The following is a 144,179-nucleotide window of genomic DNA, read 5'->3' on the forward strand; positions in this document are numbered from 1 at the left end:
CATCGTATCCCTTACAGCAACCTATGGGGGAGGCGGCTGCCGCTGGGAATGGAGGAATCGCAGCAGGCAACGGAGATATCTGCTGCGATCCCCCTGTCATACATTTGGAGTATACTAAATATACCCTACCCCAGAAAATGGGGAACAAATAATATATATTGATAAATGGGCCCTGATGTGTAAATTGTAATGGCAATAATGGTAAATGATACTGCTAGTACCAGAAGAACAATGGCCCTGATTCAGAGCCGGACGCTCTGACCAGAGCGCTCGCTCTGAATCAGGGCCCTCCTCCATTAAAATGGAGCGTCCTCCTGGACGCTCGTATAGCTGTGGGTCACCACCCACAGCATATACGAGTGTCTAAAAAGATGGTCGCGATGGTCTTGACCATCGGGACCATCGGACTTGCGAGTGAAACCCTGCGGTCGGGTTTCTCAGCCACAAGCCCTGGAGTGATTTTGGCTCTATCAGAGCCAAAATCACTCCCACTGACATCACTAGTGATGTCAGTGGGGCCGGCTTCAGACGGTAGGCGTTCCCATGGGAACGCCTCCGTCTGGCAGGCACGCCCCCGGCACGCCCACCAAAGGGGGCGTGCTGTCAGTCACCATCGACAGCACGCCCCCTTTGGTGCGAGACTCCGAGCGACGGATTCCCCGTCGCTCGCCGGGTCTCGCGCATGCGCACGACAGAGCTCCCTCCGTCGTGCGCATGCGCAGTGGGGAACATTGACCCACTTGCGAGCGTACTTCCGCTTGCGAGTGGGTCTGAATGACCCCCTATCCGCACTGGTATTCATTCTTATGATAAATCAATAATATACTTCGATAATAAGGGACTGAGGGACTGATTCAGCAAGGAAATGCAGTTGCTTATACACACGCAATCTGCCGATTAATTCACACTGCGCATGTGAACACATCGTACTGCGCATGCGCGAACCAGCCAGTGCGATCGGGACTGCGATCACAGAGGCTACGCAAACCCATGGCAGAGTGATGGACAGGAATTGCCGTTTGTGGGTGGTGACGGGGGGGGTGTCAGGGAAATACAGGGGTGCCAGTGCATTCGCACGCCGTTGCATGGGCATGCACAAATTAGCCACTGCGATGCCCTACGCAGCCCGAGGCCTCATAGCGTGCGCAGAAGTCAGCAGTTCCTGAGTGAGGTCTGACCTGGCTTACCTGTGCGTATGGGTCCGATGTTACTCAATGTTACCGATTGTTTTGCTATGTTGCCAAAGTATGTGGATGTGAATAAGGGTAAGTGGGCATCCTTATGGTAAGCTGTGATCACAATGTGAATGCAAACATTTACATATCACCGTGTGTATTAGCAGAATAGCAATCTTTGGTGTATCAGGCCCTGAAGCCGAAGGACTAGAATTGTGGCTAAATGTCCCTCGGTATATTCTGATTGACAGGGGCACGTTCACACTGGGCCTGATTCAGACCCGCTCGCGAGCCTTATTCGCTCGCAAGCGGGTCGATGGTAGCCCAGTGCGCATGCGCACGACGGAGCCGGCTCCGTTGTGCGCATGCGCGAGACCCGGATAGCGACGGGGAAGCCGTCGCTCCGGGTCTCGCTACAAAGGGGTCGTGCTGTCGATGTTGAGTGACAGCATGGCCCCTTTGGTGGGCGGGCCGGGGGCGTGTCTGCCCAGACGGAGGCATTCCCATGGGAACGCCTACCATCTGGGGCCGGCCCCACTGACATCACAAGTGATGTCAGTGGGAGTGCTTTTGGCTCTGTTAGAGCCAAAAGCACCCTTGGGCTTGCGGCAACGAAACCCTACCGCAAGGGTCTCGTCGCAAGCCCGATGGTCGCGATGATCTTGACCATCGCGACCATCATCATGGACGCTCGCATAAGCTGTGGGTGGTAACCCACAGGTATGCGAGCGGCCAAGAGGCCGAACCATTAAAAAAAAAAAACACCCTGATTCAGAGCGGGCGCTCGTTCAGAGCGTCCGGCTGTGAATCAGGCCCACTATTCAAACACACGCACCAGACTCACGATGTATTAGGGAAATAGCCACCATGTAAAGCATGAATAGATAATATTATCCGTGGTTCATACAAATATCAGCTGACACTATTATGGTGCCTTATAGAAAACCAGCGAATATGTTATTCAATATTGAAGTGCCAGTGGCAAACGCAGGATTTCTAGAGGGGAGTTTCCAAATGCTTGAATTTAAAGCAAGTATGGCCAGTCCACGAAGAGGGCATAATCAGCAATTAACCAGATATAATATACATCATACGAAGTATAATGTACTGTATGTAATAATTCTGACATATACAGGACCAACAATCACATTATTTCATTATATGCGTATGTAGGGCCATCCTGCCTGAGCTGAATGCTTTTATTTCAGATGTGGGCTCCTTTCCAGATAATTTCAGCAAGTTCGGGAATCTGGGGGGCAGCAAAAGAACCTTACACTGCCCTGGACATATATGTACAGATTGGTCTCTTCATGTACTGGCTAGTTCATTATTATACAGTATTACTAATTAACCCTATCCATGGTCTATATCAGTGCACCCCTTATGGGAGGTATTCACTTAGCGATATACAAACGACAGCACGATTGCGACATTGCGATCGTGCTGTCGTTTGTATAGCTAGTGATGTACCTACACTGAACGTTCACTCATTCAGTCCCGGCACATCCCTCATCCCCGCACATGCAAAACCTGACGAGATCGTCAGGTTGACCTGCATGTACGGGTGATGTCGGATGTCGGAAGCGACCCGTGGGCACGTGCATCGCGGGTCGCTTCCGTCCAAAGCATCCCCGATGCATTCACGATGCATGCGCGATTTGCAAGCGATTGCACGATAACGACATCGTTGACGTGCAATTGCTTGTTTAAATCGCTTAGTGGATACCCCCCATAACAGTGCATGTTTTCCAGATCTCCTAGTTGGTGCAAAGGTGTATTTATTACTGGCTCAGACATTTTAAAAGATCAACAGGTGGTGCTAATTATTTAATTTGTGCAACTTTAGTATAATATGCTATTTCTATTGTGGTCATCATGGTGTGGGCTTGGAAGGGGGGTTTCCAGTCAACCGGAAACCCCCCCTGCGTTTGCCTATGAAGTGCACTTATTAAAGCAGCTGCTACACCCTGGCAGAGAAAAGTACTAAAATTCTGCGTGTGTGCTACTTACATTATTAGTTTGTTGAATCTTTCTGTGGTTATACATTAAATACAAAACATGTGTGCGCAAGCTCGACGGCACACAGACCAATGTTTATTCAGAGATACCAATTAATATAATCACTGTACCTTAGTAGGAGAAAGTTTGTGCGTAGTCTGTAAGCTATGCTGTGAAAACAATGATGTTGTGAACTGAGGAGCTGATTCAGACCCGCTCGCTAAGATGCGTTCGCTCGTAGCTGGACGATTTTCGCAATCTGCACATGCGTATGCATCGCAGTGCGCATGCGCGAACCAGTGCGAGAGATCAGGAAGCGTTCGCTCGCTGCGCATAGACAGCCCAGCAGAGTGAGTGACAGGAGAAGCCGTTTGTGGGTGGTGACAGGGGCTGGCCACTAGAAATGGGGGAGTGGAGGTGCGAACGTAGGCGTGCCTGAGCGTCTCAACGCCGTTTCAGAGGCGTACATAATTAACAGGCAGCGTCATAGTACACGTCACCTGGTTGTATTGCACACTGAAGTGATCGCAGTGCTTGCGGAAGGGTATAGTCTACCTCAAGCGCTGCAATCGCATCCGATGGTGCTCGATGTACCAATGTTCTCATGCACTTCCAGGAGATGACGTGCGCAAGTGGGCGTCTTATGAATGGCTGGTGGGCGTCTGCATACACATATTGATCGTACACCAAGACATAGTGGGCATGGTAATGCTTTGCAGTTGGATTGCCTGCCTTGCTGGGCGTGCACTGGATTTGCATACGCTGGGTGCGAGCGAACGGGTCTGAGGACCTTATTCAGAGTCGGTCGTGAGCGCCGATGCGCTCGCAACCGACTTGATGGTTGGTTCTGCGCACGCGCAGCGGCCGCACTGCGCGTGCGCAAGCCCCGGAGCGACAGATTTTCTCTACAAAAGGGGCAGCTGTCAATGTTGATCGACAGCTCGTCCCGTTTTGTAGGCGGGCCGGGGGGTTGGTTTCCAAAACGGAAGTGTTCCCATGCGAACGCCTGCCGTTTTGTGGGCGGCCGCACTGACATCATCAATGATGTCAGTGGGGAGCTTCCTGCTCAAACAGAGCAGGAAGGAAGCTCCCTGGGGCTTACGAGTGCCGAGACCCAACCTTTGTGCCTCGTCGTAAGCCCTGACCATCGCGACCATCACCCTGGTCGTTAGCTAAGCTGTGGGTGGTAACCCACAGCTTAGCTTATGACCAGGAGGCCGCACTTGTATAATGAAGCGGCCGCCCTAATTCAGAACGAGCGGCCGCTTCGAGCGACCGCCTCTGAATGAGGGCCTGAATGAGCTCCTGATATACGGATACAATACATATAATTTAATGTGGATAACAAGTCTGTTACAAAGGGGTATACAGGTTTAGATCTGTGATACTATTAAATAATCTGTTGAAATAACTATAGGCATTATTAGCGAATATACAAGATATTACACCAAGACACTAAGGGGTCTATGTAATAATAATCACTGTTGGTCCAACTTGCCGGGGATATTTTCAATTTTAATAAAAATATCCTGGCTATGTACTACCGGGAACTCACTGTCCCTGCGAGTTATATCCCTAGCATTTAGGAGAAGTCTTTCACAGAAGTGAGAGACTTCCCCGGGGGAAGCTGACACTGCGCATGTGCCCAGCGTCAGCTTCCGGCACTGCCCAGGGGCTGTGTGGGAGACATTGAAAGATCTCTCTACTGCCCCTGGAGACCCCATAGACAAACAGTAGTTTACGCCATCTGAAGACACTGTGATACAGTAGCTAACCATGTAATGCTTGTTTAGAAACACCATTATATAAGATACAATATATTAACTCTTTATATAAAAGATACATTGTTTCTAACACACATTGGACCTCATTCAGACCCGCTCGCAAGCGGGTCGATGTTTAGGCCCTGCGCACGCACAGCGGCCGAACTGCGCGTGCACAAGCCCCAGAGCGAGACAGAAATTCTCTCGCTCCGGAGCTCACTACAAAAGGGGCGGCTGTCGATGTTGATCGACAGCTTGCCCCGTTTTGTAGGCGTGGCGGGGGGTGGTTTCACAAACGGAGGCGTTCCTTAAGGAACGCCTGCCGTTTTGAGGGCGGCCGCACTGACATCAGCAGTGATGTCAGTGGGGAGTTTCCTGCTCGATCAGAGCAGAAAGCTCCCTGGGGCTTGAGGGTGCCGAGACCCAACCTTAGGGTCTCGTCGCAAGCCCCGATGGTCGCGATAGTCTTCACTATCGTGACCATCAACCTGGTCGGTCGCTAAAGCTGTGGGTGGTGACCCCCACAGCTTAGCTAGAGACCAGGAGGCCGCACTGCAAAATACAAGCGTCCGCCCTCACTCAGAACGAGCGCTCGCATTTTGCGAGCGCCTCTGAATGGGGGCCACTATTCCTCTGAGAAAGCTTAATATTATTAATGCTACAATTCTATTAACCTCATGGTGGGAAGAAAAAAAACCTTAAATATGATTTAGGGCCTGATTCAGACCCACTCGCGAGCGGCTGTCCGCTCGCAAGTGGGTCGATGTTATGGATTGAGCAAGCGCACGACGGAGGGAGCTCCGTCGTGCGCATGCGCCAGACGCGACGAGCGAAGGAAAGTCCTTCGCTCGTTGTGTCCGATCAAAGGGGGCGTGCTGTCAATGTTGATTGACAGCACGCCCCCTTTGGTGGGCGTGCCGGGGGCGTGCCTCCCTGACTGGGGCATTCCCACGGGAACGCCTCCCATCAGAAGCCGGCCCACTGACATCACTAGTGATGTCAGTGGGAGTGATTTTGGCTCTGATAGAGCCAAAATCACTCCGGAGCTTGCGGTTGAAAACCTCAACCGCAGGCTCCGGCTCGCAAATTCGATGGTCGCGATGGTCGAGACCATCACAATGCACGCTCGTATAGCCTGTGGGTGGTGACCCACAGCTATACGAGCGTCCAGGAGGACGCTCCATGAAAATGGAGCCCGGCCCTCATTCAGAGCGTGCGCTCTGCTCAGAGCGTACGGCTCTGAATGAGGGCCTTAATTTGGAAATGAATACATTTTTTGATGATTCAATTATAGCTCATTCGAGATAGATAAGTGTTTCACCAATAATATATTGTCATTTAGGTCAAGGTAGGAACTCCAGGCAGTCTGTATCTTTTTATTCACTATAATTTCTTCCTTTATACACAATTCTATCTTTTATATTTCACTACTTTTTTTTTTTTTTTTTAGAATAATGACAATAAAGGTTATGTTTCAATTTTAGTGCATCAACTTGTGACAATTCCTTCTTCCTGTTTAATTAAATAATGGTAAATGAGTCTGGCTGGTGGGAGGGGGCATTTTATAGACTTCATAATACCACCTTTCTCTCTCACTGAGAAAGGCCCTCATTCAGAGCCGTACGCTCTGAGCAGAGCGCACGCTCTGAATGAGGGCCGGGCTCCATTTTCATGGAGCGTCCTCCTGGACGCTCGTATAGCTGTGGGTCACCACCCACAGGCTATACGAGCGTGCTTTGTGATGGCCGCAATGGTCGAGACCATCGCGACCATCGAAATTGCGAGCCGGAGCCTGCGGTTGAGGTTTTCAACCGCAAGCTCCGGAGTGATTTTGGCTCTATCAGAGCCAAAATCACTCCCACTGACATCACTAGTGATGTCAGTGGGCCGGCTTCTGACGGGAGGCGTTCCCGTGGGAACGCCCCCTTCAGGGAGGCACGCCCCCAGCACGCCCACCAAAGGGGGCGTGCTGTCAATCAACATTGACAGCACGCCCCCTTTGATCGGACACAACGAGCGAAGGACTTTCCTTCGCTCGTCGCGTCTGGCGCATGCGCACGACGGAGCTCCCTCCGTCGTGCGCATGCTCAGTGCATAACATCGACCCACTTGCGAGCGGACAGCCGCTCGCGAGTGGGTCTGAATCAGGCCCAAAGTCTATAGGAGATTATCAGAGCTGGGGAGAAAGTAAAAAGACGCAGATTTGCACTTTGGCCAAATAATGTCAAACTGCAGATGGGGCAGATGTACCATGTGCACAGAGATTTAGGGGCATATTTATCAATTATCGGACTTTAGACCCCGTACTTCTAATTTATTATCGTTGCTATCGCAGCACTAATGCTGGGCATACATGGCCAGATAAAATGTCTGTCAGACCGACAGACATTTTATCTGGCAGCCTGCCATGCGCAGATGTCGCCGGCATACACTGTGAGATTTCTCTCACAGTGTATCAGCCCGACATCCGCGCTTCGCCCCCGGGGGAGGAGAAATTTCCCTGTTCCTTCCGTAGGAAGGAACACAGGAAATGTCTGTCTGTCGGCCCCAGCTGGGCATGCACTGCCCGATGCGGCCGTCAGTTTACCGGTAAATATCGCATCGGACGGGCATGCTGGACAATCCGGCATGCCCGACCGAGCAATATTTAACCCTCGCTCACCCCCCCACACGCTACAATTATCGGGGCGATCCGCCGGTATCGGGCGGATCGCCCCGATAATTGTAGCGTGTATGGCCAGCTTAAGAAATACATTTTTGCTGGAATGGGACAGGGGCCCATAGGCTACAGCGGCTAAGGCCATCTGAAGAATTTTGGAGCTTGATAAATCTGACAGCCAAGCTAGCTTCTGCTAATGGGAATGGACTGTCCATGGCCCCCTCCATGGTACATATGGGGGATCCTTAATATTTGTGGGTACCCACAAATATTGTTGAATAAATATCCCCTTAGTGTTGGAAAGGACGTGTACCCGCTGAACTCTAAATTGCCGTGTACAAACTAACGGCTCCATTCAGACCTGTACGTTATGCTGATGTTTTAGCAGGTGGGTGATCATCGACAATCTGCGCATTCATCAAAGTCGCACTGCGCACGCCTCAAGGTACACGACCGTAGTCACTCACAAGGACTATTTACTCGCAGTGTGATTGGCAGCCAGGGAGCGTTTGAGGGAGGTAAGAACGCAGACGTGTCTCAGGGGCGCGTCACATCCTGCATCTGCGATCCCGTATGTCTTGGCTTCTCAGTACCCATCCCGTGTAACCATAGGGTTACTCAGAAGACAGATGGTCGAATAACCAGCGACCGATGGTGCGTCTTTGTACGCAAATGCTTGGATTCGTCTCAATGCAGTCCTCGCCGTCTGCGACATTTGCACACTCCCCTGCCCACTTACAGAGCCGCTCACCTGTCCAACTCAATGGTAATATACAGGATATGCATAGGCTAATAATAACAGCTGTAGTATGGATATATATTATGTATTTATCATATGTATTTGATGTACAGATTAATAATAACTATGTATAGGCCTGGAATAATCTTTGGGGAGATCACATGATCCTCCACCCACTCTCTGGCAGTGCTGCCAGTGACCAACATGGCGCTGAGCTGTGCTCTGCGCAATGACGTCAGTACGTACCCCGGAAGTGACGGAAGGCTGTTCTCCAGTCCCTGCCCGGCGTCTAGCCTCCGGAGGCGACATGAACGGGAGCGGTGACACCGAGACTGGCTGAGATGGTACCGAGACCCCCGCCCCATACACATTATATACTCACACCTATAGTACAGCTCTGCCCTCTACGTGCTGATCTTACTGGGAGAAAATAGAGTGTAAGCTCTTGTGCCACACAGTGGAGAGAGGGATCCCTGTGTCCCCATACATTGCTCCATAGGGAATAGAGTGTCAGCTCTTGTGGCCACGTTGGGAGCGACATCCCTGTATTCCATACATGCCTCCACCGAGAATAGAGAGTCAGCTCTTGTGTCACACAGTGGAGAGAGATCCTAGTGCCCCATACATTGCTTCAGAAGGAATAGAGAGTCAGCTCTTGTGTCACACAGTGGAGAGAGATCCTAGTGCCCCATACATTGCTTCAGAGGGAATAGAGAGTCAGCTCTTGTGTCACACAGTGGAGAGAGATCCTAGTGCCCCATACATTGCTTCAGAGGGAATAGAGAGTCAGCTCTTGTGTCACACAGTGGAGAGAGATCCTAGTGCCCCATACATTGCTTCAGAAGGAATAGAGAGTCAGCTCTTGTGTCACACAGTGGAGAGAGATCCTAGTGCCCCATACATTGCTTCAGAAGGAATAGAGAGTCAGCTCTTGTGTCACACAGTGGAGAGAGATCCTAGTGCCCCATACATTGCTTCAGAGGGAATAGAGAGTCAGCTCTTGTGTCACACAGTGGAGAGAGATCCTAGTGCCCCATACATTGCTTCAGAGGGAATAGAGAGTCAGCTCTTGTGTCACACAGTGGAGAGAGATCCTAGTGCCCCATACATTGCTTCAGAGGGAATAGAGAGTCAGCTCTTGTGTCACACAGTGGAGAGAGATCCTAGTGCCCCATACATTGCTTCAGAAGGAATAGAGAGTCAGCTCTTGTGTCACACAGTCCCTTGTCACATAGATTGCGCCGTAGAGAATAGTCAGCTCTGGTGTCAACAGGTGGGAAGGGCATCCCTGTATGCCACACATTGCTCCAGAATATAGAGAGTCAGCTCTTGTATCACATTGTGGAGAGAGATCCCTGTGTCCCATAAATTAATATAGAGAGTCAGCTCTTGTGTCACATAGTAGAGACATCCTGCTAGACTGCAGTGAGAGAGGAGAGACCACTACAACACAGATCCCTGCTGACTCCCCTCCCCCAGAATGCAGGCTGACCCCCCAGCCGTGAGGGTCTGTGACAGTGATGGCAAACTGGATCCTGCCCACAGCCCCCCTAACCATCGTGTTGTCTCCAGGGGAGTGAGCAGCAAGGCCTGGCAGTACAGGTAAGAGCGTCTGACATGCACCCAGTAAGTTGTTACTTTTATGTCTTGGGAATGGGATGAGATACGTCACATAGAATATCCCAGCACATATAATTGACGTTTATAATGCAGAGGCCCATTATTTACATCTCTGTCCAATATAATGACACCATGGGGCAGCCATGTTGTGTAGGGGCCATTTTATGTCCATTTTCCAGCGTTATCCTTTTTTTATATGTTCTATTTTTTAATTGAGATTTTATTTAAGTAAATGGAGGTAACACTCCCGTACGGACAATACCTGGGGGCCAAAGCACCTAGATAATTACTGCTGGTACCTCCAGTCCTTTCCTGACTCCCTTCCTGTCAGTGAGCGCTCGCTCGCCTGCCCTGCCCTCGCCCGCCCTGCCCTCTAGATTTGGCTCCTGAATTCCTCGTGGTTTTTTCACCTCTACAGTTTACACAAAATAACTGAGCTTCAGGTGTAACTACGGTACCACGCTGATCTGTAAACCGACTGGAGCTCATCAAATAAGAAAAATGTTGTATATAAAGCATCGCGCACACACCACAGAAGTGTGTTTTATGTGCCTGAAATTAAATTGTTAGCTCCTCTGTGGCATTGATTCATGTCTTGGAAGACCTCGGACAACCAATATCAAGATGCACATAGACCTACTGTGGCCGATTTTGGATCTCACACCTGTACTGTAGTTCCTGCAGCAGGACATGTTTTCCAGGGGATGTAGTCAGGAAGCAGACTGTCTAAATGCTGACCGCCGGCTTCCCGACCGTCAAATCCCGGCAAGGTACCAATGACAGGTGTCGAAAACCCGACGCCTGTCATTAGACCTACGCCGGGAGCCCGGCATACCGAACGAACGTAAGCCGAGCGCGGAAAGCTGCGGGGGGAGGGTTATGTTTTAGGGCTCCCGGGGGAACTTAGGGTTAGGCACCCCCCGGGAGGGTTAGGTTTAGGCTAGGGGAAGGGGGGATTAGGTTTAGGCACCCCCGGGGGGAGGTTAGGGTTAGGCACCCCCCCGGGAGACTTAGGTTTAGGCTGCAGGGACGGGGGGGTTAGGTTTAGGCACTTAGAGGTTGGTTCAGGTTAGGCACTTGGGGGGGAGGTTAGGGTTAGGCTGCAGGGACGGGGGGGGTTAGGTTTAGGCACTTAGAGGTTGGTTCAGGTTAGGCACTTGGGGGGGAGGTTAGGGTTAGGCACCCGTAAGGGAGGGTTAGGGGGGAAAATAGGGTTAGTTATACTTGCCTTATTAGTGATCGGGATCTTAACCGCTGCCGGGCTTCCGCTGTCGGGATTTGAACTGCCGGCCGGTATTACCTACTACACTCGTTTTCCAGATATCTAATCATGTGAGTGTTGTGTAGTGATCAATTCACAGTACTTGCTATTGAACCTGGATAACATTCCCTGCTGAGGATATGTCCTGTCCCCTCATATTGTGGTGGTGGATTGAGGTCTGGAGCTGGCTGTGTTCTCTGGAAGGAATCTGTGTTTTCTACATTAGACCAGTCATAGTTAATATTTAACGCATTATATAAACGGAGGCTATGACAAGGTTACTGTAGTACTGACAAAGGAAATGTATGGTTTATCATGGGAAGGTAATATCTGAGGATGCTGTAGATATGAAGCTGTCTGTACATTCACCCAGCAATAACAGTTATCTTATTGATAAAGAGTGAGTTATATATATATATAACACTTCACTTAGGGGAATGTTTATTTATACAATGACAACCAACCTATAGGAGGGGCATACGGTAAAGTATAATCCAAGTGGCCATTGGGGATCTGGAGGTCATTTACAGGATAAACGAACCCAGGAATGTTAGTGTTACTGCAGCCTCAGCTCCACGTCCTATAGGCACACTGCCACCACACAGACCCACGTCCTATAGTCACACTGCCACCACACAGACCCACGTCCTATAGTCACACTGCCACCACACAGACCCACGTCCTATAGTCACATTGCCACCACACAGACCCACGTCCTATAGTCACACTGCCACCACACAGACCCACGTCCTATAGTCACACTGCCACCACATAGGCCCACGTCCTATAGTCACACAGGCCCACGTCCTATAGTCACACTGCCACCACGCAGGCCCACGTCCTATAGGCACACTGCCACCACACAGGCCCACGTCCTATAGGCACACTGCCACCACACAGGCCCATGTCCTATAGTCACACTGCCACCACACAGACCCACGTCCTATAGTCACACTGCCACCACACAGACCCACGTCCTATAGTCACACTGCCACCACACAGACCCACGTCCTATAGTCACACTGCCACCACACAGGCCCACGTCCTATAGTCACACTGCCACCACACAGACCCACGTCCTATAGTCACACTGCCACCACATAGGCCCACGTCCTATAGTCACACAGGCCCACGTCCTATAGTCACACTGCCACCACACAGGCCCACGTCCTATAGTCACACAGGCCCACGTCCTATAGTTACACTGCCGCCTCACAGGCCCACGTCCTATAGTTACACTGCTGCCTCACAGGCCCACATCCTATAGGCACACTGCCACCACACAGACCCACGTCCTATAGGCACACTGCCCCCACACAGACCCACGTCCTATAGTCACACTGCCACCACACAGACCCACGTCCTATAGTCACACTGCCACCACACAGACCCACGTCCTATAGTCACACTGCCACCACATAGGCCCACGTCCTATAGTCACACTGCCACCACACAGACCCACGTCCTATAGTCACACTGCCACCACATAGGCCCACGTCCTATAGTCACACAGGCCCACGTCCTATAGTCACACTGCCACCACATAGGCCCACGTCCTATAGTCACACAGGCCCACGTCCTATAGTCACACTGCCGCCTCACAGGCCCACGTCCTATAGTTACACTGCCGCCTCACAGGCCCACATCCTATAGGCACACTGCCACCACACAGACCCACGTCCTATAGGCACACTGCCCCCACACAGACCCACGTCCTATAGTCACACTGCCACCACACAGACCCACGTCCTATAGTCACACTGCCACCACACAGACCCACGTCCTATAGTCACACTGCCACCACACAGACCCACGTCCTATAGTCACACTGCCGCCACACAGACCCACGTCCTATAGGCACACTGCCGCCACACAGACCCACGTCCTATAGGCACACTGCAGCCTCACAGGCCCACGTCCTATAGGCACACTGCCGCCTCACAGGCCCACGTCCTATAGGCACACTGCCGCCTCACAGGCCCACGTCCTATAGGCACACTGCCGCCTCACAGGCCCACGTCCTATAGGCACACTGCCACCACACAGGCCCACGTCCTATAGGCACACTGCCACCACACAGGCCCACGTCCTATAGTCACACTGCCACCACACAGGCCCACGTCCTATAGTCACACTGCCACCACACAGGCCCACGTCCCATAGGCACACTGCCACCACACAGACCCACGTCCCATAGGCACACTGCCGCCTCTCAGGCCCACGTCCCCTAGGCACACTGTCGCCTCACAGGCCCACGTCCCATAGGCACACTGCCGCCTCACAGGCCCACGTCCTATAGGGACACTGCCACCACACAGGCCCACGTCCCATAGTCACACTGCCACCACACAGACCCACGTCCCATAGGCACACTGCCGCCTCACAGGCCCACGTCCCATAGTCACACTGCCACCACACGGGCCCACGTCCTATAGTCACACTGCCGCCTCACGGGCCCACGTCCTATAGGCACACTGCCGCCTCACGGGCCCACGTCCTATAGGCACACTGCCGCCTCACGGGCCCACACCCTATATGCACACTGCCACCACACAGGCCCACGTCCTATAGGCACACATGCCAGACACTGCAGCGTCACAGGCTGATATCTGTGTTTAACAATTATATGCTGAATAGGATTCGTTCCAGTTTCTGCCTCGTTCCTCTTTTGTCACATGATTCCTGAGGGGCATTGGTTTATTTAAGGGCCCGTGTGCTGTGTGCTTCCTGTGACATTGTCATGTGAGGCAGGTTAACCCCATGGATGCTGAGCGTCCTATGTATCAGCTGTTATGATGCAGTATTAGCACTTGGCAGAGGACACAGCAGCGGGTCAGGGTCACTGACCTCCAGACACTGTCTCGCTGACTGTACAGTAATAGGGCCACATCCTCTAAGTTCAGTATCATGTACAGTATGTAAGGTACCTACATATAATCGGCTGCATCTTCCAATAGACCCCAAACATGCCCCCACTTTCCTTGTTGTATGGTATCACCTTTCCATAGATGTTAGATTACTGTGACCCTTGTATCCAGCCCATGTGTGTCACCCCTGTCTGTCTGCCCCCTCCCCTTAGAATGTAAGCTCTCACGAGCAGGGCCCTCTTCTCTCATGTGCTTCTCCTTCACTTAATTATACTGTAATTTACAACAGCACCCCACCCTTGGTTACAGACACCATGCTGCTTATTTAAGTGTTATGCAGCAATGTATAAATCGTGTATCTGTCCTGTATTGTTTCTACTGTTAATAACTGTTTTCTTGTGTGCTCATTTGTTTATGTACTGTGTAAGGCGCTGCGGAACCCTTGTGGCTCCATATAAATAAAGGATAATAATAATAATAATAATAATCAGTTCTTGTTTTTATATAATATAAAGCCCAGTGCAGCCATGGGGAAGTAACCAGGGAAGACACAATGATGAGATTTAGGACCAGTGGCCATTGAATAACTCCAGGCTGTGTACAGCTGAGCTACATAATATAAGTGAAATGCTTGGAGTATTTATATTAATCTTCATAGGTCTCCCATGCTTATTATTTATTATATAGCGCCCTCTTCTTCTGCTTTACAGATAATATTTGGACATTCACATTCGTCCCTGCCCTACCTATTGTTCCTGCTAGACTGCGGGCAAGTCAGGGCGCTGAGGGTGCGGTTAGAGAGTCTCTGCGCATGTCTACGGCGCACGTACTCCCGAAGAGGGGGTGTGGCTAACCAGGAGGGGCGTGTCCTTGCAACACACCCGCAATTCGTCACACTTGGGGGCGTGCTCAGCACTTACGGAGGTGCTGGGCTTCTTCAAAGCTCTCTCTTCGCGGAGATTGGTCACAGTAACTTTATCCACCTGTCGGACACTGCGGCCCCTGGGTGGGGAAGGCACAGGGCAGACTGTTTTAGCGGGCATCTCTGAAAGGGCAGGCCGCATTTTGTCAATTTAAAATAGGGCAGGGCATGCGGCGTCCTGCTAAAACAGCCTAGCGGGAACACGACCAATCACATGTAAATGCACACAGATGTCTTCTAGGGTTAGTTGGTGGGAATCAGACCTGAGTGCTGTGAGGCAGTAATGCTAACCATTACACCAACCGTGCTACCTTTCACTCCTCTGCAGCAGGCAGGAAGGAGGGAGGGACTTCTCTATCTGGGCAGACAGAGTGTGAGTGACAGCTTGGCAGGCTTGCGTGGCAGACTTTGTGATGTCAGTACCTCTGATGACTGCAGTCTCCTGTTTTTGACCTATATGAGATTCCATCGAAAGACAGTGGGGGTGATTCAGCTGCTGACGGATGTGCTAACATGGTAGCAGCTGCATCACGCCTTCTGCGTGCATTATTGATCTAAGCTGTGTCCTTGGTAGCAGCATCGGATTGTCTGCAATCCCCACGGAAAACTGAGTGACCAAGGGGTCGTGCAAGCTGACCGCCGCAGAAAAGGAGGCCAGGAAATTTCCGTCAGCCGATGGACATCCTGGCCTCTCCAATACCCCCCTCCATCGGCTTCCACGCGCCTCCATTTTGAGAAACGAAGATAGTCGCTGCGCCCTCCCAGAAAAGGCAGCAGACCGTCGATCACTGACAGTCTGCTGCCGGACTGCACATGCGCTGTAGGGGTCTGGCGCATGTACAGATCCCCCGATCATCATCCCCGGTGTCCTTTACATGAAGGAGGGGCTTCAGCTGTCCATAATAGACTTAGTAGGTGATACCTTTTAGCAGAGCTGCCGGGAAGTGTCAGGGTAGCACTGAACAGTGTATCGTCGCTTTCTCTTTGCTGCGGTCTCCAGGTCGGAGAGTCTGCGAGTGGATAGATGTCACCGCCTGAGATGACTGCTGTGCGAGGCTCTTGTGGAGACCCCTGCACATATCGAAACCAAATGAACAAGATTATTGGACACTATGGGCCTAATTTACAGAGGAGCAAATAAAACTAAGTTCAAAACTGGGTGAACTGTGCACCTGGGGGAAACCAGGGGGGGGGGGGGGGGGTCAGATTTACCATGTGCAGAGAGATTTGTAGTTGGGGGGAGTTTCATAGCTTAAGTCTAAATGTTAGTGTAAATACAGGGCTGCCCAGTACTTGTGCACTACATGCAAAAGCAGCCGGTATTTACCCTGCATGCAATATAATACATGCATCCCTGTATTGGTTTGATCCCGGAGATTATTGTGCCTTCTGTGTTTTTATTTGCTGCTAACTCTTACTCGCTCTGTATATTCCTTTATAACCCATTGTAAATGTCTATTGTTACACAATGCTTGCATCCACGGTAACCTTCCGGAATATGGGCGATCTATAAACGCGACGCCATGAACGTGGGCCGCGCCTGTTTGCCGTCACTGTCTTGGTCTCCCTGACTAAACTCACCACCTCTCTTCTCTCCAACAGCGACCACATGGAGAGCATCTGTGGCTACCTGTCCAAGTACACTAACCTGGTGACGGGATGGCAGTTCCGGTATGTAGTTGCGCCGTAGGTTGTCGGCCTTTTTTGCGCCCTTTGGAGGTACAGCTGACTGTTATATTCTATTGTGTGTTCTGTAATTTCATCCTCTTAGTGGTCACTTTTAATAGTTCTGTTTGATACTGAGAAGTATAAATCCCTGTAATTAGTAATCAGTCTGGAGTCATCCTATTGTGAATATTTATGTTGGTCAGAATCCAGCGCAGTAGGAGGAGCATCATTGTGGGATCATTACTGTGTATGAGGACCCAGCCGGCTGCTGTTAGATCCCTCCTGATGTCCATATTCACCTTCTAGTTACATGGTTATGTGTGGAAGCTGCCACCAGGGGTGCTATAGTGCCGTCCTGATGACACGAGCCTGGAGACACACTGAGCCCCTGTATCTGTAGTTCCCTGTGTCTCACCTGCAACTTTTACCTCCCTGTTACCAGGTTCTTTGTCTTGAATAATGAAGCCGGGCTGCTGGAGTATTTTGTGAACGAGCAGTTGAAGAACCAGAAGCCGAGGGGCACAGTGCAGCTGGCCGGGGCTGTGATCTCCCCCAGTGATGAAGATTCTCACACGTTTACCGTGAATGCTGCAAGCGGAGAGCTCTACAAGCTGAGAGGTGAGGATTGGGGTAACGGCAGTAAGGTATCGGCAGGGTATTGGGGTAACACAGTACTGTGTCTAAATAGTATCGCCAAGCAGTGTCCCAAAGATTATTCAACGTTGTAAAGTACGGCTTTCTCAGCAATATTAGCCCTGCTTTCCTGTCCTAGAATTACATGACCATTGCTGTATGAGGTAATAGTAAGTAACACGGACAGAACACGCTGCTATACTACCAGCTACCTGTAGTTACATGACCATTGCTGTGTGAGGTAATAGTAAGTAACAGGGACAGAACACGCTGCTATCCTACCAGCTACCTGTAGTTACATGACCATTGCTGTATGAGGTAATAGTAAGTAACAGGGACAGAACACGCTGCTATCCTACCAGCTACCTGTAGTTACATGACCATTGCTGTATGAGGTAATAGTAAGTAACAGGGACAGAACACGCTGCTATCCCACCAGCTACCTGTAGTTACATGACCATTGCTGTATGGGGTAATAGTAAGTAACAGGGACAGAACACGCTGCCATCATACCAGCTACCTGTAGTTACATGACCATTGCTGTATGGGGTAATAGTAAGTAACAGGGACAGAACACGCTGCTATCCTACCAGCTACCTGTAGTTACATGACCATTGCTGTATGAGATAATAGTAAGTAACAGGGACAGAACATGCTGCTATCCTACCAGCTACCTGTAGTTACATGACCATTGCTGTATGGGGTAATAGTAAGTAACAGGGACAGAACACGCTGCTATCCTACCAGCTACCTGTAGTTACATGACCATTGCTGTGTGAGGTAATAGTAAGTAACAGGGACAGAACACGCTGCTATCCTACCAGCTACCTGTAGTTACATGACCATTGCTGTGTGAGGTAATAGTAAGTAACAGGGACAGAACACGCTGCCATCATACCAGCTACCTGTAGTTACATGACCATTGCTGTGTGAGGTAATAGTAAGTAACAGGGACAGAACACGCTGCTATCCTACCAGCTACCTGTAGTTACATGACCATTGCTGTATGAGGTAATAGTAAGTAACAGGGACAGAACATGCTGCTATCCTACCAGCTACCTGTAGTTACATGACCCTTGCTGTATGAGGTAATAGTAAGTAACAGGGACAGAACACGCTGCTATCCTACCAGCTACCTGTAGTTACATGACCATTGCTGTATGGGGTAATAGTAAGTAACAGGGACAGAACACGCTGCCATCATACCAGCTACCTGTAGTTACATGACCATTGCTGTATGAGGTAATAGTAAGTAACAGGGACAGAACACGCTGCTATCCTACCAGCTACCTGTAGTTACATGACCATTGCTGTATGAGGTAATAGTAAGTAACAGGGACAGAACACGCTGCTATCCTGCCAGCTACCTGTAGTTACATAACCATTGCTGTATGGGGTAATAGTAAGTAACAGGGGCGGAACACGCTGCTATCATACCAGCTACCTGTAGTTACATGACCATTGCTGTGTGAGGTAATAGTAAGTAACAGGGACAGAACATGCTGCTATCCTACCAGCTACCTGTAGTTACATAACCATTGCTGTGTGAGGTAATAGTAAGTAACAGGGACAGAACACGTTACTATCCTACCAGCTACCTGTAGTTACATGACCATTGCTGTATGGGGTAATAGTAAGTAACAGGGACAGAACACGTTACTATCCTACCAGCTACCTGTAGTTACATGACCATTGCTGTATGGGGTAATAGTAAGTAACAGGGACAGAACACGTTACTATCCTACCAGCTACCTGTAGTTACATGACCATTGCTGTATGGGGTAATAGTAAGTAACAGGGACAGAACACGTTACTATCCTACCAGCTACCTGTAGTTACATGACCATTGCTGTGTGAGGTAATAGTAAGTAACAGGGACAGAACACGCTGCTATCCTACCAGCTACCTGTAGTTACATGACCATTGCTGTGTGAGGTAATAGTAAGTAACAGGGACAGAACACGTTACTATCCTACCAGCTACCTGTAGTTACATGACCATTGCTGTATGGGGTAATAGTAAGTAACAGGGACAGAACACGTTACTATCCTACCAGCTACCTGCAGTTACATGACCATTGCTGTATGGGGTAATAGTAAGTAACAGGGACAGAACACGTTACTATCCTACCAGCTACCTGTAGTTACATGACCATTGCTGTATGGGGTAATAGTAAGTAACAGGGACAGAACACGTTACTATCCTACCAGCTACCTGTAGTTACATGACCATTGCTGTATGGGGTAATAGTAAGTAACATGGACAGAACACGTTGCTATCCTACCAGCTACCTGTAGTTACATGACCATTGCTGTGTGAGGTAATAGTAAGTAACAGGGACAGAACACGCTGCTATCCTACCAGCTACCTGTAGTTACATGACCATTGCTGTGTGAGGTAATAGTAAGTAACAGGGACAGAACACGTTACTATCCTACCAGCTACCTGTAGTTACATGACCATTGCTGTATGGGGTAATAGTAAGTAACAGGGACAGAACACGTTACTATCCTACCAGCTACCTGTAGTTACATGACCATTGCTGTATGGGGTAATAGTAAGTAACAGGGACAGAACACGTTACTATCCTACCAGCTACCTGTAGTTACATGACCATTGCTGTATGGGGTAATAGTAAGTAACAGGGACAGAACATGCTGCTATCCTACCAGCTACCTGTAGTTACATGACCCTTGCTGTATGAGGTAATAGTAAGTAACAGGGACAGAACACGCTGCTATCCTACCAGCTACCTGTAGTTACATGACCATTGCTGTATGGGGTAATAGTAAGTAACAGGGACAGAACACGCTGCCATCATACCAGCTACCTGTAGTTACATGACCATTGCTGTATGAGGTAATAGTAAGTAACAGGGACAGAACACGCTGCTATCCTACCAGCTACCTGTAGTTACATGACCATTGCTGTATGGGGTAATAGTAAGTAACAGGGACAGAACACGCTGCTATCCTACCAGCTACCTGTAGTTACATCACCATTGCTGTATGAGGTAATAGTAAGTAACAGGGTCAGAACACGCTGCTATCCTACCAGCTACCTGTAGTTACATGACCATTGCTGTATGAGGTAATAGTAAGTAACAGGGACAGAACACGCTGTTATCCTACCAGCTACCTGTAGTTACATGACCATTGCTGTATGGGGTAATAGTAAGTAACAGGGACAGAACACGCTGCTATCCTACCAGCTACCTGTAGTTACATGACCATTGCTGTATGAGGTAATAGTAAGTAACAGGGACAGAACACGCTGCTATCCTACCAGCTACCTGTAGTTACATGACCATTGCTGTATGAGGTAATAGTAAGTAACAGGGACAGAACACGCTGCTATCCTACCAGCTACCTGTAGTTACATGACCATTGCTGTATGGGGTAATAGTAAGTAACAGGGACAGAACACGCTGCTATCCTACCAGCTACCTGTAGTTACATCACCATTGCTGTATGAGGTAATAGTAAGTAACAGGGTCAGAACACGCTGCTATCCTACCAGCTACCTGTAGTTACATGACCATTGCTGTATGAGGTAATAGTAAGTAACAGGGACAGAACACACTGTTATCCTACCAGCTACCTGTAGTTACATGACCATTGCTGTATGAGGTAATAGGAAGTAACAGGGACAGAACACGCTGCTATCCTACCAGCTACCTGTAGTTACATGACCCTTGCTGTATGAGGTAATAGTAAGTAACAGGGACAGAACACGCTGCTATCCTACCAGCTACCTGTAGTTACATGACCATTGCTGTATGAGGTAATAGTAAGTAACAGGGGCGGAACACGCTGCTATCCTACCAGCTACCTGTAGTTACATGACCATTGCTGTATGAGGTAATAGTAAGTAACAGGGACAGAACACGCTGCTATCCTACCAGCTACCAGTAGTTAAATGACCATTGCTGTATGAGGTAATAGTAAGTAACACGGACAGAACACGTTACTATCCTACCAGCTACCTGTAGTTACATGACCATTGCTGTATGAGGTAATAGTAAGTAACAGGGACAGAACACGCTGCTATCCTACCAGCTACCTGTAGTTACATGACCATTGCTGTATGAGGTAATAGTAAGTAACAGGGACAGAACACGCTGCTATCCTACCAGCTACCTGTAGTTACATGACCATTGCTGTATGGGGTAATAGTAAGTAACAGGGACAGAACACGCTGCTATCCTACCAGCTACCTGTAGTTACATGACCATTGCTGTATGAGGTAATAGTAAGTAACAGGGACAGAACACGCTGCTATCCTACCAGCTACCTGTAGTTACATGACCATTGCTGTATGGGGTAATAGTAACAGGGACAGAACACGCTGCTATCCTACCAGCTACCTGTAGTTACATGACCATTGCTGTATGAGGTAATAGTAAGTAACAGGGACAGAACACGCTGCTATCCTACCAGCTACCTGTAGTTACATCACCATTGCTGTATGGGGTAATAGTAAGTAACAGGGACAGAACACGCTGCCATCATACCAGCTACCTGTAGTTACATGACCATTGCTGTATGAGGTAATAGTAAGTAACAGGGACAGAACACGCTGCTATCCTACCAGCTACCTGTAGTTACATGACCATTGCTGTATGAGGTAATAGTAAGTAACAGGGACAGAACACGCTGCTATCCTGCCAGCTACCTGTAGTTACATGACCATTGCTGTATGGGGTAATAGTAAGTAACAGGGGCGGAACACGCTGCTATCATACCAGCTACCTGTAGTTACATGACCATTGCTGTGTGAGGTAATAGTAAGTAACAGGGACAGAACATGCTGCTATCCTACCAGCTACCTGTAGTTACATGACCATTGCTGTGTGAGGTAATAGTAAGTAACAGGGACAGAACACGTTACTATCCTACCAGCTACCTGTAGTTACATGACCATTGCTGTGTGAGGTAATAGTAAGTAACAGGGACAGAACACGCTGCTATCCTACCAGCTACCTGTAGTTACATGACCATTGCTGTGTGAGGTAATAGTAAGTAACAGGGACAGAACACGTTACTATCCTACCAGCTACCTGTAGTTACATGACCATTGCTGTATGGGGTAATAGTAAGTAACAGGGACAGAACACGTTACTATCCTACCAGCTACCTGTAGTTACATGACCATTGCTGTATGGGGTAATAGTAAGTAACAGGGACAGAACACGTTACTATCCTACCAGCTACCTGTAGTTACATGACCATTGCTGTATGGGGTAATAGTAAGTAACAGGGACAGAACACGTTACTATCCTACCAGCTACCTGTAGTTACATGACCATTGCTGTATGGGGTAATAGTAAGTAACAGGGACAGAACACGTTACTATCCTCCCAGCTACCTGTAGTTACATGACCATTGCTGTGTGAGGTAATAGTAAGTAACAGGGACAGAACACGCTGCTATCCTACCAGCTACCTGTAGTTACATGACCATTGCTGTGTGAGGTAATAGTAAGTAACAGGGACAGAACACGTTACTATCCTACCAGCTACCTGTAGTTACATGACCATTGCTGTATGGGGTAATAGTAAGTAACAGGGACAGAACACGTTACTATCCTACCAGCTACCTGTAGTTACATGACCATTGCTGTATGGGGTAATAGAAAGTAACAGGGACAGAACACGTTACTATCCTACCAGCTACCTGTAGTTACATGACCATTGCTGTATGGGGTAATAGTAAGTAACAGGGACAGAACACGTTACTATCCTACCAGCTACCTGTAGTTACATGACCATTGCTGTATGGGGTAATAGTAAGTAACAGGGACAGAACACGTTACTATCCTACCAGCTACCTGTAGTTACATGACCATTGCTGTGTGAGGTAATAGTAAGTAACAGGGACAGAACACGCTGCTATCCTACCAGCTACCTGTAGTTACATGACCATTGCTGTATGAGGTAATAGTAAGTAACAGGGACAGAACACGTTACTATCCTACCAGCTACCTGTAGTTACATGACCATTGCTGTATGAGGTAATAGTAAGTAACAGGGACAGAACACTCTGCTATCCTACCAGCTACCAGTAGTTACATGACCATTGCTGTATGGGGTAATAGTAAGTAACAGGGACAGAACACGTTACTATCCTACCAGCTACCTGTAGTTACATGACCATTGCTGTATGGGGTAATAGTTAGTAACAGGGACAGAACACGTTACTATCCTACCAGCTACCTGTAGTTACATGACCATTGCTGTATGGGGTAATAGTAAGTAACAGGGACAGAACACGTTACTATCCTACCAGCTACCTGTAGTTACATGACCATTGCTGTATGGGGTAATAGTAAGTAACAGGGACAGAACACGTTACTATCCTACCAGCTACCTGTAGTTACATGACCATTGCTGTGTGAGGTAATAGTAAGTAACAGGGACAGAACACGCTGCTATCCTACCAGCTACCTGTAGTTACATGACCATTGCTGTGTGAGGTAATAGTAAGTAACAGGGACAGAACACGCTGCTATCCTACCAGCTACCTGTAGTTACATGACCATTGCTGTATGGGGTAATAGTAAGTAACAGGGACAGAACACGTTACTATCCTACCAGCTACCTGTAGTTACATGACCATTGCTGTGTGAGGTAATAGTAAGTAACAGGGACAGAACATGCTGCTATCCTACCAGCTACCTGTAGTTACATGACCATTGCTGTGTGAGGTAATAGTAAGTAACAGGGACAGAACACGCTGCTATCCTGCCAGCTACCTGTAGTTACATGACCATTGCTGTATGGGGTAATAGTAAGTAACAGGGACAGAACACGCTGCTATCCTACCAGCTACCTGTAGTTACATGACCATTGCTGTGTGAGGTAATAGTAAGTAACAGGGACAGAACACGCTGCTATCCTGCATAGTTTGTTGGTTTCCTTTGTGTCCTGCCAGGTGTAATTATTTTGTCTCTCCCTCAGCAACTGATGCCAAAGAGCGGCAGCACTGGGTAAGCCGGCTGCAGATATGTGCCCAGCACCACACAGAAGCCATTGGGAAGGTGAGACCATTACTGAGAAAGCAGGTTCAGGTAGTCACATTATAGCCTGTCCTATGAGGATCTGACACAGGTGAGAGGTGGAAGCACCTGCTGGGGAGTAGTCAGGTAGGAAGTGCAGGTAGTCACATTATAGTCTGTCCTATGAGGATGTGACACAGGTGAGAGGTGGAAGCACCTGCTGGGGACTAGTCAGGTAGGAAGTGCAGGTAGTCACATTATAGCCTGTCCTATGAGGATCTGACACAAGTGAGAGGTGGAAGCACCTGCTGGGGAGTAGTCAGGTAGGCAGTGCAGGTAGTCACATTATAGTCTGTCCTATGAGGATGTGACACAGGTGAGAGGTGGAAGCACCTGCTGGGGACTAGTCAGGTAGGAAGTGCAGGTAGTCACATTATAGCCTGTCCTATGAGGATCTGACACAAGTGAGAGGTGGAAGCACCTGCTGGGGAGTAGTCAGGTAGGTAGTGCAGGTAGTCACATTATAGGATGTCCTATGAGGATCTGACACAGGTGAGAGGTGGAAGCACCTGCTGGGGGTAGTCAGGTAGGAAGTGCAGGTAGTCACATTATAGCCTGTCCTATAACGAAACTGGATCAGAACCTTTATATACCCCTGCCTATACCTTCTAAAATCCTTCCTATAAACCTCTAAGAATAACGCTAATTTGCGTACGCAGTCTGACCGCAAATAAAGACAGGAGTGGAATCTGTGGTTGCAACGCACAAGTATTATTCAGGTAAAAGTACAGTCAGTTACACGCAATTGATACATACACACTTTAGACGTAAAAGGAAATTATACAGACCCCAAGTACAGTATACATACGCTGCGCCTCCGGACCCAGAGATAGACCTCAGACTAGAGACCCTCAGTACATACAGCATTCAGCATGGACTAACTAACCAGTATTCGGGCACATGTATTTATCCCCCCCAGACTAAAACAGGACAAAGGGGAAATTTCCTGCTAATTTCATTGGTTCCCAGAGGAGAAACATATGTTACCGCACATTTAACAGGCTTGTTCAAATAGACTCCCCCTGCCTCTAACAGCAGGGGAGTCTTTCTAATAACGCCTCCTGTAACATTCCAACAGCTAAACATTTTGTTGCTTGTAAGTTCTGCGATCCGTAACTTGAGTTTGCATGATGCGATCTCTCCACCGATAACACCAGGATGCTGTAAAAAACGTATGCATCAGAACAAGACCAAACACACCTTGCTTATCATGTATAATACCTTAGTTATCAAAAACCTTTATTTCTCAGCATTTAAACTAACTAAACCAACTTGAATCATACATTTGATGCTTATTGAACCTTATGAGTGAATATGAAATGTGTGGGTGTTCAGGGTTTGGTATAAGGACGCTAGTTAACTTGGGACAGATGCGTGCGCATAAAGCTACTTTTTCAGCGGTTTCATATAAAGTCTTATGCATTCGCTAATATGCGACTAGTTAATAGCGCTCTTGTGAGTATTATTGTGTGTATGAGAAATGATGAAAGAAGCGATCGCATTGTGCTAATATCAATGTCGCCACATGTACTATATTGTGAGTTCACCTAAAATTGCGCTAAGGCGGCCATTCGCAAAATGGCGTCTTGCGATCGCATTTCTAAAATGGAGTCTTGCGGCCATTTGCAAGATGGCGTCGCTGCGATTAAATTTTAAACTGAACTTGTCTCAGCCAATTATTCAGCTTCGACAGTCCACCCTTTGATAGCAAACAACATGCTATCACAATTTGCTATTTAAATTTATATTAGGCTTACATTTACATATTATTTAGTGTTATTCTGGGATGGCACAAGGTGGTTCTTAATCCATCAATAATGTGTCTCTGGGCGGGGACATAAAACTACTATTATACGCACACCGCGGATCTTGGGAGATCATGTGACAGGTGTGGGGATGCACCAGTCTTATAACGGCAGTCTTGAAGGGGAATTTGAGACTTTACATTGTCTGAGGTGTTCTATAAATAACATTTCAATAATATCTTCTATGCATGTCTAAATATTATACATTTAAATGATGGTACTTCCTAGTTCAGGGTTGTAATGCAGTTCTGTATCTACCTCGGTATACATATTGTCATTTCTGACCACCATCATAGTTTAATTCTTTCGTTTCACTCTGTTTTTATCTTTTCCACACTTCAACACAATAGGAACACACCGGACGCATATGCCAATTACTATGACAATCAGTATAAGGATCAAGAATTTGCCTATGCTGGCGATCACTTCCTGGACCCATTCCCCTAGACCTGAGAACCATTTCACTGGGTTCAGCCATGACACCCATCCTTCTATCTTTTCCCCTGCTTAAGCCACTGATGCGTTACGGTTCTTACGAAATTCCCACTTTAGCTGCAGAATCTCATCCATCTTCTGGTCTATCACCTCCTTAGGGTCGCTGGTATCATTGGTGACATAAGTGCAACATTTTACTCCAAATTGGGTGGCTAACGTTACGCAATACCCTCCAGTAACAGCAGTTAAATAATTCAACACTAGCCTGTGTTGCACTAGTTCTTTCTTGTACGCTTGCAATTCTCTCCCTGTGTACCTGAATGTGTCATCGTACATCTCGGTGATGTTATCTATTATTTTAGCAAGTTCCTGGATATATCTAAAATTTAATGTACCCCTAGCAATTCTGGTGGGATCCAGGGCGACTAAAACTGGGAAGCCAGTTGTCTCACTGATTAACTGTGCGGCTTTATGCATATCACCAGGTATCATATTTCTCTTGCCTCTGTGTTCATATTGAGTGTGAAGATATGGTGACGGTGTGTTTTTACGTATTCCCAACATTTCAACATGTGTGAGGGTCATAACTTCTGGGACTACTCTTCCCAGATAACACAAACCTTCGGAACTCGGGGAGAGCCATTTATACACTTTTCGTTCACATATAAAATATACATTATCAGGGAGAACATAAGGAATGCTATGCATCATTATCATTAAACACATTTCTCTTGCAAACAATCCTATCTCAGGCTCTTCCATCTGGTATATGCAAGTTTCTGGTTGTATTATTTTAGCACAATAACCATCTGGTACTTTACCAATCGTTTCTTTGGTGGAACTCAATGTATACCGGTACCTAAAATGTTTCCCACTTGATTTAATTGAGCGTAACAGATCATAGTTTATGGACTCATTATCAGCTCTTTGTGAGAAGGTCATCGTCTGATTATTCCCCGTCACTTCCCAACCTCCGAGTTTATTGGGGTTATGTTTAAACACAAAAGTGATCTATCTACTTGGAATTGATAGAGTTTGAAATGAGGTGGTTTGGATGAGAGGAATTTTCCATCCAATGTTTTCCCTTTTTGTAATTCTAAAATTTCCGTGGTATTCAGCGGAAATGGCACCAACCCTACATTCTGCTGTCCCTGTGGCACATGTGAACACACCCAGCAATCAGTTTGATTTAACACTTTGCCTACCATGCTATGATAATCCTCTAGAGGATACCCACCCCAGTACGGATTATATTTAGGTTGGCACCGTTGGATACAGTTCTCATCAACTAGGGACCCACAAAGCTCACAAATACAGGAATCTTCAGACAATAACCCTCCACACCTTCCCCGAGTATCCGGAATGACAGCTCTTTTAACAATAACAGTACTAAGATTGGAAAGACACTCCCCTGATTGGCATTGCACTCCTCCTTTCTCCACTCCATCAGCACTGCCATCAGCTCCCGTTTCCTCAATTGGTCCCCCATCACAGAAACTGATATTCCCGAACCGACCAGGATGGTGAACACTCTAAAAGAGAATATGAGAATGAACACAGCAGGCCCGTCCATTTTAACAACAAGTCCTGCAAAAATTTCTCTCGGTTCAGGTATCTCACTACGACCTTTTCAATCCTCCCGGAACAAGCTCGCGAGCGGCAGGTCCACACTATCAGCCTTGTCTCCGCCTTGTTTCTCCACCGGTTGCTTGACCTTTTTGCAGTGAGTGGAATGGACCCAGGTATCTCTCTCGGCCACCTTCAAAGATGTAGTACTCGTCAGCAGCACCTGGTATGGACCTTCCCACCGATCAGTCAAACAACCTGAACGCAAGAAATTTCTGATCATTACATATTCTCCTGGTTCAACATCATGACAGTTAGTTTCAGGCTTATCATTAGACAACAATTTCAGTTTCTGCTGCTGTTGCTTTAACTGCCTACTCATTGATATAAGATACTTTACAGTTACCTCGTTGTTACCCTTCAAGTCTTCCTGGGGACTTATAATCAAATGAGGTTGTCTGCCGAATAGTATTTCAAATGGGGACAGATTCAGATGAGGTCTAGGAGTTGTCCTTATGCTATGTAGGACCAAAGGTAACGCTTCTGGCCATCCTAGTCCAGTTTCTGCCATAATTTTACTTAATTTATTTTTAATAGTCCCTTTCATTCTCTCCACCTTGGCACTGGCTTGCGGTCGGTAGGGGGTATGAAGTCGGCTATTAATACCCATCAGCTTACACATATTTTGAAAAACATCACCTGTGAAATGGGTACCCCTATCACTCTCGATGATTCTAGGGATACCATACCTGCATACAAATTCCTGAACTATTTTCTTGGCAGTAAACGCAGCAGTATTAGTGGCCGCTGGGTAGGCCTCAACCCAATTGGAAAATACGTCTGTGCACACTAATACATACTTGAGGTTCCTGCAGGGTGGTAATTGGATGAAATCAATTTGTATCACCTGGAAAGGTCCATCAGTCGGTGGAATGTGGGACGGGTCGGTAGGGATCGCTTTCCCTATGTTCTTTCTCAAGCAGGTCAGACAGGACATTGCTATCTTCTCTGCTTGTGAAGAAAACCCTGGTGAGCACCAGTATGCCCTCACCAACTTGCACATACCCTGTTTACCTAGGTGAGTTAGACCGTGTGCTGCCTCAGCCAGGCTGAGGTAATATGCCTTGGGGCTACTGGCTTACCATGTCCGTCCCTCCAGAGCCCAGAGGACTCTTGCCCACACCCCTTGGACTTCCAAATGGATTTTTCCTGAATTGAACACAAATTTTGCATCTCAATTAATTTCAGCATATCAATGGTTTGGAATGTCATAATTGTTTCAATTGGGGAAGACATTTTTAACCCTGCTGCCCATTTTGCAGCTTCATCAGCTCTGTTGTTGCCCAGTGACACCGGGTCATCCTCACATGTGTGGGCTTTGTATTTAATTACTGCCACTGCTTTGGGCAGTTGGATTGCTTCTAAGAGATGTTTTATGTGTCGGGAATGTGCAACTGGTGTGCCTGCTGCCGTCATAAAATTTCTCAGACGCCATAGAGCCCCAAAATCGTGCACCACCCCGAACGCGTACCTCGAGTCAGTGTAAATGTTAGCAGATTTGCCTGCTGCCAGTTCACATGCTCTAGTCAGTGCTACTAACTCTGCCACCTGGGCTGAGTGAGGAGGACAGAGAGGTTTAGCTTCCATGATGTCTGTGTCATTTACAACAGCATAACCTGTACATAATTCCCTTGTGTCTGTTTGTCTATGACAACTCCCATCTGTATAGAAAGTTACATCCACATTCTCTAAAGGTGTGTCATGTATGTCAGGTCTAGCAGTAAAGGTCTGATTCAGATATGACATACAATCGTGAGTATCATCATGTCTGCTGAACTCACCTCCCGCCAGCAACTCTTCTCCTTCCACCCTTTGTACATCATGTTGTACATATGGTAGGTATGTTGCTGGATTCAGCGTACTGCAACGTTTGACAGTAATATTTGCAGGAGCGATTAGAGCTAGTTCCCATTTGGTGAACCTAGCCGAGGAGACGTGTCTGGTTTGAGCTGAGTTCAACAGAGCAGATACAGCATGGGGAGTGTAGACAATCATATCATGGCCCAATACTACGTCCTCACTTTTACTCACCAATAAAGCGGTGGCTGCTACACTTCTCAAACAGGTGGGGAGTGATCTTGCTACCGTGTCCAACTGGGCACTGTAGTATGCTACGGGCCTACTGGCATCACCATGTTTTTGTGTAAGGACACCTGCAGCACAACCATCGGCTTCCGAACAATATAAATCAAAAGGTTTTTCATAATCGGGTATTCCCAATGCAGGAGCTTTTGTCAGACTATCCTTAAGATTAAGAAAAGCCTGTTCTGATTCCTCAGTGTGTATGACGCGATCGGGCTTTGAGGAAGAGACTAGTTCCTGTAAAGGCAAGGCCAAAATAGAAAAACCTGGGATCCACATTCGGCAATATCCCCACATTCCCAAGAAGGTACGAATTTGCTGTTGATTCTGCGGCAGTGTCATGTTTTGTATGGCCTGGATTCTATCAATTGTGAGATGTCGTAACCCCTGGGTTAGGCAGTGTCCCAAATATTTTACTCTGGCCTGGCACGGCTGTAACTTGTCCTTAGCCACTTTGTGTCCTGTATGCGAGAGATGAAGTAACAAAAGTTTAGTATCATTCACACATGACATAAAAGAGTCAGAACATAGCAATAAATCGTCCACATATTGAATTAGAACTGATCCATTGGCAGGTTGAAAAGCTTGTAAACAGTCATGCAATGCCTGGGAGAAAATACTGGGGCTGTCTATGAAACCTTGAGGCAATCGTGTCCATGTATATTGCACACCTCTGTATGTGAATGCGAATAGATACTGACAGTCAGGGTGGAGAGGCACAGAGAAGAAAGCAGAACAGAGGTCAATGACAGTGAAATGGGTTGCATTTGGTGGGATCTGCATCAGGATGACAGCTGGATTTGGCACTATAGGGAATTGCCTCTCAACTACCTTATTAACACCTCTAAGGTCTTGCACCAGCCTATAACCCCTCCCACCACTCTTCTTTACTGGAAAGAGGGGACTGTTGGCTACACTAGCTGTATGAACTAAAATTCCATGTTGCAATAATCGCTCAATTATTGGAAACCCCTCTAGTTCTACTTCCTGTTTTAGTGAGGAATTTTTGGAGCTTGCCTACCGCCTTTTATGTTTACCATTACTGGGCTTACGTTTGCCATTAATCCAGTGTCCTGTCCATCTTTTGTCCAAAGGGAATCTGGAATTTGGAACAACATTTCATCTACTTGTGATGGATTTTCTTTTAAAACGGTAGAGTGATACATTATCCTTTGAGGAGTGTCTAACATATCCCGCACCTCGTATACCATTCTCTCTGGGATATCTAAATATACACCATCAGGGGTGCAATATATGATACATCCCATTTTACATAAGTCTCTGCCCAGCAGGTTAGTAGGAGCCGCAGCAGCCAGGAGAAAAGAATGTCTGGTATGCAACGGCCCAATACTAACCTCTGCGGACTTTGTTAAAGGATAACGTTCCACTCTACCTGTCACACCCATTGTTGGTATTGTCTCGTTTGTCACCTGTAAATTAACGGGAGATTTCATCACTGACTTGGTCGCCCCTGTGTCTACAAGAAAAGGATATTCAGTACCAGCTACATCAACCATCAAGACCGGTTCTCCTTTAGTACTTCCCGTTAATCTGACCATCTGTAGACTACAGGTATGACCTGACCCCTAGCGTTGGCTACCATTCTCCAATAAAGCATTTACGGCTACAATTGGAGCTGGTGCTTGCTGAGCATTTGCTGGTCTCTGTGCATACCCCTTATGGGTATATCCAGGTTTCCCTTGGTGTGGGGTCCATACTCTTTTTACTGTACAGTTTCTACTTAAGTGTCCTGTTTGTTTGCAATTAAAACATGTCCGTGATTGAGGTGAAAGCATGTGTTGTTGTGGAGTTTGAGCAGAGGGTAAAGGTGGTGGATATGGGTAAGGATAGGGAGGGTAAGGGTATTGTGGGGGATAAGAAGTAGGTGGATATCCTGGGACCTGTGGTTGCATTGGGTTAGTGGGATAGAGTTGTGTTTGTTGTTGAGTGGGGTTAGTGAGAGCAACTTGTTCTGACATGAGTGTGTGTGCAAGTGCAAGCGTGTCTGTTGGCTGTGATGTTACCGTCATTCTCTCCAGAGCTTGTATACTGACAGCCATTAATTTTTCGCTCTGGGTCTCCATCTTTTTTGAGATGTTTTTGTCATGTTCTATGGCAGACTCTATGAGGTTATCTATTGTAAGTCCCCGCCAGCCAGGCTGTGAGGTCTGAACCCGAGTTTTTAAATTCTCTTTTAAACCGTCCATCAATATCGTGACTATCATTGCCCTGTGGTAAATGCTATCTTTAATATCTTCTATCCCAGTGTACAGGGTGATAGCCTGCAGAGCCCGGTCGCAATAGTCTTCTGCAGTTTCACTCTCCTTTTGTTTGATTGTGAAGATTTTGTTCCAGTTAACTACTACTGAGAAATATACACCCAATTGAGTCACAATGCGGGAAATGTTACCTTGGTTTACTTGGTCTGTTAAGGGAACGTCGCCATCCAATACACAATCCGTGATAAATTTTTTCACGTCGGTATTGCGTGGTAGACAGGCCCTTAACACCACACGCCAATCTTTATTAGTGGGCTCATGTGAACTACCCAAATTTCTCAAAAATCTTTGACATTTGGCTAGTTCCTTTTTGGGATCGGGGAAATTATTTATGATGGAATTTAGTTCTGCTCTTGTCCATGGACAATGCATTACCACTTCCCTCGTGAGCACTACACCGTTTGCATCCGCATTTCCATTCGGAACAGTTATTGTCCGAATGGGATGCAGACCGGCAGCATTGCTACCTCTGACCTGGTTACCTGGCTGGGGGTTTAATCTGCTGCTGCTACGTATGGTATTAACAACTTCCTCAATGGGTGCAGAGTGTATTAACACTTCCCTTGCTGTTGCCGATGGAGATGGCGGCACCACCCGTGATTGTGGTGATGCAGCATCCATCATCTGCACAGCATGGGAAATGGCAGACATTACAATAGGCTCATCATCTACATCATAAACATTTTCTTTATGGTTACTTAAGAGGGGGTGCAAATTACTTGTTACATTTTTATCGGTGTTTTTGGTAACTGTACTTGCACCTCCATCCACATAAGGTGGGGAAGGTGAGCGTGAACTGCTGGCAATACTCTCCACGATGCTACCTTGCCGCACGTGCGCGCCAATTTGCGGCTTGCCCGTATTGAAACTCAGCGTCGCGGACGTATTTTCTGGCAATGCGCTCGCAACGCTAGTTTGCGTCGTTTGCACATTCTTAAGCCAAGCATCCCCTTCATGCTGCCATAGTTTTAAACATTCAAAATACTTAATCTTTTTCTCTCGGGATCGCACCATACTGATGTGATCCTGGACATTGTCTAACACACTTTTGTCAAAACTACCAATTCTGGGAAACGGTCTAACACTCTTCCTCGTCATATTAAACCATAAATCACAATACCTTATTGCATAAGTACCGTACTTAGTATGCATAATACAACGGGCCGATCCAATCGGAGCCTCCATTAGCAGCACATCATTGCCTAACATCTCTACTGTTTCCGTGGCTCCCATTCTGAGACAACTCCTACGCTTTTCAATAAAAATTTAAACTGGTGAAAGACAATCAAGATACTTTCACTTACCTGTGGACGATTTAAGTCGGCGGCGCCCACACACCTGGATAAGATTTAGTAAGGCAACTTCCACACCTGGATAAGATTTGAAACAGGCCACTTCCACACCCGGATAAGCTTTAGTAAGGTAACTTCCAGACCTATGAGAGTTTATATGTCGGCCACTCTCACGCACCTCTATACAACAAAGACAACATGTACACCTGCTACTGTGTATAGAACGGTAAAGCTGCTTACCGAGCGACTAGGCTAACCCTTGCACCTAGCCCTTAAGGATCATACGATACCCTTAACTTTGTTCAACAAGTATTCACTGTTTTACACTTTTTTTCCTGCGCAGAAAAATACACGTTTAACCCAGATATTAGTAATAGAAAAAAATTTAAACCTCAATGGCTTTGTTCAAACACTTGGCAGCAGAACCGGAAGTGCCTATACGCTATTGTGCAACCAGCCGCATTCACAATGATGCGACTACCACACAACCGTATAATGACTTTTTAACTGCGTACGCAAAAATGCGTTTTAGCCGCGTACGCAATACTGCGGCACCCCTCTAAACGCAAGGTTCTATCAACAGAGGAAAACAAACTTTTTCCTCTCTTGTCCCTGGATTCTAGTCAGCTTCCTTAGTTTACACGGAGACAGATAGCGATCTTTCAGCACAAAGCGGTTGCAGGCAAACCCTGCATATGGCCACTCCACCCTTTGCTGAAATATCGATGACCGTATGTTCCGTGTGAGCAGGTAAGTGACTTCTTTATGAGCCCCCAACTAACGAAACTGGATCAGAACCTTTATATACCCCTGCCTATACCTTCTAAATCCTTCCTATAAACCTCTAAGAATAACGCTAATTTGCGTACGCAGTCTGACCGCAAATAGACAGGAGTGGAATCTGTGGTTCCAACGCACAAGTATTATTCAGGTAAAAGTACAGTCAGTTACACGCAATTGATACATACACAATTTAGGCGTAAAAGACCCCAAGTACAGTATACATACGCTGCGCCTCCGGACCCAGAGATAGACCTCAGACTAGAGACCCTCAGTACATACAGCATTCAGCATGGACTAACTAACCAGTATTCGGGCACATGTATTTATCCCCCCCAGACTAAAACAGGACAAAGGGGAAATTTCCTGCTGATGTCATTGGTTCCCAGAGGAGAAACATATGTTACCGCACATTTAACAGGCTGGTTCAAATAAACTCCCCCTGCCTCTAACAGCAGGGGAGTCTTTCTAATAACGCCTCCTGTAACATTCCAACAGCTAAACATTTTGTTGCTTGTAAGTTCTGCGATCCCTAACTTGAGTTTGCATGATGCGATCTCTCCACCGATAACACCAGGATGCTGTAAAAAGCGTATGCATCAGAACAAGACTAAACACACGCTTATCATGTATAATACCTTAGTTATCAAAAACCTTTATTTCTCAGCATTTAAACTAACTAAACCAACTTGAATCATACATTTGATGCTTATTGAACCTTATGAGTGAATATGAAATGTGTGGGTGTTCAGGGTTTGGTATAAGGACGCTAGTTAACTTGGGACAGATGCGTGCGCATAAAGCTACTTTTTCAGCGGTTTCATATAAAGTCTTATGCATTCGCTAATATGCGACTAGTTAATAGCGCTCTTGTGAGTATTATTGTGTGTATGAGAAATGATGGAAGAAGCGATCGCATTGTGCTAATATAAATATCGCCACATGTACTATATTGTGAGTTCACCTAAAATGGTGCTTAGGCGGACATTCGCAAAATGGCGTCTTGCGATCGCATTTCTAAAATGGAGTCTTGCGGCCATTCGCAAGATGGCGTCGCTGCGATTAAATTTTAAACTGAACTTGTCTCAGCCAATTATTCAGCTTCGACACCTATGAGGATCTGACACAGGTGAGAGGTGGAAGCACTTGCTGGGGAGTAGTCAGGTAGGAAGTGCAGGTAGTCACATTAGAGCCTGTCCTATGAGGATCTGACACAGGTGAGAGGTGGAAGCACCTGCTGGGGAGTACTCAGGTAGGAAGTGCAGGTAGTCACATTATAGCCTGTCCTATGAGGATCTGACACAGGTGAGAGGTGGAAGCACCTGCTGGGGAGTAGTCAGGTAGGTAGTGCAGGTAGTCACATTATAGCCTGTCCTATGAGGATGTGACACAGGTGAGAGATGGAAGCACCTGCTGGGGAGTAGTCAGGTAGGAAGTTCAGGTAGTCACATTATAGCCTGTCCTATGAGGATGTGACACAGGTGAGAGGTGGAAGCACCTGCTGGGGAGTAGTTAGGTAGGTAGTGCAGGTAGTCACAGTATAGCCTGTCCTATGAGGATCTGACACAGGTGAGAGGTGGAAGCACCTGCTGGGGAGTAGTCAGGTAGGAAGTGCAGGTAGTCACATTATAGCCTGTCCTATGAGAATGTGACACAGGTGAGAGGTGGAAGGCACCTGCTGGGGAGTAGTCAGGTAGGTAGTGCAGGTAGTCACATTATATCCTGTCCTATGAGGACGTGACACAGGTGAGAGGTGGAAACACCTGTTGGGGAGTAGTCACATAGTGTTGCAGGTAGTCGCATTATAGGATGTCCTTAGAATATGGTATAGTAGCGCAGGTACTATGTGTTTTCAAGATGTGACACAGATGGGAGGTGGAGGCCATAATGTGACTACCTGCTGAGGGGTGAAGGTAAGTTGCGGGGAATAGACATTGGTCATGGCACCTGATGCCATGCGTGAGTACTGTACTTGAGTAACATTGTAGATTCCGTTATGTTCCTCATTCCTCCGCAGAGTGGTTCCCTCAGTCTCTTATTCTTTCCGTTACAGAACAACCCCCCTCTGAAATCCCGCAGCTTTTCGCTAGCTTCTCAGGGTAGTGGGAACTCTCCCGGCTCTCAGCGCCGGCCCAGCCAAAATGCAGCATCTTTCTACAACATCAGCCATCACCGCGCGATGCCAACCAGCCGGAGATTGCCGGTATTACAGCCGGATCACCTGGGAGAAGTGCGAGAGGTCAGTAAGAGGCTGTTGGCACCCGGTGGCAGTGATGTATATTTTATATCAGCCTATAGCAGCTATAGGGCAATACAAATCTTAAAGGCAAACAAGCTATTAGCAATACACAGAACAGAAACTGCTCAGTCAATTTATTGGCCCATCACAAGGAAGGGTTTACTCTAGACTAGAAAGAAGAGACTAAAATTCCCCCAGCTCTCTGCAATGGGCTACAGAGACCTGCATCCTACATAATAATGATAAAATGCGCCTGTGATGGGCCAATAAATTGACTCAGCAGCTTCCGTTCTGTTTTTATATCTATTGATGAAATAAGTTCTGTTCCTAAATGTTTCCATCAAGCTGTCCTGTCGTTACATTAGCAAATTCCTTAGAGGCAAATATACCAAATATGTAATAAATAAAAGTGAAGCCTGATCTCTGCAGCTCACTTTCCCCTGTAGCTTTGCTTTAAAAACCCCCCAAAAAGTGCATTTTAATACCACATCCCCATGAAAAGCAACTGCAAACGCCCGCGCATGTCTAAAACGTTTTGTAAATATATAGGGCAAAAATCTAAAATAATAAAGCATGCCATGTCAGTTATGCTTGTCATGACATGCAGCAAATGTATCGGTTATACAGGGGCTCGGCAACTGAAATCGCACGGGGCACGTTCTCTCCTTTCTCTTGTGCTGCCATGAAAGTGTTACCCAAAGTGCGGTCACATTATCTCACCGTCAGGATGCCTTACAAAGTGTATGGAAAATGTGAAATGTAGACGCGATGGGACTGATTCCACCAGGAGCGTATTGAGTGATCCTGTAAATAGACACCCACCATACTGACCTAGAAATATGTCGGAGGAAGAGGTAACTGTGGATGAGGGAGCCGGTGCCTCTGTGCAGCTATACCCGGGCCGGAGCAGACAGTGTACCCGTCTCTATCCCTGCAATAGTCCCATGGGCTGCTATGTATCTGTAGTGCAGCCTGCACGCTCACAGGCCTGATACACGGGCAGGAGACTTTCTCATTCTGAGTTTGCAGCGTGACGTCGTTACGATGTAACAAGTTGGTCTGTAAGGCAGAATAAATATATGCAGCCACATTCTGGATTGTGTTCGCTGTTCCTTCCATGGTGACCTCACAAGACCGGGCATTTAGGGTCACCAGGATTAACCCGCTGTATGTGGCGGCTGCCGGGGGTCTGGATGAGATAACCACGGTGTGACAGGAGTTTGTAGGGTGAATGCTGTACCCAGGTACCTCCGGGGCTTCGCTGAGCCCTAGTATTTCATCAACTTAAAAACATAAGATAAATAAACCTTTGGGAGAGATAATGTGGAGGAGATTTATATACAGATGTGTCCTTGTACATCTTTGCTGCGCGCCAGGTTCCGTGAGACTCTGCTAGCACCGGGCGTCTTTTTTTGTTTTTGTTTTTTTTTTGCATAAAATGTGTCTAGGATGCACCAGCAAACTGGTGTGACGCTTGTATATCTGTGCGCAAATGAGTCTCTGAATCTGTAAATGAAGTGCTACAATGTAACGGCCTCAGCTTTTTTCATTCCAATGTATCGCAGGACCTGGCGGCTCACTCGCCGGTATAGTCGCGCTGCGCGGTGTATTGAGGATAGATGTATGAGGACACATTAGTAGCGACCAATCACCTGCTGACTTTCATTTCATATACTGTGCTAGATAAATGACGGTTAGAAGTTTTATATATATTTCTTTAATTAACGTTTGCTATACGAGCGCTCCCATTATAGAGTTCTTTTCCAGACCTCCCCTATTCTTACAAATGACCGTTAGATCCTGATTGGCTGCACATTACCTTTAGCCGGAGTCCTTATTGAGGTCGGATCTATCGGTTTCCAGTCTCTTTCTGAAGCTCAGATTCCAACATTGCTGTACACGTGTTACCTTTATATAGTGCAATAGGAGTAAAGCTTTACACAACAAGTAATAATTATACATCCACCAGCATACACACAGTAACATTAGTCCAGCCTCTGCAAAGCCGCCAGTCATACGGAATAACCCTGATGTTTTCGGGTTAGGTCATGTGACCCACCCCCCAGCGGGGCGCCTCTGACTTCTGCTCCTCCTCCTCTCTCCCCGGCTCTAGATGATGACTCAGGCAGAGTGTCAACAGAGGGAGCTGATCCGCAGCATCGAAGGTCTGCCCCCTACTGGCCACTTCAGCTCTCTAGACCAAGACCTGCTCATGCTGAAGGCCACATCCATGGCGACTCTGACCTGCCTGAATGACTGTTTCTTCATGCTGTACCAGCAGCACAACGCCTTTCAGAAGAACATGCTGCCCGCCGGTGAGTAAGGGCACTGCGCCGCTGACACAGTTTGCACTCAGTCCCTGAGTGAGGCATCGGCGCGCAAGTTGAAGGTACCTAAATATACCGTCTGGCCGGATTATGCTAGACGCAAACAAGCGTCTGTACTGAGTGGTTCCTGGGATTGGTGGGGATCCGGTCTATAGATCTACAGTAAAAAGGTCAACAATGTCTAGATAGACACCAGATGTTAGACAGACAATAGGTCGACAGTGACAAAAGGTGGACACACTAAAAGTCGACATGAAAGAAGGTTGGCAGACAAAATGTCGACCCAGAAAAATTGTCGACACATGATTTTTTCTTAATTTTTTAAAATTTTTTAGGGTTAGGCACTTACCGGAGGGCTTAGGGTTAGGCACCAGGAGGGTTAGGGTTAGGCACCTACCCCGACGGTTAGGGTTAGGCACCAGGAGGGTTAGGGTTAGGCACCAGGAGTTAGGGCTAGGCACTTACCGGAGTGTTAGGCAATAGAAGAGATGATTAGGGTTAGGCACCAGGAGTTAGGGTTAGGCACTTACTGGAGTGTTAGGCACTAGGCACCAGGAGTTAGGGTTAGGCACTTACTGGCGTGTTAGGCAATAGAAGAGATGATTAGGGTTAGGCACCAGGAGGGAGGGTTGGGGTAAAAAAAAAAGAAGTGGCGACCATTTTATTTATTTATTTTGTGTCGACCTTTTTATTTATTTTTTTTGTGTCGACCTTTTGATCCGGTTGACCATTTGTACCCGTCGACATTCTTACATGTCGACCTTTAGTGTGTTTTCCTTTTGTCCCTGTCGATCTATTGACTGTCTAAAATCTGGCACCTCTCTAGACCAGTGGTGTCAAACTCGGGCCCTTCAGTTGCAGTGGAACTACACATCCCAGCATGCACTGCCAGAGTTTTGCTATTAGGGCATGCTAAAACTGTGGCAGGGCATGCTGAGATATGTAGTCCCACAGCAACTGTAGGGCCCGAGTTTGACACCACTGCTCTAGACCTTGTCGTCTTTGTTACTGTAGATCTTTCAATGTGCACCCCCTACTTATTTCACTTCCCAATCATCATGGTACATGCCGCTACAGAAGGACCCCGCCGTTATGTATAGATTCTTTCTTACATGGCAGTTTATAAAAATGTGTGTTTTGGGGTCATTTCATACCCAGGTGACACATGGCAGCTGCTGAGTGAGTTACTGCAATGCTCTAATTGTGGAACCACTGCTCATTATGGGGTGCGTCTGACACCCCAACCTCTCCGTATTAGGGGACCGCAGCCAGACACCACTACTCTGTGCTTTGGATAATGCTTAGATGCTCGGATTGTTTGAGCTGAAATACTCTGTGTTGCTGTAAATTTATGATGCTCTCATTGGCTATGGGATGTTCTAATTTCACCCACTTATTCTCCTGTTTATCTTCATGTCCCATTTTGTGCAGAGTGAACATAATATAATATAATAGGCCTGGTTCTGAGTCGAACGCAAAGCGGCTGCAAGTGCGAGCGGCAGCCAGATGTACTACCCTATGTTACTGCGAGTACCTAGCTGACACTGCGAGTACCCGTCCACCTTCTTGTGTATGGTCGCAACCCCGGCTTTTATTCCGTCCGCAGCCGTCATTATTGGTTTTGGAACCTGCACCCAACACGTGCTGGGGGCAAAAAATGGGTCTGAACCAGGTGTCCTACCACCGTCCGAAACGACCACCCGTGACACTACCGCAAGACTAATATGACCTGTGTGTCCGCACGGTAACCTCCCCGTTGCTGCCCAGGAACCCCCATTTCATGGACGGAGGACAGCGGCCACGGCAGACCGTCCCTTCTCGTACCCTGCGCCAAAGTGCGGCGCCTACGCAGTCTGCAATTGCTTTCTTTGGCGCTTGCGCAGTCTGCCGATAATCGCAGGGTGCGTCCAACTTACCGTCAGTATGGGCTCTGAACCTAGTAACACAGTGTAATGGGTTAAATTGTTGCCTGCGTTCCGCCCTCATACCCCGCACCTCAGAGCTCAGGCTATAGAAAACATGTGAAGAATTTGCTCTATTTTCTCTTCCCGGCTAATCTCACACGCAGGCGAGTCACGTATTCCGCCTGAGGGGAGTCCTGCCTGCCTAGGTCACTACATCCCCATACACTGTAACACCTTCCCTGCCGGGGCGAGTCACGTATTCCGCCTGAGGGGAGTCCTGCCTGCCTAGGTCACTACATCCCCATACACTGTAACACCTTCCCTGCCGGGGCGAGTCACGTATTCTGCCTGAGGGGAGTCCTGCCTGCCTGCCTAGGTCACTACATCCCCATACACTGTAACACCTTCCCTGCCGGGGCGAGTCACGTATTCTGCCTGAGGGGAGTCCTGCCTGCCTGCCTAGGTCACTACATCCCCATACACTGTAACACCTTCCCTGCCGTGCGAGTCACGTATTCTGCCTGAGGGGAGTCCTGCCTGCCTAGGTCACTACTTCCCCATACACTGTAACACCTTCCCTGCCGAGCGAGTCACGTATTCTGCCTGAGGGGAGTCCTGCCTGCCTAGGTCACTACATCCCCATACACTGTAACACCTTCCCTGCCGGGCGAGTCATGTATTCTGCCTGAGGGGAGTCCTGCCTGCCTAGGTCACTACATCCCCATACACTGTAACACCTTCCCTGCCGGGCGAGTCATGTATTCTGCCTGAGGGGAGGCCTGCCTGCCTAGGTCACTACTTCCCCATACACTGTAACGCCTTCCCTGCCAGGCGAGTTACGTATTCTGCCTGAGGGGAGTCCTGCCTGCCTAGGTCACTACTTCCCCATACACTGTAACACCTTCCCTGCCGGGCGAGTCACGTATTCTGCCTGAGGGGAGTCCTGCCTGCCTAGGTCACTACATCCCCATACACTGTAACACCTTCCCTGCCGGGCGAGTCACGTATTCTGCCTGAGGGGAGTCCTGCCTGCCTAGGTCACTACTTCCCCATGCACTGTAACACCTTCCATGTCGGGCCAGTCACGTATTCTGCCTGAGGGGAGTCCTGCCTGCCTGCCTAGGTCACTACATCCCCATACACTGTAACACCTTCCCTGCCGGGGCGAGTCACGTATTCCGCCTGAGGGGAGTCCTGCCTGCCTAGGTCACTACATCCCCATACACTGTAACACCTTCCCTGCCGGGGCGAGTCACGTATTCTGCCTGAGGGGAGTCCTGCCTGCCTGCCTAGGTCACTACATCCCCATACACTGTAACACCTTCCCTGCCGGGGCGAGTCACGTATTCTGCCTGAGGGGAGTCCTGCCTGCCTGCCTAGGTCACTACATCCCCATACACTGTAACACCTTCCCTGCCGTGCGAGTCACGTATTCTGCCTGAGGGGAGTCCTGCCTGCCTAGGTCACTACTTCCCCATACACTGTAACACCTTCCCTGCCGAGCGAGTCACGTATTCTGCCTGAGGGGAGTCCTGCCTGCCTAGGTCACTACATCCCCATACACTGTAACACCTTCCCTGCCGGGCGAGTCATGTATTCTGCCTGAGGGGAGTCCTGCCTGCCTAGGTCACTACATCCCCATACACTGTAACACCTTCCCTGCCGGGCGAGTCATGTATTCTGCCTGAGGGGAGGCCTGCCTGCCTAGGTCACTACTTCCCCATACACTGTAACGCCTTCCCTGCCAGGCGAGTTACGTATTCTGCCTGAGGGGAGTCCTGCCTGCCTAGGTCACTACTTCCCCATACACTGTAACACCTTCCCTGCCGGGCGAGTCACGTATTCTGCCTGAGGGGAGTCCTGCCTGCCTAGGTCACTACATCCCCATACACTGTAACACCTTCCCTGCCGGGCGAGTCACGTATTCTGCCTGAGGGGAGTCCTGCCTGCCTAGGTCACTACTTCCCCATGCACTGTAACACCTTCCATGTCGGGCCAGTCACGTATTCTGCCTGAGGGGAGTCCTGCCTGCCTGCCTAGGTCACTACATCCCCATACACTGTAACACCTTCCATGTCGGGCCAGTCACGTATTCTGCCTGAGGGGAGTCCTGCCTGCCTGCCTAGGTCACTACATCCCCATACACTGTAACACCTTCCCTGCCGGGCGAGTCACGTATTCTGCCTGAGGGGAGTCCTGCCTGCCTGCCTAGGTCACTACTTCCCCATACACTGTAACACCTTCCCTGCTCCCTCTGTATACAGGAACGCTGACGTTCTAGGGGATATGAAGGCTACAATATTATTATTGGGTAAAATACAGATAGCCGGGAGCAAGAACATTGTATGACTGTATAAACGTTGCTATTATTCCTATGCCTGCTTCTCAGAGAGCGATGGCGTCTGCCAGACATGTCACTTTCTCTGTCCTGTACATGCCGCTGTGCGCTGGCTGTTATCTGCGTTTCTATCACATCCTCTTATTAATAATTAGCGGTTTGCACCTGGATTAGCAGCGGCTCCCATGGCTTGGTGTAACAGGAACTGCCACATTTAGGCTCCAGCTCAGCGGCCTGAGCACAAGAATAGAATGTGTGAATAATTTATTGCCGGAGCTTACAGCCGCCTGACTGCTTTAGTTGTGGTGAAACCAGAGTCCTGTGTGAGGACAGGTCATAGCTCCCAGGGAAATGTCCTGGAAGCCTCCTACCTCCTGATACTGTGCCTCCAAATATTGTGGATGTCTGATTATCACCTGTGCCCCTGCACATTGTGTCCTGCATATGTCTGATTATTACCTGTGTCCTGCATATGTCTGATTATTACCTGTGCCCCTGTACATTGTGTCCTGCATATGTCTGATTATTACCTGTGCCCCTGCACATCGTGTCCAGCATATGTCTGATTATTACCTGTGCCCCTGTACATTGTGTCCTGCATATGTCTGATTATTACCTGTGTCCCTGCACATTGTGTCCTGCATATGTCTGATTATTACCTGTGCCCCTGCACATCGTGTCCAGCATATGTCTGATTATTACCTGTGCCCCTGCACATCGTGTCCAGCATATGTCTGATTATTACCTGTGCCCCTGTACATTGTGTCCTGCATATGTCTGATTATTACCTGTGCCCCTGCACATTGTGTCCTGCATATGTCTGATTATTACCTGTGTCCCTGCACATTGTGTCCTGCATATGTCTGATTATTACCTGTGCCCCTGCACATTGTGTCCTGCATATGTCTGATTATTACCTGTGCCCCTGTACATCGTGTCCTGCATATGTCTGATTATTACCTGTGCCCCTGCACATCGTGTCCAGCATATGTCTGATTATTACCTGTGCCCCTGCACATCGTGTCCAGCATATGTCTGAGTGGTACCTGTGCCCCTGCGTATTGTTTCCAACAGAAAGTGTTACCTGTGCATCTTTGTCCTTCAGAGGTGTCAGCGTGTTACCCTGTGCCCAGCAGGTGCCTGGCCTGCCTGTGTGTCTGAGCAATGTATCCGCCTATGTGTTACCTGTGTGTCTGAGCAATGTATCCGCCTATGTGTTACCTGTGTGTCTGAGCAATGTGTCGGCCTATGTGTTGCCTGTGTGTCTGAGCAATGTGTCGGCCTATGTGTTGCCTGTGTGTCTGAGCAATGTGTCGGCCTATGTGTTACCTGTGTGTCTGAGCAATGTATCTGCCTATGTGTTACCTGTGTGTCTGAGCAATGTGTCGGCCTATGTGTTACCTGTGTGTCTGAGCAATGTGTCGGCCTATGTGTTACCTGTGTGTCTGAGCAATGTATCTGCCTATGTGTTACCTGTGTGTCTGAGCAATGTATCCGCCTATGTGTTACCTGTGTGTCTGAGCAATGTATCCGCCTATGTGTTACCTGTGTGTCTGAGCAATGTGTCGGCCTATGTGTTACCTGTGTGTCTGAGCAATGTGTCTGCCTATGTGTTGCCTGTGTGTCTGAGCAATGTGTCGGCCTATGTGTTACCTGTGTGTCTGAGCAATGTATCGGCCTATGTGTTACCTGTGTGTCTGAGCAATGTATCCGCCTATGTGTTACCTGTGTGTCTGAGCAATGTGTCGGCCTATGTGTTACCTGTGTGTCTGAGCAATGTATCGGCCTATGTGTTACCTGTGTGTCTGAGCAATGTATCCGCCTATGTGTTACCTGTGTGTCTGAGCAATGTGTTGCCTATGTGTTACCTGTGTGTCTGAGCAATGTGTCGGCCTATGTGTTGCCTGTGTGTCTGAGCAATGTGTCTGCCTATGTGTTGCCTGTGTGTCTGAGCAATGTGTCTGCCTATGTGTTACCTGTGTGTCTGAGCAATGTGTCGGCCTATGTGTTACCTGTGTGTCTGAGCAATGTGTCTGCCTATGTGTTGCCTGTGTGTCTGAGCAATGTGTCTGCCTATGTGTTGCCTGTGTGTCTGAGCAATGTGTCGGCCTATGTGTTACCTGTGTGTCTGAGCAATGTGTCGGCCTATGTGTTACCTGTGTGTCTGAGCAATGTATCGGCCTATGTGTTACCTGTGTGTCTGAGCAATGTATCCGCCTATGTGTTACCTGTGTGTCTGAGCAATGTGTTGCCTATGTGTTACCTGTGTGTCTGAGCAATGTGTCGGCCTATGTGTTACCTGTGTGTCTGAGCAATGTATCCGCCTATGTGTTACCTGTGTGTCTGAGCAATGTGTCGGCCTATGTGTTGCCTGTGTGTCTGAGCAATGTGTCGGCCTATGTGTTACCTGTGTGTCTGAGCAATGTATCGGCCTATGTGTTACCTGTGTGTCTGAGCAATGTATCCGCCTATGTGTTACCTGTGTGTCTGAGCAATGTGCCCCCCAGCAGGTATATGACAGAACACATTTGAAGTTCCTCTATCCTGTTTGCAGGAGATAATTAGTTTGCACCGGTGTTGTATTACACCTCCCCGTCTCCAGTAATCCTGTAACACCCCAACCAATTACAGGTATCATGCTAATTACTGGGAGGGCTTTGTCCTGAGAAAGGTGCAGCTGGCGAGCTCTGAGCAGCAGCAATTCCCCCTGTGCTCCACCGGATTATAAACTCCAGAGAGCTATCGCCCCTTCCCATGTTGTATCTCAATTATGATTTTATCCCAGAGGGCAGGGCCCCTCTCTGCGCTCCGTCTGGATTATGAGCAATTTTCACAGCAAAATTCCCTTTTCTTCAGGAGTGACGATCAACTGGTTGGAACCAAAAATCCTCCTGCCCGACCACCTGGAGAATGGCGAAGACCCCAACTTGCTGAAAGAGCAGGACTTGCTGAATGAGACTCAGGGGGTGCCTGAGACCGACCAGCTTAGCAGGGTAAGATCCTGTGCGCCCCAAGAATAATTTGCGAGTGGTTTGTTAATTAGACTGGATGTCTGTGGGTCCAGTGTGTCTGTGGTGGGATAAATAGGGTATGTGCCCACTCTGCAAATACCCACCTGTCTGCTGTTACTGACTTTAACCTTAGTGGCGGATGGTTTGGGGCCTCGTATTGGTACAAATCCCTCCCGGCCGATGCTTCAGGGGTGCAGTCGGCTGTATCTGTCAGGCGTCCTGCAGCGGGACCCCCCTTTAATTTTAATACATTGTCTATACAAGACTGGGGCAGGCTGGAAACATTGTATCACAGTAAAATGCATTATTGAGAAGTTCTGTTTTTCATCAGCTCAGAGCACCTGACGAAAAACCGGTGTATTGTACAAATCGCAAGTCTGCACACTGCCTGTATACGGGCGGCTGATGTAACACTGCGCAATTCCTGTATCTCATAGCAACCAATCGCATTGCATCTTGTTGGTTGCTGTGGGTTACAGTGGTTTTGTGAACAAGCCTGTTAGCGCTGTCCGCAGTGTTACATATATACAATGTCTTTCTCCCGTGCCTGTCGTCTTCCCATTCATGCTGCCATGATGGATACAATAACTGCACGTGTTTAGATCTATCTAGTGATTGATAGAACGCATGCTGCTAGATCCAGCTAGCCACCGGAGAGTGTAATCATCCGACGGGACGTCAGGATGCCGGTTTGTAGCTGACTGACGTAACGCGACGAGCGATTTGTATGATGACTCGTGGTCTCTCCAGGTCTAGGCGCGGCTGCCGTCCGCTGGGTCTATCTATTGCTGAGGGCTGTCGCCACACCCGGGATGTGTCTGGGAGGGGTGTCAGAAAATCGGCAGAGCTGTACAAAATCTCTGCCTTTGGTGTTCTCACAAGCCCTGCTGACATACATACGGCCTTTGTGTGCATGAAAGTTGTGAATGTTCTAACTATCAAATACCTGGTGCAGGTTCCCTTAAATGGAGTTTATCAGGTGAACAGATCAGGGAAGTGAGCAGTATATAACCACTGTGCTTTAGTAACCTGCAGGCGAGGGTGTGATTTAATATGACATCACAACACCAAACAGAGAAGGCGGCGATAGGGATAATGAAAGTGCTTTGCCAGTCTGAATATATCCTGAGCTCCTGTATCCTCATGCTATGCCATATGATACATACAGTGGTCTTAGTGGGCTGAATAAGGAGGTATACACTAGAAAACTCTGTGCACTTAGGCTAATGGTAATTCCTATAACCGCCAGTCCTAGCTTCATAGAGTGAGGAGTCTGCTGAATTGTCAGTAAGTGATTGCGCTGTGGGAGTTTACAATCTTTTAGTCGCTCTTTGTATAACTGGGGTACAAGTATTGTGGGGCTGTTGATTTTGACTGACCGGTGATTGGGGTGTGCAGGGTAACGTAGAGCGGACATGTCTGACTGGTGATTGGGGTGTGCAGGGTAACACATAGCGGACATGTCTGACCGGTGATTGGGGTGTGCAGGGTAACGTAGAGAGGACAACTCTGACCGGTGATTGGGGTGTGCAGTGTAACGTAGAGCGGACATGTCTGACCGGTGATTGGGGTGTGCAGGGGAACTCATAGCAGTCATGTCTGACCGGTGATTGGGGTGTGCAGGGTAACACATAGCGGACATGTCTGACCGGTGATTGGGGTGTGCAGGGTAACACATAGCGGACATGTCTGACCGGTGCTTGGGGTGTGCAGGGTAACACATAGCGGATATGTCTGACCGGTGCTTGGGGTGTGCAGGGTAACCCATAGCGGACATGTCTGACCGGTGATTGGGGTGTGCAGGGTAACACATAGCGGACATGTCTGACCGGTGATTGGGGTGTGCAGGGTAACACATAGCGGACATGTCTGACCAGTGATTGGGGTGTGCAGGGTAACACATAGCGGACATGTCTGACCGGTGATTGGGGTGTGCAGGGTAACACATAGCGGACATGTCTGACCGGTGATTGGGGTGTGCAGGGTAACACATAGTGGACATGTCTGACCGGTGATTGGGGTGTGCAGGGTAACACATAGCGGACATGTCTGACCGGTGCTTGGGGTGTGCAGGGTAACACATAGTGGACAAGTCTGACCGGTGATTGGGGTGTGCAGGGTAACACATAGCGGACATTTCTGACCGGTGATTGGGGTGTGCAGGGTAACACATAGTGGACATGTCTGACCGGTGATTGGGATGTGCAGGGTAACACAGTCTGACCGGTGTTTGGAATACATGTCCCATATTTATTTTCTTTTTCCCACAGGAACCTGAAGACATAAACTCAGAGGATGAGTTGGAGGATTCGTGTGACCTGACAGAGGATGATCTGGGAGCTGTGGAGGAGCAGCGCAGTGTTATCCTGCACCTCTTATCTCAACTTAAATTGGGAATGGATCTGACACGGGTGAGACCCCTCTCCATCTGACTGTGCGGTTATCTGTAGCTGAGAGATCCCCCTGTGTGTCCTGTCACTGTGCGGTTACCTGTACCTGAGAGACCGCTCTCCATCTGCTGTCACTGTGCAGTTATCTGTAGCTGAGAGACCCCTCTCTTTCTGCTGTCACTGTGCAGTTATCTGTAGCTGAGAGACCCCTCTCTTTCTGCTGTCACTGTGCGGTTATCTGTAGCTGAGAGACCCCTCCATCTGCTGTCACTGCGGTTACCTGTAGCTGAGAGACCCCTCTCCTTCTGCTGTCACTGCTGTTACCTGTAGCTAATAGACCCCTCTCCATCTGCTGTCACTGTGTGGTTACCTGTAGCTGAGAGACCCCTCTCCATCTGCTGTCACTGTGTGGTTACCTGTAACTGAGAGACCCCTCTCCATCTGCTGTCACTGTGTGGTTACCTGTAGCTGAGAGACCCCTCTCCATCTGCTGTCACTGTGTGGTTACCTGTAGCTGAGAGACCCCTCTCCATCTGCTGTCACTGTGCGGTTGTCTTTAGCTGAGAGATCCCTCTCCATCTGCTGTCACTGTGCGGCTATCTGTAGCTGAGAGACCCCTCTCCATCTGCTGTCACTGTGTGGTTACCTGTAGCTGAGAGACCCCTCTCCATCTGCTGTCACTGTGTGGTTACCTGTAGCTGAGACCCCTCTCCATCTGCTGTCACTGTGCGGTTGTCTGTAGCTGAGAGATCCCTCTCCATCTGCTGTCACTGTGCGGCTATCTGTAGCTGAGACACCCCTCTCCATCTGCTGTCATTGTATGGTAACCTGTAGCTGAGAGATCCCTCTCCTTTTGCTGTCACTGTGTGGTTACCTGTAGCTGAGACCCCTCTCCATCTGCTGTCACTGTGCGGTTGTCTTTAGCTGAGAGATCCCTCTCCATCTGCTGTCACTGTGCGGTTATCTGTAGCTGATAGACCCTCACCATCTGCCGTCACTGTGCGGGTACCAGTAGCTGATAGACCTCTCTCCTTCTCTTGTCACTGTGTGGTTATCTGTAGCTGAGAGACCCCTCTCCATCTGCTGTCACAGTGCGGTTATCTGTAGCTGAGAGACCCCTCTCCATCTGCTGTCACTGTGCAGTTGTCTGTAGCTGATAGACCCTCACCATCTGCCGTCACTGTGCGGGTACCAGTAGCTGATAGACCCCTCTCCTTCTCCTGTCACTGTGTGGTTATCTGTAGCTGAGAGACTCCTCTCCATCTGCTGTCACAGTGCGGTTATCTGTAGCTGATAGACCCTCACCATCTGCCGTCACTGTGCGGGTACCAGTAGCTGATAGACCCCTCTCCTTCTCCTGTCACTGTGTGGTTATCTGTAGCTGAGAGACCCCTCTCCATCTGCTGTCACAGTGCGGTTATCTGTAGCTGAGAGACCCCTCTCCATCTGCTGTCACTGTGCGGTTGTCTTTAGCTGAGAGACCCCTCTCCATCTGCTGTCACTGTGCGGCTATCTGTAGCTGAGAGACCCCTCTCCATCTGCTGTCACAGTGCGGTTATCTGTAGCTGAGAGACCCCTCTCCATCTGCTGTCACTGTGCAGTTGTCTGTAGCTGATAGACCCTCACCATCTGCCGTCACTGTGCGGGTACCAGTAGCTGATAGACCCCTCTCCTTCTCCTGTCACTGTGTGGTTATCTGTAGCTGAGAGACTCCTCTCCATCTGCTGTCACAGTGCGGTTATCTGTAGCTGATAGACCCTCACCATCTGCCGTCACTGTGCGGGTACCAGTAGCTGATAGACCCCTCTCCTTCTCCTGTCACTGTGTGGTTATCTGTAGCTGAGAGACCCCTCTCCATCTGCTGTCACAGTGCGGTTATCTGTAGCTGAGAGACTCCTTTCCATCTGCTGTCACTGTGCAGTTGTCTGTAGCCGATAGACCCTCACCATCTGCTGTCACTGTGCCTGTACCAGTAGCTGATAGACCCCTCTCCTTCTCCTGTCACTGTGTGGTTATCTGTAGCTGAGAGACCCCTCTCCATCTGCTGTCACAGTGCGGTTATCTGTAGCTGAGAGATCCCTCTTCATCTGCTGTCACAGTGCGGTTATCTGTAGCTGAGAGACCCCTCTTCATCTGCTGTCACAGTGCGGCTATCTGTAGCTGAGAGACCCCTATCCTTCACCTGTCTCTGTGTGGTTATCTGTAGCTGGGAGACCCCTCTCCATCTGCTGTCACAGTGCGGTTATCTGTAGCTGAGAGACCCCTCTCCATCTGCTGTCACTGTGCAGTTGTCTGTAGCTGAGAGATCCCTCTTCATCTGCTGTCACAGTGCGGTTATCTGTAACTGAGAGACCCCTCTCCATCTGCTGTCACTGTGTGGTTACCTGTAGCTGAGAGACCCCTCTCCATCTGCTGTCACTGTGCGGTTGTCTTTAGCTGAGAGACCCCTCTCCATCTGCTGTCACTGTGCGGCTATCTGTAGCTGAGAGACCCCTATCCTTCACCTGTCTCTGTGTGGTTATCTGTAGCTGGGAGACCCCTCTCCATCTGCTGTCACAGTGCGGTTATCTGTAGCTGAGAGACCCCTTTCCATCTACTGTCACTGTGCAGTTGTCTGTAGCTGAGAGATCCCTCTTCATCTGCTGTCACTGTGCAGTTGTCTGTAGCTGAGAGATCCCTCTTCATCTGCTGTCACTGTGCGGTTACCTGTAGCTGAGAGACTCCTCTCCATCTGCTGTCACTGTGTGGTTACCTGTAGCTGAGAGACCCCTCTCCATCTGCTGTCACTGTGTGGTTACCTGTAGCTGAGAAACCCCTCTCCATCTGCTGTCACTGTGCGGTTGTCTTTAGCTGAGAGATCCCTCTCCATCTGCTGTCACTGTGCGGCTGTCTGTAGCTGAGAGACCCCTCTCCATCTGCTGTCACTGTGTGGTTACCTGTAGCTGAGAGACTCTTCTCCATTTGCTGTCACTGTGTGGTTACCTGTAGCTGAGAGACCCCTCTCCATCTGCTGTCACTGTGTGGTTACCTGTAGCTGAGAGACCCCTCTCCATCTGCTGTCACTGTGCGGTTGTCTTTAGCTGAGAGATCCCTCTCCATCTGTTGTCACTGTGCGGCTGTCTGTAGCTGAGAGACCCCTCTCCATCTGCTGTCACTGTGTGGTTACCTGTAGCTGAGAGACCCCTCTCCATCTGCCGTCACTGTGCGGTTGTCTTTAGCTGAGAGACCCCTCTCCATCTGTTGTCACTGTGCGGCTGTCTGTAGCTGAGAGATCCCTCTCCATCTGCTGTCACTGTGCAGTTGTCTGTAGCTGAGAGATCCCTCTCCATCTTCCGTCACTGTGCGGTTGTCTTTAGCTGAGAGACCCCTCTCCATCTGCTGTCACTGTGCGGTTGTCTGTAGCTGAGAGATCCCTCTCCATCTGCTGTCACTGTGCAGTTGTCTGTAGCTGAGAGATCCCTCTTCATCTGCTGTCACTGTGCGGTTGTCTGTAGCTGAGAGACCCCTCTCCTTTTGCTGTCACTGTGCGGTTGTCTTTAGCTGAGAGATCCCTCTCCATCTGCTGTCACTGTGCGGTTGTCTTTAGCTGAGAGATTCCTCTCCGTCTGCTCTCACTGTGCGGTTACCAGTAGCTTAGAGACCCCTCTCCTTCTCCTGTCACTGTGCGGTTATCTGTAGCTTAGAGATCCCTCTCCTTCTCCTGTCACTGTGCGGTTATCTGTAGCTGAGAGATCCCTCTCCATCTGCTGTCACTGTGCAGGTACCTGTAGCTGAGAGATCCCTCTCCTTTTGCTGTCACTGTGCGGTTGTCTTTAGCTGAGAGATCCTTCTCCTGTCACTGTGTGGTTATCTGTAGCTGAGAGACCCCTCTCTTTCTGCTGTCACTGTGCGGTTATCTGTAGCTGAGAGACCCCTCCATCTGCTGTCACTGCGGTTACCTGTAGCTGAGAGACCCCTCTCCTTCTGCTGTCACTGCTGTTACCTGTAGCTAATAGACCCCTCTCCATCTGCTGTCACTGTGTGGTTACCTGTAGCTGAGAGACCCCTCTCCATCTGCTGTCACTGTGTGGTTACCTGTAACTGAGAGACCCCTCTCCATCTGCTGTCACTGTGTGGTTACCTGTAGCTGAGAGACCCCTCTCCATCTGCTGTCACTGTGTGGTTACCTGTAGCTGAGAGACCCCTCTCCATCTGCTGTCACTGTGCGGTTGTCTTTAGCTGAGAGATCCCTCTCCATCTGCTGTCACTGTGCGGCTATCTGTAGCTGAGAGACCCCTCTCCATCTGCTGTCACTGTGTGGTTACCTGTAGCTGAGAGACCCCTCTCCATCTGCTGTCACTGTGTGGTTACCTGTAGCTGAGACCCCTCTCCATCTGCTGTCACTGTGCGGTTGTCTGTAGCTGAGAGATCCCTCTCCATCTGCTGTCACTGTGCGGCTATCTGTAGCTGAGACACCCCTCTCCATCTGCTGTCATTGTATGGTAACCTGTAGCTGAGAGATCCCTCTCCTTTTGCTGTCACTGTGTGGTTACCTGTAGCTGAGACCCCTCTCCATCTGCTGTCACTGTGCGGTTGTCTTTAGCTGAGAGATCCCTCTCCATCTGCTGTCACTGTGCGGTTATCTGTAGCTGATAGACCCTCACCATCTGCCGTCACTGTGCGGGTACCAGTAGCTGATAGACCTCTCTCCTTCTCTTGTCACTGTGTGGTTATCTGTAGCTGAGAGACCCCTCTCCATCTGCTGTCACAGTGCTGTTATCTGTAGCTGAGAGACCCCTCTCCATCTGCTGTCACTGTGCAGTTGTCTGTAGCTGATAGACCCTCACCATCTGCCGTCACTGTGCGGGTACCAGTAGCTGATAGACCCCTCTCCTTCTCCTGTCACTGTGTGGTTATCTGTAGCTGAGAGACTCCTCTCCATCTGCTGTCACAGTGCGGTTATCTGTAGCTGATAGACCCTCACCATCTGCCGTCACTGTGCGGGTACCAGTAGCTGATAGACCCCTCTCCTTCTCCTGTCACTGTGTGGTTATCTGTAGCTGAGAGACCCCTCTCCATCTGCTGTCACAGTGCGGTTATCTGTAGCTGAGAGACCCCTCTCCATCTGCTGTCACTGTGCGGTTGTCTTTAGCTGAGAGACCCCTCTCCATCTGCTGTCACTGTGCGGCTATCTGTAGCTGAGAGACCCCTCTCCATCTGCTGTCACAGTGCGGTTATCTGTAGCTGAGAGACCCCTCTCCATCTGCTGTCACTGTGCAGTTGTCTGTAGCTGATAGACCCTCACCATCTGCCGTCACTGTGCGTGTACCAGTAGCTGATAGACCCCTCTCCTTCTCCTGTCACTGTGTGGTTATCTGTAGCTGAGAGACTCCTCTCCATCTGCTGTCACAGTGCGGTTATCTGTAGCTGATAGACCCTCACCATCTGCCGTCACTGTGCGGGTACCAGTAGCTGATAGACCCCTCTCCTTCTCCTGTCAGTGTGTGGTTATCTGTAGCTGAGAGACCCCTCTCCATCTGCTGTCACAGTGCGGTTATCTGTAGCTGAGAGACTCCTTTCCATCTGCTGTCACTGTGCAGTTGTCTGTAGCCGATAGACCCTCACCATCTGCTGTCACTGTGCCTGTACCAGTAGCTGATAGACCCCTCTCCTTCTCCTGTCACTGTGTGGTTATCTGTAGCTGAGAGACCCCTCTCCATCTGCTGTCACAGTGCGGTTATCTGTAGCTGAGAGATCCCTCTTCATCTGCTGTCACAGTGCGGTTATCTGTAGCTGAGAGACCCCTCTTCATCTGCTGTCACAGTGCGGCTATCTGTAGCTGAGAGACCCCTATCCTTCACCTGTCTCTGTGTGGTTATCTGTAGCTGGGAGACCCCTCTCCATCTGCTGTCACAGTGCGGTTATCTGTAGCTGAGAGACCCCTCTCCATCTGCTGTCACTGTGCAGTTGTCTGTAGCTGAGAGATCCCTCTTCATCTGCTGTCACAGTGCGGTTATCTGTAACTGAGAGACCCCTCTCCATCTGCTGTCACTGTGTGGTTACCTGTAGCTGAGAGACCCCTCTCCATCTGCTGTCACTGTGCGGTTGTCTTTAGCTGAGAGACCCCTCTCCATCTGCTGTCACTGTGCGGCTATCTGTAGCTGAGAGACCCCTATCCTTCACCTGTCTCTGTGTGGTTATCTGTAGCTGGGAGACCCCTCTCCATCTGCTGTCACAGTGCGGTTATCTGTAGCTGAGAGACCCCTTTCCATCTACTGTCACTGTGCAGTTGTCTGTAGCTGAGAGATCCCTCTTCATCTGCTGTCACTGTGCAGTTGTCTGTAGCTGAGAGATCCCTCTTCATCTGCTGTCACTGTGCGGTTACCTGTAGCTGAGAGACTCCTCTCCATCTGCTGTCACTGTGTGGTTACCTGTAGCTGAGAAACCCCTCTCCATCTGCTGTCACTGTGCGGTTGTCTTTAGCTGAGAGATCCCTCTCCATCTGCTGTCACTGTGCGGCTGTCTGTAGCTGAGAGACCCCTCTCCATCTGCTGTCACTGTGTGGTTACCTGTAGCTGAGAGACTCTTCTCCATTTGCTGTCACTGTGTGGTTACCTGTAGCTGAGAGACCCCTCTCCATCTGCTGTCACTGTGTGGTTACCTGTAGCTGAGAGACCCCTCTCCATCTGCTGTCACTGTGCGGTTGTCTTTAGCTGAGAGATCCCTCTCCATCTGTTGTCACTGTGCGGCTGTCTGTAGCTGAGAGACCCCTCTCCATCTGCTGTCACTGTGTGGTTACCTGTAGCTGAGAGACCCCTCTCCATCTGCCGTCACTGTGCGGTTGTCTTTAGCTGAGAGACCCCTCTCCATCTGCTGTCACTGTGCGGTTGTCTGTAGCTGAGAGATCCCTCTCCATCTGCTGTCACTGTGCAGTTGTCTGTAGCTGAGAGATCCCTCTTCATCTGCTGTCACTGTGCGGTTGTCTGTAGCTGAGAGACCCCTCTCCTTTTGCTGTCACTGTGCGGTTGTCTTTAGCTGAGAGATCCCTCTCCATCTGCTGTCACTGTGCGGTTGTCTTTAGCTGAGAGATTCCTCTCCGTCTGCTGTCACTGTGCGGTTACCAGTAGCTTAGAGACCCCTCTCCTTCTCCTGTCACTGTGCGGTTATCTGTAGCTTAGAGATCCCTCTCCTTCTCCTGTCACTGTGCGGTTATCTGTAGCTGAGAGATCCCTCTCCATCTGCTGTCACTGTGCAGGTACCTGTAGCTGAGAGATCCCTCTCCTTTTGCTGTCACTGTGCGGTTGTCTTTAGCTGAGAGATCCTTCTCCTGTCACTGTGTGGTTATCTGTAGCTGAGAGATCCCTCTTCATCTGCTGTCACTGTGCGGTTATCTGTAGCTGATAGACCCTCGCCATCTGCTGTCACTGTGCGGGTACCAGTAGCTTAGAGACCCCTCTCCTTCTCCTGTCACTGTGTGGTTATCTGTAGCTGAGAGACCCCTCTCCATCTGCTGTCACTGTGCGGTTACCTGGAGATGCACTTAGGCCATTGCAGATGTTGACCTTTGTTTTCTCCATTTCAGGTTGTTCTTCCCACCTTTATTCTGGAAAAGCGTTCGCTGCTGGAGATGTATGCCGACTTCTTGTCCCACCCAGACCTTTTCCTGGCCATCAGTGGGGGGCTCACCCCAGAAGAGCGCATGGTGAGGTTCGTGGAATATTATCTCACCTCCTTCCACGAAGGACGCAAAGGTGCTTTGGCCAAGAAGCCGTATAACCCCATCATTGGGGAATCCTTTCATTGCTCCTGGCGGGTCCCCAAGGATTCAATTGATACCCCGAATCCTTCAGAGACAATAATAGACTCACAGGAACACACGTCGCCTCAAGAAGAGGACGGAACAAAGGAAAAGGACTTCTATGCGGTCAGGTTTGTGGCCGAGCAGGTTTCTCACCACCCTCCTGTCTCCGGGTTTTACGCAGAGTGTCCAGAGAGAAGAATGTGCGTCAACACCCACGTGTGGACCAAGAGCAAGTTCATGGGGATGTCCATTGGAGTGACGATGGTCGGAGAAGGTGATTTATAGCGGCTCTGTGTGATAATGGAAATAGCGCAGGGCACATCAATGCGCAGATACTGGCGACAAACCAATAAAATACACCCATAAAACAATAGCAAAAACCTCTCGGCCAGTTCCCCTGACACCAAAGGTGGATCCTCTCCCTCTTCATCTCTTGTTCTCAAGTTCTTTCATGTCCAATTGCAGTAATTATTATTGTATGTAACAGCCTCAGATTTCCCAGGGACAGAGTTGGATCCTCCGCCGGCTGCAGCTGAGCTTGTAACTATAACGGTGCTGGTGTCGCCCTCCTACACCCAGCGGTACGAGTGACTGATTCTCAGTGTTCTCTTCCCAGGTGTCCTGTATCTTCTGGAGCACGATGAGGAATATTCCTTCACCCTGCCCTGTGCGTACGCCCGCTCCATCCTCACTGTCCCCTGGGTGGAACTGGGGGGGAAGGTGAATGTGAACTGCGCCAAGTCTGGTTACTCCGCGGCCATCACCTTTCACACCAAACCCTTCTACGGAGGCAAGTTGCACAGGTGAGTGCCGTGTATTACCGCAATGCGTGTCAGGGCCTGAGATCCCCCATCGCGTCAGCTGTATTCAGGCGCGTGATATCCTCTCCCCATTCTCCTTTTAGCTTCCAGGCCTGTGACACGTTCGGCTCGCCCCTCTCGCGGCTTGTCTGATCTCTTAACCCTTTCTCTGTTTGCGTCACAAGTGCTGTCATTCTTTACGTTTTAGGGCCGTATTCAATTTGGAGCGAAAAGTCAGTTGCCGGACTTTTTGCCGTCATCGCTGGCTTCAGGTGCAAAAAGTATTGCGCGCGTCCCCGCGTATCCCCGTATTCAATTTGAAATCGGCGAAAACGGGACCCTGCAAAACTGAAATTGGCGAAAAGTTTGGTCAGTTTTGCGGAAATCCGCCTGACATCCCCCTAAAGATGCTCTGACATGGGGGTTCATTATGGGTACCCCCGATTAACCCTGCTCAAGGTATTTGGGGTCTTTGAATGGTCTCAATAGGCGCTATTTAGCGTCTTTGGTGACAGTGGTGAAGCATTTTTTGACAGTGGCATTTAGCAATTTTTTGGGGAAAAATTAAGTATTCCCATCAAATTTGGGGTACATGAAAATGGGTGCAAGCATATTTTCAAGTTGCTAAAGTAATGCATTAAATAGCGCCAAAAATGCACCTTCAGCAAGCACCTGCAATCCACAAAACACCTCCCCCATACTTCCAGACACCCCCAAAAGCTATTTCGCTACTTTTTGAATTTGTACCCCTCACTTTGAATTTTTTCGCTCATTTTTTTTTTTCAAAGTGCTTTTTTGGGGTGTTCTCTGTGGATTTTTTTGCGTTTTGTGACGCAATTAGCGTCAAGGGGGGTATAAAAGGTTTAGGGGGGTTGCCGCAATTTTGCACCCGAAAACCCCGACTCTGCACTTTTTTCCACCGGGTATCCACAGACGAAACTTTTCCGCTGGTTACAATGCGCAAACTTTTCGCACAAGTCGGAAAAATTGAATACGGGGATAAATTAAATCGGCTAAAATGACGTCCTCTGCGATACTTTTCCGCAAAAACTGACTTTTCGCTACAAATTGAATACGGCCCTTTGTATTTATTTATAATGGTCGCTAAAACTTTGTACTGTGCTGCGTAAAATATCTAACGTACACGGATGCTGCGGATTAAAGCAGAGAGATTTCATTCAGCTGAGTATCAGACAGGTGTGATGGAGTGTGCAGGTAACACGGCTTCATATATCTGCAACCTATGGGTACTCTGGTGACCAATCCCGGAGGAAATCCCAAGCCAACGAGGAGAACATTAAACCGTGTCCTGGTTGGAATTAAGCTCGTGACGCAAATTCTGTTTCACCCCCTTGGAGGCCTATGGCAAGATTAGAGAGGGGTGTGACATAGGCCTGTAACAGCCATCTTGGTCCCCGGCAGATACGGCGAGCCCAACATCCAAGATAATTACGCTTTGGTTTTACTATGTCATCTCCTTCAGCTCCCAAAGCTAAGAACATGACTGACACTTTTTTTAACAGGAGAATACACCGATCAGCCAGAACATTAAAACCAGTGATGGGTGAAGTGAATAACGTTTATTATCTCATTACAGTGGCACCGGTAATGGGGTGGGATGTGTTGGAAGCAGGATAAATGGACAAGTGTAAAGGATCTGGGCGACTTGACAAGGGCCAAATTGTTATGGCTAGGTGCTGAGTCAGGGCATCTCCAAAACGGCAGGTCTTGTGGGCAGTGGTCAGTACTTATTAAAAGGGGTCCCCGGAAGGACAACCGGTGAACGAGCGTCAGGGTTATGAGCGCCCAAGGCTTATTGATGCATGTTGGGAGGAAAGGCAAGGCCGTCTGGTCCTATCCCATCGAAGAGCTACTATAGCACAGATTGCTGAAACAGTTAATGCTGGCTATGATAGAAAGGTGTCAGAACACACAGAGCATCACAGCTAGCTGCGTATGGTGCTGTGTAGCCGCAGACCGGTCAGAGTGCCCATGCTGGCCCCTGTTCACCGCCTAAAGTGCCTAAAATGGTCATGTGAGCATCAGAACTGGACCATGAAGCAATGGAAGGAGGTGGCCTGGTCTGATGAGTCACGTTTTCTTTTACATCATGTGGGCGGCCAGGTGCGTGTGCGTCATTTACTTAGGGAAGAGATGGCACCGGGATGCACTATGGGAAGAGCCGGCGGAGGCAGTGTGATGCTCTGGGCAATGTTCTGCTGGGAAACCTTTGGTCCTGACATTCATGTGGATGTAACTGTGACACATGCCACCTACCTAACCATTGTTTCAGGCCAAGTGCATCCCTTCGTGGCAACGGTATTCCGTCATGACAGTGGCTTCTTTCAGCAGGATAATATGCCCGGCCACACTGCAAACATTGTCCAGGAATGGTTTGAAGAACATGACAGAGAGTTCAATGTGTTGACCTGGCCTCCGAATTCCCCAGATCTCCATCTGATCGAGCAATCTGTAGGATGTGCTGGAAAAAACAAGTCCGAGCCATGGAAGCATCAACTCGCAGCTTAAAGGATCCGTTGCTAATGTCTTGGTGCCAGATACCACAGGGCACCATCAGAGGTCTCATGGAGTCCAGGCCTGGATGGGTCAGAGGTGCTTTGGCGGCATGAGGGGACCTGCACAATATTAGGCAGGTGGCTTTAATGTTATGGCTGATCGGTGTATTATCTTATCTGTTCCCAGGAACTGCTTTTACTTTCTCTATAAATATAATGTGAAAGATGCAGGCACCCAAATCCCCGCACAGAAACGCACTTCTCACCGTGGTCACATTTATGAAGATGAGCCGGAGCTGCCATATTGGCTTTTTGCAGCCAGTTATAACATAACAGCCCACAGTGACGTTTTATCATGATATTGGCAGATTTTCTCTTTATAAATAATTATTTATCTCCAGCGTAGAGATATATATATATAATTTTTGTTTTTTATCTTTTATTTATTTTTTATATTAAGTGCTGGTTCAGAATATAACTCCCTTTAAAGAAGGTGGTTCCTACAGACAAGTGATAACGTTACTGCTTTCTCCAGGGTGACGGGCGAGGTGAAGCACAATCCCACCAACACGCTGGTGTGTAAGATCCAGGGGGAGTGGAACAGTGTGCTGGAGTTCTCGTACAGCAGCGGGGAGACCCGATCTGTGGATCTGACTAAGCTCCCAGTGACGAAGAAGAGGGTGCGCCCGGTAGAGAAGCAGGGGGTGTTCGAGTCCAGGTGAGTACATTTGCGCCTTGGTGACTCTGCGCACGAACCCCAGTACCGCCAGCTGCGGAGACGATTGCACCTGTCATGTAAGAGACGACGGCATTTAGTGTCTCTCTGTCTTATATCCATTATACATGGCGCATTATAACAGTTGTTGCTACGGGATGTAGTAATAATGTTATGATGACGACTTTGTTAAAATCTCGACATTGAACATGATGGCATGTGCACGGAGCGGCTGTGGAGGGTTAGGCTGCGCAAGGGGAGGGTTAGTGTTGGGCACTAGAGTTAGGTTATGGGAGGGGAAGTTAGGGTTAGGCACTAGGTTGAGGATTAGGGTTAGGCACCATGATGTTACATAGGGGCGGGGCCACAATCACCAGTGATTACAGCAATGCCCAGAGCATCCTGAGGATGCTCCGGGAGCTGTGAGGGCAGCGGTGTGACCGTCTGAAGTGTCCTAAGGACGCTCCAGGTGGCACTGCTGCATAGATTCTGGCTGCAGGGTCCCATTCTAGGCACAGTGATAGCCAGATGAGGCTAGCAGAGAAAAGCTCAGAGGGCCAGACCAAATTATTCCGCAGGCCTGAGGTTCCCCATCCCTGCACTAGGGGGAGGATTAGGTTATGGGAGGGGAGGTTAGTGTTGGGCACTAGGGGGAGGATTAGGTTATGGGAGGGGAGGTTAGTGTTGGGCACTAGGGCGAGGATTAGGATATGGGATTGGAGGTTAGTGTTGGGCACTAGGGGGAGGATTAGGTTATGGGAGGGGAGGTTAGTGTTGGGCACTAGGGGGAGGATTAGGTTATGGGAGGGGAGGTTAGTGTTGGGCACTAGGGGGAGGATTAGGTTATGGGAGGGGAGGTTAGTGTTGGGCACTAGGGGGTGGATTAGGTTATGGGAGGTGAAGTTAGTGTTGGGACTAAGGGGAGGATTAGGTTATGGGAGGGGAGGTTAGTGTTGGACACTAGGGTTAGGTTATGGGAGGGGAGGTTAGTGTTGGGCACTAGGGGGAGGATTAGGTTATGGGAGAGGAGGTTTAGTGTTGGGCACTAGGGTTAGGTTATGGGAGGGGAGGTTAGTGTTGGGCACTAGGGGGAGGATTAGGTTATGGGAGAGGAGGTTTAGTGTTGGACACTAGGGTTAGGTTATGGGAGGGGAGGTTAGTGTTGGGCACTAGGGGGAGGATTAGGTTATGGGAGAGGAGGTTTAGTGTTGGGCACTAGGGTTAGGTTATGGTAGGGGAGGTTAGTGTTGGGCACTAGGGGGAGGATTAGGTTATGGGAGGGGAGGTTAGTGTTGGGCACTAGGGGGAGGATTAGGTTATGGGAGGTGAAGTTAGTGTTGGGACTAGGGGGAGGATTAGATTATGGGAGGGGAGGTTAGTGTTGGGCACTAGGGGGAGGGTTAGGTTATGGGAGGGGAGGTTAGTGTTGGGCACTAGGGGGAGGATTAGGTTATGGGAGGGGAGGTTAGTGTTGGGCACTAGGGGGTGGATTAGGTTATTGGAGGTGAAGTTAGTGTTGGGACTAGGGGGAGGATTAGATTATGGGAGGGGAGGTTAGTGTTGGGCACTAGGGGGAGGATTAGGTTATGGGAGGTGAGGTTAGTGTTGGGCACTAGGGGAGGATTAGGTTATGGGAGGTGACATTAGTGTTGGGACTAGGGGGAGGATTAGGTTATGGGAGGGGAGGTTAGTGTTGGGCACTAGGGGGAGGATTAGGTTATGGGAGGGGAGGTTAGTGTTGGGCACTAGGGGGTGGATTAGGTTATGGGAGGTGAGGTTAGTGTTGGGCACTAGGGGAGGATTAGGTTATGGGAGGTGAGGTTAGTGTTGGGCACTAGGGGGAGGATTAGGTTATGGGAGGGGAGGTTAGTGTTGGGCACTAGGGGGAGGATGGGAGGTTAGTGTTGGGCACTAGGGGAGGATTAGGTTATGGGAGGGGAGGTTAGTGTTGGGCACTAGGGTTTGGTTATGGGAAGGGAAGTTATTGTTGGGCACTAGGGGAGGATTAGGTTATTGGAGGGGAGGTTAGTGTTGGGCACTAGGGCGAGGATTAGGTTATGGGAGGTGAGGTTAGTGTTGGGCACTAGGGTTAGGTTATTGGAGGGGAGGTTAGTGTTGGGCACTAGGAGGAGGATTAGGTTATGGGAGAGGAGGTTTAGTGTTGGGCACTAGGGTTAGGTTATGGGAGGGGAGGTTAGTGTTGGGCACTAGGGGGTGGATTAGGTTATTGGAGGTGAAGTTAGTGTTGGGACTAGGAGGAGGATTAGGTTATGGGAGGGGAGGTTGGTGTTGGGCACTAGGGGGAGGATTAGGTTATTGGATGGGAGGTTAGTGTTGGGCACTAGGAGGAGGATTAGGTTATGGGAGGTTAGGTTAGTGTTGGGCACTAGGGTTAGGTTATGGGAGGGGAGTTTAGTGTTGGGCACTAGGGGGTGGATTAGGTTATTGGAGGTGAAGTTAGTGTTGGGACTAGGGGGAGGATTAGGTTATGGGAGGGGAGGTTAGTGTTGGGCACTAGGGGGAGGATTAGGTTATGGGATGGGAGGTTAGTGTTGGGCACTAGAGGGAGGATTAGGTTATGGGAGGGGAGGTTAGTGTTGGGCACTAGGGGGAGGATTAGGTTATGGGATGGGAGGTTAGTGTTGGGCACTAGAGGGAGGATTAGGTTATGGGAGGGGAGGTTAGTGTTGGGCACTAGGGTTAGGTTATGGGAGGGGAGGTTAGTGTTGGGCACTAGGGGGAGGATTGGGTTATGGGACGGGAGGTTAGTGTTGGGCACTAGGGGGAGGATTAGGTTATGGGAGGGGAGGTTAGTGTTGGGCACTAGGGGGAGGATGGGAGGTTAGTGTTGGGCACTAGGGGAGGATTAGGTTATGGGAGGGGAGGTTAGTGTTGGGCACTAGGGCGAGGATTAGGTTATGGGAGGTGAGGTTAGTGTTGGGCACTAGAGGGAGGATTAGGTTATCTGAGGGGAGGTTAGTGTTGGGCACTAGGGGGAGGATTGGAGGTTAGTGTTGGGCACTAGGGGGAGGATTAGGTTATGGGAGGGGAGGTTAGTGTTGGGCACTAGGGGGAGGATTAGGTTATGGGATGGGAGGTTAGTGTTGGGCACTAGGGGGAGGATTAGGTTATGGGAGGGGAGGTTAGTGTTGGGCACTAGGAGGAGTATTAGGTTATGGGATGGGAGGTTAGTGTTGGGCACTAGGGCGAGGATTAGGTTATGGGAGGTGAGGTTAGTGTTGGGCACTAGGGTTAGGTTATAGGAGGGGAGGTTAGTGTTGGGCACTAGGGGGAGGATTATTTTATGGGAGGTGAGGTTAGTGTTGGGCCCTAGGGTTAGGTTATGGGAGGGGAGGTTAGTGTTGGGCACTAGGGGGAAGATTAGGTTATGGGAGGGGAGGTTAGTGTTGGGTACTAGGAGGAGGATTAGGTTATGGGAGGTGAGGTTAGTGTTGGGCACTAGGGGGAGGATTAGGTTATGGGAGCCGAGGTTAGTGTTGGGCACTAGGGTTCGGTTATGGGAGGGGAGGTTAGTGTTGGGCACTAGGGGGTGGATTAGGTTATGGGAGGTGAAGTTAGTGTTGGGACTAAGGGGAGGATTAGGTTATGGGAGGGGAGGTTAGTGTTGGGCACTAGGGTTAGGTTATGGGAAGGGAGGTTAGTGTTGGGCACTAGGGGGAGGATTAGGTTATGGGAGGTGAGGTTAGTGTTGGGCACTAGGGTTAGGTTACAGGAGGGGAGGTTAGTGTAGGGCACTAGGGGGAGGGTTAGGCTATGGGAGGTGAGGTTAGTGTTGAACACTAGGGGGAGGATTAGGTTATGGGAGGTGAGGTTAGTGTTGGGCACTAGGGTTAGGTTATGGGAGGTGAGGTTAGTGTTGGGCACTAGGGGGAGGATTAGGTTATGGGAGGTGAAGTTAGTGTTGGGACTAGGGGGAGGATTAGATTATGGGAGGGGAGGTTAGTGTTGGGCACTAGGGGGAGGATTAGGTTATGGGAGGTGAGGTTAGTGTTGGGCACTAGGGGAGGATTAGGTTATGGGAGGTGACATTAGTGTTGGGACTAGGGGGAGGATTTGGTTATGGGAGGGGAGGTTAGTGTTGGGCACTAGGGTTAGGTTATGGGAACGGAGGTTAGTGTTGGGCAATAGGGGGAGGATTAGGTTATGGGAGGTGAGGTTTGTGTTGGGCACTAGGGTTAGGTTGTGGGAGGGGAAGTTAGGGTTAGGCACTAGGTTGAAGATTAGGGTTAGCGATAGCACCAAAAGCGCCGCTGGACTTGCCGTTCCAAGTAAGTCACCTCTAGACCACCAGGGACGTTTTGTCGCATTTCATCATGTTGATATTTCAATAGGGTTGTCATGAAGAATATCAATGTGGTCTGTGTCGTCATTATGATCATGTCGACATATTAACTAAGTCAGCATTTCCATGTCAGCACAATGAGTGAGTATGAAATATACCACACCTGTTGTTGCAATGTCATTCAGGTATTTTATATTTACATTAGACAATTGGACATTTTGTGTAGCTCCAATTGCTGAGATCTGTAGAGCGTTAGACTTCATAGAGATGACGCTGGATAGAGAGGCTCCACCCTCCACGCTGCCCTCAGCACGCCAGGATTCAGCAGGAGACGGGACAGAAGGGCTGCTGGGAGTTTAGCTCCATATAAACACTGTATATGATTCCACTCAGTAATACGCCGGCTTCGGTATACAGAATTTATATGGAGCAGTGAGCTTGCTGGCTCTGTACGTCAGGGAATGTATCTACATTGAATTGTAATCTCCTGTTTGTGGTGACTCCAGGAGGCTGTGGGCACATGTGACAGAAGCCCTGACTGCAAAAGATATCGAGAAGGCGACAGAGCACAAGAGGGCGCTAGAGGAGCGGCAGAGAGCGGAGGAGAGGCACCGGGCCGAGACTGAGGCCACATGGGAAACCAAGTACTTTGCAAAAGAGGTATTTCCCGTGTCTCACATACTCAGTATATATCTGTGTGTATGTAGAGAGAGATATTTATGACACTCAAGAGCATTTTAAGAAACTTGCAAAAAAAAAGTATCCAAATCCAAGCACCCACTTCCTGGTGTGTTTAACCCAGAATTATTAAAAGCAAAAGCCACCACTTAGTAAATGTAGCCCCTGGAGTCTTTTTAATCCCAGTCACTATAAACAATTCCAATAGCAATTAGTCAGATGTGCCCACATCATGATACTGTCACATACAGCCCTGTCCTCACTAACACATTCCTCGTCTCCTGATATACTCTGTGCTGCTGGGGACCCTGCTCTTCCCACTATATAAGTCTCAGCCTGTAGCTTCCTGCTGCCTCCATTCCCCTTCTCACATCATGTTACTGCCCCTGTCACTGACACATCATGTTACAGCCCTGTACTCACTGACACATCCCTCGTCTCCTGATATACTCTGTGCTGCTGGGGACCCTGCTCCTCCCACTATATAAGTCTCAGCCTGTAGCTTTCTGCTGCCTCCATTCCCCTTCTCACATCATGTCACTGCCCCTGTCACATGCAGCCCTGTCCTTACTAACACATCATTCATCTCCTGATATACTCTGTGCTGCTGGGGAGCTCCTTCCATTATATAACTCAATCGGTGGCGTCCTGCTGCCACCATTCCCCTCCTCACATCATGTCACTGCCCCTTTCACATGGAGCCCTGTCTTCATCTGATATACTCTGTGCTGCTGGGGACCCTGCTCCTCCCACTATATAGCTCTCAGTCCGTGGCTTCCTGCTGCCTCCATTCCCCTCCTCACATCATGTCACTGTCCCTGTCACATGCAGCCCTGTCCTCACTAACACATCATTCATCTCCTGATATACTCTGTGCTGCTGGGGGCAGAGGAGTAGCGTGGAACAATGGCGCCCGGAGAAAGTGCATGTCATAGCACGACACACACACACACACACCTTCCCTGTACTGAACTGTGAAAGTGGGGTATGGCCAGCCATGGCGCCCGGAGAAAGTGCATGTCATAGCAACACACACACACACAGAAAACACACACAACACACTTTCCCTGTGCTGAACTGTGAAAGTGGGGTATGGCCAGTTATGGCGCCCGGAGAAAGTGCATGTCATAGCAACACACACACACACACACACACACACACACGCACACACACGTACACGTACGTTTCCTGCTGTCCCCATTCCCCTCCTCACATCATGTCACTGCCCCTGTCACATGCAGCCCTGTCCTCACTAACACATCGCTCATCTTGATGATATACTCTGTGCTGCTGGGGACCCTGCATCCCCCGTCACGGGCCCCTCCTCTCACCCCGGCGACCTGCAGCCGACTGACGCAACTGGCCGGACACCGCAGAATCAGTAGACTGAGCACTAGAGTGTGCCCAGAGTCTACTGCGCAGATGGCCGGGGAAATGGTGCGGCCGCCATTTTCCTTGCGATTTCCTCACAGCACTGGAGAAATACCCGCGGCAGCCATTTTCTTGCGTTTTGAGCAGCGCTGAGAGGCCTGACGCGGGACCTCGGAGAGGTAAGTTTTACATAATATGGGAGCAGGGTGTGCACCCACTATAGATGCGCCCCTTTCTGGGCATCTCCTATGATTTGAGGCACGAGGTTCCTACCCACATCAGGAATCACAGTCCTGATCAGTTCTCTGAGGCATTTGTAGCTGTGTGCTGGCGCCTGGACCATTAGGAAGGTCCCCACTATCACTATGTGCTGGGAGCTTGTTGTACAGGGGTCCCACCAAAGTATCAGTGATGGAGAATCTGCTTTCACAAAACAAAGCGAGACTCTATCTTTAATTTGCCACCAGAAAAGATGTAACTGTTTTCTCTCCCTTGCAGGGCGATGGGTGGGTCTATAACAAACCTTTGTGGAAGAACTCAAATTCTGCCCTGTAACTATATCCCGAGAGACTCTGAAGGGTCAAGACTGCACCCACGGGTGGTCCCCCTAGGGTGCAGAGAGAGAACGTCCCCCGGGAATGACCGGTCTCAGGAAGGCGCAATCATGGATCAGTGTTAACCTGTTTTAATCACCTCTTGCTCTGATCTTTCCTAACCTCGGACACTCAGGATTCCCTCGGCCACACACGGAGAGACTACACCGCTGACCTCCTGTGAACCCGCGCAGCGCCCCATGCAGTATTAATTTGCCTGTTTTTGATTTTTACCAAGTTCCTCTGCTGCTGGTGGGTGGATGAAAGGCAGCAGCTTCCCCCTCAGGAGGCCTTCAGTGTTTCCAGCGTCTTGGCCTCTCCGTGGATCAGGAAATAGGTCACATCTGTAGATCGGAGACGAGAGTCTGTGAGCCGCAGAGGATGCAACACAAAATCTGCTTTTTGTTTTGGGTTGTGTTTTTTTTTTTTTTTGATAAATGTCTCTCATAAGGGTTAACCCTTTCCCTGCACACGCGGACTCCGGACCCTGCACCAGGGAAAGGAACTACTTGGGGAATGTGTGTAAACAGAATGTGTGTAAACAGAACGAAAACTTTTTTTTTATTTTATTTTTTTATTTTGAAGTGCATAAAACCACTTTGATGTACGTTAGAGGCCGCAGTAATTTTTTGCCTCTGCCTGTAACGCACGCTCCAGCCAGCAGATCCTCGCCCCCCTGTTCCCGTTTATCAGTGGATTAGTTGTGACACATTACCATTAACCCCTTCCCTTCAATAAGGTCCTGTTCTGTCCCTGTCGGGTTTAATCATGATGTCATAGTCACCCTTCATCAAAAATATTTATTTTCTTCACTAAATAAAAAAGTTGCGTTGAACAGGATACTGGGAAAGGCCCATAACGAGCTCGTTGTCTGCTACTGGCGCGATCAGACGTTCCGAAGCAAATTCAGGTAGACGGTGACCACCGCGCGGTGCGGTTTCTGCAGTAACATTTCCGGATTGCTGGCGATGCAGAGATTGTGCGTGTACAGAACCAGGAGTGGTGCCTTATTCTCTCTTCTGAATGTCGTCTTCCAATCAGTGTGTGTAATGCTGAACTGTGTGATAAAGAAACACCCGGCTCCCGCCGTGTCTCCCTCTTTGGCGTGTGCAGGCGGCGGAGGGCGGAGCTGGGGTGTCTGTCCTGTGCACACGCCCTGTCCCCTATGCTATGGAAATATAGACATCCCGCAAGCTGTCTTATTGGGAGAACTGAGAATAAAATGTAAATTGTCACCTGATTGTGTCATTTCTCTGGGGTGCGGGGGGGGGGGGGGGCTCACGTGGGAAAGCAGAGGAACAGACCAGCAGAGTGAATGCAGGTCAGGGTAACCCGCACAGTCTTTCACATTCATTATCTATGATTTGTGTATTTGTGCCTAATCCTACACTTTGTCGCTGTATTAAAACACAAGCACCATAACATGCTGGATCCCATAGCTGGTAATAACACTCCTGTTTGTCCTCAGAGTGGGGATAGCTGGTGTCACACAAGCACCATAACTGGCTGGATCCTATAGCTGGTAATAACACTCCTCTGTTTGTCCTCAGAGTAGGGATAGCTGGTGTCACACAAGCACTATAACATGCTGGATCCCATAGCTGGTAATAACACTCCTCTGTTTGTCCTCAGAGTGGGGATAGCTGGTGTCACACAAGCACCATAACATGCTGGATCCCATAGCTGGTAATATAACTCCTCTGTCCTCAGAGTGGGGATAGCTGGTGTCACACAAGCACCATAACATGCTGGATCCCATAGCTGGTAATATAACTCCTCTGTCCTCAGAGTGGGGATAGCTGGTGTCACACAAGCACCATAACATGCTGGATCCCATAGCTGGTAATATAACTCCTCTGTCCTCAGAGTGGGGATAGCTGGTGTCACACAAGCACCATAACATGCTGGATCCCATAGCTGGTAATGACACTCCTGTTTGTCCTCAGAGTAGGGATAGCTGGTGTCACACAAGCACCATAACATGCTGGATCCCATAGCTGGTAATAACACGTCTCTGTTTGCCCTCAGAGTAGGGATAGCTGGTGTCACACAAGCACTATAACATGCTGGATCCCATAGCTGGTAATAATACTCCTCTGTTTGTCCTCAGAGTGGGGATAGCTGGTGTCACACAAGCACCATAAAATGCTGGATCCCATAGCTGGTAATAATACTCCTGTTTGTCCTCAGAGTGGGGATAGCTGGTGTCACACAAGCACCATAACATGCTGGATCCCATAGCTGGTAATGACACTCCTGTTTGCCCTCAGAGTGGGGATAGCTGGTGTCACACAAGCACCATAACATGCTGGATCCCATAGCTGGTAATGACACTCCTGTTTGTCCTCAGAGTGGGGATAGCTGGTGTCACACAAGCACCATAACATGCTGGATCCCATAGCTGGTAATAATACGTCTCTGTTTGTCCTCAGAGTAGGGATAGCTGGTGTCACACAAGCACCATAACATGCTGGATCCCATAGCTGGTAATAACACGTCTCTGTTTGCCCTCAGAGTAGGGATAGCTGGTGTCACACAAGCACCATAACATGCTGGATCCCATAGCTGGTAATAACACGTCTCTGTTTGTCCTCAGAGTGGGGATAGCTGGTGTCACACAAGCACCATAACATGCTGGATCCCATAGCTGGTAATAACACTCCTCTGTTTGTCCTCAGAGTGGGGATAGCTGGTGTCACACAAGCACCATAACATGCTGGATCCCATAGCTGGTAATAATACTCCTGTTTGTCCTCAGAGTGGGGGTAGCTGGTGTCACACAAGCACTATAACATGCTGGATCCCATAGCTGGTAATAACACTCCTCTGTTTGTCCTCAGAGTGGGGATAGCTGGTGTCACACAAGCACCATAACATGCTGGTTCCCATAGCTGGTAATACTAATAACACTCCTACTTCAGGGTCCATAGGGTATCCACAGGATACCTTGGGGTATAGGCGATGGCGGCAGACATCCAGGCACCACAGAGTTAAATTTTCAGCCTCCCAGGATGCACTGGGGTCCCTCTCCTATACCCCGCCCCCGAGCCTCAGGCCACTCAGTTTTCGTAGGTGCCTGGCCGGACCAGTCGCACCGTACAGAGGGGGGTCTTTTTAAGGCCCCTGAATATTTCTTCGCAGCTGTGGCTGCACAACTAGAGTGCTCCAGCATAGGACAGTCAGTATTGACGTCCATGCTGTCACTCCTACACCCCGCCGGTACCAGAACGCCGGTACCGATCCGGGGATGCTGGTAGGTAGCTGGGGTCACAGCTAGCGGTGATCCCCGGCTACCTGGACTGTGGCCGGATGCACGGGGAACAAGGTAAGCGGTGGGCACCCGCCGGTAATACAGTCCTGTTTGGTCCCCAGGCAGGGGGCTCCCTGGGGACCGGCTGCGCGTGGGGCCAGGTACTGATCCTGCGCCTTTCACTAGACCACCAGGGACAGCGGGCCGCAGCATGTGCGGTACAGCGCGGCGTCCCAGGGGTTAATAGCACGCCAGGGGAGAACGCCTTCCCTGTCTCACAGCCGGCGTCTCCCCTGCTGCACAGTGCCATTCCACAGCGCTCTGAGCGGGCTGTGTCAGCGCTCCTCCCCCGGGCCCTGCCTTCTCTCTGCTCCTCGGTGGCCATTTTCTCACTACATGTGCTGGGGATAGCAAACGCTGCTGGAAGCTGATACAGATGCCATTGCGGTCCGGGTCCCCCGCATACCTCTCCTTCAATTAAGGTCAGTGTATGCAGCACTGTTTCCTACCAGGCTCTGGTCTGTGTAGTTGATCGCAGTGCTTGTAATGCAGGATGTTATCTGTGCATTGTATGTGACTTAAATGCTAGCGCTGTTTGCCTGTACTTTCATTTCTGACTGTCAGCCTTTTCCTATCCCTGTTCTTCTGCTACAGCCCTTGCGGTGCGGTGTCACAGGGTGTTTATTACCTCACAGTAAACGTGGTTTTTCTGTGTGGGAGGTCACATACGCTCCGTTCACACTCCTTATGTCGGAAAGTGAACGAGGATATCCTCTTCCAGCTATAATGTACTGATATCATGTGCAGTTAGCGGAGGGATATGTAGACGCTGAGGGTTTATGGAGGGCATGTTGTATTATATATCACGCCCCATTTCTGTCACTGTGCCTGCACAAAAAAAGGGGACCGCCCTCGGCTGGCTAAGATGCTTACAGCCTTTGTGGGCAACGCCCCCTGCGTTTCCCCATAGGGGTTATCGCAGCCTGTGGTGGTCTCATCACATGCAGGGGTCCCTGGACAGTTGATGGTACCCCAGTGTATCCTGCTTTTCGCCCCCCAGGTCTCACAGGAGCCTGTGTGGGTGAATTTATTGTCCAAATGGTATAGCACCTGATGGACGTTTTACAGGGGGAGTCACCATTTCGGCCTTCTAAACGGCCTTTCGGGTCTCAGACGGGTAAAGACATGACGTCTGATGACGGTGACATTATTGACTTTTTCAGACACGAGCCCCTTAGTGCAAAGGAGGCGTAGTCTGGGTCTAAAGTCTATATACCTGGCCTTCTACGGGCAGTCCGTGCGGCTTTGGTTATTACATATCCCCTGTGGCTAAATCCAAATATGCCTTCTTTAAGGATAAGGGTGTTGCCACTGTAATTCCTCTATCTGGTCAGGTGGATCATTTAGAGGAGGCGTGGAAATTCCGGGTAAGCGGTTCCAGCCTCAAAAACGGTTGACCTTTTGCATACACTTTTTGCGGATAATTACATTTCCGAATGGGAGTTACCTTTACGGGTAGATTCTCATGTTACACGCCTAGTGAGGAGTGCTATGTTGCCCATGCCCTCCAGGTCCTCTTTGAAAGAGGTTCCAGATTGCAAGGTGCAAATATATCTAAAATCCAATATTCCCTTGCTGGAGGGGCTTCCAGGCCGGCTATGGCCGTGTGCTGGGGGGCCAGAGCCATGGAACACTGAGTAGGTAACTGGATCTCTGCACACTGACTCTCCAGCAGAGCAGGTGGATAGTGGCAAATTCTCAGAGACTTTGCCACGTTCATAATGAGACGGTCTTACATATAACCTACTCCTTTCCAGAATCTCCTCGGCAGCAGTAGCGGCTTGCCGCTCCCTGTGGTTGCGCTCTTGGAAAGCGGACGCAGATTCCATTTGGAATGCTTTGCCTTTTACGGGACAAGTCCTGTTTGGCCCTTGTCTGGACGCAATTGTGGCCCTGCAGGCAGCAGCTACGTCTGCGTGTCTGCCATCGGCTACAGTCCCATCAGGGTCTGGGACTTTGTCTTTTCGGCCCTGTGAGGCCAGGGTAAGTCTAAGATACAGCTTTCCAAGACAGTCAGTAGCCAGGAAATCTGCTCAGCCATAAGAACAGGCTTAGAGTACAAGACGTCCTACTCCCAAGTTGGACTATAAGCCTTCAGCCTCATGGGACGGGCCTCCTCTCGGGAGCCCCCAGAGTTGGAGGCCGGCTTCTCCAGCTCGCCCAGTGCTGGTGTCTGACCACCACGGACACTGGAGTAAGAGAAGTATTTTCTTGAAGGTATGTCCTCTCTTCCCGGTAAAAGCCTCCCAGACGGTTTTTCGTTACAGGTCTTCTGTCAATTCAGGACAAGGCCCTGTAATTTTTGAGGGTGTTACACTCTATGCTCCAGGCAGGAGTTATAGTACCTATTCCGTTGCCCCAAAGGGGAACGAGGTATTACTCCATCCTCTTTCTGGTACAGACACCCAATGGGGCTTACCAGGACATTCTCAACCTCGAATCCTTCAACAAATTATTAAGGGTTCCTCGGTTCGGGAGAGGGACCCTGCATTCCATCATTCAATGGAGCCTGGGAATTTTGTGGTGTCGTTGGATATATTCAGGGTGACTACCTGAATATCCCTCTTATCTTAGCACACCAGTGTTTTCCTCAGGTTTGCAGTGGTCGATAAGCGTTTCCAGTTTCTGGCATTGCCCCTTGGTCTGGCCTCCGCGCCTCACGATTTACCAGGGTCATGGTAGTTATGGCAGCCCACCTGCGGATGCAGGGGGTCCGCTTGTTACCCTATCCGAGTGACCTCCTGTTGTTACCACGGTCTCCAGAGATACTTCAGTGCCATATGCAACGGACAATATCTGTGTTGCTACGTTAGGGCTGACTGATAAACTGGAAATGGTCCTCTCTGATTCTTCACAGAGGATGCTCCATATCCCAACATCTGAGGATCTTTGTGATTGAGGAAAAGATATCTGCAGGCAACTGCGTACCTTTGCCTGTAATGCAGAGTCGCCGAGTGTCTATTCACTTGGCAATGTGGTTCCTGGGTTCCAGGATGTCGCTGTTCGACATGGTAGAGTACCCAGCTTCACTCTAAAGAACTTGATCCTCTCCGGATGGGATGGGTTGCCCCATAGGATAAAGTCAATAGGCTTTCCCCGGAGGTTTGTCTCTCTCTGGCTTGGTGGCTGCAGAAAGCTCACCTAAACAAGGGGCACCCCCTTTGGGATTGCGGACAGGGTCCTTCTGACGACGGACGCCTGTATCCATGGCTGGGAAGAAGTGACGGGTCCACACTTGTTCCAGGGCAGGTGGACACCAGTAGTTTTTGCGCTTCCCATAAACATCTGAGAACTCTGAGCAGTATTCAAGGTTCTCCAGCATGCAGGACAGGTCCTCCACGGAAATACCGTGCAGGTACAGTCTGACAACGCCATCATGATGGCTTATGTAAGCCACCTAGGAGGTTCCCGAAGTCAGGCGACACTAACAGTGGTGTCCCGAATTCTGGCTTGGATGGAAGGCTATATCCCTGCCGTCATCGGCAGTGTTCATTCAGGAATCCTCAGATGGAAAGCAGGCTTTCTCAGCCGTCAAGACGTGCATTCAGGGAAATGTCCTCTTTATCAGGAGGTGTTCAATCTTCTGGTGAACAAGTGGAGCCTTTCAGAGATGAGACTCTTCTGATAGACGTAGGTAGGTCCAGTGGACCTTCCAAGTTGTGTACCTCGTCCCTCCGTTATCCCTTCTTCCTCCAGTAATAGCAAGAAGGAGGCACGCTCCTGCTGATAGCTCCAGCGAGGGCAGATGGCACTATTACTCAGATCTTCGGAGCCTCTCAGTTAACACTCCGAAGCTGTTGCCTCTACGCCCGGACCTGTTGTCTCAGGATCCTGGCTGATACCCAGACCTGGGTTGTCTGTCCTTGACGGTGTGGCGGTGGAGACTGCCCTCTTAAGGTCTAGGAGTTTTTCCAGCTCTATAGTTAACAGGGGCTCTGTCCATGCTAAGAGCTCGGAAGTTTTTATCTGCAAGAATTTACCATTAGGTATGGTATACTTTCTTTCAGGTGTCGTCCTAGAGGCTAGGCTCCTTGGGTAATCCGGATATCCACAGGTTGGCTTTCCTACAGGTGGGCTTAGATAACGGTCTTCGCCTTGCTTACCTGAAGGTGCAGGTTTCTGCCCTGTTAGTATGGTTTCAGTGTAGGATTGCTACTCTTCCTGATGTCCGCACCTTTGTGCAGGGTGTACGTTATATTCAGCATCCCTTTGTTCCACCTGTGGCTCCTTGGGATTTGGCTGTGATCCTTAGGGCTCTCTGAGGACCGCCATTTGATCCACTGGGCTCAGTGGATTTCAAATGGCTTACGGCTAGGACTGTATTCCTTCTGGCTCTTAATTTGGCCAGTAGGATCTCAGAATGGGAGGCTCTGTCATGTAGACCTCCCTTTTTCTCATCTTTCCTAGGAACAGGGCAGTGCTTGCCTTTACTTCCCCAGTCCTGTCTGCTGGTGAGGCCTATTTGGCTGTGGTACGGGCGCTAAGAATTTAAGTTGACCGTACCAGTCCATTTAGGAAATCAGACTCTCGGTTTTGTCCTTTCTGATTTCCATAAAAAGGGTTGGCCTGCCACTACTCTAACTTTGGAAGGATGGATTCACAGGTCTTCCTGTTCCATCCTCTATTAAAGCTCTTCCACTAGGTCTGTGGGTCCTTCGTGGGCAGCTCGACGTGGCGCCTCAGCGGTGATTGGCAGCCACGTGGTCATCTGTCCATATTTTTGTAAGGTATTATGCTTTTGATACCTTCGCCTCTCAGGATGCTTCCTTTCGGCGGCGGATTCTCCTTACAGCACAGGAGCGTCCCCACCCTTAAAGGATACTGCTTTGGGACATCCCCAAGGTATCCTGTGGATACCCTATGGACCCTGAAGTAGAAAATATGAGATATGGTAAGAACTTACCCTTGTTATCTCTATTTCTACGAAGTCCATAGGGTTCCACAGGACTCCCGCCCTGTCGCACCTGTACTGCAGATGGGCTTTGATCTGGTCACCGGTTTCTCCGTCTCCTTCTGGTGAGAATGTGATTCTTGTGTGTTCCAGACTGTCTTCTCTCTCTTTTTTGCTCCTGCTCCGGCCTATGGCTTGTTACGAAACTCAGTGGCCTGAGGCTCGGGGGCGGGGTATAGGAGAGGGACCCCAGTGCATCCTGGGAGGCTGAAAATTTAACTCTGTGGTGCCTGGATGTCTGCCGCCATAGCCTATACCCCAAGGTATCCTGTGGAACCCTATGGACTTCGTAGAAATAGAGATAACAAGGGTAAGTTCTTACCATATCTCATATTGTTTGTCCTCAGAGTGGGGATAGCTGGTGTCACACAAGCACCATAACATGCTGGATCCCATAGCTGGTAATAACACTCCTCTGTTTGCCCTCAGAGTGGGGATAGCTGGTGTCACACAAGCACCATAACATGCTGGATCCCATAGCTGGTAATACTAATAACACTCCTCTGTTTGCCCTCAGAGTGGGGATAGCTGGTGTCACACAAGCACTATAACATGCTGGATCCCATAGCTGGTAATATCACTCCTCTGTTTGTCCTCAGAGTGGGGATAGCTGGTGTCACACAAGCACTATAACATGCTGGATCCCATAGCTGGTAATAACACTCCTCTGTTTGCCCTCAGAGTGGAGCTGGTGTCACACAAGCACTATAACATGCTGGATCCCATAGCTGGTAATAATACTCCTCTGTTTGCCCTCAGAGTGGGGATAGCTGGTGTCACACAAGCAGTTTTACACAGCTATGAGGTAGCAGGGGACAATCGCCCATCATTATTTTGTGCTGGTGTGGAGACGCTCTCTGATATTGCAGGATGTGTTCCAGTGTCTCTTGCGTCTGAGATAAGTTTGTTGTCTACATAGAGCTACTTTTCGGCCCTTCGCTTAAAGGAAATGAGGTGCCAGTGCTGGCGGCGATGTGTGTGTAAATGTGTAGTGTGACCGCACTCACTGGCTAACTAGGACGTGCCTGTACTGTGGCCGTCGGCCCCCAGGGCACGAGCCCCGGCGGCCTAACCCTAGTTTCGCCACTGCTGGTGCGTCCTGGTCACATCACACTGCGACATTTGCATTTTCTGCAAAAAAAAAAAAAACGCCTCAAGGGCGGCTGTTTGGCGTGACTGCGGCAATGATGAGTGAGGACACATCGGTATCCTCACAGGCACTGAGATAAATGCACCCACCAATAGCTGCAGGGAGGTAGTGTGGCACCTAGGGATGAACAAGGCAAACAGAAAAATATTAAATAACAGCCCTTGGGATTAAATAGTTAAATGTAAAATAAACTCTCTGCGGACCAAATGATATGAAACATTTTTAGTAATACATATAATATACACTTGATAAATCCGTAAATATGATTCTGATTGCTCTAATGGGAGCAGCACAACAGACGTAGCGTAGCAGATGGCATTCCCAGGACTAGTTATAACTCTCTCCATGAATATTAGTCCCACACTTGTAAAGATGGCAGCAATGTGCGTGTAGTATTGTACCAGACATGGTATATGCAGCAATATGGAAAGGGTAATGTTATAGCCAGGTGGGGTCCTATTGGCAAAGACGTCCTTCGCTGATGAACGGCTCCTATGTTGTGCTGGGCTGATAACACAGGATGCAAAGTCCCAGCCTTGGTGGAACATGTGAGGTGTTCTGGGAGGGCAGCTGCACAACCTGACGCGTTTCCCTGTGGCTATATCCACAGCGTCATCAGCAGTTTGGTGTTGTGCTTGCAATAAGCGGTTTATATACCTAATCACAAATATCTGTGACTGCTCCGTATGTGACTATTTACACCCCAGGGCAAGCGCTGTTCTTTTATCGTTTTACAGTTACTGTGTGATACATTGTTTCTTCTGTCTGCAGGGCGCTGTCCATCTTCTCCACGGCTATGAATAGTCATATTAGTGAGTGCACTGAAAACCTGGACTGATAGTGTCTTCAGGACAGAGTTTGGGAAAACCCTACATTAGAGTGATAGTTCTTATCCGTAGGCCAAAGGTTCCAAAACTCTGGGCCTGATTCCGCCGCGGTCGCTAAGCACTGAGCGTATGCAAATTTGGCTAAGTGACGGCAGGCGATCGCACAGCAAGCCATAAGCACGCCCACTATGCCTTGGCATGCGAGCGCTTAGTGTATGCAGACGCCCACCAGCGTGTCTTAAGAGGTCCACTTGCGCACGTCGTCTCCAGGAAGTGTATGCAACCATCGTTACATCGGGTACCATCGGAAGTGAACGCAGCGCTTGTGGTTGACTATACCCTACCTCAAGCACTGCGATCACGTCAGTGTAAAAATCAGCCAGGTGACGTGTACCATGACGCTGCCTCTTAATTATGCACGCCTCGGAAATGGCGTTGTTGCGATCAGGCACGCCTGCGTTCGCATCTTCACTCCCCCGTTTATAGCGGCCAGCCCCTGTCCCCACTCACAAATGGCTTCTCCTGTCACTCACTCTGCTGGGCTGTCTATGCGCAACGTGCGATCGCTTCCCGATCTCTCGCACTGGTTCGCGCACTGCGATGCATACAGAGATTGCAAACAAACGCTGGCTACGAGCGAAAGCATCCCTGCCAGCGGGTCTGAATCAGGTCCTCTGTCTTCAACGCACCCTAAAGCTGGGTACACACTGACAGATATATTGGCCGATCAATTGACCAGTGTGTACCAGCGATAGCGTGCTGCACAGCCGATAGACAGATATATCTGCGACCCCCGGCCAGCAGGACCCGCGGTTGCCTGGACGATGATGGTTGTTCAGTGTATATGAATGACCATCATCTACAGATATATCTTTGCAGTGTGCAGTACCCACCTTGACAGTCCAGGTTTTAAAACCTAAACTATTGGGGTGCCTTGAGGATCACATATGGAACCTCTGCTGTTGGCCACAGGTAATAGAAGGTAACCGGGCATCTTGTAGGACTTTGTGAACAAAGTTGCATTTACTCCAAGGACGGTCGCTGTAACGTGTGACCGGTGCCGGTTCCCCCCCCCCCCCCCCACCCCCCACCCCCCCCATAATTTTTAAATCTAGTTCTGAAACAGTCAGACAGGAAGAGGTGAGATTATGTCACATTCATTAAAGGAAGCATCAGAACACTTATCTGGAGCGTGGAAGCAGCTATTAATCTTGTATGAACTTGTAACTGTAGTTAATTACCGGCAGCTTTTATCATAGGAGAAAACGCGCACTGACTGTCCTGTATCGGTGTGTGATACTGCCGATTATTCCAGAAGGCACGGGATGGTACAAACACCACACTGCTGCCAGGGATATCGCATATAGGGGTCTATTCATAAGAAAATTAAAACTGAATTGTTACTTATCACTATATATTGCATCGGTTTGATGCGCTATAAAGCTTTGTTACTGTAAGTAGCAATTCATGTATAATTGCTATGCCTTTTCGGTGATGCCTTTAAGGTGATGAGAATCAGTATCCAGGGGTCCGGCGGTCCTGTCTTCGGCTGCGGTCCAGGGTGAGTACGGTAGGCAAAGGCAGGTTCTTCCCACGCATGCGCCGGCGGCTGAGGTCAGGGGTGGCTGCTGGAACATTAACGGGGCGGTGACTGTATTCAGATTACGCTATCCTGAGATGGCGAATCCGAACACAAAGGAGAAGCGGAAAGCTGAGTTTTCCATCCTTTAATGAATGGCCCTTACCATACTAAAGTATGGTGATGCGATTCACCCACGGAGCTCCGGTGCCTCTGGAGAAGAATGGACTTCACCACCGTAACCCGCTTTGTGAATTGTGCCAAGCAGAAAAAGCTCTGTTTACCGTAAAACAGGACTTTTCTCTGCTCCATTATTAGAACCCATAATGTTAGCGTCAGGCAGTGATTCATTGTCTCCAATTGGATTTAAACACAATCGACCGTAATCTGTAGTTTGTAAAAAAAAATTCCAAAAGGAACCATTGTAACCATTCAAATAGAAACAAGCATTTTTTTTTTGCTCCTCATTTTTGAGGGGGGAGGGGTAGAGTCAGCTACAGGTGACGGATGGCATCACCTTCATGTTGCAGAAAAGAAACCAAACCAGTTTTGTGTTTAAAGTTCATCTTGTCCTATTAAATTGTGTAAAATCTCAGCTTTGTATTAACCCAAAACGCTTTGTATTTTTGATGTGTTTTTTTTTTACAACACTTCAATTGTGGAGAAAAAAAAAGGGATCAAAACTTCTCATAACATTTACCAAAAGCGGCTGCGCTGGGTCATAAATGCCATAGGCCGTCGCGGTTTATGCGCAGGGCATCACAATAACGTCCAACGCATCGGCGTCTCGGCTTATGGATACTGCAGAAAATCATATATGTAGGATGAACCTGTATGATCCATGACTGTTTCTTACTGTTTGACTTAAACATGACCATGAAAGATCGTGCCATGGAAATCCTGCGTCTAATGGTAAAAAAATACAACTTGCTTCAGATAAGAGCGATACTGAGCAGTCACACAGATGTACTAAGCTCTGGCATGTGATAAAGTGGAGAGAGAGTCAGGGGTCTATTTACTAGGCTTTGGACAGAGATAAAGTACCGGCCAAGCAGCTCCTAACTCTTTTTTAAACACAGCCTGTGACATGGCAGTTAAGAGCCGATTGGCTGGTACTTTGTCTCCATCCAAGGCTTAGTAAATAGACCCCAAAGTACCAACCAATCAGCTCCTAACTGACATTTTTCAAACAGCCTGTAACATGACAGTTAGGAGCTGATTGGCTCAGTGGCAAACGCAGGATTTCTAGAGGGGGGTTTCCAAATGCTCGATTTTAGGATGAGTGTGGCCAGTCCATGAAGAGGGTAGAATGCGTGATACAAAGTATATTGTGTGTCATACTTCCAGCATATACAGGACCAGCGATCACAGTAAGCCATTAGCTGCGGCAGTAGGCCATCCTGCCTGAGCTGAATGTTTTTATTTTAGATATGGGCACCATTCCACGAACATGCAGCACTAGTAAAATTCTATTATGGTAATGGTGTGGGCTGGGGAGGGGGGTTTCCAGGCAGACGGAAACCCCCCCCCCTGCGTTTGCCTATGTGGCTGGTAGTTTATCACTTTCCAGAGCTTAGTACATCTGCCCCACAGACACAGGAAGATTTCCGGAGCACATCAGGAATAAAGAGATCTGGGCTGAGGCTACAATTTTGGGGGAACTTCAGTACATTGTGGGCGTGGCCAGAAGTCATGTGACCCATTTTCTGTAGCCAACCCTGCAGCAGTTCTATGCCCATATGCAAATTCAACCACCTCTAATAAAAACACGCACAAAGGCAAATACAAAGCAAAGTGTAAATGTTGTACTGTAAGTAACGCGTAATTTTGAACAGGCTCATGTGGTGATACTCCCCCTCCCCCCTTCCAGCATCTTTATCCTTCATACATCTTCTATGCAAGAACCGACCAGTTTTCTGTACACATAGACCATGGAATACATTATTGCCCTATAGGTCAGACCCTGTGCCCTGACAACTGCATGGTTGTCAGAGCTTTTATGTGCCATCTAGATCCAATGATTTTGCTGGTCTGAGATAACGTGGAGACAAAACTCCTGTGGCTGAGGCTGTATCCTTATACGGCAGGGGTTCCCAACCACGGTCCTCAAGGCACACTAACAGTCCAGGTTTTGAGGATAGCCATACTGGAGCACAGGTTACTTAATTAGTACCCAAGTGATTTTGATTTAACCATCTGTGCTCAACTCTGGATATCACCAAAACCAGGACTGTTAGTGTGCCTTGAGGACCAAGGTTGGGAATCACTGTTATACGGTTGCCAGGTCCAGCCATGACTCCCAAATAGAGACCCTTCCCTACAAACCCCCCAGATCCCTCCTCTGCTTATCCGTCCTCATCCCCAGGATTAGCAGAATGAGTCCAGTTTATATCCAGGTGGAGTCAATGATCTGGTTTATAAATGATGTGGTCGTACCTGCTGCTATCACACAGGTAATCCCATAGCAAGCTCAGTCACACAGGAGGCGAGGGTCTCATCACTGGCTGAAATACAGAACGCTGCTATCACACAGGTAATCCCATAGCAAGCTCCGTCACACAGGAGGTGACAGTCTTCTCACTGGCTGAAATACAGAACTATCACACAGGTAATCCCATAGCAAGCTCCGTCACACAGGAGGCAACGGTCTCATCACTGGCTGAAATACAGAACGGTGCTAGCACACAGGTAATCCCATAGCAAGCTCAGTCACATAGGAGGTGACAGTCTCATCACTGGCTGAAATACAGAACGGTGCTAGCACACAGGTAATCCCATAGCAAGATCAGTCACACAGGAGGCGACAGTCTCATCACTGGCTGAAATACAGAACGGTGCTATCACACAGGTAATCCCATAGCAAGCTCAGTCACATAGGAGGCGACAGTCTCATCACTGGCTGAAATACAGAACGGTGCTATCACACAGGTAATCCCATAGCAAGCTCAGTCACATAGGAGGCGATAGGCTCATCACTGGCTGAAATACAGAACGCTGCTACCACACAGGTAATCCCATAGCAAGCTCAGTCACATAGGAGGCGATAGGCTCATCACTGGCTGAAATACAGAACGGTGCAATCACACAGGTAATCCCATAGCAAGCTCAGTCACGTAGGAGGTGACAGTCTCATCACTGGCTGAAATACAGAACGGTGCTATCACACAGGTAATCCCATAGCAAGCTCAGTCACGTAGGAGGTGACAGTCTCATCACTGGCTGAAATACAGAACGGTGCTATCACACAGGTAATCCCATAGCAAGCTCAGTCACATAGGAGGCGATAGGCTCATCACTGGCTGAAATACAGGACGGTGCTATCACACAGGTAATCCCATAGCAAGCTCAGTCACACAGGAGGCGACAGGCTCATCACTGGCTGAAATACAGGACGGTGCTATCACACAGGTAATCCCATAGCAAGCTCAGTCACATAGGAGGCGACAGTCTCATCACTGGCTGAAATACAGAACGCTGCTATCACACAGGTAATCCCATAGCAAGCTCAGTCACACAGGAGGCGACGGTCTCATCACTGGCTGAAATACAGAACGGTGCTATCACACAGGTAATCCCATAGCAAGCTCAGTCACACAGGAGGCGACAGTCTCATCACTGGCTGAAATACAGAACGCTGCTATCACACAGGTAATCCCATAGCAAGCTCAGTCACATAGGAGGCGACGGTCTCATCACTGGCTGAAATACAGAACGGTGCTATTGCGTATGCTGACACTGTCGCAGTCCATCTGTTCCATTAAGTTGAAGCGTTCGGCCACGCAGGGTGCAGTTAGACGAGCCTCTGGGTCGTGGTCCCAACACTCCGTGATTGTGTCACACAGGACATCCATTCCCTGTAGGGAGTTATAATAGGTCACATTATTACAGGCTTCCAGGGATTGTAACAAGACGAATGTAAAAGGATTCCCCTCATCCCTGTGATTAGCTGCTGCCGTCTCACCATAACACGTTTAATCGGGACTTTATGGGGGAGATGGACCAAGCCTTATAAAGAATGGACACATGTAGAAGTTTCCCATAGCAACCAATCTGCTTGTATCTTATCATCCTCTCCGTCAAACCGCATATCCAGAACCTCTCGCAGTCCTGTCATTTCCATCTCAAGATATCCAAGATCAGACCCTATCTCACCCAGGATGCCACCAAAACCCTCATACATTCACTGGTCATCTCCAGATTGGACTACTGTAACCTCCTCCTATCTGGCCTCCCCAAATCCCATCTCTCTCCTCTCCAGTCTATGCTCAATGCTGCTGCTCGGCTCATCTTCCTCTCCAAACGCTCTGCATCTGCCTCCCCTCTCCTACAAGCCCTCCACTGGCTCCCCTTCCCTTTCAGAACCCAATTTAAGGTTCTCACGCTCACTTACAAAGCCCTCACCCATTCCTCTCCCATTTACATCTCTGATCTCCTCTCCCTTCACTCTTCTGTCCGCCCTCTTCGTTCACATAATACACGCCGCCTCTCATGCCAACTGATTACTTCCTCCCACTCTGGTCTCCAAGATTTTGCCCACGCTGCTCCCCACCTTTGGAACGCCCTCCCTCTCCCCATCAGACTCTGCAACTCTCTACAATCTTTAAAAAAAATCTCTCAAGACCCCACTACTTCATTAAAGCCTTCCAGCTCTCATCCTAACTTGCTGCTACAACTTCCTTCCTCCCCGCCTACCCCATCTGTGTCACTCCTGTTCGTCTGCCCCTCCATTAAAGAATGTAAGCTCTTCCGAGCAGGGCCCTCTACCCTCTTGTGCTTCTCCCTACTGTAATTTAATTTATCTCTTACTGCCCACTAGGGCAACCAACACTCGGCTGCTTATGTGGGCGTAAAGGTCGCTAATATAGCAATGTTTATTATACATGTCCATGTCCTGCTTTGTATTGTATTGTAAGTCACTGGTTACTTATTTGTTCATGTACTATGTAAGGCGCTGTGGAACACTTGTGGCACCATATAAATAAATAATAATAATAATAAAAGCTGATTGGTTGCTATGGGCAACTTCTCCACTGTTTAGGAGGCTTGATACGTCTCCCGCTATGTCATGAGTCCTGTAAATCGTTTTTTATAAAAATTTCCTAGAAATCGGATACACATCTGTAAGTTCTATTAGCACAAATATTGCCAAATACCGCGCCTGCGCACCGCCAATCTAAGTCATTGTACCAGCTCAACTGCTCTGTTCCTGCTAACCGTGGGCTGGATGCATGACGAACACTGCAAAGGAGCAGCCCTTTGTGATGGAGGGACTCCAGGTCTATGACCCAGAAGCCCCTCTGGTATCTCTTCTACGCGTGTGCAGAAGGACACGTGCCGCGGGTGTTGCTGGGAGGAATCCCTCTCTCAATGGAGGCCCATAGGCTTCTATAGGGTAACGCCATGGGGCAGAGGGTATTACCCACCGCATCCAAGCCCCAGAGTGCATCGCATTCCAGGAATTGGTGCATATGAAAAATTCAGTCAAACCCGCATTTTCAGGGTTTGAACGCATTTCTACCTTTGCTGCATCCCGCCCCTTGTATGCCCGGTTACGGGAACTGCGATAGTCTCATCATGTGACAAATGCTTATAATATTAACTGGAGCCACTATAGGCCTGAGCTGCAGGTTTATACTAGGGATGGCCATCGGTATGGTTACATCGATGGTAACCAACTATGCAATGGATGACCGGTGGTCATCCCTGTACTATGATGGCTGACTGGCCCGTGGGCCAATCAGAACCAGCGGTGTGGCTTTGTATGTTCTTCCATCGATGGAGGGAAACCATCTGGTTCTCCCCCATCGATGAGAAAAACATTCGACATCGGCCATAAACCATCGATGATTATGAATCGTCGATGGCCATTCCTAGTTTATACTGGTGGTTGTCTGGGCATCTTGTATTGTACTGACCGGGTCAATTTGTGTGACCGGTTTGTTTTGCTTGCGACTCTGACCCTCGGCTTTATTATCCATTTAGGATCCCGTCCTCCCAGTCTCAGCCCAAGCCACCATATTCTGTCTGTCAGCAGCGAGATTGGCCTGGGGGCCGCTGCTATTGGGTCCCCTGCATCCATAACCGGGAGGGAGCTAAAGGCTAAAGTTGATCCGAGACAACGCCGTAGGCCGGATTCAGCATTACGCACAACTGTGTGGCGGATAGATCTCGCGATGATTTGCACTGCGCACGCAGCTGATCATACGCAACCAGGGGCGATTCAAAGTACGAATCTGAACCTCATCTCCAGTAGTGATTCGATTAAAAAAGTATTCCCCAATGTCTTTTTATATAGATGAACATTTTAAGGCATTTTATAGAGCTCGTGCCAAACCATGCGTCTCTTGTGGCGGCTTACCGGATTCCTCCTCCAGGTGTCTGGAATGTCCGGTCGGCCCTTTCCGTGCAGCACCACATCCTTTATAGTCTCCACACACGGTTCCTCCTGCATCATGGACCCAAAGGGCAGCTCGTAGTTCTTCACCTCTGCAAGATGCGCAGATACATAGTAATTAGGGCTAATTATATGGTTATTACAGATCGCTAGCGTTGGATGATGTGTGGCCTAGAACCTGCTGATTATAATCTCTGACGGTGGGTTCCTCTTTTGCCCCGATTATTCCCCCTTGTCCTGGGCAGTTAGTTTACGTTAGTCCCTCATCTCAGCCTGTTCCTAGATGTAACTCCCCAATTTCATCTAATAATCGACTGCTCTCCTGTACGTAGCGGACGCTACACCCTGCCCCCTATTCTACATGGCTATATAAACCTATCCCGGAATGTCCCGGAAATTCCCACAGTCCCACCCTCAGCCGAGCACCTCAGGCGCACTGTATTGGGGTAGCCCCTCTCCTTCATGCCCCAATTTGCCTCATCCTGCAATCTTCATTCATATTACATCTCTAGAAAATACTGTCTGCTGCACACAGAGGTATATAGAGCGTACGCTGCTCCTGAACTGCGTGTGCAGAAAAATATGCGTAGAATTGCCTGTATGCGGAGCTATACGCATCTTACGATACCGCCGCCCTCTAACCCTATGCACACATTGATTCGTTCTACAAACGGCGTTTCTTCAGCATGCGCGATGCTGCCGGTCCGTTTATTTACTCCACATCCTCTGCCAGACTGTGCGCAGACTCCATCTAACCCTACCTATTATTTTATACACTGTACCTGATAAATGCTACTTCAAAGCTGATTGGTTGCTAGGGGCAACTTCTCCACGCTTTTCACTGCTTGATACATAAAGCTCATAGGGGCCCCTTTTATTAATGATCGCTTTTGCAACATGATCAGGGCATGCCAGTAACGCCCCTGATCGCATTGCAAAAAGCGATCCTATCAGCCGGATGTATCATCCGGGACATGGGCTCCGAAAGGAGCCCGTCCCTGCGATGTCTCCGGAGAGCTGCCGGCCAGTGCAGGGGGTGGTGAACATACACAGTCCCGTGGACTACACATGCACATCCGCCATAGCCGGGGAAGGTTCTGGCAGATCCCTCCGCTGGCTAAAAGTGCATGGTGTAGCCCATAGCTGCAGCGGCTAACGCCATCCTCAGATGGCGTTAGCTGCGGGGGCCAATATCAAGAATGCATCGCATTCCGGATATTGGTAACTCTGGCAGCATTGCTTCCTCCATAGAAACCTATGCGGGAGGCGGCTGCCTTACGGTAATGGAGGGATCACAGCAGGTATCGGGGATACCTTCTGTGGTCCCTCCTTCATACAAACGGGGGGATACTTAGTATTTGAGGTAAAACGGGTGTTTTTGGGGATTTTACCTCAAATACACTTTGATAAATGGGTCCCTTAGTGACCTTTATGTATCCGACTGCCCCAAACCCGACCCTCCCCTTTTGTCTCTAGTTTCCACTTAGCTTTGAACTGCAGATTTTTAACTTTTTTACGTCTTGCTTAGATTGTTAGTTTTATATCATTTTTATTGACATGTTAATATTACTACAGTGCTGTGCTGTGTACAATGCTGTTGCTGTAAGGTTGCAGCAGAGTATAGTAATAATTATATAAGGATAAGTATGAAATCCTCACCTCCAACGGTCTCACACCTGGAAGCCATTTCCCACAGTACCAGCGCCAGCGAGTAGACATCCATCTGCTTAAAGGACTCTAAATCTTCCAGGTTAACCCTGGATTCCAGAACTTCAGGAGCCATGTAGCGTGCGGTTCCAACCTGCACAACACGATAACATCTATGAGAGCCTCTCCAGGCTTTTAGGTATGTCCAAGTATGCGGCAATGCACAGCCTGTCTAACTCATCTTCTTCTCTAGCAGCATAAAACAGACCTGACTATAACCATCATCTTAAGCAGAACATAACCCACTACGGGCTGATATTTCATATCCAATGCACTTTCTATCATATGTCCAGGGTTAGACTGGCCCACAGGGATACAGGGGAAAGCCCTCAATCCTCTAGTGGTGGAGCAGGATCCTTGATGAACTTGGGGGCTTGATTTGTTTCTATGGAAACTACACTAAGATTAACCCACCCGACAATCAAATGGGAGGGGGGGGGGGCTAGACACACCCGTCCCCTCCTTTAAAAAGGGCTCCTGTTCTTTGCATGTCCTCTCCAATGGTTGGCCAAGTCCCTCTGTTGTGATCGGCCACACCCCTTCTAGCGGCTGGTCATACCACTTTATCTTGGACCTGTACCATTGCATTCCCTGGTGGGCCCTTCATGCTCCACTGCATATGTCCTACATACACTGCATATGTCCTTCATGCAGCTTTCTGTCTTATATAGGCTCTATTCTGCAAAACTTTGGGACATTGCAGAGTGAGACTTGCATTCTCCTAGGTAACAGATATTTACTGATAATGAGGACACTGCAAGTTTTGCAAAGAAATAACTGACATTATCCTGGTACTTGTGCTTTAGATCATGTCAGAAGCCCTTTATCCAACAACTGTGGGATATGTCTTTTGTTGTTTATTAAGAAGGGGGATGGATATACTCCATTTCACTTTCTTTTTTTAAGATGGCGTTGAGGAGTGGGACACGAGCACTAATTTACACAGTGCTTATCTGGGGCCCCGTCGCATAAGACATAACCTGACTGCTGGGTATTTCCAAGGTGTTAATAAATAATGGTCAAAGTTCTCACAGGTCTAACTTAAAAAAAAATAAAAAAAAATCCAGTAATATTGTAGTTCCCAAACATGGTCCTCAAGGCACCTTAACAGTCCAGGTTTTAAGGATATCCATGGTTGAGTACAGATGGTTAAATCAATTTGACTGAGGTACTAATTAAGTCATTTGGACCCAAATCATGTTTATTCTTAAAACCTGGACTGCTAGGGTGCCTTAAGGACGGGGTTTGGGAACCTCTGGTATAATTGGATCTTTTCAATAATTACCTCTGAGTATAAAGCAAGTGGATAAAGGATGGGGGGTATTTATAGCTGCCCCAATGAGGAAATGATTGATATCACCGTGTAGCATCTACTAGTGCCTAGCTTATGCAGGGCAGGTACTAAAACGACCTGTGGCTCTCTAACTCTTGAGGAACTATAAGACTCAGAATGCCCTGCCCACACATGCTGGGGCATATAGTTTTACTACAGCTTCTTCTCACCTGTCCGCTGTTGGCAAAGGCGTCTACTGTAAGTGCAGGGTCCAGCCGCAAGGTTATGCCAAAGTCACACAGCGTACACTCAGACTCGCTTTTCACCAGAATGTTGGTGCTTTTGATGTCCCGGTGGGCAATGGCGATCTTCGGCACGCCACACGGGGTATAATCGCTATGCAGGTGTGCCACACCACGTACAATGGAGCCGGCCATCTTCAGGAACGATGACCAGCTCAGGACATGGCTGGCCAGATAGTCTTTGAGATTGCCCCTGGCATGGTAAGCGGTGATGATCCAATACTCCCTATGAAGGCCGCTGCCTCGCTCCTCCGCCGTGATAAACTGCAGCACGCTCTCGTGCTTCACGTTGGCGTCTGTGAAAATACAAATCTCGTTTTGCCAGGAAGAGTACTCTTGGAAGGGGAAGATCTTAACGGCCACGGTCTCACCATGGCCGGATTCGGCGTACTTGAGCTTGGCTCTCCAGACCTCGGCAAACCGGCCTTTCCCGACGCGTTGCTCCAGCTCGATGGGGAGGAGCTCTGTGTTGTGGTTGAACCTGTTGGCACAGGCCGTGCTTAGGTGACACTGAGAGCTGCTAGTCAGGGAAGGCGACAACCTATAAGCGTAATCTCCCTTCTTCTCCGGCCATGACTTGGACCTCCGCCTGAGCCTCTGGGTACGGTACAGGTAGAAGAGGGCGGTGACGGTTATTGCCAGCAGAAGAGGCGGAAGCAAACTGATAGTTGCAACAGGAACAGCCTCTCTGCTGTGCAGTAAGGAGTAATCTGGAGAAGAAGAACAGTCAGACTCTAGTTAAAGATCAGACAAGATACATAGGGCCGTATTCAATTTGAGGCGAAATGTCGGAATCGGCGATAATTTTTCGCCGATGACGTCATTTTCGCCTATTTTCATTATCCCCGTATTCAATTTCAAAGACTTTTCGGCGATGCGAAAAGTCTTTGAAAAAAATCGGGGATACGTTTTTACCATGTTTTACATGGCGAAAAAAAGTACAGATTTGGGGTTTAGGGTTACAGGCTTAAAAAAAATAGCCTGCACCCCTGGGAATAGCTCCTAAAAATGAACTGTGTAAAAAAAAAAAAAAAAAGTTTAAAAAATAAATTAATTGGGACACCCCCCCAAAAAAAACAAATTTTAATTTTGGGGGTAGAAAAAAAAAAAGATGGGGAACATGTTTTTAAATTATGAAATTCAGGGGGGGTTCCCAAGTATGCGGCAGGTGTTTAAAAGAATGCGGGTGGTAGCGGCAAGTGCATTTTTTAAGAATTTTCAAAATGCACTTTAGGGACTTAAAAATATGCTTACCCCCATTTTCATGTACCCCAAATTTGATAGATTTTTTTTTTCGAAAAAAAAAATCTAACTATTCCTAAGTGCTATTCTTCATCACTTCTTCATAGCCGCAAATATGCACCTGCCTGCGGCTATTACAAACCCCGACTTCCTTCAGCAGGCAAAAATGGGGGTACCCATAGTGATCCCCCATGTCTGGACATCTTTTTTTTCGAAGATCTAAATTCGCCGGGTCCCGTTTTAGCTCCTTTTAAATTGAATACGGGGATAAAGCGGGCACGCACCCGATACTTTATCCCCAGAAAAGCTCCGATGTGGAGAGAAAAGTCCAGCACGGACTTTTCGCCCCCTAATTGAATATGGCCCATAGGGCCATATTCATTTAGGTGTGAAAATCCGTTATGACGTCATTTCGCCAGCGGAAACTTATCCCCGTATTCAATTGTTGAGACTTTTTGCCGGTGTGTAACGTCAATGCAATAAACCCGGCGAAAAAGTTTCACCTATGAATAGCAGTCGGTAAAAAAGTGCAGAATTGGGGTTTTGGGGTGCAGACGTCTGGAAACCACTCAGCACCCTTGGGACAGCCCTCCAAAAGGTAAACTGTGTAAAAAAAAGTTTAAATACTTAAGGACACCCCAAAAAAGCATTTTCATTTTGGGGGGCAAAAAAAAACAACAACAAAGTTTGGGGACAAACTTAAAAACTAGCGAAATAGACTCCAGGGGGGTCCCCAAGTATGCCCCAGGTGTTTTTGTGATTGCAGGTGCGTTTTTTAAAACTTCACTTTTGCGATTTTTAACCATGCTAGCACCCATTATCATGTACCCCAAATTTGCTGGGACTAGTTATTTTCTCCCCAAAAACACTGCTAAATGCGAATCTTCACCACGTGTGCAAAGACGCTAATTAGCAGCTAATGTACCCCAAATACCTTCAGCAGGGCTATTCGGGGGCATCTATATTGATCCCCAATGTTAGTGCATCTTTTGGGGTGTGTCAGCTGATTTCCCCAAATCTGACAGCACTGTTCGCCTGTTTGCGTTTCGCCGGGTCCCGTTTTCGCGTCCTTTGTAAGTGAATAGAACGAAAAGCGGGGCAGCGCACGAAAGGTTTTTGCCTCCAAAACATGCGAAAAGTACGGCAGGCGAAACCTTTCCGACTTTTCGCGTCTAATTGAATATGCCCCTTAAGCTGGGAACACACCTGAGCAATCCGGTGATCTTGCAATGGCCTGATGGGAAGTAATGATATATTATACGCACGCACTGCACGATCCACCCAATGACCGTACAATATATTGTTACAGTATTAATGACAGCGCACCGCGTCATATGCCGCACAGCGCAGAACATTTTGTGTATGCAGGTGCTCTGCCTCCATGCTCTGCGGGCTGTGACCGTGTTTTGTAGTATATTGAGGATTGCGATATTAAGTTATATTAAAAAAATGTTACAAAAAAATTCTATATCCCATTATGGACTTGTCACAAACATGGCTGCCGAACACCAATGGCTTTGTAAACCCGTCGATAATAAAGCTACCCCTAAATCCGTGATTCGCGACTCCAGTCCTCAGGACTACGTAACAATGTGCATTTCCCACAGAAGCACAAGGGAAATAATTAGCACCACCTGTGCATCTTTAATGATGTGCCAGTCAGTAATGAACACACCTGTGCTGCATCAAGGAGATCTGGAAAACATGCACTGTTAGAGCTCCCTGGGGACTGGAGATGGGAATTGCTGTAGTAGACAAAGTATGAAGAGGAGGATCTGACTTCTCCAGCTCATTACACGTATATAAACATCTCCACAGCGGCTGCAGAGAGAATACGTCACAGCCCCGGGCTGGCTGCGTTTCTTACCGTTGCGGTCGTAGAAGATGAGCTTGTCGTTGCACTCTTGCTCATCCACGCAGCCACAAATATACATGCGGCCAGTCTCGGAGGGCACGGGCTGCATTACGCATCTTGTGCTGTTATAACTGGGCACCATGATGTTCTCCAGAGGAAGCAGAGGGTGGTGGCAGAGCGTGGTCACCTGGACGCTGTCATTGTCCTGCTTCCTGTAGATCACAGAGAGATTAGTACATGTCCATGTCTGTCTACTATCATCGTTTGATGGTTAGTTCTGTGCATGCAGCAAAGGGATGGGATTTGTTTTTAACATAGGAACTCCCCATCGATGGCAAAGCCATCAGCCGATGTCAGCTATCCATCAATGGTTTCTAGCCTGTGATGGTTACTGGCTATCCCTATAGCAGGAAGGTAATCAATGACTGGACGGCTGCTTTATGACATTAGTGAAAACAGGGTAAGTATTACATCAGTGGGGCCCCAATGCCCTCTAGGGCAGGGTTTCCCAACCTCGGGCCTCAAGGCACACTAACAGTCCAGGTTTTAGTGATATCCACGCTTAAACACAGATGGTTAAATCAAAACAACTGAGGTACTAATTAGGACACCTGTGCTCAAGTATGGTTATCCTTAAATCCTGGACTGTTAGTGTCCCTTGAGGACCGTGGTTGGAAACCCCTGCGTAGGGGGTATATTTACTAAAGTGAAGATAGATTGAAGATATTAGCTAGAATCTGATTGGTTGCTATGGGCAAAATCTCCACTTCAAAAAAAACCCCGCACTTTAGTAAATACACACCCCTAGATGTTTAGAGCTTGAGCTGCATATATGACACATTGGGAGGACCTGAGCTGATGTTAGATCTCACATTACAGAGGGGTTTCAGGATTGGAACTAGGACTATATAAGTGTTTGTGCGAATGTCCCTTTAATAAACCACCTCTGCGGGATTGTGATCTTATCTCAGCCGCTGTATAAAGAGTAATAATATGAGATGTAATTAGAAGATCAAGAGCCACATTTTACAGATCACATTGTCCTTGGAGAAATGGAGATTATAGAAGGATGGACAATTCCATAACTGACCAGGAAGATGAATGTGGGGAGAGCAGCGACCTCCATAACTCTGCATGTTCTAGTGACATCGGCTGCTTTACACATTAATGCAGAGGGTGTCCCCTGGGCCCTGAACCTCCATATAGTCAGCCATGGAGTTTCTGGGATATAACAAACCCTGCCAACATCAGCTGCTAGTCTGCGTGACTGGCCCTGCTCCACCTCTCGCCAATACCGCTTTATGTACAGGCCCCACAGCAGCCCAGATTACCATATTCCTGCCATTCAGCATGGTACCAGGTGTTGGCATTGCATAATTTACCAGCTGTCCTATGGCATGAGACGTGTGTGTACGAAGCTCCGTTTCCTTCTCATCATGCCCCCTGGCATTAGTCTGCCATTAACAGACCTGTTCGTACAAGCTAAACTGGCTTCTCCATGCAAATTCTTAAAAAATCCTTTGATGTATAAGGAAAAAAAGTCCTATTGGTGTTTTTACCATTTAATAAATCAACTCCTTTATCTTACTGTACTACAAATACGATGGGTTAGCCCCGATTGCGCCAGCACAGACCGCCATCCGACATTGGACTATTCACCACCGATGGCCATCCTGGACAGATCACCGCACTCATTAGCACATAGAGCTTATTTTCACTTGGCCCTATGTTTGAAAGGGTTTCCAGTGGCGATAACACTGCCAACGCCGGCGGTATGATTCGCCGCCGATGGATGCCCCATTCCTCTGCACGGAGAAACCTATGTAACAGGCTGCTTTGGCGATGATTCATTGTGTCGCTTTGTTGATACGTTGGTTGATAAATAGACCCTATATGGATAATACTGAAATCGCGTCTGTAACAGGGAGAACAAGGCGATAATAACGGGGTGTAATATAGGGGTATAGCCGTGTAATATCCTTACCAGATGGTGACACAGATCTCCTCGGAGGTCTCGCAGTAGGAGCTCAGGCTGCAGTTCGTGAGGCAGGTGCCCCCCTCACACGTGGGCTGCGAGTAATTACACCACTTACAGACATTGGACCTCGTGTTCCGGTGGGCAGCGCTCAGCGTCACTGACATGGACAGAAGGGAAGAGAACACTGGTGAACGGGTGGCTCAGGCCAGACCTGATACTGAGGAATGGATGATATATATTATTATTATTATTATTATTATTATTATTATTATTATTATATATTAAAGCAGAAGATTCTACATAAGGGTCAGAAACGAGTCAGCGCAGTCCATTCATCTAGAGCAGTGGTTCTCAAACACGCCCCTCAGGACCCCAAACAGTGCATGTTTTCCAGGTCTCCTCACAGAATCACAAGTGAAATAATTAGCTCCACCTGTGGATCTTTTAAAATGTGTCAGTGAGTAATGATTACACCTGTGCACCTGCTGGGTGACCTTGAAAACGTGACCTGTTTGCGGTCCTGAGGACTGAGTTTGAGCACCACTGATCTAGAGCAGTGGTTCTCAACTCCAGTCCTCATCTACCTCCAACAGGTCATGTTTTCTGGATTTCTTTAATCCTGCACAGGTGAGTTAATCTATTTTGCTGGAACAATTATCCCATCTATTTTCACTTATAGAAATCCTGAAAATATGACCTGTTGGGGTAAAGGCCCCCATACATCAGCAATCTGAAAACTACAATTTGAAGATTTGTTGCCCGATTTTAGGATTTCCCAATCTGCGCCCATACATTACAGATCTTTTTCAGTGATTTGCAGAACATTATCAGCAAACACAAATCTGCCAATCTTGAAAGGCTCCATCATATTACTAGTAACGGTCTGCAAATCTACTGATCATCTCCATACACTAGCAATCTACAGCCCCAATCCATCTGTGACATCCAACATGTTGGACAATCTGATTTAACAATTCCAATCACTTTTTGGTTGCAATCTGCGATCTGTGAAACCTCATACATTGCAGATTTTTTATACAATCGATTGCAAATTGTAGAATTGCCACAATCGATTGCTGATGTATGGGGGACTTTACTTGAGAAACTATTCTAGAGCAAAGGTTCTCAAACTCGATCCTCAGGACCCCCAAACAGTACATGTTTTCCATGTCGCCGCACAGAATCACAAGTGAAATACACAGCTCCACCTGTGCATCTTTTAAAATGTGTCAGTGAGTAATGAACACACCTGTGCTTCTGCTGGGTGACCTGGAAAAAGTGAACTGTGTGGGATCCTGAGGACCGAGTTTGAGAACCACTGTTCTAGAGCTTCCAAACCTGTCATTAGATACCCAAGCAGTCAATGTTTTCCAGATCTCCTCACAATGCAAGTGGCTCATTCTAAGGCACCTGTGGTTATTACCTGTGCACTGACATTTCCTCTGTGGGAGTGCAGGAGGCGCAGATTTCATTCTTCACACACCCCAGCAGGTGAAATACCTCCGCTAGGCACGAATGTTGTGGTACGTGCCCATGAGAAGTAGCACAGGGCCCGCTGTCCCCGAGACTGCGCTACATCCACAGACAGGACAACGTAATAGATATTTACTGATCCCGGTAACAAGCGCTGTATGTATACCACCAGCAGTCATTACATTCATAATCTGTCCCCGAGACTGCGCTACATCCACAGACAGGACAACGTAATAGATATTTACTGATCCCGGTAACAAGCGCTGTATGTATACCACCAGCAGTCATTACATTCATAATCTGTCCCCGAGACTGCGCTACATCCACAGACAGGACAATGTAATAGATATTTACTGATCCCGGTAACAAATGCTGTATGTATACCACCAGCAGTCATTACATTCATAATCTGTCCCCGAGACTGCGCTACATCCACAGACAGGACAATGTAATAGATATTTACTGATCCCGGTAACAAGCGCTGTATGTATACCACCAGCAGTCATTACATTCATAATCTGTTCCCGAGACACCGCTACATCCACAGACAGGACAATGTAATAGATATTTACTGATCCCGGTAACAAATGCTGTATGTATACCACCAGCAGTCATTACATTCATAATCTGTCCCCGAGACACCGCTACATCCACAGACAGGACAACGTAATAGATATTTACTGATCCCGGTAACAAATGCTGTATGTATACCACCAGCAGTCATTACATTCATAATCTGTCCCCGAGACTGCGCTACATCCACAGACAGGACAACGTAATAGATATTTACTGATCCCGGTAACAAGCGCTGTATGCCACTGGGTCAGCTCCTGGTGAATGCAGCTAGGGGTAATACGTCAGAGACAGCGGTACACACCCCTGATCATTAATCATTTATTTCTAAAGTGACTGAAGAGCTCACACTCTATGGTTGGCATAGTGGTTAGCATTACTGCCTCACAGCTCTAAGGTCACGAGTTCAGTTCCTGACCAAGGCCCTAATGTGTGGAGTTTGTATGTTCTTCCTGTTTCTGTGCCTATTCTCCAGGTGCACAGCTTTCCTCTCACACTCTAAAAACACACTGGTAGGTATGTCCATGTAATAGGGAATATAGATTGTAATCTCCCCTGGGGCAGGAAGCGATGAGATTTACTGATATACTCTGCGTAAAGCGATGCTGAATATGTGATCTATCTATCTATCTGTCTATCTATATTTGTATGAGTGATTGGGAGGGGGTTCCTGGGACAAGCCCAAGTGTGGCATGTAGGAGAAAACCATCTAACCGAAATAGTTAAGCACACAGGAAGGGTAATAATAAGGGGATAATAATACTTATCTCACCGCATAAAACGCAGACACATAGGAATTACACATCTGCTGAATGAGTTCATACATGCTGCGCGATTACACAGACCCTCCTACATGACCCCTTCCATCCGGTACACAATGCTCTGCTCCTGGACTTCCCTCTCAATGTATGATTGCAGCCACCTGTGCTGAAACACCTGTCTCATCAATTACCTGGCTCAACACAGGTGACGACAATCACACATTAGGTGGGCAGCCCAGGAGCAGAGCGTAGTGTACCTGATGGGAGGGGTCATGTTGGAGGATATGGATAATACCTCTTTTCCACCAAAAACCCAGGTCCGACCTGGGTTTTTGGACATGGTTCCAACCCTGGTCAGACCCATTTACACTGCACCTTTGATCTGGGTTACTCCCAGGTCAGCCCTGTTCACACTGAACTCAGGGCTGCCCTGCTAAACCTGTGAGGTCATAAAAAGTGGGAGGTGACTGCTCCACAACCACCAATCAGCTCATTTTAGGCATGATCCAGATTAGATAACCTGGGTAGCACCGTTTACACTGCACCATTACCTGGGTCCAACCCTGGTAGCTACCTGGGTTGGATTGCAGGGTCACTTGACCCAGGTTATTTTTCAGGGACCCTTTTACACTGAGCTGCGACCCGAGTAGACCCAGCAAAAAAACAGGTTTTTGCTCTGGTGTAAAAGGGGTATAACATAGCATAACCCGCATACATGATGTGAGTGCAGAGCAGCCTGGGTGCGGTTACTAACATGCAGAGCCTGCGTTCCCTGGACATGTCAGCCCCGTGCTGGCTGCACTCTGCACTTACAGATCATTTCTCAGATTTCATTAGTTTAGTTTGTTCCAGTCTTTTATCTTTCTCCTATTTTGTTTGCTTAAAGTCTGCAGTAACATCATCATCTGGATCATACAATCCGGGTACTAATGCGGAAAAGGGTTCAGCAGCTGTGATTAATTAGTGTATTGATGAGGATGTGGCTGTTATAAAGTTCTTTTAACTCTTCCATAATTACGCTGCCTCTGTTATAAACATCTATTAACCCTTCCATAACACTGCTGCCTGTTATAAACATCTATTAACCCTTCCATAACAACACTGCTGCCTGTTATAAACATCTATTAACCCTCCCATAACACTGCTGCCTGTTATAAACATCTATTAACCCTTCCATAACAACACTGCTGCCTCTGTTATAAACATCTATTAACTCTTCCATAACAACACTGCTGCCTCTGTTATAAACATCTATTAACTCTTCCATAACACTGCTGCCTGTTATAAACATCTATTACCCCTTCCATAACACTGCTGCTCTGTTATAAACATCTATTACCCCTTCCATAACACTGCTGCCTGTTATAAACATCTATTAATCTATTAACCCTCCCATAACACTGCTGCCTCTGTTATAAACATCTATTAATCTATTAACCCTCCCATAACACTGCTGCCTCTGTTATAAACATCTATTAACCCTCCCATAACACTGCTGCCTGTTATAAACATCTATTAACCCTTCTATAACACTGCTGCCTGTTATAAACATCTATTAACCCTTCCATAACACTGCTGCCTGTTATAAACATCTATTAATCTATTAACCCTCCCATAACACTGCTGCCTCTGTTATAAACATCTATTAATCTATTAACCCTCCCATAACACTGCTGCCTCTGTTATAAACATCTATTAACCCTTCCATAACACTGCTGCCTGTTATAAACATCTATTAACCCTTCCATAACAACACTGCTGCCTCTGTTATAAACATCTATTAACCCTTCCATAACACTGCTGCCTGTTATAAACATCTATTAACCCTTCCATAACTACACTGCTGCCTCTGTTATAAACATCTATTAACCCTTCCATAACACTGCTGCCTGTTATAAACATCTATTAACCCTTCCATAACAACACTGCACCTGTTATAAACATCTATTAACTCTTCCATAACAACACTGCTGCCTGTTATAAACATCTATTAACCCTTCCATAACAACACTGCTGCCTCTGTTATAAACATCTATTAACTCTTCCATAACACTGCTGCCTGTTATAAATACCTATTAACCCTCCCATAACAACACTGCTACCTGTTATAAACATCTATTAACCCTTCCATAACAACATGGCTGCCTCTGGTATACCTAGGGTTACCATACTATCCCATTCTATGCATAGGCTTACCTTACTATCCCTTTATATATACATAGGCTTACCCTACTATCCCTGTATATGCACAGGCTTACCCTACTATCCCTTTATATACATAGGCTTACCCTACTATCCCATATATATATATATATATATATATATATATATATATGTATATATATGCTTACCCTACTATCCCTTTATATGCATAGACTTACCATACTATCCCTTTATATACATAGGCTTACCATACTATCCCTTTATATACACAGGCTTACCCTACTATCCCTTTATATGCATAGGCTTACCCTACTATCCCTTTATATGCATACCTTACTACCCCTTTATATACATAGGCTTACCCTACTATCCCTTTGTATACATAGACTTACCATACTATCCCTTTATATACATAGGCTTACCCTACTATCCCTTTATATACACAGGCTTACCCTACTATCCCTTTATATGCATAGGCTTACCCTACTATCCCTTTATATGCATACCTTACTACCCCTTTATATACATAGGCTTACCCTACTATCCCTTTGTATACATAGGCTTACCCTACTATCCCTTTGTATACATAGGCTTACCCTACTATCCCTTTGTATACATAGGCTTACCCTACTATCCCTTTGTATACATAGGCTTACCCTACTATCCCTTTATATACATAGACTTACCCTACTATCCCTTTATATACATAGACTTACCCTACTATCCCTTTATATACATAGACTTACCCTACTATCCCTTTGTATACATAGGCTTACCATACTATCCCTTTGTATACATAGGCTTACCATACTATCCCTTTATATACATAGACTTACCCTACTATCCCTTTGTATACATAGGCTTACCCTACTATCCCTTTGTATACATAGGCTTACCCTGCTATCCCTTTGTATACATAGGCTTACCCTGCTATCCCTTTGTATACATAGGCTTACCCTGCTATCCCTTTGTATACATAGGCTTACCATCCTATCCCTTTGTATACACAAGTTTACCCTGCTATCCCTTTGTATACACAAGTTTACCCTGCTATCCCTTTGTATACACAGGCTTACCCTACTATCCCTTTATATACACAGGCTTACCCTACTATCCCTTTATATACACAGACTTACCCTACTATCCCTTTATATACACAGGCTTACCCTACTATCCCTTTATATACACAGGCTTACCCTACTATCCCTTTAAATACACAGGCTTACCCTACTATCTCTTTATATACACAGGCTTACCCTACTATCCCTTTATATACATAGGCTTACCCTACTATCCCTTTATATACATAGACTTACCCTACTATCCCTTTATATACATAGGCTTACCCTACTATCCCTTTATATACATAGGCTTACCCTACTATCCCTTTATACACATAGACTTACAATACTATCCCTTTATACACATAGGCTTACCCTACTATCCCTTTATACACATAGGCTTACCCTACTATCCCTTTATACACATAGACTTACCCTACTATCCCTTTATATATATAGACTTACCCTACTATCCCTTTATACACATAGACTTACAATACTATCCCTTTATACACATAGGCTTACCCTACTATCCCTTTATACACATAGGCTTACCCTACTATCCCTTTATACACATAGACTTACCCTACTATCCCTTTATATATATAGACTTACCCTACTATCCCTTTATATACATAGGCTTACCGTACTATCCCTTTATATATATATAGACTGTCCCTACTATCCCTTATATACATAGGCTTACCCTGCTATCCCTTTATATACATAGACTTACCCTACTATCCCTTATATACATAGGCTTACCCTACTATCCCTTTATATACATAGGCTTACCGTACTATCCCTTTATATACATAGGCATACCGTACTATCCCTATATATACATAGGCTTACCCTACTATCCCTTTATATACATAGGCTTACCTTACTATCCCTTTATATACATAGGCTTACCGTACTATCCCTTTATATACATAGGCTTACCGTACTATCCCTTATATACATAGGCTTAACGTACTATCCCTTTATATACATAGGCTTACCCTACTATCCCTTTATATACATAGGCTTACCCTACTATCCCTTTATATACATAGGCTTACCCTACTATCCTTTATATACATGGGCTTACCCTACTATCCCTTTATATACATAGGCTTACCTTACTATCCCTTTATATACATAGGCTTACCTAACTATCCCTTTATATGCATAGGCTTACCCTACTATCCCTTTATATGCATAGGCTTACCCTACTATCCCTTTATATATATAGGCTTACCCTACTATCCCTTTATACACATAGGCTTACCCTACTATCCCTTTATATACATAGGCTTACCCTACTATCCCTTTATATACATAGGCTTACCCTACTATCCCTTTATATACATAGGCTTACCCTACTATCCCTTTATACACATAGGCTTACCCTACTATCCCTTTATACACATAGGCTTACCCTACTATCCCTTTATATACATAGGCTTACCTTACTATCCCTTTATATACATAGGCTTACCTTACTATCCCTTTATATACATAGGCTTACCTTACAATCCCTTTATATACATAGGCTTACCTTACTATCACATTATATACATAGGCTTACCATACTATCCCTTTATATACATAGGCTTACCCTACTATCCCTTTATATACATAGGCTTACCCTACTATCCCTTTATATACATAGGCTTACCTTACTATCCCTTTAAACCGGGACTCTCATGAATTACACAGGTTCTGTGGCTGGCTGACTTCAAGCCTGGGTTTCATCTGGTTTTAATCAGCCACAGAACCTGTGTAATCGATGTGTGTCCCGATTAAAGGCATAGTATGGTGAGCCTATAAAGGGATAGTATGGTGAGCCTAGTTATACCCCTTTTACACTAAATTCCTCCCCTCGGACTGCGGTGCCAACACAGGTTATTCCCAGGTCGGCACCGTTCGCACTGCACACGGTCTGCCAGCGCTTGGAGATGACATCAACTCCAAGTGCCGGAAATCCAGAACTCTGCATGCTGTAAACGGGACTTGGGATGGACGACCCGGGTTACCCGTTTACACTGCAGGGTTACATGGGTTGTTCCCGTGTCAGACCCTGCAAGCTACCCGGGAATCCAATCCTGGCCCCTTTCACACCTACAAAAAAATATGGTAGTTGCTCAAATCAGCTTAATTGCATAACACAGGTGCTTGTAAAGGGCGGGGTCTACACTGAGCACAGAAAAAAGGGATTTGCCCCCCAGCACACTGCAGCAGAAACAATACTTATATCCTACATGATAATAGAGATTCAGAGGCGCTTATTCATATATTTGCAAATGTATGTAACTAATACCTCTGAATCTCTATTATCATGTAGGATATAAGTATTGTTTCTGCTGCAGTGTGCTGGAGGGCAAATCCCTTTTTTCTGTGTCCCCTTTCACACCTAGCTGCAACCCGGGTTTACCCAGCATTAACCTGGGTTTTAGTTGCTAGTTTGAAAGGAGTATTGTAAACATCTATTAACCCTTCCAAAACAACACTGCTGGATATTATAAACATCTATTAACCCTTCCATAACAACACTGCTGGGTATTATAAACATCTATTAACCCTTCCAAAACAACACTGCTGGGTATTATAAACATCTATTAACCCTTCCAAAACAACACTGCTGGGTATTATAAACATCTATTAACCCTTCCATAACAACACTGCTGGGTATTATAAACATCTATTAACCCTTCCATAACAACACTGCTGGGTATTATAAACATCTATTAACCCTTCCATAACAACACTGCTGGGTATTATAAACATCTATTAACCCTTCCAAAACAACACTGCTGGGTATTATAAACATCTATTAACCCTTCCAAAGCAACACTGCTGGGTATTATAAACATCTATTAACCCTTCCATAACAACACTGCTGGGTATTATAAACATCTATTAACCCTTCCATAACAACACTGCTGGGTATTATAAACATCTATTAACCCTTCCAAAACAACACTGCTGGGTATTATAAACATCTATTAACCCTTCCAAAGCAACACTGCTGGGTATTATAAACATCCATTAACCCTTTCATAATAACACTGCTGGCTCTGTTATACACTCCTGTTCTCCCTATCTGTTAGCAATAATCTAAGCCCATTTTGTGCTCCATATGATATAGTTCCATAGGATTACGCGGCAAGATGGCTGCATATGTGGAGGAGTAGAATATTGGGGCGTTTGTCAAAATCCGAGAGAAGTTGAGGATTCATTATTGTCAAACAAGCTTTGTTCTGTCTGGACAGAGGCACTGAGTAACAGAACCCCAGGGTCCAACATGGACACCTGCGAGGAGATTTGGGCTTTGCTGGGGAAAGGTCCACAGGTGGCGGCCCTCTGACCTGCCCCTTAAAGTGTCTAAGGGGCTCATTTGTCAATGATCACATACTCAATACTATCTATGTGCGACATTAGCGCCCGTGATCTCATTGCAGGAGGCGATCACACTGGACAAATGTATTAAAGAGCAACAGCAGGTACAGGGTCTCCGAAAGGTGCGTGTCCCTGTGATGTGCTCAAAGTGAAGTGACTGCGTCAGCGGTCTCTTCACTACTGTGCCAGCACGCCTGCGCATGCACGGCCTACACACCTCTGGGCAGTGGCCATTGCCGGGGAGGGTTAATTTTCAAAGCTCTGAAACACAGGCCAAAATTGCATAACCATGTACTCTCAATGGCTGTCATTTGTCTGTCGCTCTCTAATAGGAATTAGACCCCATGAGGTTATTATTATTATTATCGTTTATTTATATGGCGCCACAAGTGTTCCGCAGCGCCTTACACAGTACATAACCAAAAAAGTGACTTACAGTAAAATACAATACAATGAAGGACAAGGACATGGATAATATACATTGATACATAGGTGGCCATAACACCCAATTAAGCAACAAAGCATAAGCACCAAGTGTTAGGTGTCCTAGTGGTGAGTAAGAAATAGATGAAAATAAAGTAATGAGAACCACAAGAGGGTAGAGGGCCCTGCTCGCAAGAGCTTACATTCTACTTAGAAAAGATAGTCACAACTTTGGTGTGGAGAAAGAGCTCGGTAAGGAGAGGTAGTCAATATAGATTCTTCATCATGATGACATCCAATTTCTTGATAATCGATACCATGAGCAATATGGTCTTTAATTGAGATGGCAACCTGATCAGAATGCCAGTTGTGCCCTGGACAGTGCTGGCAAAGCCAGGGAAGACCCGAAACTACTGGGTTATCTGCTTTTGGATTGATAAGATTCATGCAGAGATAGTAAATGGGCAAATCTAAGTTGACCTCTACCGAAACCAGCTAGGCAGGTTCAGCACAATAAAGACATAGGAAATTCTTAGACCTTCTCTCCCATTCCTCAGGAGAAACGTAGGAGCCTCCTAGTTGCATGCGGAATGATAGGTGCCTGAAATGAACCATATGGAGTAGCGAGACTGATGTCCCTCATGTTAATATCTTTAAACTGTGCAACCACTTCGATACATAGGGGAATGTGGTCATCTGAAGAAGGTGCATGCTCCCATTAAGCACGTACATTTTTTTGATGAGATCTTATAAACTTTGCCAACAAGTTGCAACCAAGGCTCATTATTCCAGTGAAGTTTCACTATCAAGGTATTAATCGGGACTGCGTACTGGTCCATAGTTTGAGAGCCCTGATGAAGCTGGAGGATGCTGAAGGCAGCTAAAGACAGACCCATTAAAAATTATTTTAAACATGTTCAGGAAAGATGTTCAGTTACGCAAGAGAGAACTGTTACGCTCCCAGAAAGTAGAAGCCATTCTTGCTTTCTCCGATGGAACTTTCCAGGTAGAACATTGATGGATGGCAAAAAAAAAAGCTTTTACAAAGTTTGAGATCTCCACTGTATTTAGGGGTTTGGGAATTTGAAGTTGAGGAGATGCAGAAGTGGCAGATGGAGCCTCAGACAGAGCTGTAGGGGTGATCTGAGATGCCTGGGAGGAGATCCTGCAGAATACATGGCCAGTGTGTATTGTCACAATTCAAGGGAATAGCAAATCCTCAATCACCAACCAAGGTTAGGACAGACTTGTTCCCATTTCTGGGGGGGTCCCAACTTGCCAAGGGATTCCAGCCCTGGGCTGACAAGTTTGGAGCTGGTTAACGTTATGGCAGGGGGACCCCACAGTGGACCTACGGTGCTCACCAGGGACCTCCGCACTGAGGTTTGGGCTCTGACCTGCTACTGGTGCCTACAGATGAAGTCTGTACAGTAGGACCAGAGAGGTGGGATTGCTGAAAGAAGCCCTAATCAGTCCCAAACCAAATCAGAAAATCAGGCAGAAAAGTACGGACAACGTTACTACCATCACACCATCTATACAGTGTAACCACATCATCACCATGTATACTATCTGAGTACAGTGTCACCACATCACATGATTTACCCATTGTATCAGTACAGTATCACCTTGTCACACCCTTTATACAGTGTCTCAGTACAGTGTCATTACCATTACACCCTTTGTACAGTGTCAGTACAGTGTCACTACCATCACACCATTTATACAGTGTCATTACCATCACACCCTTTATACAGTGTCTCAGTACAGTGTCACTACCATCACACCCTTCATAGTGTCTCAGTACAGTGTCATTACCATCACACCCTTTATACAGTGTCAGTATAGTGTCACTACCATCACACCCTTTATACAGTGTCTCAGTACAGTGTCACTACCATCACACCATGTTGTACAGTGTATCAGTACAGTCTAGCCTCATCTCCATGAGGTGTCAGTACAGTGTAATTACAACCTTTATAGAGTGTATTAGTACAATCTCACCTCATCACACCCTTTATACAGTGTATCAGTACAGGGTCACTACCATCACACAATTTATACAGCGTCAGTACAGTGTCATTACCATTACACCCTTTATACAGTGTCAGTACAGTGTCATTGCCATCACACCATTTTGCACAGTGTATCAGTACAGTCTCACCTCATCACACCCTTTATACAGTGTCAGTACAGTGTCACTACGACCACACCCTTTATACAGTGTCAGTACAGTATCACAACCTTACACCCTTTTGTACAGTGTCTGAGTACAGTGTTCCTACCATCTCACCCTTTGTACAGTGTCAGTAGAGGGTCATTACCATCACACCCTTTATACAGTGTCATTACCATCACACCCTTTGTACAGTGTCAGTACAGTGTCATTATCAACACACCCTTTATAGTGTCAGTACAGTGTCACTACGATCACACCCTTTATACAGTGTCAGTACAGTATCACAACCATACACCCTTTTGTACAGTGTCTGAGTACAGTGTTACTACCATCTCACCATTTGTACAGTGTCAGTAGAGGGTCATTACCATCACACCCTTTATACAGTGTCATTACCATCACACCCTTTGTACAGTGTCATTATCAACACACCCTTTATACAGTGTCAGTACAGTGTCATTACCATAACACCCTTTATACAGTGTCACCACATCACTCCCTGTATACAGTGTATGAGCACAGTGTCACATCACTCCCTGTATACAGTGTATGAGCACAGTCACATCACTCCCTGTATACAGTGTATCAGCACAGTGTCACATCACTTCCTGTATACAGTGTATCAGCACAGTCACTTCTCCCTGTATACAGTGTATCAGCACAGTCACTTCTCCCTGTATACAGTGTATCAGCACAGTCACATCACTCCCTGTATACAGTGTATTAGTACAGTCACATCACTCCCTGTATACAGTATCAGCACAGTGTCACATCACTCCCTGTATACAGTGTATCAGCACAGTGTCACATCACTCCCTGTATACAGTGTATCAGCACAGTCACATCACTCCCTGTATACAGTGCATCAGCACAGTCACATCACTCCCTGTATACAGTGTATCAGCACAGTCACCTCACTCCCTGTATACAGTGTATCAGCACAGTCACATCACTCCCTGTATACAGTGTATCAGCACAGTGTCACATCACTCCCTGTATACAGTGTATCAGCACAGTCACCTCACTCCCTGTATACAGTGTATCAGCACAGTCACATCACTCCCTGTATACAGTGTACGAGCACAGTCACATCACTCCCTGTATACAGTGTATCAGCACAGTCACATCACTCCCTGTATACAGTGTACCAGCACAGTCACATCACTCCCTGTATACAGTGTATCAGCACAGTGTCACATCACTCCTTGTATACAGTGTATCAGCACAGTCACATAACTCCCTGTATACAGTGTATCAGCACAGTGTCACATCACTCCCTGTATACAGTGTACGAGCACAGTCACATCACTCCCTGTATACAGTGTATCAGCACAGTCACATCACTCCCTGTATACAGTGTATCAGCACAGTCACATCACTCCCTGTATACAGTGTACCAGCACAGTCACATCACTCCCTGTATACAGTGTATCAGCACAGTGTCACATCACTCCCTGTATACAGTGTATCAGCACAGTCACATCACTCCCTGTATACAGTGTATCAGCACAGTCACATCACTCCCTGTATACAGTGTATCAGCACAGTGTCACATCACTCCCTGTATACAGTGTATCAGCACAGTCACATCACTCCCTGTATACAGTGTATCAGCACAGTGTCACATCACTCCCTGTATACAGTGTATCAGCACAGTGTCACATCACTCCCTGTATACAGTGTATCAGCACAGTGTCACATCACTCCCTGTATACAGTGTATCAGCACAGTGTCACATCACTCCCTGTATACAGTGTATCAGCACAGTCACATCACTCCCTGTATACAGTGTATCAGCACAGTGTCACATCACTCCCTGTATACAGTGTATCAGCACAGTCACATCACTCCCTGTATACAGTGTATCAGCACAGTGTCACATCACTCCCTGTATACAGTGTATCAGCACAGTCACATCACTCCCTGTATACAGTGTATCAGCACAGTGTCACATCACTCCCTGTATACAGTGTACCAGCACAGTCTCACATCACTCCCTGTATACAGTGTACCAGCACAGTCACATCACTCCCTGTATACAGTGTATCAGCACAGTCACATCACTCCCTGTATACAGTGTATCAGCACAGTGTCACATCACTCCCTGTATACAGTGTACCAGCACAGTCACATCACTCCCTGTATACAGTGTATCAGCACAGTGTCACATCACTCCCTGTATACAGTGTACGAGCACAGTCACATCACTCCCTGTATACAGTGTATCAGCACAGTGTCACATCACTCCCTGTATACAGTGTATGAGCACAGTCACATCACTCCCTGTATACAGTGTATCAGCACAGTGTCACATCACTCCCTGTATACAGTGTATCAGCACAGTGTCACATCACTCCCTGTATACAGTGTATCAGCACAGTGTCACATCACTCCCTGTATACAGTGTATCAGCACAGTGTCACATCACTCCCTGTATACAGTGTATCAGCACAGTGTTGTCCTTATGTAGCCCCCTCGGTACACAGTGTAGCGTCCCCCGTCGCACACACATACAGTTACTCACAGTACATCAGAAGTGCAGTGGTCCCAGTATAGCCCCCCATGCTGCAAGTTTCAGATCATTGTTCAGCCATTGAGCCGGCAGAATCAGAGCAGAAACTCTTCTCCTCCTTCTTCTCATGAGGATTTGGGGAGTGTGGGAGGAGATCAGCTGTTCCAGGGCCAGAAGACACTCAGGGGCCTGTGCAGTCCCTGCATCTAATCACAACACTCTATAACTTTATATGCTAAAGCTCTCTCTCTTTCATCTCTCGGAGTATATCTCTCTCTGTAGAAAATGTCTGGGAGTCTCTCTCTCTAGAGAATGTCTGGGAGTCTCTCTTCTCTCTCTCTGTAGAGAATGTCTGGGAGTCTCTCTCTGTAGAGAATGTCTGGGAGTCTCTCTTCTCTCTCTCTGTAGAGAATGTCTGGGAGTCTCCCTCTCTATAGAATTTCTGGGAGTCTCTCTCTCTCTCTCTCTCTCTCTCTCTCTGTAGAGAATGTCTGGGAGTCTCTCTCATTATAGAGAATGTCTGGGAATCTCTCTCTCTCTCTCTGTAGAGAATGTCTGGGAGTCTCCCTCTCTATAGAATTTCTGGGAGTCTCTCTCTCTCTCTCTGTAGAGAATGTCTGGGAGTCTCCCTCTCTATAGAATTTCTGGGAGTCTCTCTCTCTCTGTAGAGAATGTCTGGGAGTCTCTCTCTCTATTGAAAATGTCTGGGAGTCTCTGTATATATAGAATGTTTGGGAGTCTCTCTCTCTCTATAGAGAATATCTGGGAGTCTCTCGCTATAGAGAATGTCTGGAAGTCTCTCTATAGAGAATGCCTGGGAGTCTCTCTATAGAGAATGCCTGGGAGTCTCTCTCTCTATAGAGAATGTCTGGGAGTCTCTCTCTCTATTGAAAATGTCTGGGTGTCTCTATATGTATAGAATGTCTGGGAGTCTCTCTCTATATATAGAATGTTTGGGAGTCTCTCTCTTTTCTCCTTATGTCTATACAGAACACCAGAGTCTCTCTCTCTCGTAATTGGGGGAAATAGCACAAGGGATGAGAAGTTGTGATTCTGTCCTTAAATATCCAACAACGCAGGTTTAGCACCATTCCCTGCCTTGTCTACAGTAACTGTGTTACCTATACCAATCTTCTCAGCTAGCTAAACCATTAATTCACTGTGTTATCAAACCCAGGGGGTAAATTTACTAAAGATCAGTTTTGCTGTCTATTGCAATCCAATGGACACAGCCGTTGCTGTCTAAAAATCCAGTATTTACTAACCATCGTATTTGTGTATCACTAGAAGTCCGACAGTGATGTCTCTCATATTTTTACTGTCTAAAACCCCATCGTCACACCCCTTTCTGAATCCGCCATCAATCTCCGATGGATTTAATGCACTGTACATATCACTATAATCTGTGCAGGGTTTCATTTATTAATAACCTTTAAAAGATGGAAAAATAAAGGAAAAATAAATGCCGTGGGGTCCTCCTCCCAAATCATAACCAGCCCCAGGCCTCTGACTCTGGGCATTTATTTTAAAAATAGGGTGAAAAAACAGCATGTACTGTAGTTCCCCCTATTTTCCAAAAACCATCACTAGGCTGAACCAGCCCGGGAGCTGACGCTGTAGCTGGTGGACCCACAGCGTAGGGTCCCCCCCTATAATGGCAACCAGACCCAAAATGGTGAGCACTCAATTTTTGGGGAAACCCACTCCCCTGGGGATTCTAGCCCTGGGCTGACCAGGTTATTAATAAATTGAAGCCTGCACAGTTCATAGTGATCTGTGCAGTGCTTCACACCAACTCACCTGCCAGAAGCAGGTCTATTATTTGAGCAAGTTTGCTGTTCTAAGCTAAGCCATCCGCTTAGTAAATCCAGTTTCTTTTTTTTTTTTTTTTTTATAGTTACATTTGTATTTGCATTTACAAATCAGCAGTACCTTTAGCTTTTTCCTGGGGACTAAAGGACCGAAAGGATGACATCCGAAGCTTTGTAATAGATGCAGAGGGCAAGAACGCCGTCTTGGAAGCTGCCAAGGTAGTCACAATGTTGTCCAATTCTGGGCCAAACATGATCTCCCCAGAATAAGGCAGAGACACCTAAGCCTTTTTAGAGTCCGAATCTGCCTTCTATGAGCGGAGCCAAACAATATGACGGGCTACCACGGAATTAGCAGATGCCTTGGAAGCTAGGAGGCCAGTATCTAAAGCTGCTTCACCCAAATAGGAGGCTGCATCTCTAACGTGAGCTATGTAGGACAGCTGTCCTCTGAAAGCATCAGATGGAAATGTATCTTCTTGGGCCTCTGCCCAACTCTCAATGGTGTTTGCCACCCAGGCCATAGCCCTGGCAGGATGAGTAATAGCTCCTGTAAGAGCAGGGCCGGATTAAAGGAGGGGCGACAGGGGCGATCGTCCCTGGGCCCCCACACCCAGTCATCGGGGTTAAAGTGAACCGGAGGAGACGGAACCAGTTCCGCCTCCTCCGGAAACACCTAACCCCGGTGCTGCGCGGAGACACCAGGCGCCCGCTGAGATTGTAACCAGCGGGCGCCCGCCTCCCTCCCCGCACGGCAGCCAGAGCCGGAGGTAAGAGCTCACTTGTGAGCTCCGGCTTCCGGCTCAGGCAGTGAACTATGGGAGAGACGTCATGCGGGCATTACTATTGGGCACACACAGGGGGCATGACTACTGGGGGCACTTTACAGGGGTATTACTACTGGGGGTATTTATACAGGGGGCATTACTATTGGGAACACTACTACAGGGGGCACTGCATAGGGGGTAACACTCCTGAGGGCACTTCTACTGGGTGCACTGCATAAAGGGCACGTAATAGGGGCCCCCACAGACCTTAATCCGGCCCTGTGTAAGAGAGTATATAGACTTCAGGCAAGCTTCAATCCTTCTGTCCTTTAAGGAGGTTGCAGTATGGATACGTAAGGTAGCATTCTTAATATTTAAATTTAAAGAGTGTAGCCTGATAGCGCAACAACAGGATTCTGGTGATTTGTGTGTATGATGATTTCAATAAATGGTGTAAAGATCTGTTTAATTGTCTGATTTTATTTGACAGAGTCTTTATGCAACAATTGTTTAAGATTTGGTGAAATAATTATAAGGTTAATTAATAAGATAAATAGACATAAAAGGACATGAAAGAAAAAGGGGGTGTGTTGTCTAAAACTAATGTTACACAATAAAATACACAAATAATTAGATAATTTTCTGCTAAAAGAGGGCGACACTTTGCAATAGATAAGTTGTTAACTTTAGGTCATCACAAACATATATTCATTGATAGATAATTGATTGTAGTTAGCTGTAGAAGATGTAGTATTAAGTTTACTTGTTGCACCAATTAATTAATAATTGGTGTATACAGTCATTATATTGCAGCTTATCCTGATTGAAAGTGAGTCCTTTGTGGTGTATGGTCCTTCCTCGGTTTGGGCAAATGAAATTTTGTTATGAAAAGAAGGGTTATTAAAAATGTACCACCCAGATGTCCGGTGCCGGCGGCGGTAAGAGTGACGGCGTTCCGAATTCTCTTTGTACTGTGAGTTCGGGGATCTTTCGTCCACCTGTTCCTGATTGCTGGCGGGGATGGCTGATTAGCGGGGGAGCGCTGGCGGTGAGCGTGCACTCTCACCTCCAGCGTGTAATACTCTGTTCGTTGCGGATGCGGGGGGCGTTTCCAACGCGTTTCGCCTGTCAAATCACAGCAGGCTTCGTCAGGTCTGTGTAGTGTCAAGGTAGCGTTCTTAACCAGGCGTGTCACGTGGGAATCCACCGCAGGGGGAACTTCCCATTCAGTGCAATCAGTACCTGGAAGAGGGTAAAAGGAAATCAAACATTTAGGCAGCTGAAACCTTTTACTATGCATATTCCATGCCTCACTCATATGATCAGATAGCTGATCCGAGTGAGGAAACTCTGGCAAAACTACCTTCTGTCGCTTAAAGGGATGTAGTCAGGAAGCCGACGGTCGAAATACCGAGCGCCTGCTTCTCGACAGTGAAAGCCCTGCATGGGACTAATGATCAGCGTCTAAATACCGACGTCTATCATTATCCCCACACCGAAATCTCGACGGCCGGCATACCGAATGTAGGAAAGCCGGATGTCGGGAGCTTATAGCCGCAGGGGGGGGGAGGGTTAGGGACTTAGGGTTAGACACCCCCCCGGGAGGGTTAGGCTAGGGGAAGGGGGGGGGTTAGGGTCAGGCACCACTGGGGGGAAGTTGGGGCTAGGCACCCCCCCGGGAGGGTTAGGTTTAGGGTGCGGGGAGGAGTTAGGTTTAGGCACCCCTGGGGTAAGGTTAGGGCTAGGTACTAGGGAGGGGAGGCTAGGGTTAAGCACTAGGGGGGAGGTTAGGGTTAGGTACCCCTAAGGGAGGGTTAGGGTACTTTCTTACCTTAATCGGGATCTTCATCTGCTGGCCTTCTGGCACTGGGATTTTATCCGCTGGGCTTAGGTCCGGCGGTAATACAAACAGATTCCTGATTAAATAGTCGCTCTTTTGCCCTAGGAGCGGGTTCTGTCTCTTCTATTTGAAGAATAGATTTTACTGCCCTTAGAAGTGCAGGTATATTCAATTTAGAGGGGGGGTTCCTCGTCTCCCGAAGGAGAGTCAGTGAGAGAGGTCTGTGTCTTCTGCCTGCCCAGATGATCACTCAGAATCTGATAGCTGGGTGGACTGGGAAGATAACCTTTTGCAGCATTTGTTAAAAGGCTGTAGAGGTATAATAGCTGCCAGACTCTGCACTGAGGTATAAAGTACGTCTACCCATGGGGGAGGTAAAGGGTTCACAGGGAGTACCTGCTGTGGCCATCCCATAGGGGGAGCTACCACAGGGGCCGCTAGGTGGTCCACAATTTTTTTCCAACACCTGTGAAAAAGAAGCCCAGGGGTGGTCCTGTGGAGAGGATGCCGAGGCTGAGGGGCCAGGTGCTGTATAACATGATGCACATAGACCATCTTGAATGAGATCCCCTGAAGCTAAGCCTGCTAAACAGGATTTGCAAGACACCAGTGTGGGAGCAGCAGGCTGCTTGTTATTCTTGCCTTTGCTGGACATAGCTGCAAGGATAATTGTAGCACACAATCTGACACAGTGCAGTGAGTAACCCAGATACAGTATATGTACAATATGACACAGTGCAGAGAGTAACACAGATACAGTATATGTACAATATGGCACAGTGCAGAGAGTAACACAGATACAGTATATGTACAATATGGCACAGTGCAGAGAGTAACCCAGATAGATAGCCCTCACAAATATAGGTAAATGTGAGGTACAATAAAGCCCCTATACCTCAGTATTCCAGGGTTATAATGAAAGAAAGGGAAAGGTATAAGCTGTCAGTTGTAGAAAAAATGAATAGACAGCGCTAGTAAGTCACATACAAATGCAGAATATACAATATAACTGCAGTGGGCACTAAATTCAACTACACAGACCACAGTGGCTGGTAGGAATAGCGCTGTATAACCTGGCCTTTGGGAGAGGTATACAGGGAGACCGGACCCAGCGTTTCCGGAGACCTGAATGCAGAAAATGGCTGCCGTGAGTCTCAGAGGGGGCGGAGGGTGAGGGAAGAGCAGCTCAGGGGCGGCAAGACCGCAGTGGAATGGCGCCCTGAGCCGGGGGAGGGGCCGCAGGGAGAGGGCCTTCTCCCATTTGCTGACATCTACCACCAGGTCCCTGCCCTGCGCCAGTATTTTGTCATGCCCTGGTGGTCTAGTGGAGTCCTGGACAAACCGGTGTCCACATCAGCCCCGCCGGTCTGTCTCCTGAGAGTGAGTTATAGGTGCAAGTGATATTTAATTTTATCCGTCTTCCAGGTAAAATGATCATTTGATTTTAGAAGGTCCAGTTGGGAGCTAGGAATATAAATAGGGAGAGCCTTTGATTTTGAATAGTTTATTTTATAACCAGATAAAGTACCATAGTAGGTTATAAAGTTCAAAAAGTTTGGGAAGCGACACCTGGTGAGAGGACAGAGTGAGGAGGACAGTGGGCCTGATTCAAACCCGCTCGCTAGCAAGCACTCGCTCGTTGCTGGCGATGTTCGGTAATGTGCGCATGCGTATAGTTCGCAGTGCGCGTGTGCAAATTAGTACGAGTGACCGGGATGCGCTCGCTCGTCCTGCAAAGACAGCCCAGTGGAATGAGTGACAGGAGAGGCCGTTGTGGGTGGTTACAGGGGCAGGTCAGTAGTAACGGGGGAGTGGAGTTGCGGCCGCAGGCGTGCCAGAGTGATTCAACGCCATTTCAGAGGCGTACATAATTAACAGCCAGCGTCATAGTACACGTCACCTGGTTGAATTTTACACTGAACTGCTCGCAGTGCTTGCGGTAGGGTACAGTCAACCGCAAGCGCTGCGGTCAGATCCGATGGAACTTGATGTACCGATGGTTGCATATACTTCCTGGAGATGACGTCCGCTAGTGGGCGGCTAAAGACAGGCTGGTGGGCATCTGTAAACACAAAGTGATCGCTCGCCAAGACATAGTGGGCGTGCTTATGCCTTGCCGAGAGAGCGGCTGCCTTAACGTCATTTAGATGAATTTCTATATGCTGGGAGCGAGCAGCCGCATCTAGCGAGCGGCTCTGAATCAGGCCCAGAGTGAGGAGGACATCGTCAGCGAATAAAGATAAGGGGGGGTTGGATTATATAAAGCCAGGACACCTTGGAGAACTGACAGAGTGTTTCAAACATAGGGCCTGATTCAGCTTTGGAAATAGAGTGAGAATTAGCACTAAACTGATCGTCTTGGTGAGACCAGGCTGCACTGCAGGGGGGGCAGATGTAAAATGTGCAGAGAGATTACGAGGCTGAAGTTGGCTTCTTATTCACTTCTTTTTCATTTTCCAGCCTTATTCAGAAAATTTTATATTAATGCATTTAAATAAAGTTAGATTGGTAAGCTAACACTATGTAAACAAAGAATTGTGTCCCTTACACAGATTTCAATTGTATTTTTCCTGGCTCGATAAGGATTTGGGCGTAAATAGGGCAGTAAAGCGGGCACAGGCATCACATTTTGAATAAGAAGCTGTAGATGTGCAGGGGTTAATTAGCCTCGGTCAACAATTTTTACACCTGAAACCCGCAGAGGGTGGTCAGATACATATGTGCAGTATTTGTGAGCTTCATGCAAAAGCAGCCAGTATTTACCCTAAATGGAAAAAAAAATTATATATTTACACCTCTTTCATTGCAATATGGTTTGTCCAGGTTCACAGTTATGTGCTAATTCTCACTCTATTCCCAAAGCTGTATCAGGCCCTGAGTTACTCTGAGTACACAAGTTTGCAGATCTCTCTCTCCTGTTGGCGGCACCATGAGATGCGCTTAATAATCCAATAAGTGCTGCTTGTGCAGTGATGGCTCCTGGCACTCTATATACTGAGATATCAGCTCCACTAATATCATAGCACCACACACAATACACTGATGTATAACGTTACCACCAGCACTGAGTGATACTACTGGCAGCCCTCCATCCGCGCATGCGCAGTCCCCGCATAGCGTCAACCGGAAGTCTGGCAGCTTCTCCTGACACCGATCAGAGCGGATCGTACAGCACACCGGAAGCGGGTGATACACTGGACTGGGCGAGATGGTCGGGGATGAGGAACCCGCTGGGCTGTTTGACTCTGGAGTACCCGACACCGAAGGAGAGAGTACGGATGGTGGTCTACAAGGGGCTGGAGCGGTATGTTGTTGCCGCAGACATCACCCCTTCCCTGTCCTCTCTGCAGACCATCACCCTCTCAGTGTCCTCTCTGCAGACTATTTCCCCCCTACCTGTCCTCTCAGCAGGCCGTCGCCTCCTCCCCAGTGCAAATCATCACCCCCTACCCGGTGCAGACCATTACCCCCTTCCTGTCCTCTCTGCAGGCCATCACCCCCTCCCCAGTGCAGAATATTACCCCCTTCCTGTCCTCTTTGCAGGCCATCACCCCCGTCCCAGTGCAGCTCATCACCCCTTCTCTGCAGACCCTCTCCCCAATGCATTTCAACACTCCCTCCCTGTCCTTTCTGCAAATCATCACCCTCAACCTGTCCTTTCTGCAGACCATCACCTCCCCTCCTTGTCCCCAGTGTGGACCACCATGCTGCTCTCCCTGTATCCCCTGCAGACCATCACCCCCCCCCCTCCTTGTCCCCAGTGTGGACCACCATGCTGCTCTCCCTGTATCCCCTGCAGACCATCACCCCCCCCCCTCCTTGTCCCCAGTGTGGACCACCATGCTGCTCTCCCTGTATCCCCTGCAGACCATCACCCCTCCCTCCTTGTCCCCAGTGTGGACCACATGCTGCTCTCCCTGTATCCCCTGCAGACCATCACCCCCCCCTCCTTGTCCCCAGTGTGGACCACATGCTGCTCTCCCTGTATCCCCTGCAGACCATCACCCCCCCCCCTCCTTGTCCCCAGTGTGGACCACCATGCTGCTCTCCCTGTATCCCCTGCAGACCGTCACCCCTTTGCCACTTATGAATCACTGTAAAATGTTACACTTATTGCAGCCTAAATGACCTCAGATTATTTTGTAGTACAATAAAACTCTGTATGGTGTCTGCCAAAAATGCTTTACAATGTTATTTGGCTATTCTGAAATATTAACTTATGTTTATCCCACAACATTCTCCTGTCCCTATTTTATTTCCATCAGTACAGGTGATGCGCTCACTGTCTAGCACAGATGTCTCTATATAAAGAGGAATTCTATTCACCATGAACAATGTCCTTTTTTTCCCCCTTTCTTTATTTTACCTGTTTTGCTTTTGTGAAGATATCGGAGGAGGAGGAGGAAAGTTTATTGAAAAAACTTGAAATCAGTGTGTCAGAAGCCGAAAAGCGGAGTGGGAAAAATGCGGTGAACATGCAGGAAACGTACACAGCGTATCTGATAGAGACAAGGTGCGGAATAGCTACAAAGTGCATCTAGGTGGAGGTACTGTCATACTGCCCCCTGCAATAACCAGGGGAGGGGTACTGTCATACTGCCCCCTGCAATAACTAGGGGAGGGGTACTGTCACAGTGCACCCCACAATAACCAGGGGAGAGGTACTGTCATACTGCCCCCTGCAATAACCAGGGGAGAGGTACTGTCACAGTGCCCCTGTACTAACCAGGGGAAATGTACTGTCACACTGCCCCCTGCACTAACCAGGGAGAAGTACTGTCACACTGCCCCCTGCACTTACCAGGGGAGAAGTACTGTCGCAGTGTGCCCCTGCAATAACCAGGGGTGGGGTACTGTCACAGTGCACTTCACAATCACCAGGGGAGGGGTACTATCACAGTGTCCACCATAATAACCAGGGACGAAGTACTGTCACAGTGCACCCCACAATACACCAGGGGAGGGGTACTGTCACAATGTCCCCATGCAATAACCAGGGGAGAAGTACTGTAACAGTGCCTCCCCCACAATAACCAGGGGCGAGGTACTGTCACAGTGCCCCCCGCAATAACCAGGGGAGAAGTACTGTCACAGTGCACCCTGCAATAACCAGGGGAGAAGTACTGTCTCAGTGCACCCCGCAATAACCAGGGGAGAGGTACTGCAACAGTGCCCCCCCCCCCGCAATAACCAGGGGAGAGGTACTGTAACAGTGCCCCACCCCCTGCAACAACCAGGGGAGAAGTACTCTCACAGTGCACCCCGCAATAACCTGGGGAAAAATATTGTCAGATTGCCCCCAGCAATAACCAGGGGCAGGGTACTGTCACACTGCCCCCCGCAGTAACCTGGGGAGAGGTACTGTCATACTGCCCCCCGCACTAACCAGGGGAGAAGTACTGTCACAGTGCATCCCACAATAACCAGGGGAGAGGTACTGTAACAGTGCCCCACCCCCCGCAATAACCAGGGGAGAGGTACTGTAACAGTGCCCCACCCCCTGCAATAACCAGGGGAGAAGTACTGTAACAGTGCCCCGGTCCCTGCAATAACCAGGAGAGAGGTACTGTAACAGTGCCCCCCCCCCCGCAATAACCAGGGGAGAGGTACTGTAACAGTGCCCCCCCCCGCAATAACCAGGGGAGAGGTACTGTAACAGTGCCCCACCCCCCACAATACCCAGGGGAGAGGTACTGTAACAGTGCCCCCCCGCAATAACCTGGGGCAGGGTACTGTCACACTGCCCCCCGTAATAACCTGGGGCGGGGTACTGTCACACGGCCCCCCGTAATAACCTGGGGAGAGGTGCTGTCACTGCACCCCACAATGTATCCCTAGATGGCTTATATAGGGAAGTGCTGTTATTTCTCCGTACCTGTGCTAAACTGATTGACATGTTTGTTTCAGGACGTTGGAGGCGCCCTCTGCAGGGCAGAACTCTCTGGACTGTCTCTGGAGGCGATACAGCGAGTTTGAGTTGCTACGAAACCACCTGTCAGTCACTTATCCATTTGTGGTTGTCCCGCCATTGCCGGAAAAGAGGGTATTAATGCATATGTTGTTCAATAAATAAGATCATTTTGGTTTATGCTGGTGACATAATAATAATGCAAATGACCCCAAAATGATGATATGAGGTTTACAAAGTAACTTTTATTGTATGGGTTGGGTACGGGATGCCGGTGTGGGATCCTGGCGGTCATAATGCATATGCAGGCATCCCGACAGGGTCATGATACCGACAGCTGTCAGTCAGTATCCGAACTGCGTTCCCTCCATATTACCCTGATCACTGTCCTTATACTTCTCCTGAATGTGGATACTTTGTTCTCCCGCTGCATAAATCTGCACTAAGCAAATATCTGCTTCCCTGAGGCCTCCTCCTGTGTTTCCTCCGCACAGGCTGAATTTGTGTGGCATAAACTGTCCGCCGATAACATGGATCCCGACTTTGTGGAGAGACGAAGAATTGGCCTGGAGAACTTCCTTCTGCGTGTGGCGTCTCATCCCGTTCTCTGTCACGATAAGATATTTACCTCCTTTCTAACACAGGTATGTGCATAGTCCATCCCCGGCTGTGATGTCCTTACCTGTCCTCTTATATCCAGTTCTCGGTTATGGAACACATGCGATTGGTGGAAACTTTCCCAGTCACCTGACTTTGATGCACAATGACATTTGCAGTAGGTTATTGCAGTGTTTTATGGGTGTTTCTCCTTCATCCACTAGGGGGCACTGGAGATCTAGATACTGGTGTGTGTGTGTGTGTGCGTGTGTGTGTGTGTAAAATTGTAAAACCGTTTTCTTTTAAGTTTAGTGTAGAATAGCACATATATACTGTAGACAAGTGATTTTCAACTCGCGGCACACCGAACAAGTTTTTAAAATTGCCAAGGCACACCATCAGTCCCACACGGGGAAAAAAAACACATATATATTGGCCTCCACAGGAATAAAACACACATACATTGCCCTCCACATAAAAAACACACTTTCATTGGCCTCCACATAAAAAAAACACATTCATTGGCCTCCACATAAAAAAACCACATTCATTGGCCTCCACATAAAAAAAACACATACATTGCCCTCTACATAAAAAAATCCACACATTCCTTGGCCTCCACATAAAAAAAACACATTCCTTGGCCTCTACATAAAAAAATCCACACATTCCTTGGCCTCCACATAAAAAAAAACACATTCCTTGGCCTCCACATAAAACCCCCCCCACACATTCCTTGGCCTCCACATAAAAAAAACCCACACATTCCTTGGCCTCCACATAAAAAAAAAACACACATTCCTTGGCCTCCACATAAAAAAAACCCCACACATTCCTTGGCCTCCACATGAAAATAAACGCATACATTGGCCTCCACATAAAAAAAAGACACGCATACATTGGCCTCCACATAAAAAAAAGACACGCATACATTGGCCTCCACATAAAAAAAAGACACGCATACATTGGCCTCCACATAAAAAAAAGACACGCATACATTGGCCTCCACATAAAAAAAAGACACACATACATTGGCCTCCACATAAAAAAAAGACACACATACATTGGCCTCCACATAAAAAAAAAACCACACATTCCTTGGCCTCCACATAAAAAAAAAAAATCACACATTCCTTGGCCTCCACATAAAAAAAAAAAATCACACATTCCTTGGCCTCCACATAAAAAAAAAAAATCACACATTCCTTGGCCTCCACATAAAAAAAACAAACACACATTCCTTGGCCTCCACATAAAAAAACCCCCCACACATTCCTTGGCCTCCACATAAAAAAAAAAACACACATTCCTTGGCCTCCACATAAAAAAAAAACACACATTCCTTGGCCTCCACATTAAAAAAAAAGACACATACATTGGCCTCCACATAAAAAAAAGACACACATACATTGGCCTCCACATAAAAAAAAGACACACATACATTGGCCTCCACATAAAAAAAAGACACACATACATTGGCCTCCACATAAAAAAAAGACACACATACATTGGCCTCCACATAAAAAAAAACAATAAGATTGACTGGCCCCACAGAGAAGGCACACAATCACATTGCTCCCCACATAAAAAAAAATAAAAAAATATCACATTGGCTCCCACAGGAAAAAACAAAAAAAACGTCTGGATCCTACCCATCAGTAGCTGAGACTGTGGTCCCTGTCCTGTCCCTCATCGCCGGCTGAGGTTGTTGCTGTCACACTGAGCTCCGTACTGTGTGCTCAGCCACTGTGAGCAGCGTGCAAACGCGGAGTGCGTGACCTATAATGTCACACCGCCGAGTCTCTATAGGTCATGGCTCTGAGCCTCCCATAAGGGCCCAGTGCTACCTGGGCCCACAGTACAAAAGAAGGCAGCTCTGACTGTGACTGCACTGCTGCTACCACAAGTGTGCGCGGCCGCGGCACACTTGAAAACCACTTGCAGCACACTAGTGTGCCGTGGCACATCGGTTGAAAAACGCTGCTGTGGACCATAAAACAGCAAGTAGCACATATACACTGTAGACCATAAACCGGCAAGTAGCACATATAAACTGTAGACCAGAGGTTCCCAACCACGGTCCTCAAGGCACACTAACAGTCCAGGTTTTAAGGATAGCCATACTTGAGCACAGGTGACTTAATGAGTACCTCAGTTATTTTGATTTAACCATCTGTGCTCAAGCATGGATATCACTAAAACCAGGACTGGTTAGTGTGCCTTGAGGACAGAGGTTGGGAATCACTGCTGTAGACCATAAACCGGCAAGTACCACATATACACTGTATGTAGACCATAAACCGGCAAGTACCACATATACACTGTATGTAGACCATAAACCGGCAAGTACCACATATACACTGTATGTAGACCATAAACCGGCAAGTAGCACATACACACTGTAGACCATAAACCGGCAAGTAGCACACACACACTGTAGGCCATAAACCGGCAAGTAGCACACATACACTGTAGGCCATAAACGGGCAAGTAGCACATATACACTGTAGGCCATAAACGGGCAAGTAGCACATACACACTGTAGGCCATAAACCGGCAAGTAGCACATATACACTGTAGGCCATAAACCGGCAAGTAGCACATACACACTGTAGGCCATAAACCGGCAAGTACCACATATACACTGTAGACCATAAACCGGCAAGTACCACATACACACTGTAAACCATAAACCGGCAAGTAGCACATACACACTGTAGGCCATAAACCGGCAAGTAGCACATACACACTGTAAACCATAAACCGGCAAGTAGCACATACACACTGTAGGCCATAAACGGGCAAGTAGCACATACACACTGTAGGCCATAAACGGGCAAGTAGCACATACACACTGTAGGCCATAAACCGGCATGTAGCACATACACACTGTAGGCCATAAACCGGCAAGTAGCACATACACACTGTAGACCATAAACCGGCAAGTAGCACATATACACTGTAGGCCATAAACCGGCAAGTAGCACATATACACTGTAGGCCATAAACCGGCAAGTAGCACATACACACTGTAGACCATAAACCGGCAAGTAGCACATACACACTGTAGACCATAAACCGGCAAGTAGCACATACACACTGTAGACCATAAACCGGCAAGTAGCACATATACACTGTAGGCCATAAACCGGCAAGTAGCACATACACACTGTAGACCATAAACCGGCAAGTAGCACATACACACTGTAGACCATAAACCGGCAAGTAGCACATACACACTGTAGACCATAAACCGGCAAGTAGCACATATACACTGTAGACCATAAACCGGCAAGTAGCACATATACACTGTAGGCCATAAACCGGCAAGTAGCACATATACACTGTAGGCCATAAACCGGCAAGTAGCACATATACACTGTATGTAGGCCATAAACCGGCAAGTAGCACATACACACTGTAGGCCATAAACCGGCAAGTAGCACATATACACTGTAGGCCATAAACCGGCAAGTAGCACATATACACTGTAGGCCATAAACCGGCAAGTAGCACATATACACTGTAGGCCATAAACCGGCAAGTAGCACATATACACTGTATGTAGGCCATAAACCGGCAAGTAGCACATACACACTGTAGATAAACCGGCAAGTAGCACATACACACTGTAGACCATAAACCGGCAAGTAGCACATACACACTGTAGATAAACCGGCAAGTAGCACATACACACTGTAGGCCATAAACCGGCAAGTAGCACATATACACTGTAGGCCATAAACCGGCAAGTAGCACATATACACTGTATGTAAGCCATAAACCGGCAAGTAGCACATACACACTGTAGATAAACCGGCAAGTAGCACATACACACTGTAGACCATAAACCGGCAAGTAGCACATACACACTGTAGATAAACCGGCAAGTAGCACATACACACTGTAGGCCATAAACCGGCAAGTAGCACATATACACTGTAGGCCATAAACCGGCAAGTAGCACATATACACTGTAGGCCATAAACCGGCAAGTAGCACATACACACTGTAGACCATAAACCGGCAAGTAGCACATACACACTGTAGACCATAAACCGGCAAGTAGCACATACACACTGTAGGCCATAAACGGGCAAGTAGCACATACACACTGTAGGCCATAAACCGGCAAGTAGCACATACACACTGTAGACCATAAACCGGCAAGTAGCACATATACACTGTAGACCATAAACCGGCAAGTAGCACATACACACTGTATGGAGACCATAAACCGGCAAGTAGCACATATACACTGTATGTAGGCCATAAACCGGCAAGTAGCACATACACACTGTAGGCCATAAACCGGCAAGTAGCACATATACACTGTAGGCCATAAACCGGCAAGTAGCACATATACACTGTAGGCCATAAACCGGCAAGTAGCACATACACACTGTAGGCCATAAACCGGCAAGTAGCACATACACACTGTAGACCATAAACCGGCAAGTAGCACATACACACTGTAGGCCATAAACGGGCAAGTAGCACATACACACTGTAGGCCATAAACCGGCAAGTAGCACATACACACTGTAGACCATAAACCGGCAAGTAGCACATACACACTGTATGTAGACCATAAACCGGCAAGTAGCACATATACACTGTATGTAGGCCATAAACCGGCAAGTAGCACATACACACTGTAGGCCATAAACCGGCAAGTAGCACATATACACTGTAGGCCATAAACCGGCAAGTAGCACATATACACTGTAGGCCATAAACCGGCAAGTAGCACATACACACTGTAGACCATAAACCGGCAAGTAGCACATACACACTGTAGGCCATAAACCGGCAAGTAGCACATACACACTGTAGACCATAAACCGGCAATATCTGTGATCACTCATCTGACCAATATGAATACCCGCAGTACTTATTATACATCCTTAGGCTTTCACCAGTGGTGGATTTCTCTCTGTACAGAAACCCGCTATAAATTAGCATCGGGCCAGAATCGGTTAAAAATAAAACAAATAGACATGATCCAATTGTTTCTGTGTATGTCAGTATCTGACGTGAGATATAGATGTCTTATCTTATGGCTGCTGCTTATATTTTATCCTCTGCCCATCGGGCTGTGTTGCTTCTGTATTCTCAGTAATGCGCTTGTGCTATTCTCTGCTGTTCCCAGGAAAATGGCTGGAAGGAGGCTATGAATGAGTCCGGACTGCAAGTAAAGGTATTAGCTGTTGCCCCATAGTCCTTGTTACCCGCCGGTCTTTCCCTCACCCCAATAGGTCCCCATAGCTGTCACCCAGTAGTACTTCCCAGTCATGATGCATAGGTTATGTATGTGCACTGTGCATGGGGGAGTGTACCCAGGCTCTCCCCTCATTAGCGGAAGGCTTTCATGTAAACCCATCAATGCCGTCATATATCCCCCTAGGCTCAGCTGTACTCTGCACAGTTGTGTATCTCCACCTAGGCTCAGCTGTACTCTGCACAGTTGTGTATCTCCCCCTAGGCTGAGCTGTACTCTGCACAGTTGTGTATCTCCCCCTAGGCTGAGCTGTACTCTGCACAGTTGTGTATCTCCCCCCTAGGCTGAGCTGTACTCTGCACAGTTGTGTATCTCCCCCCTAGGCTGAGCTGTACTCTGCACAGTTGTGTATCTCCCCCCTAGGCTGAGCTGTACTCTGCACAGTTGTGTATCTCCCCCCTAGGCTGAGCTGTACTCTGCACAGTTGTGTATCTCCCCCCTAGGCTGAGCTGTACTCTGCACAGTTGTGTATCTCCCCCTAGGCTGAGCTGTACTCTGCACAGTTGTGTATCTCCCCCTAGGCTGAGCTGTACTCTGTATCGCCCTCCTTTCTTCTTCAGCAATTTATATCCCTGATTGCACATTTCACGTATCAACTCCTGGTTTTCTTTGTAGACCGATTCCAGGCTGAAGGCTCTTAGTGCAACGTTCCGTGTTAAGAACCCAGACAAGTGAGTATCTGGCAGATGTGACTCCAGGGATGTTCTCTCGCTTATTGCTCTTTATCTCCTCGCATTCTGTTATTGTGGATCTGATTCATTCGCTCTATAAGATCGTTATTTGCAGCGATAATTATTTCTGAATGATGGTCATTTTCTGGCTTATTTACTTTTTATTGTCCATCTTATTGTCAGACCCATCTAGCACCTGGGGCATTGCAGGCGAAGGAAACAGTCTGAACAGACAGTTTCAATAGGGAGATGGCTCCTAGGAGTGTAGATTTCTTTCCAGTAAATCCATACAGATAATTGATTAAACAATGGGCTAAATGTGTGTGAGGGAATGATCAATGACTCCTGACCCCACGATCTGTCCCCCGTCACACAGGAGATTCACAGAGCTGAAACATTACAGCGATGAGCTGCAGTCCGTCATCTCTCACCTCCTGCGGGTCCGAGCGGTGAGTGTGGTTTATTTTCCTCCGGGGTAGAACAGCAAATCGCTTAAGAAGATAACTGTGGGCCTGATTCAGAGTCGGACGCTATTTGCGCTCGCTCGTTCAGAAAAAGGGGCTGGCTATTTAAATGAACCGTTCGCTCTTTGCGGTCTGTTGACGCCTCTATGTCTGTACGAGCGAACAAAACATGCGAACGTAATTTTGAAAAAAACGCCGCCTGGCCGCTCGCATCATACGTCATGTCCGCTATTTATTAGATTAATCGAGTACATCGGACGACGTATGAACTGCTCGCTATTCTTGTGGTTGGTTTTTCCTACCACAATCATGCGAGCAGTTCTGACTATAAAACAACCAAGTGACGTGGTCGATGACGCTACTGTAGTAATTATGCACACCCTTTAAACGCCCGTTTTGACTGTTTGACACGCCTGCGTTCAGATCTCCACTCCCCGTTTTCAAGCACCTTCCCCTGTTACCACCCACATACGCCTCCTCCTGTCACTCAAAATAGCAGGCATTCGCTATTTAGCGAGCACACGATTTTCGGCCACACTGACTGGTTCGCGCATGCGTATTAAAATCCGTACACATGCGCAGTTGTGCGAACATCGGTAGGAACGAACGAGCGGCTCTGAATCAGGCCCTGTGGCCGTATGCATGTTAGCATATGCTGTGGATAATGCCAAAATTAGCCAGAAAGAGACCAGCAGCAGTCGGAGGATTCTGAAAGGTTACTTTATGATTAATAGTTTTGAGGTCTACAGCTGCATACACACACGACTTTTTTGAACGATTATTGTTAAACGATATCGTTTAACGATAATCGTTTGAAAAAATCGTACACTTTCTGAGTCAAGTGATGAACGATTATTGTTCATGCGTGTTCACGTTTGTAGTTTGTAGTTCAGTCAGACTTGTCAACTGAACGATTTTCATTAAGGGAATATGCAAAAATCGTTTGTACAAAAAAATCGTTCATTACACTTTAAAAAATCTGACAGAAAATCGTTCATAAAATCGTTGGTAACAAAATCGTTGTGTGTGTATGCAGCTTACAAGGTAATTAGGCAAGCCAGGAGAAATCTATGGATTATACCCACAGAATAACGGGAAATTCTAGAAAGTTCTATTTTAGAGCTTAATAGTTTATTGTCTGCCATTCTGTAGTAGCCTGCTGGGTTATATTTCCGTGTCGTTCCTTTTTGCTCGCATCTCATAATTGAGTGTAATTTTTATTACTGAAACTGATGATTTCTATGCAGAAGCCTAAAGCGCGAGACTTCCTAATTGTATCGCCCCCTAGTAGTGCTCCCAGGGACTGAATACATTGCCCGGTGTACGAGGAGAGTGACACTAGTGACAGCAGTAGGGTAACAGGGATTAGAGGGGGATTTACTCTTCCTGCCTGCAATTACGTTTGCTCCGGATTCATATAAATGTGTAAGAGCTTTATTGATGTTTCTTGTCTCAGAGGGTCGCTGACCGGCTGTACGGCGTATACAAGGTGCACGGAAATTACGGCCGAGTTTTCAGGTCAGTCTCCTATTAATTTCTCCCAGTGTAGTTTCCGGATAACTAGCTGCAGTGGAACTGGGGGTTGCGTTGCTTCTATACTTACTGTTCCTTTTGTCCCCAGTGAATGGAGTGCAATAGAAAAAGAGATGGGAGACGGGTTACAGAGCGCCGGACACCACATGGACGTGTAAGTGTGAGATAACGGGATAGACAGTTCTGTTATTATCCCTCTGCCTTCCCCGAGTAGGGACTGCTGAGCGGTTTCGCCAGATCAAACGGGAACTGCTAATTGGAAACTCTCCCCTGGGCATGAGAGGTTTGGCTCCGTTACATTGTGTCAGTGAGGACGGGGCTGCATGTTATATAGAAAGTTTTGAGAATGACACAAGTATTGGTTTTCACAAAGTCTCCTGATTCAGTGTTTATGATGGCAATTTGCATATACTCCAGAATGTCCTGAAGAGTGATCAGATGAATTGCAATTAATTGCAAAGTCCCTCTTTGCCATGACAATGAACTTAGGGTCTGATTCAGAGCCGGACGCTATTTGCGCTTGCTCGTTCAGAAAAAGGGGCTGGATATTTAAATTGACCGTTCGCTCTTTGCGGTCTGTTGACGCCTCTATGTCTGAACGAGCGAACAAAACATGCGGTCGTTATTTTGTAAAAACGCCCCCTGGCCGCTCGTATCATACGTCATGTCCGCTATTTATGAGATTAATCGAGTACATCGAACGGCGTATGAACTGCTCGCTATTCTTGTGGTTGGTTTTTCCTACCGCAATCATGCGAGCAGTTCAGACTAAAAGACAACCAAGTGACGTGGTCAATGACGCTGCTTTGTTAATTATGCACACCCTTAAAACGCCCGTTTTGACCTTTAAGCACGCCTGCGTTCTGATCTCCACTCCCCGTTTTCAAGCACCTTCCCCTGTCACCACCCACAAACGCCTCCTCCTGTCACTCAAATTAGCAGGCACTCGCTATTTTGCGAGCACGCGATTTTCGATCGCACTGACTGGGTGGCGCATGCGTATTATTTACAACGCATGCGCAGATGTGCGAACATCGCTCGGAGCGAGTGAACGGACGCTTACGAGCGGCTCTGAATGAGCTCCTTAGTCTCAAAAATAAAATTTCCATTGCATTTCAGCCCTGCCACAAAAGAATCAGCTGACATCATGTCAGTGATTCTCTCGTTAACACAGGTGAGAGTGTTGCCGAGTACAAGGCTGGAGATCACTCTGTCATGCTGATTGATTTAGATTAACAGACTGGAAGCTTTAAAAGGAGGGTGGAGCTTGAAATCATTGTTCTTCCTCTGTTAACCATGGTTACCTGCAAGGAAACGTGCTGTCATCATTGCTTTGCACAAAAAGCGCTTCACAGGCAAGGTATTGCTGCTAGTAAGATTGCACCTAAATCAACCATTTATCGGATCATCAAGAACTTCAAGGAGAGAGGTTCAATAGTTGGGGAGAAGGCTTCAGGGCGCCCAAAAACGTCAAGCAAGCGCCAGGACAGTCTCCTAAAGTTGATTCAGCTGCAGGATTGGGGCACCACCAGTGCAGAGCTTGCTCAGGAATGGCAGCAGGCAGGTGTGAGTGCATCTTCACGCACAGTAAAGCGAAGACATTTGGAGGATGGTCTGGTGTCAAGAAGGGCCGCAAAGTTGCCTCTTCTCTGCAGGAAAAACAGCAGGGACAGACTGATATTCTGCAAAAGGTACAGGGATTGGACTGCTGAGGACTGGGGTAAAGCTATTTTCTCTGATGAATCCCCTTTCAGATTGTTTGGAGCATTTGGAAAACGCTTGTCCAGAGAAGGAAAGGTGAGCGCTACCATCAGTCCTGTGTCATGCCAACAGTAAAGCATCCTGAGACCATTCATGTGTGTAGTTGCTTCTCAGCCAAGGGTCTGGGCTCACTCACAATTTTGCCTAAGAACACAGCCATGAATAAAGAATGGTACCAAAACATCCTCCAAGAGCAACTTCTCCCAACCATCCAAGAACAGTTTGGTGATGAACAATGCCTTTCTACTTCAGGGTCCATAGGGGGTCCACAGGGTTGACCTTGGGGTATAGCTGGATCTGGATCCACGGGCACCACGCAGTTAAAGCTTTCACTGCTCCCAGGATGCACTTGGGTCCATCCTCTTCTATACCCCGCCCCCGCGCCGGGTCACCCTGCGCAGGGGGGCTGTTTTTAGCAGCTTTATTTTTGAAGATGGAAGATTTTATTATTTTATTTTTTACTCTTCAGAGCGGCCGCGTCAGACTGTCCAGCTGGACGTCCACGCCGCCGCTCCAACAACCCTGCTGGCGCTGCAACGCCAGTACTAATCTGGGGATCGCTGCGGGACCCCGGAGTCAGTACTAGCGTGGCTCCGGGACCTCCCACTGCTGGGCTCACGGGGATTAAGGTAAGCCGCGAGCAGCGCTATCAGCGCTGCTCGCGGGGATTAATGCAGTCTCTAGCCGCCGGTCTCTGGGGACAGACTGGCGGCGCTAGTAGCGGCGGCGGGCTCCCCCTCATTAGGCATACCCCGCGCGTCCGCTTGACCACCAGGGAGTAATGGCTGGAGGGGAACCAGCGTCCCTGGGGTTAATTACTAGACTAGCCAGGGGAGGCAGCCTGCCCTGGTTTAGCGGCTCCTCCCCTCAGCTCAGCGCGCCTTTTCTCACGTGTACTGGCGTCGCTGAGCTGCTCCTCCTGCGGCCACTCCTCCTCAGAGCTCTCCGGCGGCCATCTTCTCAAGGCTGTAACGCAGACTCCCAGGCGGTGCGTGGATGGGTCCCGCTGTATACCTCTGCAAATGGACAGTGTGCGCAGCGCTATAGCCCTCCCAGACACTGAATCTGGGAGGTTGATTGTAGCGGAAGGTGCGGTGAGTTGAATCCTTACTGCATTGTATGTGACTATTGCTAGTGCTGCTGTCTGTGACTTATTTTTAGCTTACTGTCAGCTTGTACCTATCCCTTTCCTTACGGCCCGACAGGTGTGTGGGGGAAGGACTTTTTTCTGTGGACCTCGCTTTTATAAATCAAGTATTTGCGAGGTCAGTCACATACAGTTGTGTGTTGCACAGTTCCATATTGTGGGCTGTTTGTGTTGCATGCTGTGAGTGCGGGGGTGTTTTTCACCGTAATTCCTCTGGTGATACGTATTCATTGAGTATTTACTGTATCATGTCTTATGAGGAGACTGAGCACTCCGGGGCTCCTGTGTTGTTTTCCTGCAGACGCTGTTCTGCTGGAGTTGATAGGGGGGGATCTATCTCAGGATGGTCTGTGCAGGCGGTGCCAGCTGGTCCCTGGCCCCTCTATACCCCCTATATCGCAGGATCCTCCTTGGGCGATGTTTTCCCAGGTGCTGGCGTCTATTGCGGACCGTTTAGCGGTGCCGGCTGCAGTGCCTGTTAGGGCGTTGCCCCAGCCTAACATCCCTCATTCCCCGGGTATTCCGCATTTATTGCAGTCTCCCCCCGAGTCTCAGACTGTGGGTCCTTATGCGGGGTTGCTTGTGTATGTCCAGTCCCCCCCTGTGACTCAGCAGTCGGTGGTGCCTTTTCAGGGTTATCCTCAAGCAGCTCCTCCACCATGGGTGGATGTACTCTCCAGCTCTGTGCAGAGTCTGGCGGCCTCATCCTCTGTTTTTCAGTCTATGTTGCAGAGTGATTTGCCCCCTAAGGCGCCCAAGTGTCACGTAGTGAGTTCTCTAACAGCGCAGCTGTCGGACTCGGATGCGTCTTCGGATGATGGAGAAGTTCATGAGGACACTGACTCAGACGCCATGGCCCAGGAGATGGAGACTAAGTCCTCCATTAATGTGCCGGCATTGGTTAGGGCGGTGCGCGCTATCCTTCATATAGAGGATGATGCACCGGCCCCGAAGTCCTAAGTACCCTAACTTTTTAAAAAGGCTAAGGTTACGTCGAGTGCCTTTCCCTTGTTTGACCAGTTGACAGATCATATGGCGGGGGCCTGGCAGTTGCCCAGTAAGAGATTCCAGCCACAAAAGAGGTTGGCATCTAATTATCCTTTTCCTGAAGCGCATTGCAGGAAGTGAGAAACTCCACCGGCGGTGGATTCCCATGTCACCCGCTTGATTAAGAGCGCTACGCTCCCATTGCCGTCTATCTCCTCTTTGAAGGATCCCACAGACAGGAAGGTCGAGATCTGTTTGAAATCCATTTCCTCCCATTCGGGGGCGGTGGCGCGCCCGTCCATGGCCATCTCATGGACATGGAGAGCTGGGCTAACTCTTTGGAGGATACTTTTCCAGAGGATGCTCCGGATATCCAAAGAGCGTTAATTGGACAAATGAGGGATGCGGCTTCTTATGTCGGGGAAGCTTCGTTGGATGCTAGTCTGCTGACCTCTAGGGTTTCGGCTGCAGCTGTGTCTGCTCGTTGGTCCTTGTGGCTGAGGTCTTGGCGAGCAGATGCGGACTCTAAAAAGGGTCTGGAGGCTTTGCCTTTTAATGGTGAGTTACTATTTGGTCCGGACTTGGACAAAATAGTGGATACCTTGGCTAAATCCAAGTCGGCCTTCCTTCCTTCGGGTTCAGCGCCAGCTAAGGTGAGGAGCTCTGCCTTTCGGTCCTTTCGGGTTCAGGGTAAGGCCAAGGGTCAGTCCTTCCCAAGACATTCGGCAACCAAATCCGCACCCAAGCCCAAGAAGCAGGCATGGAGTGCTCGGCGCCCTTCTTCCAAGCAGGAGGATAAACCTGCTGCCTGATGGGACGGGCCTCCCTCTGGGGGACCTCAGAGTGGGAGGCCGACTTCTCCAATTCTCCCAGTGCTGGCACAATACCACCACGGATGCCTGGGTTCGAGAAGTAGTCTCTCAGGGGTACGCCCTGTCTTTTCGGCTCAGGCCGCCCCAACAGCTGTTTTGCACAAGCCCTTCTCTGGACAAGACCAAAGCTTCTCAGATTCAGGTGGCTATAGAATCCTTGCTACAAGGAGGGGTCATTGTTCCCGTTCCGCAGTCTTAACGCGGGACGGGGTACTATTCTACTCTGTTTCTGGTACAGAAGCCCAATGGTTCTCATCGCCCTATCCTCAATTTGAAGTCTCTGAACAATTTCCTCAGAGTTCCCAAATTCAGGATGGAAACGTTACGTTCCATCATTCTGGCGATGGAGCCAGGAGATTACATGGTTTCCCTGGACATCCAGGGCGCCTATCTCCATGTGCCCATAGCACCGGCACATCAGCGATATCTGAGATTTGCTATCCTGCAAAGTCATTACCAGTTTCAGGCGTTACCTTTTGGCCTTTCCACGGCTCCGAAGGTGTTCACCAAGGTGATGGCAGTTATGGCTGCCCACCTTCGGGACCCGGGTATACGGCTGCTTCCGTACCTGGACGATCTTCTGCTGCTGGCAAGCTCCCCGGAGGTACTTCTTCGGCATCTGCACCTGACCATTGCTTGTCTTCAAGCACACGGGTGGTTAATAAATTGGACGAAGTCATCTCTGATCCCATCACAACAGATGGTCCATCTGGGAGCCCTTCTGTATTCTCGTCAACAAAGGATTTTCTTGACTCCGGAAAAGGTGTCCTCCCTACAACTGAGGATACACAGTTGTCTGAGCAGTCGCTGGGTGTCTGTTCATTCGGCAATGAGAGTCCTAGGGTCCATGGTGTCGGCATTCGACATGGTGGAATTTGCCCAGTTCCATTCCAGGCCCCTGCAGGGGCAGATTCTATCGGAGTGGAACGGGTTACCTCACCGGATCCGATCCCAGATGCTGGTCTTGTCCCCGGAAGTGCGCCGGTCTCTGGCGTGGTGGCTTCAGCCAGCTCAACTCATCGAGGGTCGCCCCTTTTGGATCCCGGACTGGGTTCTGCTTACGACAGATGCCAGTCTCCGGGGTTGGGGGGCAGTGACCGGCTCGTTGTCTCTTCAGGGCCGTTGGTCGGCGGAGGAAGCAGTCCTTCCCATAAACGTTCTGGAGCTGCGGGCCGTGTACAAAGCTCTGCTGTCGTCAGGCACCGCTCTTCACGGAAGGGCAGTTCAGGTGCAATCCGACAACGCCACCACGGTGGCGTACATCAGTCACCACGGAGGAACTCGCAGTCGAGCGGCGATGTTGGAGGTGTCTCAGACCCTGGCTTGGGCGGAGTGCCACCTTCCAGCAATTTCGGCAGTCTTCATCGCGGGAGTCCTCAATTGGGAGGCAGACTTCCTCAGCCGTCACGATGTGCATCCCGGGGAATGGTCGCTCCACCCAGAGGTGTTTTCCCCTTCTCGTGGACAGATGGGGACTGCCGGAGTTGGACCTGATGGCCTCCCGTCACAACTACAAGTTGCCCGTTTACGGCTCAAGGACAAGGGACGCAGGCGCAAGTCTGGTGGACGCGCTGTCGGTGAAGTGGACATTTCACCTAGCGTACCTGTTTCCTCCGATCTCCCTGCTGCCTCGGGTACTAAGAAAGATCAAGCAGGACGGAGGCACATTTCTGCTGGTGGCTCCAGCGTGGCCCAGACGTCCTTGGTACTCCGATCTCAGGAGCTTGTCCATCGACGTGCCGTACCTTCTATCTCAGCGTCGGGACCTGCTGTCTCAGGGGCCCTGCCTTTACCCGGATCTGGGTCGACTGTCTTTGACGGCGTGGCTCTTGAGACAGCAGTCTTAAGGTCCCGGGGATTTTCAAGCTCTGTCATCAGTACCAAGCTCAGGGCGCGTAAACCTGCCTCCGCTCGGATTTACCACAGGGTGTGGCACACTTTTTCAGTGGTGTGAGTCCAGAAACTTTGATCCTCAGGTGTTCAGGGTTTCTAGGATTTTGGCATTTCTCCAGTCAGGTCTTGACCTGGGCTTACGTCTGGCTTCCCTGAAGGTTCATGTGTCGGCTCTGTCTGTGTGGTTCCAACGTAGAATCGCACACTGCCTGATGTTCACACCTTTTTCCTGGGTGTTCTTAGAATCCAGCCTCCCTTTGTGCCTGCAGTGGCTCCGTGGGACTTGGCGGTGGTTCTTCGGGTCCTGCAGGGACCTCCTTTTGAGCCTCTTGAGTCGGTTGACCTCAAGTGGTTAACGCTTAAGACTGTTTTTCTCCTGGCTATTGCTTCAGCCAGGAAGGTGTCTGAGTTGGGGCACTTTCCTGTAGTCCCCCCTTCTTAATTTTTCACCAGGACAGAGCGGTGCTTCGCACTCATCCTGAGTTTTTGCGTAAAGTCGTCTCTAAGTTCCACATCAATCAGGAACTTGTGATGCCAGCTTTTCAGTCTCCTGATCTTACAGCTGGTGAGGCTTTGTTGGACGTTATCCGTGCTCTCAGAATTTATGTGGACCGGACTGCTTCTGTTAGAAAGTCCGATTCTTTGTTTGTCCTCTTTGGTTTTCACAGGAGGGGTTGGCCTGCCAACAAACAACCTGTTGCCCGTTGGCTTTGTTCGGTTATTCATGAGGCTTATATACAGGAAGGTTTACCTGTCCCTGCCTCTGTTAAGGCTCATTCCACTCGGTCTGTGGGTTCTTCTTGGGCTGCTAGACGTGGTGCCTCCGCTGTTCAGCTGTGCAAGGCAGCCACTTGGTCTTCAATTCAGATGTTTTTGAGGTTTTATGCGTTTGACACCTTCGCCTCTCAGGATGCCTCCTTTGGGTGCAGGATTCTCCTTTCTGCACAGGAGCGTCCCCGCCCTTAGTTGAACTGCTATGGGACATCCCCAAGGTCAACCCTATGGACCCTGAAGTAGAAAACAAGAGAAATGGTAAGAACTTACCTTTGTTATCTCTGTTTCTACGAAGTCCATAGGTTCCACAGGGCGCCCGCCCTGACGCACCTGGCTTCATATGGGCTGTGTGGCTGGTCACCGGTTTTTCCGTCTCCATTTCTGTGAGTATGGTTTCTTGTGTGTTCCAGTCTTCCTTCTCTGTTTAGTCTCCTCCTCCGGCCTTGGCTGCTTACCAACTGAGGTGCCTGTGGCTCGTGGGCGGGGTATAGAGGAGGACGGACCCAAGTGCATCCTGGGAGCAGTGAAAGCTTTAACTGCGTGGTGCCCGTGGATCCAGATCCAGCTATACCCCAAGGTCAACCCTGTGGACCCTATGGACTTCGTAGAAACAGAGATAACAAAGGTAAGTTCTTACCATATCTCTTGTTTTTCCAGCATGATGGAGCACCTTGCCATAAGGCAAAAGTGATAAGATAGCGAAGTGGCTCGGGGAACAAAACATCAAAATTTTGGGTCCTTGGCCATGAAGCTCCCCAGACCTTAATCCCATTGAGAAGTTATGGTCAATCCTCAAGAGGCGGGTGGACAAACAAAAACCCACAAATTCTGATAAACTCCAAACATTGATTAGGCAAGAATGGGCGACCATCAGTCAGTATGTGGCCCAGAAGTTGAGTGACAGCATGCCAGGGCAGATTGCAGAGGTCTTGAAAAAGAAGGGTCAACACTGCAAATATTGACTCTCTGCATAAACTTAATGTAATTGTCAATAAAAGCCTTTGACACTTATGAAATGATTGTAATATTACTTCAGTATACCATAGTAACATCTGACAAAGAGGTCTAAAAACACTGAAGCAGCAAACTTTGTGAAAAAAAACACTTGTCATTCTCAAAACTTTTGGCCATTACTGTATATCAGGAGATGAGTGATGTGTTAGTGAGGACAGGGCTGCATGTGACAGGGGCAGTGACAAGATGTGAGGAGGGAATGGAGGCAGCAGGAAGCCACAGACTGAGATATCTGACTGAGAGTTATATAGTGGGAGGAGCAGGGTCCACAGCAGCACAGAGTATATCAGGAGATGAGCGATGTGTTAGTGAGGACAGGGGCAGTGACATGATGTGAGGAGAGGAATGGAGGCAGCAGGAATGCACTGTTAGTTGCACCTCTGCATGACAAAAAGTTGATACATCTGACTTGTTGTTTTGGGGACTGCGCAGTGCTCTTCCTCAGGTTGCCCAGTCCCTTCCTCAATTCTGGGTTTTGTAGTTGGAACATGGAATTTTAATATTCTTCCTTTTGCAGTCTGTCACCTCTCCATGGATGTGGCTGCTCTCCCACCTACCTGGGCTCTCCTGCAGGTACATCTCTTTCCCCTAATGACAGGTAGAGAATGTACCTGTCTCCCATCCTCCCTTCTCTGCGGCATAGGACCAGTCTGTTGAAAACCTTGTCAGCACATATACATGACAGTGTATTGGTGATTAGTGATCCCTCCTTGTGTTCCCTGCAGGTACGCAGCTTCCATTGATGATATCCTAGAGGAGGAGGAGCACTATGCCGACCAGCTGAAAGAATATTTGTTCTATGCGGAGGCACTAAGGTAAGAAATACACATTGAATATTCTTGTAGAACATCACCCATTTGTTTCTACTGGGATTCTTTAAGTTTTTTTTTTTCACAGTCCTCCAACTTCTAGGATGGATGGACCCACCATATGTTGTCCTTCTACTACCTTCTAGAAGAGATGGACCAACCATCTGTTGTCCTCATACTACCTTCTAGGAGTGGTGGACCCAGCATCCATAGTCCTCTGTTACCTTCTAGGACAGAAGTGGTCAATAAGCGGCCCTCCAGCTGTTGTTGAACTACAAATCCCAGCATGCATTGCAACATTTTTAGCATGGCCAAATAGCAAAACTGTGGCAGGGCATGCTCTGATGTGTAGTTTTAGAACATCTGGGGGGGCCGCTTATTGCCCATCCCTATTCTAGGAGATATGGACCCACCATCTTTTTCCTCATACTGTCTTCTAGGAGGGATGAATCCACCATCTTTTGTCCTCCTAATGTCTTCTAGGAGGGATGGACCTACCATTGGTTGTTCTTCTACTGCCTTCTAGCAGGGATGAACCCACCATTAATTGGCATGCTACTGCCTTCTAGGAGGGATGGACCCACTATCCATTGTCTTCCTGCTGACTTCTAGGACGGATGGACACACCGTCCATTGTCCTGCTGCTGTCTTCTAGGACGGAAGGACAACACCGTCCATTGTCCTCCTGCTGTCTTCTAGGACGGAAGGACAACACCGTCCATTGTCCTCCTGCTGTCTTCTAGGAACGGAAGGACAACACCGTCCATTGTCCTCCTGCTGTCTTTTAGGACGGAAGGACAACACCGTCCATTGTCCTCCAGCTGTCTTCTAGGACGGATGGACACACCGTCCATTGTCCTCCTGCTGTCTTCTAGGACGGATGGACACACCGTCCATTGTCCTCCTGCTGTCTTCTAGGATGGATGGACACACCGTCCATTGTCCTCCTGCTGTCTTCTAGGACGGAAGGACAACACCTTCCATTGTCCTCCTGCTGTCTTCTAGGACGGAAGGACAACACCGTCCATTGTCCTCCTGCTGTCTTCTAGGACGGATGGACACACCGTCCATTGTCCTCCTGCTGTCTTCTAGGACGGACGGACACACCGTCCATTGTCCTCCTGCTGTTTTCTAGGACGGGTGGACACACCATCTGCTGTCTTTTAGGAGGGATGTACCCGCCATTTATTGTCTTTAAAGAAAAACATTCAGTTTCAGTAATTGAGCATCTCTCTAATCTTGTGATTCTGGTTTCAGGGCCGTGTGCAGGAAACATGAACTCATGCAGTATGACCTGGAGATATCTGCCCTGGACCTCACCTCTAAGAAGCAGCAATGTGAGGAGCTGGCCACAGGGGTACGGATGCATTATTGGAAGAGTATTTTATTGCAATTTTTGTGTCACAACATTTTACTGTTTCTCTTTTAAAATGTCCCACATGCAGTGGTGTAGCACTGACGATGACGTGTGATTCCTCTGTATAGGTCAGTGCGTAGAGGTGATTGGTTCTATTATATGCTTATATCTGGCAGATTAGTATCCCTAGTAATGTATAGAAGAGACCTATATATTTGTTTTATATACTGTTGTAAAGCCCTCATAGATCAGGTATTGCAGTTATGTCCTATAGATGTCCGTTGTTCTGAGGACACAGTCCCCGTATACTTGTATTGCTTGAGTGAATGCAGCTGTTCTCTCCTCAGTTGTTACTGTTTGTGCTAAACTTTTACTGTTTCTGTCTTCCAGACTGTGAGAACCTTCTCTATAAAGGGAATGACCAGTAAACTATTCGGTCAGGAAACACCAGAGCAAAGAGAAGCCAAGATAAAGCTCCTAGAAGAGCAGATAGAAGAGGGAGAGGAACAGCTGAAGCTGAGGAACGTGGAGAGCAGGTAGAAAGGTTACATTGCAGGGGGCGGTGTGCGGTCACATTGCAGGGGGCGGTGTGCGGTCACTTTGCACGGGGGAGACGTGTGCGGTCACTTTGCACGGGGGAGACGTGTGCGGTCACTTTGCACGGGGGAGACGTGTGCGGTCACTTTGCACGGGGGAGACGTGCGCGCGGTCACTTTGCACGGGGGAGACGTGCGCGCGGTCACTTTGCACGGGGGAGACGTGCGTGCGGTCACTTTGCACGGGGGAGACGTGCGTGCGGTCACTTTGCACGGGGGGGACGTGCGTGCGGTCACTTTGCACGGGGGGGACGTGCGTGCGGTCACTTTGCACGGGGGGGACGTGTGTGCGGTCAAATTGGACAGTGTCTCCACCTTGGGGAGTAGAATAGGGTCTATGGCAGTGTTGGCTAACCTTGACATGCCAGCTGTTATGGAACTACATAACCCAGCATGCACTGCTACAGTTTTGCTATTAGGGCATGCTAAAACTGGCAGGGCATGCTGGGATATATAGTTCCACAAAAGCTGGAGTGTCAAGGTTAGCCAACACTGGTCTATGGTGACATTGGATGGGATATCTATATGACTCTTCACAGTTTACATTAAACCATATTCTGCAGGTTAACATATAGGAACGTTATAACCTTCACTTACTCTACACTCGTATAGCCAAGTATGATCATCTTCGCAGCATTCCTAATTTACTACATACTGCCTCAGATGTATCACAAGTGATTAATAATTTGTCACTATTTTTTACAGAGGTATTGCTTAACCAGTTTTCATTCTACAATGTTGACCGCGTGACTTTGCGCCCCAATTACTAGGGTCTCGCCTACCGATCTCATGTTGCCGTAATTTTGCTTCCAGAGACTTTGTGAAGAACGCCTGGCTGGAAATAGAACGGTTTAAGGAGCAGAAGAATCAGGATCTGAAAGAGGCGCTTATAAATTACGCCGTGATGCAGATTAGCATGTGCAAGAAGGTGAGTTTTATTCCGTGTCCTCCACCCGAGCTTGGACCCTATTCCGTGGTTCGTATTTTAAGATGTATTATTTGGGGATATAGTGGTCCATTAGTGCACTTTCAATATATGGTTCTTCTCCGTGTGCAGGGCATCCAGGTCTGGACTAATGCCAAGGAGTGCTTTAGTAAGATGTGACCCTCTGAAACCACCGTTCAGTGCCAGTAAATCCACAAACGCCAAGCCACGCGTGGTGAACTACAGTGGCGTTATAACGTGAAAGCGGCTGGACCACGAATCTTCTGTTCTGCAGAACTTCTATGTACTCATTTGGTTTCTTTTTACTGTCTGTTTCTAAGTGGAATGTCCAACACGGAGGCATCACAACCACCGCACCCATAGATGGGGGGCCAAGTTTTACTGACATGCCAAGAGTCTACCGGTGGTCATGCTTCTCATCCAGCTCTTTGTACGAGCGTCACAATGTGACTGCAGCCAGCTTCCTAATGTGGCCAATGAGTCCTTAGTGCCAATTTCTGGACTGGTCTCCAGATATGTCTTAAACCAGATTATTCCTCCAGTTCGAATGGAATGTGACCCATTTTCTGGAGCACAGGTATCCAGGAGACCACCCAATGTGCTGCTGCTGTTCCCACAACTCTATGGTCTAGCAAGGCAAGTTTTGGCTAGTGAGCAGACCTTCTTTTTCTACTCCGTTTTCTAACCATCCGCTCCAGTTAAGTCATAATTTAACTACAAGAAAAGCAAAACACGGTTAAGTGGACAAAAAAAAAAGTGTCACCTATACACCGTGGGAGGAGCCGCTTAACCAACAGTCACCTTGGACCCTCATGCCTTAGTGTTGTCACTGCTTCCTGATGAATCGATAGGCTGAATGATCCAACTGTCTCCGATGGGTTGTAGGCAATGGGCCCACTGTACAGAGATTACAATCACAATATAGAAAAAAAATATATGTAGTACATTTTTAGGAACCTGCATTATGTAACACGGGCTTATAGCTGCTTGAAAGCATGTCTTGGGTGCGTGTAAATACTCTCACATGAACATGGTACCTAAGCTCCTGTCCCACCCCCGCGCCGCCAGGCAGCAGCGCCTTACCTGATACCATAAGGCACTTTAACCCTATTTATCACGCACGTTGCTAGGATATTACCCAATATGCCTTTTTCATTTTAATATTTCTGTATGTCCTATTTCCATGTATTTCAGTTTTGTTTTCCCTCATTCACTAAAATTGAGAATAACGAGCACTCATTTACATTCCCCGTGCCAAATTCACAATAAACTAAAATACATTACTATTAATTCTCCAGTATTTCATTGCATTAAACATTATGTCGAATTGATTCCATTATGTTTTTAATTGCCAGCTTATTTCTGCAGTATGTTGCTATGGAAACCTGATACCCTGTTTCTTTCAAGCAGTACAAATTATTATTGACCACGAAAAAGGAGAGTTAAGGTAAAACTTACCTTTGTTAATTCTCTTTCTTCAAAGTCCACAGTGAGATGAGGTGTAGGTGGGACTTGGAGGACCGGACACCAACAGCAAAGCTTTTCAATCCCAGGATGCTTCGGTCCTTCCCCCTATACTCCACCCACAGCCTGAGGGCAACTCAGTTTTGTTAACAAGCCCAAGGTAGGAGCAGGATAGGAGAGAAGGAATATTGGTACACTGAAGAATCACACTCTCACACAGAGAAGGAAACAAGCGACCAAGAGAAGAAACCCATAGAAGCCAGGTGCATCAGGGCGGGTGCCCTGTGGACCCTATGGACTTCGGAGAAAGAAAGTTAACAAGGGTAAGTTTTAACATAACTCTCCTTTTTATTCTTCAGAGTCCATAGGGCTCCACAGGGAGATGTGGATGTCCCAAAGTAGTTATTCAAGGTAGGGATGCTCTGAGTTGAGAGGAGAACCCGGCGCCCGAAGGAAGCATCCTGAGAGGCGAATGTAGCAAAGGCATAGAACCTAAGAGGGGACAGTGGACAGAAGACCACGTAGCTGCCAGGTCGGGCTGCCCTCAAGGGACCCACAGAGCGAGTAGAATGAGCCTGCACAGGAAGGCCAGTCTGCATGAGAGAGTCGTGCGAATCCATCTGGCCAGAGTCTGTTTGTTAGCTGGCCCTCTCCTCTTATGGAGTCCATAAAGGATGAAGAGGGAGTCAGATTTCCTGATTGAACTAGTACAGTCCACGTAGATCTTCAGAACACAGACCACAACCAAAGAGGTCTCCCCTGACGAGAGGTCTGGTGATTGAATGGCCGGAACCACAATTTCCTCATTAAGGTGGAAATGAGATATTACCTTGGGAAGGAAGCCAGTGCGCATTCGAACAATAGCCCTGTCCTGATGAAAGATCAAAAAGGGGGAGCGGCGTGAAAGCGCCCCTAAATCCGATACCCTACGGCCAGATGCTATAGTCAGAAGAAAGTGTCTTTGCAGTGAGCCACTTGACATCTATCAATTCCAGGGGTTCAAATGGAGGTTCCTGAAGTGCGTGGAGAACAACTGACAAATCCCATGGAGCCACAGGAAGGACAAAGGGGGGTTGTATACGTAGAACACCTTGCAGGAAGGTGTGAACATCTGGTAGAGGAGCAATTCTGCGCTGGAACCAGATAGTGCACGTCTCTGCTCTTTCAGAGATGCTAGGTGGAGTCCAAGATCCAGTCCAGTCTGAAGAAATGCAAGTATTTTAGAAACCTTAAAAATTTGAGGGTCTTATGTTCCAGGTGCACACCACTGAAAATATGTATGCCATACCCGGTGATAAATTCTGTATGAAACCGGTTTACTTGCTCTGAGCATGATCTGGACCACAGAGCTAGAAACCCTCAGGAGGGATGTCTCAAGAGCCAAGCCGTTAAAGACAGATGGGCCACGTCCAGATGTAGACAGGGACCCTAAGACAACAGGTCTAGTCGTAGAGGAACATCTATGGAGAGACTTTGAAGGTCAGAGTACCAATGGCATATGGGCCAAGCCAGAGCTACCAACAGGACTGTGCCCCCTTGTTTGAACTTCCGAAGAACCCGAGGAAGAAGGGATATTTGAAGGAAGAGGTACGCCAAATGGCAGGTCCACTTCACGGATAATGCGTCCACAAAGGCCGCGTTGGGAACCCTTGTCCTTGCTCCATACACTGAAAGTTTGCGGTTGTGTCTTGAGGCCATGAGGGCCTCATCCGGTAGACCCCATTTGTCCACCAATAGTTGAGACTTCTGGATGTAGAGACGACTCTCCTGCATGCACGTCGTGATGGCTGAGAAAATCCGCTTCCCAATTGAGAATTCCTGGGATGAACACTGCAGAGGTGGTTGGGAGATGGTGTTCGCTCCATGTGAGAGTATGGAACACTCCTGCCATTGCTGTCCAAATTAAAGTGCCTACTTAGTGATTGAGGTAGGCCATTGCCATGGCATTGTCGGACTGTACTTGTACTGGTCTGCCCTGAAGAATATCCTGAGCCAGAGTGAGAGCTCTATAGATGGCTCGGAGTTCCAGGACGTTGATTGGTAAGACCGCTTTGGCTGGAGTCCAGCGGCCCTGGAAGGAGTGCTGGCCGGTTACTGCACTCCACCCATGGAGGCTTGCATCCTTGGTGAGGAGTGCCCAGTCTGAGATACAAAAGTGGCATCCCTTGTCTTAGTGGGGCGTCTGTAGTCACCAGTCTACGGACAGGCAAACCTCTGGACAGAGGCCCATAATCTGGGATCTGAGCACATGGGGCAGCCCGTTCCACCTGGAGAGGATCAGGTAGGGGCCTGGAGTGAAACTGAGCGGACTCCACCATGTCGAAGGTGGACACCATGGATCCCAGGGTCTGCATTGCTGAGTGAATTGACACTCGGTGACTGTGGAGTAGTCTGCGCACCCGGTGCTATAATACCGAGATTTTGTCTGCTGTTCGGAAGATTCTCTGAACATGAGAGTCCAGGAGGGCTCCCAGATGTACCATTCTTTGAGAATGTGCCAAGGAAGACTTTTTCCAGTTGATCAGCCAACCGTGTGTTTTGTAGAGAGGCAATGGTTATCTGTAGATGGCGGTGAACAATTTCTGGGGAGTTGGCCAACAGCAATGGATCATCTAATCTGATCCCTTGACGACAAAGATAGGCCGCCATAACTGTCATGATCTTGGTAAAGACCCGAGGAGCCGCTGAAGGCCAAAAAGCAGTGCCTGAAATTGGTAATGTTGCTGTAGTAATAGCAAACCGGACATATTGTTGATGAGAAGGCACTGTAGGTACATGTAGGTAAGCGTTCTGAATGTCCAGAGACACCATAAAGGCCCCAGGCTCCATAGCCAGGATAATAGAGTGGAGGGTTTCCATACGAAACCTGGCACCCTGATAAACTTGTTCAAGACTTGAGGTTGAGGATAGGCAGATGAGACCCGTTGGGCTTCTGCACTAAGCAAAGGGTAGAATAATGGCCCTT

At 48.1% G+C, this 144,179-nt stretch overlaps 3 protein-coding genes across 3 annotated transcripts; 2 read left to right on the forward strand and 1 right to left on the reverse strand.

The window, feature by feature from the left end:
• The first annotated feature begins 8,581 nt into the window (after positions 1–8,581).
• On the forward strand, positions 8,582–68,860 carry OSBPL11 (oxysterol binding protein like 11). The gene is made up of 13 exons (XM_088457751.1): positions 8,582–9,936; positions 16,607–16,675; positions 17,115–17,290; positions 24,264–24,343; positions 36,714–36,899; positions 39,013–39,214; positions 46,325–46,461; positions 48,750–48,890; positions 56,431–56,923; positions 57,266–57,452; positions 60,501–60,683; positions 65,490–65,643; positions 67,531–68,860. The coding sequence occupies exons 1-13, from the start codon at positions 9,815–9,817 to the stop codon at positions 67,585–67,587; spliced, it is 2,187 nt and encodes a 728-aa protein (XP_088313877.1). The 5' UTR covers positions 8,582–9,814; the 3' UTR covers positions 67,588–68,860.
• An 11,734-nt stretch (positions 68,861–80,594) lies between these two features.
• Positions 80,595–109,142, reverse strand: LOC148475090 (TGF-beta receptor type-2-like). The gene is made up of 7 exons (XM_088457738.1): positions 108,735–109,142; positions 94,200–94,350; positions 92,228–92,427; positions 89,047–89,828; positions 87,496–87,637; positions 85,801–85,928; positions 80,595–83,296 (listed from the first exon to the last, which is right to left on the reverse strand). The coding sequence occupies exons 1-7, from the start codon at positions 108,772–108,774 to the stop codon at positions 83,135–83,137; spliced, it is 1,605 nt and encodes a 534-aa protein (XP_088313864.1). The 5' UTR covers positions 108,775–109,142; the 3' UTR covers positions 80,595–83,134.
• A 7,104-nt stretch (positions 109,143–116,246) lies between these two features.
• On the forward strand, positions 116,247–141,081 carry SNX4 (sorting nexin 4). Its single transcript, XM_088457736.1, has 14 exons — positions 116,247–116,444; positions 117,526–117,653; positions 119,048–119,183; positions 119,543–119,692; positions 124,798–124,845; positions 125,542–125,597; positions 125,974–126,046; positions 127,518–127,579; positions 127,683–127,748; positions 136,768–136,857; positions 138,109–138,208; positions 138,599–138,744; positions 139,618–139,732; positions 139,862–141,081. Exons 1-14 carry the CDS (start codon positions 116,349–116,351, stop codon positions 139,907–139,909), a joined length of 1,314 nt encoding a protein of 437 aa, XP_088313862.1. The 5' UTR covers positions 116,247–116,348; the 3' UTR covers positions 139,910–141,081.
• Positions 141,082–144,179: the final 3,098 nt, after the last annotated feature.

The sequence above is a fragment of the Taudactylus pleione genome, unplaced genomic scaffold, assembly GCF_031769625.1.
Source record: "Taudactylus pleione unplaced genomic scaffold, aTauple2 ptg000781l, whole genome shotgun sequence".
In the NCBI taxonomy this organism is placed as follows: domain Eukaryota; kingdom Metazoa; phylum Chordata; class Amphibia; order Anura; family Myobatrachidae; genus Taudactylus; species Taudactylus pleione.

Coding starts and splice junctions, on each gene's coding strand:
- OSBPL11 (XM_088457751.1), top strand. CDS start 9,815: ATGCAGGCTGACCCCCCAGCCGTGAGGGTCTGTGACAGTGATGGCAAA. Junction 46,462..48,749: donor AGACCGACCAGCTTAGCAGG/GTAAGATCCTGT, acceptor TTTTTCCCACAG/GAACCTGAAGACATAAACTC. Junction 48,891..56,430: donor TGGGAATGGATCTGACACGG/GTGAGACCCCTC, acceptor TCTCCATTTCAG/GTTGTTCTTCCCACCTTTAT.
- LOC148475090 (XM_088457738.1), bottom strand. CDS start 108,774: ATGGGGGGCTATACTGGGACCACTGCACTTCTGATGTACT. Junction 85,929..87,495: donor CAGGTGTGAGACCGTTGGAG/GTGAGGATTTCA, acceptor CGCATCTTGCAG/AGGTGAAGAACTACGAGCTG. Junction 83,297..85,800: donor ACACCTGGAGGAGGAATCCG/GTAAGCCGCCAC, acceptor AACTCCCTACAG/GGAATGGATGTCCTGTGTGA.
- SNX4 (XM_088457736.1), top strand. CDS start 116,349: ATGGTCGGGGATGAGGAACCCGCTGGGCTGTTTGACTCTGGAGTACCC. Junction 116,445..117,525: donor GTCTACAAGGGGCTGGAGCG/GTATGTTGTTGC, acceptor GCTTTTGTGAAG/ATATCGGAGGAGGAGGAGGA. Junction 138,209..138,598: donor GTGAGGAGCTGGCCACAGGG/GTACGGATGCAT, acceptor TCTGTCTTCCAG/ACTGTGAGAACCTTCTCTAT.